Raw genomic sequence first — 144,179 nt, 5'->3', positions numbered from 1 at the left:
CTCCCTCCCTCCCTCCCTCCCTCCCGAACTGGTGCCTTGCTGCCTGGAGTGTAAGCTGCTTTTGCCTATTTGACCTTGGAGGCAGACAGTGCTGCAGAGACACAGTAGCAGGCTGCAGTTCTCACAGTATGCCTTTTTCAATGGTGGTACAGAATTTCTAAAAAATTAGAGCTGAAACCCTGAAACTGGCTTAGTTTTCTTTCAGCAAAGCATGATGTTCTCCCAGCACCCTATGTCTCTGGTGTGTTTTCCCTTTTTTGCCTGTGGCACTCCTCTCACCAGAAAACTTTACTGCAATTGATTTTCAGCCCTGTCCCTCATGTCCACAGACTTGTCTCCACCAGGCAGGGATCTAGCTGAATAATGCCAGAGGTAGTTCAGGAAATAAATGCTGGGTAGAGCTCGCTGCGGACAGCAGGCGTGTTGGACTGCAGAGCACCAGCACCTCCCACACTGGCTTCCCATGGAGGCACAAGATGAGGAAAGAGCTTCAGAATGAAGCTCCACATGGATCCATGCAGGTGTGGAAGGGGTGGCTGTGCCACTTGTCCCCACACAGAGGAGCACTTGGAGCAATGGTGCGCACTGCCAAGTGCCATGCAGAAGTTCCAGGACACATGTCCTTTGCAGGAGCTCCCAAAACAACCAGGCTGGATGGTGCCCTTTCTCCAGCTCAGTGCAGGGTGTAGTTTGTTAATCATAGGCAGATGAAGTGTGAGACAATTTTTCCCTAGTTTTATCTATATAATTGACAATATTTCCTTTCAAATGGCAAGCTGAAGATTGGGATATATTTATTAAGTCCTGTGAATTCAGACAATGAGCTCTTTAATACAGACCCAGGGTATTGTGTGCTCCCAAGAATAAATCCTGATGTTTGGAAAGGGCGTATCAAACATGGATGGTGCTGTTTGAAGCTGGCTTTTGAGAGCGAATGATGGCAGTCACCCAGGGCTGTGTGTCAGGGGCACTCTGGTTTCACAAAGCTGTTTGTAGTCTGAAGCACTCAGCTGAGTTTGGTTTAGTGTCCTCTAGTTAGAATAGTCAGAAAAGCAGTGAGATGCCAGAGGCTAGTCACAACCAAAATGATTCCAGCTGTCAACACAGTGGAGAGAATTTTAATTTTGTGGGCCCTAAGCTAAAGGCCAGAGCGAGTGGCTGACTCAGTGGTGCATGAAGTTCCCTCTCTCTGGGGCTGAAGGAGGGCGTGGTAGCCCTGAAACTCAGTGCTCAGCACCTCAGCAGCAAGCCCAGCACAGTCAGCAAGGTCCATGCCAGTGCTGCATCGCCAGGTCGGAGCAGAGCAGGAACAGGGCACAGTTATTCCTCAGGGTGTCTTGTGCAGCCTGGTGCTGCTGTCCTGATTACAAATCTCCACCCAGTGCAGTGTCACATCAGCACCATTCCCAAAAGCTTAAACTCCACTCTAAATTACTGTCCCACGCAATGCTGTTTTATGATATGATCGACAGCCAGTGTGCAGCATATGTGGGCTGCTCACCTCCTCTTTCCATAGTGCAAACCATGTGTGTGTGCACGTGAGGGAGTGGTGTGCACTCTCCAGGGAGCCAGCCCAGGCACTCCTGTCATTTACAGGTCTGTTCCACTGCAAAGGGACTGCATCACTTCCAGATGAGAGATGGCACGGAATCAAGCCCGTTCTATAAATTAATGGTCCGTATGGTGTTGCACTTATGGAGTTGATCCTTATGGGTTTCTTCCAACTCAAGATATCCTATGATTCTCTGCAGGGCTTAAAGTACGGCAGATACCACGTGTTTAGCAACCAGTAGTGTAAGAACTGCAACAGCAAAAAATCAGGATGTGGAGAAGGCGCTATTAGTTAGATCAGGGTGGACCACAATGATCTGGTGCCACAAGCCAGAATGAACCAACAATTACATGTTACCATCAAAATCCCCCAGTGAAACACTGAAGTGAAGCTCAGATGTATTAGTGCCTAGAGACACTCCACAAAACTGTTGGAAGACGTGAGTTTTTAGTAAATTTTAAGTCTTCTGCAGCTTTTTCATTCTGCTCAAATGCAAGTGAAATAATTGGAGTCATGGAGCATGGAAAAATCCCTGCCTGTCAAATTCAATATGGATATATTTTCCTTGCTTTTCCTTCTAGGAAACCTTCTAGGCAAATTCACAGCAGAAATGTGCTAGAAATACTATGTGTTGTTGTTACATATATCACTTCATACTGTATGAAATGAAAGAATTTTGGTAAATTCAACTAATTCACAAAAATCACTTTTGCTCTTTGCAATGAAAATAAGTTATTTATCTTCATATTTACACCTAAATATTTTCTAGGCTATGAGCTGCCAGTAACCTCAAGCTGCAGTCCTGCTGGGTCAAGTACTGCTTAGTCACTTGGGGTATTTTAAACACTAGCTGTAGGCTTATTCTGCCTTGCTTTGGCAAAGCATTTGACTGTGCTTTAGCAGAACAATTAAAACCACTTCTCTGAGCAAAGCCTGCCTTTTTTTCCTTTTCCCTTATTCTATCCATTGTTTTTATATGGAACTTTTACAAAGTTTTTAGCTAGTGAGTGAATTAAGGGCTTGGAACGATCAGCCAGAAGCTGTGAGTGGAAGCTGGGCTTCCATGTACCGAAAAACTTGTGCGATAAGTTTGATGATGCACTCCAGACTTCCTTGCACTTACAGTTTCTGATTTCTTCAGGTTTCAAGGAGTAAAGGAGAACCACAAAACGCTGAGAACTGTCTCTTCATGTGAAGGAAGAGGTTTGCTGGTTTTGGCAGAAGGCTTTGGATGGTATAAATTTTGAATGTGAGCAAGTATGATGCACTCTCTTCCTTTAGTCACAGCGTGTGGGATGCAGCTGACCACATGTGGACATCTTCCTCTGAGTTGGATGTCTGGATGTGCAGCCTCCCTTTACACAGTGCTAGTTACCTCATGGTTAGGTAAATGTCTAAAACAATGAAACAGATCAGGTCCTAAAAGTATTTATTTCCCTTTGTGACCTTTGAGAGGACCCAGAGCAACCCACTGAGTCATAAAATGCTTCCTTGCAGACACCTGAAATTAGACATGTTGAATAATACTCTTACAGTTTGGTCCAGCTGCCTTTGAGGTTAGCCTCAGGCAACGTCACTGGGTGCTTTATAGGTCTTTAAAGGGATTTGATGTGGAAGGCAGGGCAGAGGCTGTCAGTCAGATAAGTGCACGTAAAGGAATGTTGCAGAGTTTGGCTGATGCCATGAAACGTTGAATGCCATGAAATGCTGCAGCAGGTTAGCAGTGCTCTGCACATCTGTGACAGCTGACACAATTAAATGATCTCCCCTAAGCAGGCAGATGGAGGCTGAGACCCAAGTCATGACTATGCTGGGAATAACACGGGTGCTGCTGGAGATGGAGCAAAAACACAAACTGTTTTTATCACTCTGTCAGATTTATCCAGTGAGCTTCCTTAAAACCACAGTCTCCTTTCAACAATTCAGCTTCCCAGCTGGGAGTTACAAATGCCTGAGCTTTTGTGTCTCTCGGGGGTTCTCTAGTGCTATACTTGGCCTTTTCTCCACTCTCTTCCCCAAAAGCCATAGCAATGACAGTAGTGGCTACGCATATGACATGTTCTAATTCCATTTGCAACCACTCCATGGTACGGTTAGCAGTAATCATGGCCTGTGCTTGCCGCAACAGAGTGGGTGCTTACAAGCCCAAGTGGCAGCTGGACACCCATCTGCTGTGCATGAGCTTGGGCTGTGTCTCCAAACACAACTAATAGTAGTCTGATAGCAGAAGTCTTCAGCAGTTTGCTTCTTTTTTCCATAAGTGGGTCTCTCCACTGTTCTTCTGTAGGGTCCAAAGAAGCAGATGGATCCACTTCCTCTAGCCTGTTGTCCTCCCACCACTACGTTGCAGGAAACCCCTAAATGCAATGTACCTGGCAAAGATCAGCTGTGCAAACAGAAATGCCACCTTAGCCACTGATATCAGATGACCTGCTGCATCCCTCCATTCTTCTTTGCAAGGCAACCTGGCCCTTCTGTTTGGCAGGCTCGTTAGCAGGAGGAGAATTGGAGTGTCTGAGGTATGGCATTCTTGCATCTCTTTAAAAGTTTTTATGGCTGTGATGATGAACGCTGCTATTCCCTGCTGTTAACCCACCACTGAGCCCAAACTGGAAGTGAAAATGAAGAAGGAGGAGGCAGCAGCTGCAGCAGCAGTTCAATTTCACAGAGACAGCCATGAAACTTGGGAGAGGCTGAGAGTCTCTAGGAGGCAGCATTTGCACAGTACTATAAGGAAATGAAGAGGAGAGGTGCACATATTTTCTTATACCTGTTTCAATATGTCCTGATCTCTGATGACTTTCTTCTCCCTTCAGTGTTTAAAGCATGAAAGTACATGGAATCAAATTCCCACTGTTGAAAATCTCCAGGAAGAATGACTTTACAGGCTGTAAAATATTACTCTGATAAAAATTTCCAATAAAGCTGAATATTTTTAACAGCTAAAGTCAAATTTTTCTCTAGAATCCTCCTCATCTTAGATACAGGCTTGTATAAATGATTCCCATCACACAAGAAAACTGTCTTGCTCATTGGGAATGCTGGGTTCTTCAGTACCTTCCTTGGACAGTGAATGCCTGACCATGAATGGCAGCTTTTGAAACACAACACGGTCTGCTGGCCTAGGGGGGACCTTAAAATACAGAAAGGGGACAGATGTATGTGGCTTAGAGCAGTGCTTCATGTGACAGCACAGGACACTGACATTTATATTTCACTTATATTCAAACTTCTTGTGGGCTCAGCTGGGTACAGCTGAGCTTTCCTTCATTTATCTTTCAAGGTGTAGTGGAAACATGGGAGCTGTTATGATGGAAAGTGTTTGGAGCTACTGGAGCTCCAGGAATGGGACCCCCAATGGAGATGTGTCATGCAGGACAGCTTTTCATCAGGTTCACTGAAGTGGTTTTGCTGCAGAGTTAGGATCTTAGCCCATATCTGTGTGGATCTGTACAGGGTGGACATGAGATGGAGCCTCCTGAAGGTAACAATAGCTCTCTTGCTTTTCTTGTCCATACAGCCGGGACACTGGCAGGCTGTACCTGGGACATTTGCTTAACTCTTCCTATGGCTGACAATGGTCTGGACCACACCAACACTGGCGGCTCAGAAGCCTTACTCTGGGTAGGAAAAGGACAGATCCTCAAATGCTTGGATGTCACAGGCTGGTTTTCTATGGTGTTTTAAGACTGCATCCCCTTGTGCAGGGAGGCAGAGCTAAAGCATCACTGAGGGAAGCCTGGACACATCTTCGGTATCTGTCAGGGCTGCAAACAATGCTGGAGAAGCCTTATGTCAGAAGCGATCACTAGCCTTGACTTGATGCATCTAAAGCTCTCTGAATCCTTCACACCTCCTCAAAGCCTTTTCTCTTTCTCAACTGACATTTTTATAAATTCCCTGCTATTTAATTTCAGATAACCATGTTGCAGTTTAAATCAGTCATCACCAATCTGTTGTGGCCCTTCAGATCAATTTCTTCCCTCCCAGCTTAGACCATTCTTGAAACTTATTGCCACCTCCTATAAATATGGTTGTGAGGTTGCAAAGTGTCAGTTCTCCTTAGAAAGATGATTTATTTAAACAAGTAGAGAAAGATTTGGGCTATTTTTAGGTGTCTTTCTTTGATGCCATACAAAGATTTTCTCACCATGTTTCTCTGTTCAGCTGTCCTGTCTCTGACTTTTCACCCAGTGGAAGTGGCATCCACAACAGTGGTCCCATGTGGCTCTCAACAAGTGTCTTTCACTGTTCAGTTTTGTTTTTACTGATTTATTCTTGTGTTGTGCATTAGAAACAAGGGGCATCCCACAAGACTTAGGTTGCCTGAGATGTGTAGTACTCAAATGACACTGACAGCAAACCTTTACAGTATGTTTCCCATGCACTTCAACTGAAGCATCATCAAAAAGCCCAGCGACCAGATGAGACTGGCCCAAAGTGAAAGCTTCAAAATGTCGTCTGGAATTGGAAAGACTATTTTAATTGAATATCTTCTTATCAGGAAACTAGTATTTTTTGCAGGGCTAGAGTTACTTTTAATGAAAAACTCTTTATCTGAAAGAAGAAGAGTCTTTTCCACACTAGAATGAGGCTGGACTGACCCAGAATAGCCAAGAACTTGGCAGCTAAGGTATTAATGTTTACAGGAGAAGACTTGGGCTCACATGTCTGAGAATTTTGATTTTGTTTTGAACCACCCACATGCTGGGGTGAATGACTAGCATGTTGTTACCAGCAATTTCATCTACAATCTCTGTCTTTTTTTGGGCAATTTTAACAGGTTTTAGTGCAAAACCTACAAAATTTGTTAAAAGCATAAAACATGGACAAGGTGGAAAAGCCATCTGTGTCCCAAATGCTCCTGTTACTGCCATTTTCCAGAACAGAGGTGAAGTACAAAATGGTTCAAAGACTTTCTCTATATTACTGAAGGGGTCAGCAGCAAACTGATCTGGAACAACTCATTGTTTGGGTTCTTTTCCAGATGTCAAAAGTATTTACTTCTTCATTTTAGTTTAGATCCCAGAAATTACAAGCCTGTGTTTTGTCCTTCCTAGAAGTCAGCAAGCATTTTGTATGGACTGGGCAAAGCTAAGTCACAGGAAACTGTGGGTGGCCTTATTCCCTGTCAAGCCTCTCACCTTCTCATGGAGGCAAGGCATCATACTTCTACACAAGAGGTTATGGACAAGAAGTTCCTGCAGGCTCATTTCATAACTCTAAAAATAAGACTTCTCATATTATATAGCAGGACTAATCAAGTTTTTGCTATTCCTCCCACAGAGGGTTATCAACATAGTTTACAAAGTGTCATCTTTTAGCAACTGCTCAAGAGTTGGCTGTTTCCCATCTCATCCCCTCTGACACATTTACATGTTCTTTTTATAAAAACACACAGATAAAAAACCCCTCCCTGTCGTGTCTTGAATATTTTCAACCAAAGAAAAAAAAATCTCTTCCCAAGTTGTTCAGTAGCTGGAAATGATTTGTCACATCCACAGACCTGAAATTCTTTTTATTTTGATATGACTAACCATGCTATGATTAATGGCTCACATAAATAGGCTCAAAATAAGTCTGGCACAAATATAGGAAAGGAGAAGGGTAAATGGGATAAGGACTGGATGGGTCTGTTGCAGAACATCGGTGGCGTGAGTGGCATAGCGGGCACAGAGGAAGGAAAAAATGTTTCATGCTATTTATAGCTCAAAATTACAGCTACAGATGGTGAGGCTGTCATGTAGCAAGGGCTCAGGACATGGAGAAAAGGCAACCTGCATTGCACAGCCTTGTCTCTCCCTGGAAGCTGCTGTCTCTCTGAAAGGTACACAATAGTAGGGCAATACATAACAGCTTGACTGAAGCTTTTTCCGTATCTCCTGGAGTGTTTTTGCCCAGTGTTTTACTATACAACAGATTCTGCTATCCCTCTTCCACAGGCAAAGTTTTCCAGCTTCTTTTGTCAGCTGTTATTCTGTTTACATTCAGCTCATAATGTACAGTGATAATTTTGAGTGGGAGTTCCAGACACATGGTCTTAGCAAATGGGGACAAATGTGTTTCTCAGTGGGCCCTGAGAAGTACAAACTCACAGCTGGTGAAGCGTGTAGGGGAGACAAATCTGGAGGTGTGGTGAAGGATGGGGACAGGGGGACACTCATTCAGATTGCTGATTCAAGCTTGATCACCTGAACAGAACCCTTTGAGCAAAACTCAGCTTGAATAAGTACAAATGCCAGAACATGCATCTAGTGGGACAGAACAGAAAACTCTCTCCAGGGTGGAGAGGTGGGCACACATCCTGGAAAGCAGAGACTCTGGAAAGGTCACAAGGATGGATAACTCCAGGCAAATGGCTGAGGCAGGGAAGCAAGTCAGACACTACAGCTCAATGAGGAATGGAAAATGAGGAATGGAAAATGAGCAGTGCAGATTTTTATCAAGAAGCAGGTCACAGTCACAAGCTGTTACAACACAGCCATATGGCCGCACAGACAGGTGGGATCAGAGAGCAGAGCCGAGCGCTGGACATGGCTCTCCCCGTGTCAGTCTGCACAGCCTCGAAGCACCTTTGCTGCTGCAATCCCTGTGGCTCAGCTGCATCCCAGAAATATCCCCTCCTACAGGATTCCTGCTTACTTCAGGGAGCAGCTGGCAGAGCTGATGTGGCTGTGGGCTCTCCAGAGTCATGGGCTAGGTTAGCACTGTGTTTCTGACAGAAACCCCATTGCAGCTGTGAGTGACAAACTGTGCCACTGTGAGAATGCTTACCAGCAATTTCTAAGGTTGCTTTGCCATTATTTTGTGTCTGAATCGGTCTAGAATGACTCATGTTTCTGAAATAAGAATAACAGGAGTGTAATTTCATACTTTTTGCCATGGTGAAATCTCATTATAAACGATGAGGTGTTTGGATTTGATGCTGTTTGCACCTTTCCACCTCTGATGGCACATGTTCCTGGGGATAGGACTCCTTTTGAGGGACTAAACAGAACTTTGGTTTCTGGGAAACAAGAATCCTTTTGAGAAAAAGTATAAATTATTTTTTCTGAGGGCCCAAAATAAGTAGAATATTTCCCTGTGAACAGTGGTAATACAGAAGGTGTGCATAGGCCTCTGTCAGCAATACATAAACATTACATTTCTGCCACAATGCAGCACTAGAGTTCTGTCTCAGGGAAGCAGATTCCCTCTTTTTAAATGGGAAGACAGAAAACTGTGATATCCAGAAAACTGGATATAATGAGATATTTCCCAGTTGCTTGAGTATTACAGGATTGTCATGAGGCAATAGAAGGCCTGCCTGAGATCAAGGCTGAGATGAAATGTATCACCTTTTCTTCTCAGCTCTCCCTCCCTCAAGAAACTAAAAAAGAAAGAGCTTCTAGTGAGCTGAGCTTGCAACTTACAGAATTATCCATACAGGCATTAGAAATAAATGCTCTGTGACTTCCTCTGTCCAACTTGTATTGGATATTATACAACTAACTGTAATTTAAATATCATCAAGTGTATATTAAGCATATTAAGCTATATTTAACCATCCTGCCTTATATATCTTTGCTTGTTGCAATATATTTGTCTATATATTTTTATAAACATGGATATGGAGTATGTATTATAGGGGGTCAGATATTTCCCATGAATATATTTTTCTGAATGGAAATTTAGTCTTCAAGAGCTCTGAATCTCCCTATGGCACTTTTGCTGGAGATTTTTACTCCCCACTGGGAAAAATAAAATGCTTTGTTTTGAATTAGCTCAATCTAAATTGAAATACTTTGGTTTGTCAAACCAAATTAAAACATTTCATGAAGGGGCAGTTCAGCTTTAATTTATGTCCACAAGAGTTACTATGTGCCTTGTGGACATTTTAATTTATAGCCATCATACTCCCATAATGCATCATAATCGTCTCTCTCATTAAATTTTTGCAATGTACTCTGAGAGTCAGATGGCCACAAAACATCACAGGACGCTGGCTGGGAACTTCATCGACCGAGCAACATGATGTATCACCCTCATGAGGCACCACAGCAGTTCCAAGGGACCCACTGTTATATCAAACCAGGCTGAAGCTAAACTTTTTCTGAGAAAGGACACATTTGCTTTTAGTGAAAACATTACCGTTTCAACATTTCTTCCAGATGTGCATCCAAAATAAATGTTGATATCAGAACTTTCTGTAGAACAAAACATATAAATTTTGACAACTCCTCTAACAAATAAGTTCTCCCTTCAAGGCTTTAAGCACTTTTCCCTCTCGGTTACTCAGGAGCATGCACTGTAGTTTTTGATGTAGCAAAGCATCAGTGACCTGCCACCTAGGTAGAATTATTTCACTTGGGTCAGGAGTATGAGGGGAATCTGTTGAATTTCAAATAAAGCTTGAAACTTCCGCATCTCCACTTGGGCATGAGAAAAGGTAGATCAGAGGAACCAGAGGGCAGAAACAGATAAATTGTAAATGGTGTTTCTAACACTAAAAAATAATAATGAACCATGAAAAGTAAGACATTAATTTCAAAATATTGGGAAATTCAGAGTCACAATTGCCTTGGTGAGTCTGTGCCTGCTAGTTGTGTTCTGGTAAGGTCTTTAATTACATGAGCACACAACACAGGACAGAAAGCTTGGAAAATATTTACATTACGGCTCTGGATTGAATATACTCAGGCACAGAAATGTGACATATCTTGGAGTGATGCTGAAAGAAGGCAGAGATTGTTGTGGGACGGGTGCTCAGGTGATGATGGATCACACAGTTTGTTATGAGCCGAGTGTCAGGAGTGTGCAGCATAAAGCCTGGACACACACAAAGGATTTTGACTTTAGTTGACTTTGAATAAAATTACAGGAATCCAGTATGCAATTACATGGCCTTCAGACAGGACACCATAGCTAAGACCTTTTCTTTTATTAGAAATGATACAGCAGAGTTAAGGTAAGATTTTCAGGATGGCTTCTGCCAAGGCTGGCACTCCAAAAGAGGAAAGGCAAGACCAGTCATCACTGCAAGTATCACTTAGGATATAAGAGGTATGGAGAGTGTTTGCAGGTATTGAATCACAGTGGAAAACCAGAACAGTGATTTTGTCTGGGTTTAGGATTAAGGGACTTTCCATTTACGTGGCCATTTTTCATTAGGCTGTGAAGGGATAGGATGGTTGTATCACTGAAATATGGAGATCCAGGCTTCAGACAACACCAGGTGTAGGATTATGCACAACACCTGACTGCCCTTTCCAGAGCAAAGTGTTGACATCCCAGTCTGAGAATACCTTGTTCTCTCTGTCCTTGAGGGAACTATCCTAGTTGGATAAGTTACCTACATGTAACTGAGAATTGTGTCAGATCTAATGCCTCTTTAAGGTCTCCCTGAGGACTGCTGTGAGGCAGGAGGCCTATGTTTAGAAGACCTCTTAGGAGCCTTGTTTTGCCAGCAGAAGTGATGAGGTTTGCTGTATCAAAATTAGTGTGAGCTCTGGGTGCTGCCTTCTGCTGGCCCAGAGACAGAGTCCTAACACTTGCTGCTTCTGACCTTCACAAAAAGTACCAGCTGTCTTCCCCTTCTTTTTGACTCTTCTAGGTCATGAGAACATGAGATTCAAGAATTTGGTTCCATTCCCACTTTCTCTGGTGATGTATCCAGAGCACCTCAGATGTGCATGCCACACAGACCCTCTCACCCAATCCTTTGTCTTCCATCTCAAAGCCTTTGCTGGTTTGTGTCTGTGTTTACTTAAAAGACTTTTCTGGCATTGACATTGATGTCCAAAGCATGGTAATGAGAAATATTGGAAAACTACCCTGTACATATCCCTAAAACACTGTCACTAAAGAAGAGGATCACAGACCATGACAGCACAGAGACCCAGTAAATCAGGTGTGTATTCCTAGACTAAGGGGACACCAGCTCTTTCCGCTTTTTACCACATAATTCCGAAGCAAATAGGGAAGATCACCAGTTCCGGAATCAGAAATGAGAACAGGGAAAACTCCGTTCTTGTTCTCAGCTTGCTAACAGCCTGTAGCGGTCACGGAATGAAATAGGTCCAGATTTTGCATTTTAATAGTAATCTTGTGATTACTATTGACTTGACTATATAGACTTGGATATGTCAAAAGAAGGACAACTTCTAGAGAGATCCTTTTTTATGTGCCACAGTTTGTTCGTGAACTTGCACCAACTGGCTCCATGTGCTGCTCTGTTTGGCATCTCCTCCTCCTCCTCCTCCTCCTCGGAATCCCCCTCCAGTCCTCTCCCAGGAGGTGACCTCCATTCTTGAGAAAGACAGGGATTAGCTGAGCCAGCAGAGCATGTACATAATGCAGCTGGGGAGCAGGGGAAGTGCTGCATGGCTTCAGCAGAGTCCTGTTACACGGCACTGACCACTGCAGGAAGAAGGGAAGAGGCCTGGAGAGCACAAGAGGGGCTGGAGAGCACAAGTTAGTGCCGTGCCTGGTGAACACCACCTTCCTGCTTAAAACAGGTGGTTTAACTTAAAGGAAGGTAATTATCATTATTTTTAGGTGTGCAGAATTGGTATCCTAGGCTTATGAAGAGTGTCTTAGTACTGGAAAAAAGTAAAAAAAATGTGAAGGAAAATGAGAAAATTGAGTTTGCCGTGATGAAAATACAGGCATAATATATTGATATCATATGTAGTTTATGTAGATGCACATACATATGCAGTAGCACATAGAGAAGACACACATACACATCCTAGATTTCATGTAAAATAAGAAAGATTTCATTTGTCCAAGTTGTTCTGATGGATCTAAGATATCCAATGCAGATTGACTTGCTCAGTATTTGTGCTTGCTAATGCCAAAAGCCCACATGCTGTCACCTGACTGTAAGCAAAACATAAATAAAATTAAATCACAGAAATTAAAATAAAATTACCTTTGGTTAGATGAGACATAGGTCACACCCTGATGTGCTGCTGAAGCCGTGCCTCTCAGGATGTGGAATTTTCTTGGAGAATGTTTGGGCTGTGGTTTATGCATGAAACTGACCATCATGAGAAGAATCAAAGTAGTCATAACAATCATACCAGGCACCATAATGTGAAGACATCCAAAAACTAAAAACAATATCTTCCTCTGAAAGGAAGCCAAGAGCCTGTGAAGTTCCTAGAAAATGAAACTTGGAAAGTAGCCCAAAAAAAGATCTATTGCATTGGTGTAGTGTCCTGGTATACAGGGCACAGTCTGATGGTAGCTTAGTCAAACATATTTAAACTGTGAAAGTTTAAATATCTTAAAATTAAATTATCTGACTACTTTGCAGTCAAGGGTTTGGGTTTTTTTTGTGTGAATCAGGAAGCTTTCTGAATACTGGATTTAATTTCTCAAGTTTTGATGAATTGGAAAGATTCCAGTGAAATATTAAGAAGCTAGTTTGCTGACATTTTAAAGAGATAAATGGTATAACAGGGGAAGTTATAGGTCAGTTAGGGTGATATTGATGCTGGGAAAAAATAGCAGTGGGACACAATCAAAAACCAGTTAAAGTACAGGAATTCAATGAGCGTTAGTGAGGTTGCATGGAAAAAGGGATTCTACTAAAATAAATTAACTTAGTTCATTGAAAAGATTGTGTTCCTGGCTGACAATGCTAATTCTGTTAAGGTAGAGCTCAATTCCTTCCAAATGTGACTTAAAAATATTTTGAATTCTGATTAAAAACTAATAACCTGCCAATGCACTGTTCCACATATTAAAGAAATCAGAAATGAGTGAACAGACTGAAAACTTCACTATTTACTATTTACTATTTATAATATCACTAGTATTTACTAGTGGGGAATCATCAGTAAAGGTGTGTGTGTTTCTAATGTGGTCCAACAGAGGTTTGAGTTTGGTATGTCACTGTTGAGTATTTTCCCTCATAGTCTCAAAGTAAGTATAAAGAGCATTTCTAATTAAGGTAGCAAATTGCACAAGATTTCCGGTATCACAAATAAAGATGAAAGTTTGTGATGGATGCAAAGAAAACTGGGTTACTTTTTAGGCTGAAAACAGTTGAACATATATTGAACATATATTGGAGTATATCCAAACATGAATAGAACAACAAAAGAAAAGTGCATATGATGGCAGAGTTTGGGGTAGTACCACTGTGAATCCCAAGAAGAAAATCCATGGTGGGGGCTGGGAAGTGCTCTCAGAGCAGCTGTAGCGGGACTATTTCAGGGAGTGTTTTGGAATTACACCTCTGGGGAAACTGCTAAGCTGGGAAAGTTCCTGTGTTGTACAAGGTCACACAGAAATCTCATGTCTCTGAAATCAGCTGTTCAGTTTGCCTACTGAGAGCCTCCTGGCAGGCAGGCAAAGGGTCTGCTCTGGTTAGTTGGAGAGGAAGCTGTGAGAATGCCTTCCTTGAGACAGCAGCTGCAGTGCGATAACAGTGCCAGACAATTTCTACCTTCTTTAGGAGAAAAGAGGCTTTTTGATGTAGCTCATGGTTTTAGGAGAAAAGCCTGGAAATTCTGGAGGAAGGAAAGGCCAGTATGAGTTGAGAAGGGATAATGGTCAGGTTGAAAGACTGCAAAGAGTTAATTTGTGCCTCATAGAACATCAGCATGGAAAATATCTTTGTTGGACCTATACTAAATATATACATATGTGTGTATATATATATATATGATGTTCTCTGGAAAGCTGTAGAGTAGGGAGGTGAAAATTCATTGTGTCATCTGTAAGCCACCTTGCTCATCCTGGTGATAGCCACTAAAAGGCCAAAAAGATACAGTCAGGTAGACTATAGGGAAAGACAGGTGAGCAATTGTTTTTTTGTGTGTGAAGCTGTCTCCTCATCTAGAGCAAAACTGTTGAAGGCCCTTGGACCAGGTGTTTGGTAGATTCATGAAACAGAAGGGTCATGTGCTGGCAAAGGCAAGGTGATTCCATTTCTGATGGGAGCCTGTGTTGTTACGAGCTCTTAGGAAGAAAAATATTATCTTTGGCTAATAGCCTTACATGAAGGGCCACATTTTGAAAGTGACCTTGACCTGCCCATGAAACTTGCACCTGTTGTTCTGCAAGCACAGAGTTGCTGGGCAGAGATTTACTCTCTCACATTTCTATAATTTGATTTTGCAGGCAGAGATAGAGCCAGGCCCTTAATGAAAGCCAGTAAAATGTTCACAAATACATAGTCTATGCTGCTTGTCTGCACATGAGCTTACTGTGTTTGAATTTTATGGCACTTTGGGCTTTGTTTTATTTATTTCAAAATAATTTGTATCCCACACTTGCACATGGCTCACGTGAGCATGTGAAAATTCACAAGCTATTTTTGAAATGTTTTCCAGTGTTTACATTTAATTCTGTCAAATTAACTATATGAGAATTTGCTGGTAAATACAAATCTGGTGGGATGTTTTAATTTGGATACTGCTAGACTCTCTGTGACCACATGGGTGGAAATATCCAGGTAAAAAACAATTCCTGTTAACTTCTGGTGAAGGGTTTGTGTCAGCTGTCAAAAATGGTTGGTAGCAAGACAGACTTCCAGATGCATGAAGAAACTAAATCTGTTCAGTTCAGAAAGGAGCGATGGAGTAGGTGAAATGATAACAAGAGCAAAGGGCACCCCTGAATTTGAATGTCAGCTTCCAACTTGAAGATTAGCCTAAGGAGATTTTATTGTCATGTAGTTCTTAATGAATCTGTAGTGGTCACAAAAACATCTGAGTCTGGGTGAATAGTTAAATGAAACTCAAAAGTGGGTGTGCTGAAGGACAATACTCCCAGGCACGTGGTGTGATTCTTGAGGATGGTTTGATGCAAGGCCAGGAGCTGGACTAGAGGATCCTTGTGGGTCCCTTCCAAAGGAGCATATTCTGTGATTCTGTGAAGTTATAGTGGAAAATAATATTTTTAAAAGCATTAGTATGAACTCCTTTTCTACTGGTAGAAGCTAGGAAGGAGCTTTTCCCATTATTGCATTTCACAGGCTTGTTTACAGAAAGGATAGCAGGGCACGTGTCATTCCCATTTGGTCAGGCATGAAAACTGTAGTGTGCGCCCAGAAGCAACTAGAAAAGGAAGAATTTTAACATTCAATAGCCAAGCATAATTTTATGGGTCCTTGAGATACTTCTGTCTGAAATACCCATTTGCAAACAAGCAGAATTCTTGCTGGTTCTGCTTTAGTTGAATTGTCATATGGTAGTCTTATCCAGAACTTTCAAAAACCAAATGTGATCAAAATATTTTTTTTTGTCTTTCCACATTAAACCCTACAACCTTCTTCCCTTTCAGAGCATTTTTGTGGTATAGCTGCAGATGTTAATATAGTTGCCTAAATTCTTCAGGCCTTCCCTTAGAATGGAGTTCTTGTTTTTCCAAAACAGACACAGTGCACACAACACCTCATCAAATAGTCAGCCACACCTATGATTTTATAGCAAATAACAAAGCTTTTACTGGAAAGCAATCTCGTCATGTAAACAGTAGCTAAAAACATATGTAACTACCCAAATACTTTGGAATTGCATATTAAAGTAGACTTCTAGTTGCTGAAGGAGCAATACATAGAAATTCTGAGACCTCTAAACTTCTGGTGTGATTCAAACCCATTGTATGATACACACCAGTGCAATGTCTGCTTAATAGTGTGGCCTTATCAAGTCTGTTGACCATTCATATTCTCTGGAGGCCAGGGATGATAGCAAAACATTTGTGGGCACCTTCTCTGAGTAGCCTGCCAGAAATGTTAAAATGTTGCCACTAGTGATGCGCACAAGTTCAGAAAAGATCTTTGAGCAAACTATCAGAGACGTCACATCATGCCTGCAATGATGGGTGTCTCCAAAGCAGAAGATCTGGTAAGTTATGGCACTCTTAATCAGACTCACAGACCCTGCAGAGTGACGTGTTTGCAAAGGAAGGAAACTCACCAGGACTGCTAACAGAGTGGTGTAACAAAAAATACAAGAACAGCCCAACCGTTCATGGGGTGACAGATCAGACTGTTGTACAATAGGTTGTGGCCAGCAAAGTTATTGTCACAGAGTAGAGTATCTTCATATTTGGAAAGTTAAAATAAATTATGATAAACTGATCTTTATCATTATAAGCACATGAATAATGTAAATGCAAATATGTAGCAGTGATACACAGCACAATGTATTTCATGTAGCACAGTGTATGACTAGACTTAGACTACCTTGATATAAAATGGGGTTTAGAAAATTTCTTGTATGTAGTGCTATTGGATATCAAAAAGAGGAAGAAAATATGGTAAAGAATCTTTTACTGTGAGATGGAGTAAGTCAGAAAGCCACCTGAAAATGCTTAGAATTTAAAGCAACAGGCTGTGGAACAGAGAGGAAAACTAGTGTAAAACTAGGAAGAAAACAGCTCACTGGAAGGTAGAAAAGAAACTATTTATTGTAGGCAACAGCCAAATTTGGTGGAAACCATTTTGAAAGAGTTTCAGAAGAGGGGTGAAAGACATTTATGACAAATGGTTATCTAGAATGCCTGCTGCTTGTCTCAAATCTGTTCAGATATCATAGATTGGAGGTGACATTCTGTGGATGTTAAAAATTGGAGCAGAAAATAAATGGGAAGAACTAGTACCTTCTGATAACTGAGGAAATAGTCATGTAGAATATGCCCACATGAACCAAAAGACAGGCACGGGCATCTGTTTCTGAGAAGATCTGTACTCTCTGACTGCACAGTTTGTCACACCACACACCACGAGGGACAGAGGAGCTCCTCATGGTCCTTTTCACTCCTGTAAACTTCTGCTCACGATTGTGCATGTTGACACTTGGGTTTGTCTGCACACCAATCTCTCTAGGTGTCTTGTGGACCTGGATAGCTTTTGTTGTTGCTGTTCCTAGTGCAGCATTTGGTGTCACTTGTAGCGTTTGGCCACTTGTACCTGTAGGGTTAGTGAAACATATGACTTCTGGAAGAGAGGGGAAGAGTGGTATTCCTTGTCATTAACTTAGAGCAGGAAAGAGATTTCTCCCAAGAACAGAGAAGGAGTTACACAGCACAGCTACAGCAAACCCTGAGCAATCTGATTTGTTCTTACAGATGACTGTTTAATAAGAGGCTTGGACTGAAACTTTCCAGTTGTCAGGATTCTGTGATTGTAGGTTGTTGCCGCTGAAGATGAATAGATCACACAGACATAGGTCGAGGTGTGGTGAGAGAAAGAGAAAGTTTATTTTTCCTCCTAGGATTTATAGGCTTCTGACCACAGCCAGGGATTGGATGGTCAGGATAACACTTTCTCACTGCACTGGCCATGAGAGACGTCCATCACAAGACGTGTAACAGAAAGAATGTACACATATCTATGTTTATAGTTACTGTCCTGGGAAAGTCCTTAGAAAACCATGTCAGCAAGCTCAGAAGCTGAGTTTTCAGGGCGACAGTAGGTCATGGTCCAACCTTTTCCAATTTACAACTTTCTGGGTTCCAGGTCCTGGGCACACTCTGATTATGACCTGACTGCATGTCTAGATGACAGCTGGTGTTCACCAACTCCTATCCAAGCCTGATTTCTTTAGAGCAAGAGAGATGTGATGTGCCTCAGAAGTTCTCCTGGTCTGCATAATGCAGGGGTTTTATGGACACAGGAGTTTTTGCAGGGAAAAGCACCCAGAAGCTGTTCAGAAAGGCCTCCCAAACACTGTTAACTTCAACACTGACTCAAGTGAGGATTGGTAACATTTGCTGAGGCTGAATTTGTCACTCTTACACTCACCAGGTCAGCTGGCCCCTATTGGTTCACCAGCAGGCAATTGCTACCTCTGAGTGCTGGTGAAGATTAGGAAGATAAGTGGGAACAGACATTACCCTGTCTTTGGTTCCAAAGGACCATCTCAAGCATCTGAATCTTATATCTCACCCATTTTCTTCTGCCCCTGAGCCCCCCACCCTGACTACCTCCCATCCTCTGGCTGCTGAGCTCCCCTGCTCCCGTACAAAGCTGCAGCCCATTTAAATCAATTCTGACACCTAACACCTCTCTGTTTTCTCAGCCTGCCTGCCCCAAATATTTCCCTCCAGCCTTGACAGAACGGGTATTCACTGGGCAGCTCCAGAATAACAAGTTTCCATTTTTTGAGACGGTTGTATGGGGAGCTTTGTGGTGTGGCATCTGGCCAACTGGTGATCATTTAGCTGGGGTAGCTCACTACTGGGTAGTTAATTTGACATGCTGAACAGAGTGGTTAGGTTCTCTCTGAAGCCCAGTCAGACACTTCTGGGTTCCCAGTATTAAATTATGCCTGATGTGCAATGCCAAAATATCGGCACTTGCGTGCAAACCTCGACTTCAGGGATGTTCATCATCCCTGCAGTGGCTTATATGCTCTGACACAATCAATTTTCTCCAGCAGTTGCTGGGACCATTACCTGCTTTACAGAGAGATGTGAGTTGTGTTAGGCTGTCCACAACCTCTGCATCAGTAAGCCGGGAAAAATAAAAAGGTGAAGATATAGTGGCGACAAATAGCGGTGATGAACCCATAAATATAAGGCTGGGAAGAGCAGGTCCTTTCTCAGTGGTAACAGCCCAGGACTCTGGATTGACTCCTTTCCCAGGAAATATATCAAGTGTAGAAATGAGAGCGTGGTTGCAGAGATGGATTCACACTTTACACATGCTCCGTCTCGTTTAGAGCTTGGACTGAATGATCGTTATCACCACATGGTAGCTATCAGGGACTAGCTGACACATTATAAAAACCTAATGTAGCCAATGCACATTGGAGTCTTTGCCAGCACCTGAATTGTTTGCCAGAACACTTTTGAGATTGTCTGTTCTTGTGGTATTTGTATCACTGGCAAGAACCAGAAACAGAGGAAATCTGGAAAACATTTCTCAGGCAAAGAAAAAAAAAAAAAATCTGTGAAGTGCTGTGGAGTCCAAGATGGTACTGAAATTCTGGTTCCTTATGCAAATGGCTGTAGAGCTTGGGAGTCTTTTGGGCCCTCAGAACAGTATTTTTCTCTTTCTGATTTTGTTAGAAATTACAGTTAATTGGTCTTGGTCATTTATTTTCCCTGCAATTTTTGGATCACTCCTCTCCCAAAGCCTGTGCCTCAGTGTTGCTGTCCTTCTAACTGAGGAAACAGGAGAATTGTGTCTACTGAACTCAGCTACTTGAAAGCCAGGGGAAAAAGACTATTAATAAAAAATGTATTCTTCTATGTCATGTGGCACTGGCCTATCCTGTCTCAATGCTGTCCCCAAACTGTATGCAACATCCTCCAGGGAGCATTTGTTATCTGATTAGGCAGTTGCATATTAGCATGACAACTGGAACATAAACCAAAATAGCCATAAAGGAAACAGAACTGTCCCTCTGGAACAGATTTCCACTGCCATTCATATGCATCTCTCACACAGAGCTAGCTGTGCAAAGTGCTCTAACAGGACTACTAGAGCCCTACGATGGCAAACGGAGAAAAAACTTTCTCTTAATAAAAACAGCTGGGATCTTTAGCACCTATTCACCAGAAAAGTCTGATATTTCAAAGTATTTTTCATGCTATTGAATGGATGACAAAGTACAGTTTGCCACTGCACTAGAAGTATTGAGACATCCTGATTGACTTCTGCCTGACATTTCCTACTGAGATTAATGTTTTTCCAGAGATCAAAACTGTAGCTGTTTTATAAAAAAGAAGGGGAACTGGAATGTTTCCACAGCAAGGGCCAGTTCATCTTTTTTTGCAAGGCCACAGGAGTTGTGGCAGACCTCTTGGGACCCTCTGTGTCCCCTGCATCTTTTGTGGGCAAGGATCTGAGTTGAATTTCCTCTTGCCATTGCTCCACTGTGATTCTCCCAGGCACTTTCATTTTGGTGAAGAATTACTTGATTGATTTGAATTACTTCTCTTACTTTTGGGAATATTCATATTTTCTCCCCTGTCTGGGCGAAGAGAAACTTGCCAAACATCTCAAGTAAATTTTGTGGGAATACTAATGTAAAATCCCTTCAGTCAGTTGTGTAGAAATTACTGGATCTACCCGTAAAACTCCGCAATCAGATAGCTTTCAATGAGAATTTTGAGCCTGGCTTGAAAGAGTTAAACACGTAATTTTTGTTTCTTTAGCTTTTACTCACTTCATTAAAAATTTACAATAGTAAATGGCATCTTTCGTAATAATCCAATGGACCACTGGAAAGTTAGTAAGACTCTGCCTTCAAAAACATGCAAAGAACTGGAAATGGAAGGAATGTTTAATTGGACTGCTAATAATGCCATGTGGCAGAATGTAAGGAGGAAAGAGGGAGGAAAACGTGCTGGACTCAAGGGCAGGAGGATTCCAAGCAAGAATGGTGGTGCATCCAAGTAGAAAATACATCTATTTTGCTAGAAGACTGTCAGATTCCATGCTGAGAATTCCTGCCTCTTGATCCCATGGAGCACATGCATTTTGGCTACAGGGTACCCAGTGCTTTAGAATGATTTGCTGTCATCTCCACAAAAAGCAATCCCTGAAGTTTCCATCCTCTGTCCCAGGGCTATGCAGCCACATTTATAGCAGAGTTCATGAGAATTACTGGAGCAGACCATCATTCATTTATGTGGGGATGTACTTGTGTCTCCTTGTACCCATTTTAGGACTTTAAAATAATTCTGTGATCACAGCTGCGTTAGCCTGAGGCCAGTGTTTCTCACCCTTGCAGGGAGGCTGCTTCACAGACAGTCCTTCCTTCTTGTTTCAGATACTTGAATGGTCTCTTTCAGCCTCCTCTGCTCACTTCCACAAAGAATATCCCGCTCCCTTGGATCTTCCAGCTGCTAGGAAGCCTCAATGGAACTGGGTTTTCCAGCAGGAAGAAGTCAATGCCTCTGGCTGACACCGAGCTGTACCTGTAAGGTAAGCGAAGAGTGAGAAAGGGATGTTTGGAGGAAGCAGCCTCCCTTTGGGAGGGAGCTGAGAGAGTCATCAGAGTGGACCTGCCTTGTTCTCCTTTTTCACTAGCATCTTCCTTTAAGATGTGAATGAAATGGTGGTGGAGGTAGGAGTTGGCCTCTTGGCTTGCAGGAGAGCTGTTTGTGCTACTGGGTCTTACCAGGCCTGGGGAAAAAGAGAAAAAAAAATTAAAAATTTAGTGTTCAGAAAACCCAGGAGGAAAACAGAAACTACCTGTGTCCTTAATGACTGACTGCAATTGCCACGTGGGTCCCCTGCTGGGTGCTAAGTGACCATGGAAATGCACACCATGGTCACAGCGAGTGGGAGCTGAGAAGCTGAGGAGTGCTGTGCTGACATGGCCCTTCCCCTGTGTGGCTGGAGGCATTTGACACCTAATCGTTTTTGATCCAAGCAGATCACCTTTCTGGGAAGCTGCTGTGTCACTGGCAAATACAAGGCAATATGGTACCAAGGTGTCTGTCTGGCAGGCTGTGGAATGTGGAGGTGAATGGAATGGAATGGAATGGTGCTCAGATGGAGGTGGAAGAGCTGCCTGTTTTCAGATGATGTGCTCTTAATGCCAGATTTTTGGAGCTGGCTTTTCAGTGTCTCCTGTCACTCATGACCTACCACTTCCTTTTTCCTCAGGATTAATTTAATTTGAACATCAGGGTTTGCACCTTAACCTCCCAGTCTGCGGGGAGTGGGGAGAGGACCTGCATCTCAGCAAAATGCTAGCAGTGGATGATACCATAAATCACAGGGATTTTAGAATCTGATGACAAACTGAATTCTTGTCAGAAAAGAGCAGAGCTGACCCCTCCCAAACTGTCATCGAAGCCGGGTCATAAAAATCACAGCTGTCACCAAAGCATGCCGGGCCTCTGGGGGACATGCCATCCTGGGGACTCATCTGCTGCTTCCATGGCCAAATTCCAAGCCCTCAGGCACATTCCAGTTGACATTTTGTCACATCTCTTGCTGGTGCATCTGTTCGGGGGTATTAACTCTTCCTAAATCACTTTATCCTTTTTTTTTCTCAGAAAAAAACAAGACTGTGGGAGATGAAGAGGTCTGAGCAGTGGTCTGTGGCACTAAACAGAGTCCAAATGTTTAAAACTCGGCAGCATCTGGACTAACTAATCCTGTAGGTAATGTTACTACAGCAACAACATCAGAAATATAACTTGTATTCACAAAAACTTCAAAAAACAACTTTAGCTCACATTTTTACCTACAAAGATACAAGAAATCTTCCCTTTGAGCTTTGTCCACATACAGATCTCTGTCTTCAAAAGAGATGGGTGAGCATCAAGTCAGACCATGGTGACTGTGGATGACCTGAGGTCACTGTACATTCTACAATGTAGAAATGTACAAATGTAGAAACTTACATCTTTGCTCTTGCAAAGTGCAAGAGCAGAGACATTGAGGCACCTTTCCCAAACCATTTGATGGGGTCCAAGGTCTGACATGCCTCTGTGTATATGAATCAAAGTTTCTCTATCCCACCTGCTCATGATAACCAAGAAGAGTCAGTGAAATTCACAGCCACAACTTGTCCAGCAGGGATGGCAGCAGAGAGGCTGTCTCCAGGCATCAGAGGGGCTGTGATGTGCTCTAGAGTCACAAAATTTGAATGCGTGTGGGATAAAGGTCAGCTGGTTTCACTAAGGATGGGGAATGACAGCCATCTGGCCTAGGAGAACGTGGAGAGTATTTGCTGGACTTCTCATGTTACCAATGACAAAACTTCTAAGAGTGTCTAAAAATAATATGTGCTAATTTCTTTACATGCAGTGCCCTGCATCCGGGATGAGATAGGTCAGTATCAATTCTTGTGCTGGACAAGAGTTAATAAGTAACCTTAAGGACAATGTTAATAAATAAATACACTAATAGTATTAACAGTAATAACAATAATAATAACAACAGCAATGACATTAACAACAACAACAACTGAATAGTAAAAGCTAATTAAGAAACCAATACCTAATAGTCCCCCCACAAAGCCTTGCTTGAATATGGGTCTCTTTAACAGAAAAAACTGTAAAGTCTGAAATGTTCAGTGCACATTATATTCCTGCTATACAGACAAAATAAAGTATGATATTATGGATGGAGTAAAAATTTGCAGTCTGTAGCAAAGGAAGGTGTGAGACAGAAGCTACCTAAATTAAACAGCAAAGTTTTCTGAACTTCCTGAATCATACTCTTCACAAATCTTGTGAATCTGGGAAAATTTGAAAGTTTTGGAGGATTCATTTGCTTGGGGGTTAGGAAAGGATAGAGCCATGGGAAAATTTTGAAACTTGCAAAATGGCCATTTAGTTTCCAGGATGAGAGCCCAGAGTTTGTAAATCAAGGGCTCAGAAAAAGTCACTTGCATTGAACTTCTCAGTAAAAAACTTACCTCCCTTTGCCCTCAGTAGCTGCAAATACCCTCAGTTCTGTATAACTCTGTAAATGAGCAAGAGCTGAAAGCAAATTCAGTTCATCTGGATTTTTCCTAGTTCCCTGCAGGTATCAGAATGGTGTTTCTCTCTGGTGTTCTGCTGACCAGACATGTTCTAGTGTGCTTTCGAGCTTTTGGGGTAAGAAGTAACATTTGTCTTCTTGCTCTGCTTTTTCCTGAGGGCTGTGAAACCACAGAAAATAAAAGGCAGCTCTTTGAGTAGGAGCTGGCCTGTACTCCAAAGCACTTCTGCTGCAGGTGCCTGGGGGTGATCCCTGTGCCCCTTTGTCCAGGGTCACAGTCCCTGGCTTACTCGAGGTGCAAATGGGGCTTCCCCAAGCTCTGGCACAGTCTGGGAGGTGGTTTCACCCTCTGCAGCACAGGGCACACTTTGTTTGCAGGGCTGTCACTTGTGTTCAGGGAGGCTTCCCTGCTCCTGTTGGGGTGTGGGCACAGGGCTTGTCAGAAGGTTCTGCCATGCCCTGTCCTTGGCTTTGTTCAGGCTTTGGCCTTGGAACTGAATGTGAAATGATGTAGATAACATGTGCACCACAGGTCAGTGATTCACAAGAGGTCTCAGCAGACAGCCTGGTGGGCCCTTCTTCCCTGTCAATCTGTGAAAATACTCCCAAGAGTAACTTGAGGAGGTTCTGAACAATTACTAAAATTAAATATTTTCAGGTCCACAAACCAGGTACATTTTATCAAAGAGCTTAAAAAATACTTGCTGAAGAATGTTCTGAGCTATTCCTCTTCTTATTTCATGGGTCCTGGAAGAGTGAGACAGTTCCAGATAACTGGGGAAAAAGGTTGTTCTTGTTCCTACGTTCAAGGGGATAAATGGGATTGCTCAAGCAAACACAGGCACATTAACCTGGCATCAATCCCAGGGAAAATTATACAAAGACACATAGGAGACATGTCTGGTAAGGAATTAAAGGATACTGATGCAATTAAATACCACTGGTATCATAATATGGAGAGCAAATCCTGTTGGAAAAAATTAACATCCCTTTTTAGAGAGTGATTATGAAGTGACTGATACAAGTATGTTTTCTGGCCTAAGCACTTGATTTTGTGCGATATTTTTCTGATGTAAGCTTTAACTTGTACAAATGTCTACAATCATTGGTAAGGAACCTTCCTCTGAAACTGTGGGGGTTTCTCTCTCTCTCTCTTTCTTTTTTGGGAGCTGGTTTTGTACAGGATTTTTCCCATTTGGAGAATTAAAACCATATGTTTCAGTTTTGGTGTATATTGAAATATTTCAATTTGCTAAATGGAGGCAAAGCCTGACCATAGCTGTGTCTGAAATTCTATTCTTTGTGAGGAAATCATGAGGATTCTCAGTGCTTACTTGAACAATTCTGAGTTTATCATTCTGCAACCAAATCATTCAGACAGCAGATTTACTCAGCAGGCCTCTGGAGTTAGAACAGCAAAACTAAAGAAGGAATCAATAGCTTTGAAAGCTCCAGGCCTCTGAAGCTGGAGCCTAAACCAATCTGTACCAAATGGAAAGACAGAGCTTGCCAGGCACTTTCCCCAGTAGCACCTTATCTGCTAAGCCTTCTACTTCAAAACTCTCTCTTGAAAACAGCTGTTTCAGGCCACCAATGCAAACACAAGACTAGTTGCAGCAGTGCTCTGGCTTCTGACAGCAGTGAGCAAGGCTCTTGAGGATAAATAACACCCTCTTTGCTGGCACCACAGGCAGTCTCCACCCTGCATTGTCACGGAGGTCTCACCCCTGGCAGCACATGCTGTGCGGTGGGTGGGTTGGAGTACTACAGCCCAACACAGCACCGTGGAGGGACAACAGTGCTCTTACCCATCCACATTAGCTTCAAGTTTGGTCTTTAGGTTCCATAGGTTTTGTTGCTTTCAAAGGGGAAAATGAGAGTTTGAGGGTCTTTGTTCCTCTTCATCCCTGTTTACCTCTGTGGCTTTCTCAGTCTTCTCCCTATCCTCAGAATCCCTGAGCAGTTCTTCCCTCCCATTCCCTAAGGTTCCTCCTTCCAGAATTATCTTAACCCTTTTTTTCCTCTTCCTTTGGTCCCTTTCATTTTTCTTCCGGGCCACCCATTATCCCCATCCTTTTTTACCTCTGAGATTCCCAACTGAGGCAGGTTTCCACATTCCTCAGCTCCTGCTGAGTTTTAACCTCTTGAAAACAACCTCTCCCATATCCTTTAACCTGTTGCATCTGGAAGCTGGTGGTAACACAGCTGCAGTGGCAGAAGGAACCTCCAGCAAACTGCCCACTCCCAGGGCTGCCACTGCAGCCCCAAAAACTCTCACTATGCTCAGCTGCCAGCTCAAAGGGTGGGATTTCTTTTCCTTTTTTCAGGATAGCCGTGAAGGTATTTTGAATATTGCATCAATTGCCATTCATTGGTTGTTCCTGAACTTCTCTGATCCAAAAGGAAAGGAAATCAAATGCAACTGTGTTGATCCCACGTTTGCTGCTTTTATCCTTCAAAAGGCATTTAAGAAGTCACGCGCATATGGCAGTGAAGAACCATCACAGAACAGGATCGCATGTTGCATAGTAAATATTGACAGATATGCAGCAGATTTCTGTCCCACTCCTTTCTTTTGCTCTCTCTCTCTTCCTCTCCTCATTCTTCTATCTCAACAGCCAGCCCTGTTTCTGCTTTCTTCCATCTGGCAGCTCTCACAATAATCTCACCCACCTGTTAAATGAGAGAACGTCAAGTTAAATTTACAGCAGGGCCTGGAAACAGGATGCTACAGAAAAGTATTTTAATTAAAATCCTCTAATTGAATGCATGCTTCCTTGTGAAAAGGGAGCTGCCAAGAAGGGCTTGATGTCACCACCTCTACCCCCATTTGCCACAAAAGGAGAGCAATTGAAACCAGCTCTCAAGGTGGAAAGAGGAAAGGGCATTTCCAGGGAGTTTTCCAGGGTCACCCTTGCTAAACTGTTGGATGGTTCATGAGATGCTTTTGCCCTTTTGCCAAAATCAGAGGTGAAGATTGTACAACAGCTGCACTGCCTCTGTCGGGTGCTTTGCAGAGTAAGAAGCTGCCATGTGTGTGTAAGGATGGGGCAATATCTGTATGAAACTTGAACTCTGGATAGAAATATGACAAATATAAATCATGTCTGATGTAGAGATCACCACTGCACAAACTCTCCTAGGAACACTGTGCTCTGCTTTGCTAGACAGTCAGGTGGGATTTTAAGACCTGGTTTGCTGCAGTTGCTGAGATAGATGTGAGAATGGAGAGCAAAGGGTGGATATGGAAAGGAAAATGGAAAGACATATCAAAAGACAAATGTCTGGGGTTGCCATCCAGAGAATCTGGATGACCATACCTGATGCAGCTGTTCGGTAACTCCAGACACAGCCCAGAGAGAGGGACATAACAGGGTGGGTAGGTCCAAAGGGCCAAAGGTGGGAGGCAGGAGGAAGTATTTAGTGAGAAGAGGGAATTAGCAAGTGCTGTAGAACTGCGTCACTGCCATGTAACTCTAGCTCCTCTAAATACTATGCAAATCCATCAACACCATATACTTCCTGTAAGCATGAAACCTCTGACTTTTCTTTCCTTGTCTGACAGTGGTTAACTGTTACAAAAAGTGAGTTACTGAGAATAAAATGCACAGCACATGCCCCTACCTAAAGGCACAGTGATACTAGTAACACTTAGCGACATTCTGCAATATTTACAGGTTTTTCCATTAAGCTGCCCACAACACGTGGAGGGGAAGTTTGGCTCCACCTCATTCCTGTGCCTCCAGGCTGGTAAAGGTCATTTCCCGCAGACCTCGGGTCACAGAGCAGAGAAGTTCCCGGCACCCTCAGGTGTTAGCCAGCCCTCCTTCCTTGACAACAGAGAATCCTTTCATAAAACACATTTATGTTACATTTTGATATTTTAATGCTTCATTGGCCTATTTGGAAATTGGAAAATCTTACATCCCATCTTTAGAAATCTGGCAGGCACGTTTGGCTCATGCTGGGAAAGCAAAACCACTGGCAAACCCTCCAGCCTTTGCTAAAATTTGAAAAGGACAGTCCAAGTGTGAAAGGCATTTTGAAAAGGCATTCCCTTTGGGAGTGCTGGGGACTCAAAGAATGAAGACCTAGAGAAGAGTAAATTTTTTTTTTTTACCCCGAAAACTCTGGGTTTCTAGGATGATTTCCAAGACAAAAAATACAGCTCCCAAATGATGCACAGGTGAGTGGTCTAGGGTAGTGGAGAATAGAGAAGCCAAGGCTTTTGCCCTAAGTTTTTTGAGTCTCAGCTACACACTTAGCAGCAGCTCTGGGAAAGTGTTGTTGAGTGCAGTAGCAGTTTGCACACCAGGAGCAGCATTTACCATTCTTCAGCAACTCACGTCACCAAATGTGCTCTGGAACGTGCCTGAACATTGCTTTGGTGAAGAGGAGCAGAGCTGGTGGAGCAGGAGGGAAGGACCAGTACTGCTGATGTGGGCAGGCTAAGAGTAGGGACAGTGGCTGGGGAGAAGCTCTTCAGATGGATTGGAAAGAACTACTGGCAAAAGAGATAACTCTGCTAAGCAGAGCTCAAAATCTATATTTTTGTGCACATAACATCTTCTGCAACCCAAGATAATGGCAATGTCTTAGGTGCTTAGCATGTGTTTTAAAGGAACACCTAGTGAAAAATGTTCACTGCCTGAAGAACAATTCTAGCCTTAAACTAGCACATGAAAATGGAGAAATGCCTTTGAGAACTGAACAATGTTTTTGTAAAAACATTGCTTTATATCTGTATGGGCCACAGTGTGCTACAAAAGATATTAAATGAGTTAGGAAGTAGGGTTCAGAGCCTCAGCTGATGAAAGATTTCTGTAGTTTGCAAAACATGTGTTTTGTTTCCTAAGAAATCTCAGGAGTTTGCAGTCATACATTGAAATATTAAAATTCTGCCTAAAATCCTTTAAGTAACCCACAGCATCATAAGTGTTTGGCCATTCACCTAATTTGGACCATATGAACCTCGTAAGTAATTTTCAAGCAGTCAGAAGGCAACAGCTCAGGAGCCAGAGACAGCAAAATAGAGCTGGTGCCACTCTACAAGCTTTGCACAGTATGCTCAGAGTGCCAGGAATATCCTCTCCTGCCCAGTGGTTATCAGGCTGTTAAGCTGATATATAAAAGAGTGAGAAGTGTTGTCACTTGCAGCTGGGATCAACAAGGCTGATTGAGCTCCAGAGCAGTGGCTATAAGTAGGAGAGTCAGTGTCATTTTCAAGGAAATAGAAATGAAAGAAATAAACAGGGGTTCAGAGGGAGCAAGACTGAAAGGAAATTCCCAGCAAACATTTAGACATTCCCTGATGCTTCTGATGGAGAAAGGGTAAATATGAGTTGTTCCAGAGACTGTGTAAGACCCTACTGCTGTTCCAATGAAGGAAACACTCACCTGGGTTCAGGTAGTGCCCAGCTGAGGAACTGTCTGCAAGGGGAGGTGAGACAGATCAATGGGCAGCTGTTTTGGGTCTCCTGGTAAAGCTCAGCCCTGTGCTGCAGCTGACCAAGAGAAGTGGGGGCTTCTCTACGTGCTCATAGGAGACAGCCCTGCCAGCATGCAGGGAGGGCATCTGGCTGCCTTCTTGTGGCTTTTGGCAGCCTCAGTAATCTCAGGCAGAATCTGAGGAAGAAGTGGCAACTGAGCTCGCCGTTCACTTCTCCAAGCTGTCACTCCGAGTTGGATGTGACGCCAAGCTGTGTGGCCAGAGCCCTGTGTGGGTGTGAGAAGCTGGCCCTGTCCTTGTCAGCCTACATCTGCTCTCTGGGGACCCAGCTCCAGTTTCTAATGCTGCCAGGCTGCTGTTCCTTGCTGCCCCGCTGATGGCTTCTAAGGAAAATGTTAATCAGGGGGATTAGTTACAAAGAAAAGACTGTGAAGCCCAAACCACTCAGGTTTGTAGCGTTGCTACTGGCACGCTCCCGAGCTTGAAGCACGTCTGAGTCACTACCATCAGATAAATGAGTGTAATGTTTCTGTTGAGGCAGCACTGAATTTTTCAACTATTAAGGTTTTAATGGAAGAACTCATCAAGTGTGAGTGCATCTCTGAGGATACCACATTGTAAAATATGGAGGGGAAGCCAGAGATAAGGGTGCTCTAGAAGACCCTGGAAGTCACCCACATTGTGACACCATCAAAGAGCTTATTTGAAGATACAAATCTCTGGGTTGCACACAGCTGCCGATGGATCTGTGTCCACTGCTAGAATCTATAAAAGTGCTTGAACACATCAGGATGCTTGAGGTGTGGAGAGGGCACAAGTACTTCCCATTCCTTAGCAGTTGCTTATCCTTCTCCCAGGAAGTGGGTGCAAGCTCCAGAGGAGGGGGCTGGATCAGTCATTCCTAACCTGCAGCTGTAACCACCCATCCCTCTGCCTGCCAAGGATCATATCCTGCAGGGATTAGTTTTGGAAACCTGATAATGTTAGGAAGAACCCCAGGTGTTTTTTGGAGGAAAGGTTTGACTCTTTCCCTAGCAAAAGAGAGATAAGAGGGTATTGGAATTTTTGTCACATAGTTAGTAAGTTCCCAGGTTATTTTGGTTACCAGCTGTCCAGAGCCAAGCTGTGTTGCTGGGTTCTGGGAACATCTTCAATTTTCCTTGTGCTTTTGAAAGGTGAGGAAGAACTGGGTGCTCCCAACCCAATCAATGCCCTCAGTGACTCTTTTTCCGTGTTGATTGTGTGCTCTGTCAAGTTCCTTGCCCCTTGACAATGGTGATCAAGAGCAGGGAAGCAGCCCCAACCCCTCCAAGCCTCTTCCCTCACCTTTCTCACAATTTTCCTCAATGATGTGCACACCTCATCTCCTCTGCAGCTCTTTGCCGTTCACATCCTCATTCTGGACAAGTCTCTTCTTGCATCATGATTCTCTATGCTCCATCAAACTCACTGCACTGGTTTTAGCCTCTTCCCTCCTGCACTCTGGACCCTGTTGTGTGCCTCCAAGCACCTTAGCTAAATACAGCTCCCCATGTTGCCCTCTCTCCCTGCCCCTACTCCTCAGGCTCCCCCTAATTCCCTGTCTGGATTTTTAAGAAGCTTTCCCTTCCCTCTGCCTTTCAAGGCTCATTCTCCTCTAGTTCCAAGTGACCTGCTGCCCCTTAGAGGCTTTCATTTCCATGAGCATCCAGGTAGAAGACTATTGGCATCTTGGCTGAGGATTGCCTCAATCCAAAATTACTGGGAAAACTGCTCTGTTGGTCAATAGTCTGATAGCAAATGTTGGAAGATGGAGCTGTTTTAGTTACTGTCAATTTGTGTCAACGGATCCTGAGGGAAAAACATCAATATTGGGTAACTCAAGACTCATTAGACATGGTCTCTTGTTCTTTGCTTTGGCTCCCTGCTTTCTCCTGATGGTTGCTCAGCCTTTCCTCTCTCCTCAATGACTTTTGCTTTTCTTTTTCCTTACCGCTATTTTCTCCCTCGTGTTCAGATTATAATGAGGGGTAAATTATCTAAATTGAAAACAAAGAAAAATAACGAGTCTCAAAAAACACCCTCAAGAAAATGCCCATTTACAATTATAGAAAAAGCTGGCCTTGAGCTGTACGAATCTTGGAGAATGACTCGAAAACAAACTGCATATGAAACTGCAAACAGGGTGGAGGGGGAAGAAAAAGGAAAATGCATGACAAATCCACATGAAGTGTCCCAGACAGCTTTTGTCTGCACAGAAATGGTTTTATGGGATTCTCTGCAGAAAAAGGAACAAAAAAATTAAGGAGTTGGGTTCAAAAGATCAAGTTGCATTTTCATTGATCTCAGACTTGTAAGAGCTGCCTCATCAATCACAGTTGCTTAAAAATTCCTATTAATGGCCTCAAGTGCTGGGGCTGCCCATATGGTTCATCTTTGTAGCATTTGAGCAACTCCCTGGGAGCAGTATGAGATCTGTCAGTGTCAGAGCCAGACACTCTGCGCTCATCCCTGCATTCCCGCAAGTGGTATAAGGAGAATAACCATCACTACAAGCCTGAGGAGCTCCATCTGATCCAGGACACAAGTAGCAACAGAGGATGAGAAAAGAATAAAACCCAAATTATTTGGTTTTCAGAGAAACTGGAGAACTGCAGACCTGGATGGAAGTCCCAGTGTGTAGTCCAGGGCGTGTATGGGACCGCTTCAAGCCAAGGTGCTGCATGGCATTGCACAGGAGTGAACACTCAAGGAGTCAGAAGAAAATGTTCGGTGGAGGCTTTCAGACTGGACAGGAAAACTGAGAGGAATTTCCCCCAACTTTATTCTGAATGATGTGGATTAACTCTAGGGTAGGCTGGAAGTCTTGTCAGGTGCAGCTGGAGCTTGTCTTGTCCTGTGCAGCAAAGTGAGTGTGGTGTTCAGACAGAGCTCTGCAAGTGCCCAGGCAGGAGCTGTGCCCCTCTCTGCTGCCTCATGCCCTTGGGCACCTCGTGTGCTTTGACACTGGCTGCTGCCTTTGGCATTGGACATCCATAATAGTACGGGTAGAATACTAGGAATGTTCTTGATGAGCACATTTCCCCTATTCCAGAGGACTATCCCATCTTGCCAAACTGGCTTCATGCCCTTAACACTGTCAGTTTTCCTTGGAGACAATTTGGATCCAAAATTTAACAAATCTGTCTCTCTAATGGGCAGAATTTTTTCTTTGTATTAAGTTCTCCTCCTTTCTTGTGTTGGAGAATTGTCATGAGGACACATTTTTGTACAGGATTGTCAACTCAAGTCCATACTGGATTTAAGTAACAAGAGAATAACTCAGAAATTTACACTGAAAATTTCTGTTCCTGACTTTGGTAAGAGTTAAATTCACTTTGCCACTGTTGTCCCAGAAGCTGAGCTGTGTTTTCAGAGGCATGGAACAACTCTCCTGTGAGGAAAGGTTGAGAGAGTTGGAGCTGTTGATCATAGAGAAGTGAAGGTTCTAGGGAGAGCTTATAGCAGCCTTCCAGTGCCTAAAGGGGTCAACAAGAAAGGTGGGGACAGACATTTGAGTAGGGTCTGTTGTGATATGAAAAGGGTAATGGTTTTAAATGAAAAGAGCGTAGATATGGACTAGATATATGGCAGATCTGTTGTTTGGGTTTTTTTACAGTGAGTGTGATGAAACGTTAGAAGAGGTTGCCAAGACAAGTGGTGGATGCCTGATACCTGGAAATACTCAAGGTCAGGTCTGACAGGCTTCTGAGCACCCTGGTCTAGTTGAAGATGTCCCTGCTTATTACAGGGGGTTGGACTAGATGAATTTTAAAGGTCCCTTGCAACTCAAACCACTCTATGATTCTATGATAAGTAAAGTTGGACAGTTTTTGGAACCTGAAATAAACACCAGGGACCAGCAGCATGATGTTTTCATGGAGAAGTTTTAATGTGAGCCATGACTCTCTTTAATGGGATAAAGCTGCATGGGGTGAAATGCAGGTTGGACACCAGTAAAAAGTTCTTCATGGAGGAGGTGGTCAGTCACTGTAAGAGGCTCCCCAGGGAAGTGATCACAGCACCAAGCCTCTAGAAAGAGCATCTGGATTATGTTCTCAGTAATATCATTTAGTTTTAGGTATTCCTGAGAGATGGAAGGTTTTGGAATTGATGATCTTTATGGGTCTCTTCCAAGCTGAGATATTCTGAAGTTCTGAGTTGTGGCAGAGCAAGTAGGAGCCATCAATACTGCCAGGAGGTCCATTGAGTTTGCAGGGTCTTGCTGCAGAGAAATCTGTAAGGGGAGAAGAACATTCACAGTCCCAACTCCCCTCGTGCTCTAGGTTTACTCCCAAAGGCTTCACATTTTATTAATAAAGGTAAACACCTGTAGTTGAATGAGGCCAGTAGAGTGTCAGAGAGTGATCACTTCTTCATGAGGCTGAGGGTTACATGGGATGCAGAGCTCAGCTCCTGCTCATGCCATGCCGGGGCTGAGCGAAGGAGCACCTCCTCAGGTCTGAGCACAGACAGAACAAGTCATGTCGTGAGAAAAGTCATTCACCCCAGAAACAGCAGAGCTGACATGTCAGCAGCATCAATCCCTGCCCTTCAGAGGCCCAGCCTGCCACAGGGAAATGCTTCCAAGCAGGATTAAAGTTAAATTTTTTGGACTGAGGTCTGCCATGTCTCAAGGACATGCACACTCATTCTTTGTATGCCCCCTGCACACATGGACACAACCAGTTCCTTTACAATCAAGCTGTTTGCAACACCAAATTTCAATGCACACCCACTATTTCACACACTTTCAGCTAATCTCAAATGCTTAGGCAACAGATTTTTGGGGCACAAAAGAGGTTGCCTGCCTTTTCTGGATGTCTTTTTCTTTCTAGTTTTACAAAGTTTCTCTTTGTGACTTCAAATAAGCCATTCTGAGTATTTTCACTTGGCCAGCTTGATCCTGTGTTGTGCCCACAGGAGCAAGAATATTTTTTCTGGTGGCTGCCTCAGGATCCCGGCAAGATGCCATAGTCTGTGAGATGAGAAATAGTGACCTCATGGATAGGGGAAGGGAAAAGAGGAGGCAAGCTGAATTTTTGGTTTTCTACATTTAAATCCCATCAGGCTTTGTGTTTTCATTTCAAATTCTTTCCAAAATACTGTATCTATTTTCTTCCAAGGTACTATGACTGAAATGACCTTATGCTTTGTCTCCAATGACTATTTTTTTAAACCAAAAAAAATTTGTTTTCTGAAGGATTTAAAACTTACACAATAAAAAAGTACCCAGAAATAAAGAAAAACAAGGAAATAATCAAGTGCTGTAGAAATCAGCAAGTCACAAAAGAGTTAAAGTTCCTTACATGTGGCCAAGTTAAATAAGACCTGGAGGGACACGTGGTTCTCCCCCCAGCACCCCCTGAACTCCGGGGTGTGGGCTTGTGAAATGCCTGGGAGGCAAAGTTGGCCCCCATTGTGTCTTGTTTAATTTGGCTGCTTGAAGTACTCACTTTTTTTTTTTGTAATTTGGCTCTTCCTGCAGCTCTCACACCTTCCTTTAACATAAATGTCCTTTACATTTTCAACATCCTTTTCCCCAGCCTTCCATTCCATACTGTTTGAGCAAATCCCTCTTTTTCTCTGTGCACCTACACATGGCTGCTGGCACAGGGCGGTGCTTGTTTGCACACAGAGGGAGAACAAACCCAAACTGCAGAGCACAAGTGCTGGGTTTCCAGGGTACACTTCTCAGCTCCACAGTCTCGTAAGGAGCCAGGAGTTGTGTCCAGGAGATTTCTGCTGGCCAGCAGCAGGACTGGTCTGGTGAAGGTTTCCTGACTGTGCACTGCAGCCTCAGCTGGAAATTCTTCCACCACCTCCACCTTGCCATGGGTCAGTGATAGAATAGTAAGCTTGGTGCCACTAAGCCTGCATGTTTGGGTTGTGTTGCAGCAGCGATGGGAGAAATGCAGCTCAGACTTGATACCTGTGCTGGGTGGTGTCAGCAATCACACAGCACGCTCTTCCCCTCATCTAACTTAAATATTCAAGTACAAATCCAGCTACATTACCTTTATACAGTGCCAAATTGGCAAAGATGGGGACTTTGTCATCGCTTCTGCCAGAGATAGCACTTTTGCAATAAAGCAGCAGAGGTTGGCACACATGGCCAAGGGCAAGCCCTTTTTTCAGTTTACTATCTGTAAAATGGGGATACAATTCCTTGACCAGCAAGTGAGCAACAGGGATTTCACGGTTATTCTCTAACTGCTTTGGCCATGGAAAGCTGAAGATCATTTTGAAATACTGTCACAAAGAGGAGGTTACAGCGATTTTTCTTCCTGATTATATAGAGAAAAAAAATAATGTATTTAAAAATTAATCAACATAAAATAGAATTAAATAAAATTTTGAGAATTTGTTGCAATATGCAAGTCTATATTTAGACATAAATGCCCAACAAATTTGCTGAAAAGCAGCCAACTCATTCTCACACTGAAGGAGATGAGTTTCTACTTGCTGCATTAGAAATGTGTTCACACTAAAGTATGTACATATCTGAGAAGGTAAAGCCCCAAGTGAGTGAAGGAAATGCAGGAATAGAAGACATTCCAGCTGCTGAGACCCGACACCTTTGGGAGCACATCCACTCATGTCACTGCAGACTCTCTCAGGAACTGCTGGGTCAAGGACACCTTGTCCATGTCTCAGGACAATGGCGAGGACAGAATTCCCATTTTACTTTGCACACTACCAAAATATTCTTGGGAAAAAGGCTCCATCTGCAACAACTCTTTAGGACTGAACACCAGCAGCCAATTACATTTTTCTTTCTATTATTGCTGTGAAAATAAAAATAAAAATAAGTCCAGAAGGAAATCTGAAAAAGTCCAGTGAGAAACCAGTGAAACCAGGAAATGGAAATGGATGGCTAGACACTTTGGGATTGCTACAGGCAGCTCTGGTTCAGTGAGATTTGCTGGGTTGTTTCTTTGCTGGCCTGGGAGATACATTAGAAGATGATATTTAGAAATCATAAATAATCTCATTATATTGCAGCTGCCAGCATTCTGGGTAAAAGTAGACAAGAACTGAGTTAAGGAACCCCCCAGTGGCACAATTGTGGCAACAGATGAAGGGAGAAAAAAAAAATAGATATTATGGATGGATGAACACAGAGAATTTTTTAGGTTTGGATTCAAGCTCAGTTGAAATTGAGCTTGCCTGCTTGCCTTGTAAGGGCAACTCATGGATGCTGTCACTCCTTCTGTTGTAGAACTGTTTGGCTTAGAAATGGAAAATAGCCTTAACACTGGGCATCAAGTCCACCCAGGCCTACAGCACACCCAGGACTGACTGACCCCATAGGCTTCCCCAAGGTTTACAGCTGCAATTTTATTCCAGAGCTAAATTCAGCATGAAAAGCCACGTCATTTATTATTCCCCTTGCATTTCCCTTCTATTGTTCTATCTTCTCTTCACAACTTGTATAAGATGAAAAATAAATCACTGCTGAAACAGTGTCGAGGGATGCCCTGAGCATGGGTCACATGGATTTGTATGAGGCTGTGACTGCGTTTCTTATGAATATCTCATTGGTGTCTATACTGTGAATGTGGAATAGTTCCAGCTTAGACCTGAAAGAGATGGACATCCAAGGATCCCTGCACATCAGATATCATGGCACACTCAGACATTCACAGGGTGAATATGGCTTGGATATTAGAAAGGAGAAGCCAAAGAACTAAGGCCACATGACAGCCACACCTTGTTCCACCTCTCTGCCTCTTTCACTTTTTATTATTTATAAGCCTGAGTTGACAGCTTGGACATGTTAGGCAGATATTTCCAGCCTTACATTTCTCTTATGGCATTACAGGACCTCCCCACCATGCCCAGTGTGGTGGAAAACACAGGACCCAGAATTGTTTAGCTCCCCAGTTTGGATTTCTGTATGAGTAGACATGCAACAGGAGTCAGGGTCTCAATTTTTTTTGACAGAAACCAAGCATGATAAATCAAGAATGACTAAGAAATAGGTTTTTATCTTCACAAGTTCTTTGGATCAGATTGTTTCCTCCCCAGATCACAGCAGTGATGGAAAAGTCTTTCCAAGTTACAGGGGAAGACAGCTGAGATAACTCCTAACATTTCCTAACATTAGGGTGGTTTTGTCACCCTAAATAAAGAAAGAACAGTTAGGTTTTGCCTAAAACCATTTATGTTGGTGTATAGGCAATATAACCAGTTTTATGTGCTTTTAATTGTGTTTAATGATAAATAGTGCCTGAAATAGTGTATACAGTGTAAACAACATTTAATACAGCACATTTCACATTGAAGAAGTGAATGTGTTTCTTTTCAAAAGTTCATTTTCCTGTTGATATGATTTTTTATCTGTGTGGTCAGAAGCTAGAGCATCTCAAGCACCTTTGGATAAGTTCAAATTGTCCATTCAAGAAGGAAAGCAGCTTATTATTCATTATCTAAAAGTAGCCGAGCTATTCACAGAATATCTTTTCAGACTATGGTGTCCCTTTTCTATGTGACCACAGCCAATTCTCTCTTGTTTTGGATGCATGCACTTTATATTTCTCTTTTTTTTATACAGGTTTCTTCAGTTAGACCAACCTTCTTTTACATAATCTTTAGCATTTTTTTATTTTACCATTTCCACAGTTCACCAAATTTTTGTGTTGGTTTCCTCTGGTCTTCTGTGAAACTTGACTTTGTAGTGTTTACAGAATTAGGAGTTTGGGTATTTTATGGATAATACTGCAGTTGTAGGAACTCAAATAAAAAAAGTGCAATACTGTATAGAAGTGGAAGTGATTTTTATTTAGTTTTCAAAAAAAATATGACACTACCAACTCACATATGGAACTCACAAGCTCCAAAATTTATGTCTCCAAGTATTCTGGAGTGATTGCCATTGAAGCTTCTTCATCTTCTGGCTTTCTTTTCACTGGTGATAATGTATTGGCATTTGGACAGACCTTGTATATATTTCAGGAGTCCCAGGTATTGAGTTTTAACCTTTGAATTTTGGTTAATTATCCCCTGTAAATCTTGGGTGACATTGCTGCTCTTGTCTTCTCCTTCCCCATTTTGGGTAGCTTGCTAGCAAATCAAGACTTCTTGTTGGAGCTACAGTAAGAAAAATGCCTCAGCAGTGCACTGCAGTCTCGCTGCCACCCTCCCATTGCTGCTTGCAGGGTTTCTGCTGGTGAGTCACCCATACTGTGATTTTGGTGAAAGCAACACATTCCTCAGAGCTTACCAGTTTCACTGCCATTGATCATGTCCCTGGCTATCAGTACAGGTCGTTCTTTGCACCTTTGCACTCTTGTTCCTCTAGTGCTTTTAAACACCCCTCTGCATTCATGCTTCTTTCTAACTAATCTTCATATTCCTGTAAACAGATTTTTGGTAATAGAAACAATGGAGTACAGTGCCGGCCCTGGCTTGGATGGCTGGTGGGATAAATCCATTTCATGCAGGGTTAATTGTACTGCAACTTGCTCCAGCTTCACTGAGAGAGACAGATGCAGGTGATTACATCATGTCTCCAACCACTAAAGCACATCACCTATTTAATATAGCTCAGCCACTGCAGTTTTCCTTTGTGCCTGTTCCTGGGTTGGTCACACCAACTAAATTCAACTGTATTCACATGCAATTACCTGACTGCACATTATGGGAAGTGTAATAAACCAGCTCAATAAGAAGAACCCAAGGCCATGTCAACCTCCCTGCAAGTGTCTGAGCACCCCTAATTCTTACAAAAGAAACACTGGGAAGAATGTGGGTGCTGCAGAATGTCCCCAGGGCTGCCATCAGTGCAGTTGGGAGGGAAAAGTCCCAGCCACAGGCCCCTTCAGTGAGAATAACTATGTGAGTAAAGCTCCAGGTTTATTAACAGCTGAACCAACTTCTTGGCTGAAGCATCACCACCCTCTCCATCATCCTAACAAGGGCAATGGTCTCTGCTGGCAGTGCCACCTGGGCCAGCTCTGTGTGTCTGCAGTACAGCTTCACCCAGTCAGCTGGAAAACAGTGCCCTGAGCTGTGCACAGTGCTGGATGCTCAAGGGCAGACCCAGCTAAACAAAACCTGGAACTGCTCCTGGAAGCATCTGAGGTTAGCCCACAGAAGTCACTCTATCTCAGCAGAGGAGGGCATTATCCAGCTCAATGTCAGAGCTTCCAAAATGCTCAACAAATTCAGAACATTACTGGAATAAGAACAGCATCTGTAGGAACTTCAAACAGTGTAAAATTACAGGCTCCTAATCCTTCTCCCCCCACAGCATGCAATGAGTTCCACATTGAGTCAGAAAAGGAACGAGCTCAGTGCTCCACAGATGGGCTATTGCACAACTATCCCCACTGTGGAGGTTTATCACTCCTCCCAAAATCAGCTGGTGCCCACCACTATCCAGCACGGAAGCCACGCTCACCAATGTGCTGTCAGAACACAACAGCGTGCAGGCATGGGAACTGCTCTTTTCCAGCCTCATCCTCTGTTCAGGCAAGCTAGAATTGCTGGAGGTCTTTATTTTAGTAGAAAGGAGCTGATATTTAAAGAGCTGTACACTGCTCCTGTAATTTGTGGCCATGTTACGCCTCTGGGGTGATAAGCAACAGTGACTGACGTGGAGAAGTAACCCTTGAAAGCAGTTAAAATTTAAAATCCTTGAAAGGATTTTAGCTGTATTCTATACAATTCTCTAGATAGCAATTACACACAAACTATAAGAAGCAGTCAGAAAACTGAGCGAGCCACTTCTCCAGCAGAAGTTTTGTGGCTCAGCATCAGGCAACAGAAGCCCCTCCCAGCTGATCCACAGAGAAGCTCTCAGAAATGATCCCATCTGTGTATTCAAAATGCTAGGCTACAGACTTGGCCAAAAAAGCCTGCTCCTGCAGTGTGGCTCTCTATAGAAGAAAAAGTGCTGAAGGAATCAGATGTTCTCTGGACAGGAACTGACTTATTTATAGCAAACTGTCCCTTGGCCACACCAGCTCCCTCCTCGTGAAGTCCTGTCATTGCTTTTATAGGTGTATTTCAATTGCATCTGCAGCATGCAATGGCCATGCTCAGGCATTCCTCTGCCCAGCCCTTGGCTGCATTTTCATGTTGTTGTTTCATTTAGAATGATGCCCAACAAGCAACACCCAGCAAAACTGATCTGCTAGTGAGGATCTCACATGGGATGTGTGCTCTAGGTCAGTGCACCTATTCAAGTTGGGGAAAAAAATAATCTGAAGGCTTTTTAACTTTTTAATGGCAGATGCTATCTGTCAGCCCTCACCCACCTTAGTAAAATTTACCCAGTATGCAATAAATGAGGCACTCTAGCAGATCATCTTCTGCAATTTTTGCTGTAGTGTAAAGCCCCAAAAATACAAAACACTTCCCAAAGCATTAACTTGGCTCATTAAACTCAGCAAATTCTAAGCCCATTCGATTTGAAGTTTATCAAAATTCCTGTAAGAGGGAATTAGAAGAAGAAAGAGAAAAAGACAGAAAAGGCATAGAAAAGGACAAATATAGCCACCACTCCTGGTTCCTGCAGTGGTCAGCTAATAGAAATTACAAGAGGATGTAGGGTCAAGACACATCCTTGCTGCATGTCCCCTTTGGCTTTCCTGGGCCCTTCCCCCATGTGGGACTTCTGGTCATTTTAGGGGCTGGATTAAGGGCTCCAGAGATGAATTTATTGCTCTGGTGTGCTAGGGATTGGCAGCCACTGCCAGACTGGGATACAGGCGCTAGGAATAGGGTCTGCAGGGCAGGGCATCCCCTCCCTGGGGCAAGGCCCGACCTGCCCTTACCCCTCACACACACACACGGAATGTTTCAAGCCAGAAATGCTTCCAGCCTCTCATGTATTGCAGAGAATGTCACAGCCTGTGCAACTTAATTTGTATTTATGCTTGTGCCCTGAATATTTTGCTTTAGCACACAGTGATTACATTACTTCTGGGAGCACTATGTTGCACTGGGTTGCAGTGTCCCAGTATTGCTGAGCTGCACTAACTGTGGTAATATTTATGTCCTGTGCCTGTCAGTGTGCTAAGGAATGAAGCTAAATAAATTCTGTAGAGCTTGCAAATGTACCCTGATTATTTTTGTGCCATTCTTTTCATTTCTGTAACAAGTTGTCAGGTTTGCACTTGGAACAGCTTGTAGTGTAAGATGAGGGATCTCCTATCATTGAGATTTCCACTGCTCTTTCTGTGACTTGGATTAGGCTTTTAAAAAGGGATACTTCTTCAAAGACATACATGATATCTGACCTTTTAAGTTTGCAGCATGGAGCTGGGAGTTGCAGAGTCTTCTTTTCTCCTGGACTGGAAACCAGAAGCCTGCATGGGCTAAGGCCAGATGGGCCAGCCCAGGAGAGGTGGAGCTGAGACCCCTGGCTTCTGCAGCTCTGAGTAGATTCTCTGGTGTTAAATAACATCCATATGCCAGATGAAACTTGTGGATGGGGACTTGTATGCAGGACACCTGTTCCGAGTGTGGCTTCTTTGAATGAGATGTTACACTCTGGCCTTCCCTGCACTGGGAAAATTAATAAGGTCCCTGCCCTCCACTGTCTCTTCTAAAGAAATGTGTACAAACTTCCATCCCGAAGCTGCTTAAAGCTGGCCAAAGCATTCAAATGTTGGTGGCAAAGTAGGGAAGGAAGGAAGGGAGGGGACAGGAACCACAGCACTGCTGCCTCTGCCACCCACACACACATGCTCTGCAAATGAGCAGTCAGAGGGCTCCTGGATCAGAGCGGGACTGTGCCAGGAGGGCTCTCAAGCCCTGTTCTTGGGGCAGTCACCCAAGGAAGGGAGTCTGCCAGGAGTGGCTGCTCTGGGTTCTGCAACCCAGGCTGCCCACCCGGCCAGCTGGACCCTGGTTGATCTCCTGCTGGTCCCAGCATGTCCTTGGCATTCTCCATTGCTATCACCTCTCTCTGGGTAGCCCCAGTAAAATGTGGCAAATGGCAGGAGGAGAAGAGTCACTGCTGTACAGGAGATTCCTGTCACGCCTGGGTCCACCTCAAATGCAATGCTCACCTCGTCTTTCTGGGGTGGTGTCAAGGCCTTAGGCAGGTTATCTGCTCAGAGGACTACCAAGGAAAAAGTGTGATATTTTGTGCCCATTTGAGTATTAGCTTGTTTTTAATCCTCATAAACTGTTGGTGTAACTTTCACACCAAATATTATTTGTGTACTTACAACTTTACATCTTGGAACAGGGAAGCTTCTCTCAGATTTTTTTTCCTAATTTTTTTTGATGCTGACTAACCCTGCAGCAATAAAACACTAAGGAATAACTACTATCTAGCTAAGTAGGCTCTTTCATTTTATATATGTGCCCCACAAGAGTTAAATAAATACATCTATAAATGTGATCCATGAATTCTCACCCTGGGGTCAACATGCTTCATACCAAAAGCAACTTCAATTCATACTGATGCAGTAAGATTTTCTGAAGAATATGGTTGGATCAGGGAAAAAGTACTTTATAACATGCAGGATCACACTGCTGAAGAGTCTGGGTGACCATTCCAAAGCTCTTACCCAAGGATTCCTACTATAATGCATGGAAACAGATATCAGTTCTTCACACTAATATTGAAGTTGTACTCTGCATATGTGTTTTGCTTTTTTGAGCTATTGTTTCCAGTGATCATTTTTTATTCTTTTTTTTTTGTTGTTGTTTAATCCAGGTTAGACATACGTATTTTGATACAGACAATGATTTTGATTTTGTTGAGTCTCTTCTTCTAGCTGAAATACAGATCAACTCACAAATAATTAAATTGGTTAAATAAGAAACAGCAATCTAATGCAAAGAGCCACCAGAAGGAAATACTGGTTCACACAACATACTATTAACCTGTAGAAATTGTTGCCATAAAATGGAATTAAACCCAAAACCAAACGGCAAAGCACAGGTTGAAGGGCATTTCTGAAAGATTCTGAAAGGGTTTTAGAAAGGCTCTAAAACTCCCTGGTCAAGATTAAACCAATAATTCATTATTAGGGGTAAACAAAAGACAACAAGGTGAAGGACAGATTGTCCCCATCCATAATCCTCCCTACCCTTCTCAGCAGCAGCCAAGGCTAGACACAGTAAAAGCCAGAATACAGTCAGACAGACTAGGCACAGAACTGGGAATGACACTGGTGTATTTATCTTCCCTTGTGAAAACAAAAATCAAGAAATGCTTGCAGAATTGCTCTTTAAAGGTCTTTCTAGCTTTCTGGTGCTTTTTCAGTTCAGGGGGAAAAAAAGTTTGTTGACACAAGCAAAGCTGTAAACTCTGCAGCCATAATTTACAGACAGTTTTGAGAGGGCTTCAGATTCCCCGCAGCTTTTGGTGTTAATGTCTCAATCTCATATTAGAAATATAGTGCAAATAAAAAACTGACACATACTCCCAAACTACATTTTAAAATTATTTTTAAATGATAAATAAAATATATTGCTATTTTAACTGTACTTTTGATGATTTTCTTGTAATTTTGACTGAAATGAAAGTGAAGGGAAGTGAAAAATTTTTCTGAAGAGCTTCTTCAATAAACAAAATAACAACTCCAGCTGTTTTCAAGATACACTTCCTGTGAGGAAGGCAACTAACAAATTCCAAGGACTCAATTTTTTAAATTTCTTGAGAAGACAGAACTTTTATTTTTATTGTAATATTGCCTGGACAATCTAGCACCATAACTTCACCCCCTCTGTTGTGCAAACACATGTGACAGTATTTTAAAAATGTCTGTCTCTAGAAAACCACTGAGGAAGCCTCACAAACAAAGAACACAGAGGGAACAATTGCAAAGATTTATTTAGCGCTTTCTGTGCTTGGCACTTAGAAACAGAGTTCCGTGCATAGGGCAAATCTTTATACAGCTTTTTCTTCATACATATTTTACATACCATTTTTATTGCCCTCTTTTATATTCATAATATTGAATACCCCACTAGGCATATAAATACATTTATCTACAACACCTCACAACAACTCTCAATAATATCTGTATTTTGTTACTTGGTATTTGCATTTTCACACAACTTAAATGCATAGCTTGCACCAAGCTACAATTGTTTTCTTATTTTTAAAGGATTTGAAGAGAGAAAAAAAAAAAAGAAAAAAAAAAAGAAAAAAAACAGAAAAGAAAGATGTTAAAAGGCAATGATCTATTTGGTTAAACAGAGACCACGTGGCAGGTGGAAGTTGGCAAATACTCAACCTCACTGTTTCTGAAATGCTAACGGTTTTCTATGGCAACTCTTGCATGCAAGGGCAGCTGCACTTCTGTAGAGCTGTCTTTTCTCACTGCTCTTCCCCATGAGCTCAGTCTGGACAGTTTCTTCCCACTGGGATGAGTGCTGTGGGAGACACATTCCCCACAAAGGCTGTCATCCATTCGGTTTTGCTGCATTACTTCCAGTCAAGTCAACAGGAGCTGAGCCCATTCCCACCTTTCATCTTTCCAAAGTTCCATCCCCGCTTCTGTCTGAGGCTCATTTGTGAGCTAAAAATTTTCTCTCTCCTCTCTCTCCCATCTCCATCTGCAGGTTGGGTGCTGGTGAGCTCAGCCTTCATAAAGAAACAGCCAGATGGGCAGAGCCATGGTGAAAATTAGAAACTTCTTCCTCTTCAGAAGCTCCAGCCCAGCAGTGCCATTTCTGTGCTACAGTGGAATAAGGACCCACAGGCCTTGCTGGTTTCAGAAAAGGGCTGAGGCACTCTGGCAGTGAGAAACTGTCTGGGAAGGAGGAGGTCTTTAGTGCTATGGGCAGTGCAGCTTCAGAAGATGAAGCCCTGGGAGATTGCTCTTCTTCGACACTCAGAGAAGACAACACAGGGAATGGGTCCCTCCACGCTGAAAGCTCACACTGCTTAAAGTTAATGCATAAACAGTAAATTCAGCTGCTTCTCTCCAGCTTCTCGTTGAAATCATGCCCTCCTCTCTGCAATGTCCAGAAAAAGCAGATGTTCCATGCCAATCTGGAGGCCCTGGGCTACCAGCTGCGATGGCTGTCAGTCGAGGCTCTCCAGAAGGTTCTGGGGCACACACCTAGATGGCTTATGTTCTTGTTTATCATTAAAATACTAGTTCCGCTATAAGTTTGAAGGCAAAAGAGTACTGGGATGGGTTCACCCCTGGGAACGATGAAGGTCCAGCTGCCTTCAATGCCAAGGAGAGGCATGGCTTGTTAGACCATGTGCACAGACATCTGTGAGGAGGAGCCCTGAACAGCTCCGTACTGCCTGTTGTCACAGGCGGCGGCCGTCTGCTGGTTGCTGGAGGGAGGGCTGATCATGTGCATCCCGTGATCCATCCCTGTGGAAAGGTATTGCCTCTCTCCAAAGGCCCCGCTGGACGGGGAAGAGCAGAGTAAAGTGCTTTGGGAGGTGGTGAGTTTCTCTGGGCTCGCTGCCAGCCTGGGGGAAGCAGGGAAATTGTATCCATAGAGGTTGTAGGGATTGTGCAGGGAGAAGGCATTGTAGGAGCTCTGCTGCATGTGGCCACCCCCAAACATGTGTGAAGAGGAGGAGGTGGAGGCAGGGCTGCCTGCTTGCATGACATACTGAAACTGGGAGCTGGGGAAAGATCCCAGCTGGCCACTGTACGCCTCCATCTTGCTGTTGCTGGGCAGGGAGGAAGGAGCCGGCATTCCTGAGATCAAGGAGGGAGTCCTCTGAGGCATGAAGGTTTCGGAGGGCTGCGAGGCAGAAGCGGTGCTGCTCTGCAGCCGGTTGTAGCCCCCGTCGCTCAGCCCTGGGTAGCTCTGCAGTGCTGCCATGTTGCTTCTGGCACAAGGAGGATAATCAGACAGGTTGAGGTTGCAAAGCTGACTCTCCCGGCAGCCAACATTGAAAGTGTTGGGGGCCAGATGGAAGGCTGGAGGAGAGCAGGATGGAGAGAGAAGGTGAGAAGAAGCGGATGGTGATGGGGTCCCCGTGCTGGAGGTGGTCGGGGACGTTCCTGTGCTGCCTCCTGCAAAACAAAACACATGGGAGGATGTTCAGCACCCAGAACCACATCTGCAACATGAGATGGCCTCACTGAAAGCCAGCTTACTTCAATAAAGAAGCAAGGCTGGTAAAATGGCCACTGGAAAACAGCCTTTCTTGGCAAGAGTCCTCACTTTGTTAGTAGCATCCCTTGTTCTTTCCTTTGGCTTTTTTGTTAGGACTTTGTTTTTCAACAGATGTTTCATTCCCTTTTAAAATGGAAGAGGGAAGCAAGCCTGCCACAGAGTAACCAAAGGCATTGGGAAAAGCTGCGAGCAAGGATGGCTACATCAGTCAGGAGATCTGACATTTCCAGGCAAGTTTGTCTAGGGGGAAAAAAAAAAGAGAAAGTAATTTCTCCTCTCTCCTGGTCTGCAGGAAGACCACCAGTCAGTGAACTGTATGGTCCCATTGCAAACTTTATCACCTTTATTGCTTTATCATCTGCACAGGAGCTTGCAGTGGGAAGTGGCTGAAAGTGTGTTCTGCACCACTCAGCATTTTTGTCAGCTGGCTCATGGTGCAGTGGTGCTGATTCAAGCCAGGAGTAACACTAAAATTAAGGGACAGAGTTTCAAGCTGTATCCTGCTCCATAGAGGGCAGAAAGGGAATGTGTCAGGATTTTCAGTTGTGTGCTTAAAATTTAAAAGGGATTCCATATGTTGTACCACTGGCGTTAACAAAATATTGATATATGTGCGTGTCAGTAGTATCAGCACATTATACAATATTTATGCTATGAATGATGGAACTGACCATTCTGCACAGCAGGGATGTTCACATGCTCTGACCTGGGAAAATAATACTGTGTAATACTACCAAGAATGGTAGCAAACCAAAAGTAAGTGTTATGAAAAAGATGATAGCACAGTTTTGAGCTTAAGAAGTGATTATTTATAGTCAATATTCTGAATTGGAGGAAGCTTCCTTAAACAACCGGGAAAATCAGTTCTGTGCTTAAAAGAATTCCATTTTCAGATGTGAAACCTTTTATTTTCATTTTATTATTCTCTTTATATGAAATGCCCTTTCTGCATTAGGGCAACCAGCACTGGAGACTCTTGTAAAAAGACCAGAGAAGTTCTGGTGAAAATATTTGACCAGGGAATACACAGACCCAGAGGAACTGGGAGGCAGCATTTCCAGCAAGGTAGAAGATTATAGATGGAGGCAAAGGGACTTGAAAAGAGGCAAAGGGACTTAGTGTTTGAATGAGCAGATGAAATTTCTCCAAGGCAGAGATTGCACACTGAGGATCAAAAATAAAGGACAGCTTTTTCTTGTATCACCTTATGGAAAAAAAATCCAGCAGGACTTTGAGACCCATCTAGGTCTTCTGAAAAAAAAATTTAAAAAAAGAATAAAAAAACGCAGTGTTGCTTGATGAAAAGAGAATAGGTGATGCTAGTGGTTAAGAGATGCACTAGAAAGATGTGTTCTGTGTCAGTATATGATGTGAGAATGAAAGTGAGATTATATCTGACTCTTTCTGACACATCTAGGGTGAAACAGAATGGGGAGTAAAAATGTAATGTTGAGACAATTAATAATAATTGTGATTTTCTTAATTTAACTTTCTTTTGGACCCAGATTCAGAAAAATGAAGAAAAACAGCACTGGGTAAGCACAGCCTGGAGTGATTGCTGCTGACCCAGGAAACACTAACAAAAGGCAAATTTCTGTGTTGCTAAGTCAAGGCAGGCATTCCCATTTCCAGCAATGGGGATGAATGCTTACCAGTTACTGCTGAGCCACTGACTCCTTTTGTCATTCATTCAGAAGCATAAAAGAGAAGCATTGCATCAAATCTCCATTAAAGTAACTGAGAGAAATTGAATTTTCAAATGCCACCATGGACTCTGCATTCACTTCTTGACAATACTGAAATGCTCAAACTTGCTCACATATTTTAGCTCCAGAGTTCAAAGGCTTGTTGTGTAAGTTTCTAATTTAGCATTTATTTTAAAGGCTACACTTCCCTGGTTAATTTAATGTCTCTGTCAGACAACGTCAAGCTATTTTGGCTGTGGTAAGTAAAGATGGTACCTCCTCCAGCCTTTCTCCCTGTCTCTGTTAAGGTTGTCAATACTGCAGCAGGGCCAGCAGAAGGGAAGGTTGGCTTCTGTACAAGTAGTTCCATTGCAGACTGTTTTAGTTCAAACTGCTGATGAAGGTGAGATTGAACACAACCACAGATACTACTTTTTGTTATCTCTGCTGTAAAGAGCACAACCTCTAACAGGGAGAACAGGCAGACACCTGAACTCATGTATCATCTTGCAGTTATCCAAGCCTAAAATATGGAGGTCAAATAATCACATAACAAATAGAGCACAAAGTGAGGTGCATTTAACCCACAGTAATCCTGCTTTTTACTCTTTACACCATTTATTTAATGAACAAACTGCAGCAAGTGAGTCCCTTGCTGACAGGGCCTGGAGAATAAGTAAAAATGCTTATGCATATGTGTATGAGTATTTAATTGTCTGATTGAAATACAATACATAGAATAAGTTATTAAATACAATGTCTTAATTTCAGTCTTCCTTTGCCCCAGAGTTAAACTCCATCAACTCAGTAGGAGAAAACTGTACACACCAGTTATCTGAAGAATTAGATTTTATTCTGCTGAGAAGCAACGATCCAGTTGTACCCATAACTGATACACAAAGAGTAAGTTTTGCTTGTTAGCAGTTTTAAGGATTGCTTAATGGTTCCAAAACTGAGAATTTCACATTTCAGGTCACCTACATAGAGGGATTGAGTGATTCAGCTTTGAATAATCCCTTTTTGCAGGCCAACAGGAAAACCCTGAAGTGACAACACAACAGTTAGGAAACAGAGTAAAAAATACTTCTCTTTTTCTCTGTAACTTCAAAATTCTGAGGAGGTAGGACATCTATCAACAGGAGCAAATACCAAACCTGACAACTCTCTTTCAAGAATGCTTTGATACCAATGCCAACCACAAGCACAGGACGCACCAAGGACACACCACACTTCTGCTGCAATGGAGCATAATGCAGAAGCAGGAAGTTCCTGATAATTTGCAGAGTAATCTTTACACCTTTAAGTGGAACAGGAAATAATTCAAAGCAAGGCCTGTCTCAGCTCATTCTCTTTGGACCAGCTCCGCTCTGCTCTGAAGGATATTTCTTAGCCATCTTTGCTGGCAGTATGGGCCAAACACAACCTCGACTTTTGTGGTGTTATAACTTGGTCTGTAGTTGCTACAAAGTCAGCCAAATCTCCCTAGAGATGGCAGCAAGCCCAGAAAATATATCCACACCATACCACGGTCTTGGATACACAGATATGTGTGTGTCATTTTAATGGAAGGCATGGATACAAACCAATCTAGTTAAACTGATACACAGAACTACCTTAGGTCTGGCTTAAGTCAACTGAAACCACATTTAAGCAAGAATAAATTTAGTCCCTCAATAATTGTCCTCTGTTCCTTTTCTCTACCAACCATTTGCCCTGGAAATAGTTGCCAACACCACAATAATTTACCAGCAATGTCACAGTACCTCTCACCTCCACACTTACCATGATTACAGCGTGATTAATTACTATTTTGAGCAGCTCCCAGAAGATAATTTTTTGGCTCTGCAGACATTGGTCCCACATATGTGCAGTTATCGAGTCACATTTGCATAAAATAGAAGGTCCAGAATTTCAAAGGCCCCTCCTTTGTATCTGAACCCTGCCCCACATGGCAGGTGAAAGTGTCTGTCCTCACAGTGTCCTGCTGTTCTGTCCAGGGCTTAGCCAAAGAAATGCTGTCATCCTGAAAGGAGCTTGTTCTCTGGGCATACAAGTAATAACCAAGTTCACCTTATCAAAAGGACAGAAGCATTTTCAATGAGGGGAACTGGAGAACAATCAAGTGCAAGGGAAGTCAAAATTTGCAAACTGGGACGGAGAAGTAGGAAAAAAGAAGAATGAAATCATGGTGGAAGATGGGGAGACCATGAAAAAAGGGTGGAATGTAAAGGCAAACCTTCCTCTTCTTATCAGTGTTTCCTCTTGTGACACCAAATAGAAATGCTGTCTGTGCACCAGTGTCAGATACATGCCCAAAAGGCTTAGAGAAGAAATTACAGCTTTTCCTCTGGGTATCAACAAGAAGGCCATTAAATTGTCATCTTAAGTAGCTTATGACTGGTATTTCCTTCCTGCCACATGTGTCCATCTAGGCCTCAGTAATGGAGCTGACTTCCTGTATGTTCCAAATAAGCCCTTGCTTTTGCTTTTACCTAGACTGAGCTTGTGCTAAGGACAATTTCAGGGCAAACTGCAGCCCAAATATACACAGTCCATAGGTATGATGTGCCTTAAAATGAGGGGTTGGAATATTCTGGAATCATTCAGCATGCCAAGACAACCGAAATGCTACAGGGACCTCTTCCACAGAAGGCAGGTCACATAGAGTGTAGATGGAAAGCACATCTGCCAGCAGCCAGCATTAGCCAAAGGAGCTTTCTGGCAGCAGCAAGATAGTGGGGAGAGCATCAGTGCCAAGGGAGTCTGAGGCAATTGTGCATGGAAAATTTTCTGGGATCTCTCTTACAAATGACACCATACTATTCACTTGACCCACAACTTATCCAACCTCCTTTATCTGAAAGGTGCACATAAATCAAACTTTGGACTCCACTGCAGTATATTTTCCAGGCTAATGTTTCCAGGCATTGGATGCTACCATCACCTGCAGTGCCTCCATACAAACCTCTTGGTCCTTGAAGTCCTTGCTCAGTGCAGAGCGGCCGTCAGCACAACATACCTGAGCTTGAATGTCATATCCTGTGCAATGGCAGTCTCACCAGACAGACAAGAGCTTTAGAGAAGTTTGGGAAACTTGGTCACAGCCTGCAGTTCTCAGCATGGCTGGTGTCACACACGGGTGACCTGGTATTCCCTGTCACATTGCAACAGATGTGGCTGCATGTCCTTGGAGTTTGTCCCTTACTTTCTAACAAGGATGGGAACAGCAAGGTGGTTTGTCTTAATATTTTAGGTTTTGATGAGTCAGGCAGCACAAAGTTATTCTTTGAGTGCAAGTGCTTCTCAGAGGGCTTAGCCCACTCCCACTTACAAGCTAGTTTAGCTGTTGGCCAGACACAAACTTCGGGGTCAGCATGGCCAGCCCTGGAAGCTGTGCGGAGCCCACAGGACAGTGTCCAGCCCACAGCCTCAGCCAGGCCATCTCCTTCCACCTCCACATGTGAACAGGACCTGATTGAGAGGTGCACAATCTCACCTATGCATCTCCTGGTGGAGCAACAGCCCTTCTTCTGACACCTGCCCAAGATGTTGGCACCTTCATCATGTGATAGGCATGTGTCCTAGCACCTGGGGGTGCAGGAAAAAGGGGCCGTGGCCACTAGTCATTCTCCTGGCTCACAACTCTCCTCCTGGCACTTAACTTCAGGAAATAAGGCCTCCTGAGAGATTGTTTATATTCACATGGGCACAGAGCCATGATAATGCAACTCTCCAGCTTTCCAAATGGAGCTGGCCAGGAGCTGGCATGTGTCTGGCCAGCAAGGAGCACAGAGGAGCCTGTCCATGCAGATGTACTCCAGGTCACTTCTGAAAGGTCTGGGTTTTGTGAGGACTCTACAGTCTTGGACATATATGTACAGAGTCTTATAAAGCACGGGAAAGAGCAGCTCTTACCAGCGTTTTGCAGTGTTCTATTCTCGGACACAACAGTAAATAAATGTAATGGCATGCAAGCAGGAAAACAAAATTGAACAAAAAGTTAAATCCCATTTCCATTCAGTGCAAGTGTACACACATGCACACTAAGTGTGGCATATGAAATGCACTCTCTGCCTTCCAAGTTACTTCACCTTTAGTCACTGAATAAAATTCAAATTTGTTAATTGCCCAAGCATGGGAATCCGAGGGAGTAATGAGGCCAGGAGGGAGGGTTTGTGCAGATTGCCAGGTGGTCTGACTGATAGATTATGAGGCCAGAGTGTGCCACTGTAACTATCTGATCTCATGTCCTTTTGGAGCCAGGCGTAGCACAAACCTGGATCCATTTCTGCTCCAAGCAGCACATGCCTCAGTCCTGCTTGATGTCTTCAGACATCTGAATGCCACAATATCAGGTGTCACTTCTGCTCTCACCTACCATGGCAACTTTTTCCTTGCAAGTACAACTGGCAGCCCAAGGTCTCTGCTCTCATTCCTTGCTTTCCAAAATTCAAACCTAAAACCTTCAGAAGGACTGAAAGATTCGCCGTTACTACCCCTCTGAGTTCCCTCTTCACCACCTTGGAAAACTAAATGGCTTTGATGCCTGTTCCTTGTCTTCTCACTAAGAAAGTGCAGGGCCACCTGGTCTGTGACATGCTGGACTCTCTCTTCCCTCCTTCCCTATTTTTAGGAATGAAAACTTCCCACTTTCATGGGAATGAGAGCCATTTCTCTCTTCACACAGTGTAGCTGCCTTTTTTCTCTCTAGAGCCCTTGGCCAATTATCAAATTATGAATCCGCTGGTAAAATCTTTAAAAGGCCCAAATGAGACTCAAAACCTATTGCATGCCAAGTTGCTGGGTTGTAAAGGAAACATAAAGAGTGCTTTGTAGTTCTTTGGGATACAGCTCACAGAGTACATTAAAAAAAAAGATAATCACTGCAATAGATTTAAGGGGGAAAGTATGTACTGTATGGCACAAAAGTGAGGAATAACAGGAAATTTTGTTTAAGGTTAGTAAATTATAGAGAAGGACTTTTTTAATAAATTTGCCTCAAAGTACAAGAATCATTGGAATTAATGGTAGATCTAGAACAACTCAGAATAACACTTTACTTCCCTTTACATCTTACAAATTTCTGCAAGACAAACTGAGCAGTCAGAAAGTTAGAGATAAAACTTGCTTCGGTCATCCTCCAAGATAAAATGTTTTCAAGATCTAATGGTAAAAACCAACCCTTTTTTTCTAATGTGGACAAAAAATATGATTCAGGATATGTGATTTCCATTCCCATCCATATCCAGAGCACCAGCTGAGGAAAAACATCAAAGTACTGTGGCAAGTTCAAGGAAAAGGTAATTTTCTAGTAATAAGAAAATTATGTACTACTCTTAGGAGACTGCAGATCTTAAAAGTATCATTCCCCACCTCTAGTCATTCATGTGAAATCTGATCACCACTCATCAGGTAACAGAGACTTAGGCTTCAGTCACTGGAACTCAGGGTAAACACCTCTGGAGTAACAGCGCACTTCAGGCTTCTTTCAGGTCATCAGGAAGTGGCACAGACTTTGACTTCCACTTTTCTGTGTCACATCTGGGAGGGCATTTTAATTTCCAGTGAAGAAACTTTTGTTTTGTTGCCCTTTCTCTAAAGGAAAACTGCAGCTCAACCTAGAAGAAGCTGGAACAGTTTGTTCCCCGGTGCTTTGTTTAAATGAGGCAATCTATGAGCCATTTGAAGCATGTAGCAGAAACCAGCACTTGATCCCAATAGCTGTGGCAACAGCCTCTCTGTTTCCAATCTTCTCTTCAAGGTCAAAAGAATCAAGCAGATAATTGAGTCCACACCCAGCTCTCTGACCTCTGCCAGTAGCCTAGACTGTTTACAATTGTTTTCGAAAGGGAAGCAGCATCCAGTTTATCCTGGTGCCATTGCTGACAGAACAGATGGCTACCTTTGGGAGGCAAGGGGCCAGTCAGATGAATTTGTAGGTGGTTCAACCTCCCTTGGCAAAAGCAGCACCACTCTTTTGGGAGACGCTGATTTTGGGATCTAGGATATCAGATAAAGCTGAATGGATCTTAGCAGTTATTTACTTCTTCCTGCTTCCAGGCACCTGTGCTGCCTTCAGATGAAGTTCTGGAGGGCTGTCTTCCTTCCACTTGACACCAGTACACATTTGTGTATTCAGGAATTTTTTTTTCATATGGGTGCAGTCAGAGCAGCTCTTCCATGGGGGAAGAGTATTATACTGAATAAGTTACAGGCAGAACAGACAAACTTTGGCAAGACAGAAGTGATGCCTGCCCAGAAAGGGTAATGTTTACAGACAGAGAAGCTGGAAAAGCAGCAACACCTCAGCTCAGGGTATCTGTCTGGCATCTGCTGGTAGCCCCTGCAGACTTAGGGTCTGTCTGGAAACATCGTTACTGCAAGAAAACATTGTTCCCTTCCAGCAGTAAATGAGAAGTTGGAATCTCTTCCACACCGAGGAGAGGGAGCTTTTTGTGCCTGTCCTTTTGACAGAAGACTGCAGGGTTAAGATAATCCCCTCTCAGAAGGAGAGAGTAGGACCTGTACTCAATCAGTTTGTACATGCATGCTGCTCTAGAGATAGCACCAGCTGTCTTACGGCGAGGAACACACCCCTATTCCCTCCAGTATCCTTGCTAATCTCAGGAACCATTAATGCCAATTTTTCAGACCCTCTGAGAGGTGGACTCTCTAGTCTCTACCTCCAGTCCACGATCAATGCAGATGCTCAAGCTGATAAAGAAGTGGTTAAATCTACTGTGTCTACCCTTTGGTGGAGTTCCTGGCAAAAGCTCTTATTCAAGAAAAGAGCCCATTTGAAAGGAAAGCTGCCTTGAGAGCTGACCAGTCAAGTTCAAGATGTTTGACTCTTGTGGATTTGGTATGCATGTGTCAAAACAGCAATTTAATGATGAAGGGAATTTTTATGTACTGCAAGCCTAGTGACAGATCATAGCATGTGACTCAACTTGGTCCTGAAATTCTGCTTCAGAGGTGCTTCTTCCTACCAGCTGCAAGGGTACCTTTGATTTCACTCCTTGATAAGTCATCAGCTTTAGTAGGAGGAATTAGATACTGACCACTCTTTAATATTGCCCCAGTGCCTTTTTAATCTCGTATGTTCTCGCAAAACTTACAGTCACTGATAGTGATCTGCTCATCACAAGATCCTGTGGGAAATTGGATATCACAAATGAGCCAGCAATAGCTCTTTTTACTCTTAGTGACATAATGCAGAGTTACTGGAACTCTGATTTTCTTTTTTCCTCTCCCTCTTTTTTTCTTTTTATGTTCCCTTTTAAAATCAAGAAACTGAGCCACAAATTTTTAATAATGAGAATCTGGATGAGGTTCAATCTAAATTTTGAAAATATATTCCAATTAAAGACTTTAATAGAGTCTTGGCTTTCCGCACGTCTCACTGCCATATGCATTCAATAACCCCAAGCCTCCTTTCTCACTAGCAGCACAGACTGCAGTGTGGGTGATACTGCTCCCCAGAAGGTCCCCTGCTCCTGGATTCCCATTTTTGGAGCATTTCGTGCAAAGGTTTTTCTCGGGGGGGAAGTTCTTTCTTTCAAAACTGGCTGCAGATCTGCTGTGATTGCTGTCCAGCGTGGTGTTCACTCTTGCGAAGCTGCGGATACTTTTGGATTATGCACTCCAAAAGAGAGGTTTTGTTCTCAAGCCAGGGGATTTCACTAACAGAAGCAGCATGTTCTTTCCCTTGATAGGACAACATGGTGACCACTCAGGTCACAGACCTGCAGGGACTTGTTGATGTGCTGCCCTTCAATGGGAACATGTGCAATTCAAGCTCATGGACCATGAGATTCAGCTGCACCAGGCATCTGCAGCTGGGTGCGACATCAAACTCTCCAGTTTGCGTGCCAGCTGAAACCTATCATTGTGCAGATTAGAAAGTTATTCAATCCCTGCATGAAACAGCTGCATCCAGCACACCAAGTATCGATTTTGGTGTGTCGGTGTAGCCCTTGCTCCACATAAAGCTTGGGCCAAACAAATGAGCGGAGCACTAAGATGCAGGTCGAATGGCACAAAGGATAATGTGGAAAAAATTGTAATGTCTTTAGATAATTGTATCACATGGATGTGTCTGGAATACTCTGTGCAGACTTGTGTTTAAAGAAATGATTAAGAACCTGGAAAAGTTCCCACTAAAAGAGAAATTAAACAATTGGTGCTATTCACTTTGAGAGGCACAGAAGGGGGAGATAAAAACCTGTAAAACAATTGAATGTATGAAGAAGGTGGGTGAGAAGAAATTTGTCCCCACAAAACGGGATAAACATTTAGTTAGAGCAGAAAACTTAGTCTCTTGACTGAAGCATGTTTGCATGCTCGCAGGTTACCAAACAATCTCTATTGCCCTTGCTACCTTTGTCCCCATCACTACTGACAGTATATATATTTTGCAATATTTTCAGGATCTGTACCTCTTAGGAACTGCATTAATTCATTTAGCTCCGGATAAATTAGTGCTGGAACCAGACTCTGCAGAGTAATACTGGGATTGTCCTTACTGGAGCTATCAGCTATGAGATGAGACAGCTCCTCATTTCAGAATACACGCTAACTTTTCCAAATTGGCACATATGGCAGTAAATTAAACGCTCTCCAAAAAAATCATCACATCTATACAGTTATTTTTAGCAGTCAAATCTCTAATCTGGCCAAATAATTCAGTTGGATTTGATAGACAAAAGTATCTTGGAAAAGTCAGGTAGCACTTTTATTTAATGAAAAATATTACCAAGTGACAAAAGAAAAGCTAAAATCTATAGAAATCCATAGCACAGAAAAATTTAGCTTGAAAGCAAGGAAGACACCATATTTATGCTGCTGATGCTGTTTCTGATAACAGAAAATGTTATTTTTCCTATTACAGTAGGATGGATCCGACTCTAGAAAATCAAAACTGAATTCCACATTTCCTACAGGGAAACAGTTACAGCACGTCCTTAAACTTCCTGTAACTGGAACCTACTGTATTTTTTCCTATCACCATAATCAGAATCTTATTTTAGTACTATTTTCTCTCTCCTCACGGGCTGGACAACCATGGCCTGCTCCTTATCAGTCCTAGGCACGTGGCCACTCTTTCTGCCCTCATCTTGTCTCTTTGCAGTAAGAATTCACTCATCCTCTTTAGCTGCAGTGGACACATCTACTCCCAAAAGTCTCCTGTAACACGCCATGCAATTTCCCAACAAACATTTCAGGGGATAAAAGGAAAGCTTGCATTTCCTCAAATGTTTATTCAGAAATGTCACATATTCACCCAGCTTTGATGAAACCAGCAGGATCTAGAATTAAAGTATCAGTTCATCAAAAAAAACCCCAAAAAACCAAAAAACCTGAAAGATTCTAATTCATAAATATGCAAGGATATGAGATGACACCATGCAGCTCAGAGCACTGAAGCTCCAGATGGGGGAGAAGAGGAAACTCTGGGGCAAGTCACATCCATGTAAAGTCTCAGAGGATCTGAGGTTCAATAGATTATGCTGATTTCAGCTCTTAAACAGCAGTGATTTACTCACCTGCCACCCAGTTCATGTGCTTGAAAGCAAGGAGACAAAGAGGTGTGGGCACGATATGTCCTCACTGTCTTACATTTGGAGGGAGGAATGACATGTGGCTTAAAGCCACCTCAGCATTTTTTGCTCTTTGTGCCAGCAGTTCTAAGGACCCCATACCAGCATGTTTGTCCTTGCCTTTGGGGGCTGTCCCAGCAGCCAGAAATTAAAATAGAGCATGTTTGTACCTTAGCTTTGCACCTACTTTTTAGTCCAGGGGTCAGCTTGTTACAGCAATTACTGGAGAGATGAACATTATTATTATTATTATTTCACATGGCTCAATGCAGAGCTCAAAAACCCTTTTGTAATGAATTGTTAGGTTTTGAGATCAACCTGTGAGCACAGCTACAGTTAAGGGATGCCCTAGGCTTTATTGTCTCTGGTGCAGTGGTGGTGGTCTGCACAGGGCCTGTGGGTTACAGGGTATGCTTCCTGGCTTGCTTCCTGGTTTTTCAGCTGCCAAACTATACTATAACAAGCTAAAAATACATTAAATATTTTCCTTTCCTAATATTACCTTACCACGTAAGCAATAGTTGGACTTGCCACTAGGATGTTATCTGATAACTGAGGGGAGGGAGGCAGGCGAGCCCGAACAGGGGGTGAGACATTGGAGAGAGGCTGCTTCAGTGACTGTGACCAGGAGGAGAGGCTGTTATGTTTCTATTTAGGTGGGTGATGAAAACATTTCTAAATCCCTGCTTTAACCCATCTCTGACCACGTTCCCCAGCACGAGTGATCCTCAACACAAAACCCTGAGCTTGTGCAAAATCTCTCCTGCCCCATGCTGTGGTATTCAAGAAGAGTTGGGTGGTCAAGTGAAGACCATGCATGGGGAGTCTAACAGAGCTGGCTGGAGTGTGCTCTGTCCTACTCCTGTGCTGTGCCATCAGAAAAATTCTTTAGCAGGTGACCTGGGCCCTGGGGTGTTGCATGTGGAGCTGGCATGGGGGAGAGTCAACAAAGAAGAAGAGATTCCTCTGCTGGACGCCCTTCTGATTCTGTTTTGAGGATGGGCAGCCCCAACAGCCAACCCAACCACTGCTTCCCTGCATCTGGAGAAGAACACACCATCCCCAGGCAGATTCAAGATCTGGAAGGAAGTTTTGGGGCTGATGTCAAGCTTGAATGCGAGAGGCTTGAATGTGAGAATCTGCTACACAGGGCAGGCATTTGGTTTTGATTGTTTAACTTTGCTGGCGTCACATTTGAACACCATTTTGAATTATTTATTTTCTTGCATATACATTGGAATAAAATAAAAAAAAGTATCAGGCTGGTGCCTTGATATCTCTTTCTCAGTGATCACTGTTTTTAACTAGAAATAGCTGCACTAAAGTGAATGGGAAAGACCTACCACTGCAAAAAGCAAAATAGCAACATGGCCTGAAACTAGAGATGAAAGCCCTACTTAACAAACAAGATATGCAAAGGGCAGAAGCTATGAAAAGACACAGCATGAACACTTGGCCTATCCAATAATTCCTCCCAGATTCTTACCAGCAGAAAGTGTCTCCAGCGAGGCCACTGGGTTTTGAAATCAAGGTAGCATGACCCCAAAGGGAGACACATTCTTAGTCTCCTAAAGCTTCCAGAGGGCAAACCCCCCCTTCCCCTTGTGTTTGCACACAAATGGCAAATGTAAACTGTAAATGGAGAACAATGTGTCTGACATGGTTGAGCATTTCCTCAGCCTTTCTGTGCTCTCTTCACATTTAACTCATGCTATGTACTTGGGCTGGTTTGCCCAACCTACAGTCCTTCCTTCTCCTCCTTCTAGCTCTTAGGACTCCAGTTCTGGGGAGACCAGGGAACCCAAGCAGTTCCATTGCATCTCATAAGGCATGGCTTACCCACTGTTCCCATCCACCTCTGCTCTGTGTCCTCTCACTTCAGCCAAGAGCTCAACAATGTGTGTGACAACCCCATTCCAGTCGCTGGACACACAGCAAAGTGCATATGCATTTCTTTTGCTGCTTTTATGCCCTCTTCTCCTGCTCTTTCTACAGGTCTTTGCAACCTCTTTGTTTGCTCACCTTGCTGCTTCTGCATGGTGGTGAAATCTTCAAAGGTGAGAGTGCGCACGGGGGGCCTCCAGAAGGCATAGGTCTCCATGATGGCCTCCAGCCCCGTCCTGTGGAAAGGAAAGGAAACAAGGAGTGAATAAGAACATCAGTCAGCTGGGGAATACAGGCACTGAGGAAAGAAGGCTCTGACCAGCTTGGCAGGCTGCCAGTGGCCACTGAAAGGTCACCTTGGCATCTGTGAATTCCTCAAGTGAGCCTTCCTGCACAGGTGCTGACCACGAGAGTAAAATGAAATTTCCCCAGCCCAGGATTTCAAAAGCTCCTAACAGTCTCTCAATGCCTTTTTCCTTTCTAGCAAGAATCTCAAGCCTTCTGTCTGCTTTTCAGGGGACACACAATTTTCAGCTCCTCAAGGCATACTTAATTTTTCATTGAGTGGCCCTCCACACTTTTTGGATGTAACCCGTCATGCAAATAAAGGAGGCCTGGGATTCAGTCTATGGAATCAGAGAGATTTTGAGAATTGCCTTTCCCTGTCACTTCACAGTGCTGGACACTGTTCCCAAGTGCTCCGAGAAGCCATTGAAAAGGGAATCTTCTTGGTTTTGGACTTTTACTAGAAATGCATAAAATGCTCTTTCTAAAAGATCAGTGTTATATCTGCTTTGGGTCCCTAACTCACCACAAAGACATATCAAAGAGAAAAAGACAGAAACTGAGTGAGAATTTTTCTTTTTGAAGGGCTCGGGTCTCAGATTTGTTCTTGTTGTCACCACAAACTCCTAGCTCTGCTGGAAGTCTCTTAGCACCATGGGCTCAGTGAGGACATAGGAGTATTATCAAATCCACTGGAGTTCCTTCCCAGGAAAAGTTCTCCTCAGTGGAAGTTGCACACCATTCTGTTCCCCATTCCTCACCTTCCCCTGTCTGTTTTCCCACAGTAGGTTACAGCCCTTGCACTGACTGAATACCAGTAGAGATTCTTCATCAAATGTGAGAACATATCCCCTTTCAATGCAAAAGGCACAACATCCCCAGAGCCTCTCATCAGATGTTGAGCTGACACTGGAGCTGCCTTTTGCTTCTGAAAATGTCTTTCTGCACGTGCCTCCACTCACTCAGTTAACTTTCCAAAGTCTCCCCGGAAGCTTGGATGCTTTAAATACATTGGAGTTGGCAAACCAAACTCTGTATTTTAAGAGGAGGTTTAGAAGAGAGGTTGTTGCATGGTGTTTATTAGCTGCTAAGCTGTTAGAAGTAGAAACAGAAGACATCTCTGCATAGCAGTCTCACACTAGTGCTGAGCACATTACAACAAAACTATTTGGTTAATACAGTGGCCTCTGCCAGCTCATGGAGCTCAGAGGCAACAAGGCAGGGCAGAATTTGAACCCATCAGCTAATCTGGGCTCTTTGTGCAAAAGCTGCCCTTTGAGTACCAGTACCACCCCCAGGATTTCCTCTGCTCCCTGTGTGTGAAAGTCACACATGTTCAGACTCCATCTGCTTCTCGACACACACAGCCAGGAAGAGAATGCAGCCTACTGAAACGATCCCCAGCCCAAACACTGAGGGAAGACTTTCTGGTTCTGTATATCCAGGGGGCATAAAATGCCCTGAGCAAGTTGCAATGCAACCAGACCTGCTGTTGAAAGGACCTGCCTTGGTGATTAGGACCACGTCATATAACAGAAATGCAGACTGAAAGTTCCAGCTGTGCTACTCCAGCTGCTCTGTGTCTGCCACAGGATCGTATGGGGAAGCAGGGAGGCCAGCTTACTGGAATCGGTGGGCACACAGGCTGGCTCAGTCATCAGATCCCCAGGTACACAACCCCACTCTGCACCAGCACTGGGCTTCTAGCTCTGGTCTCACAACTCCCTTCCAGTAAAATCCTGTCCCTAATGAGAGGTGGCTCATGGAGACACTAAAAGCAGACTAAAGCTATTACCCCAGCCCCTCCCTGGAGCCTACATCATTATCAGCTCAGCAATTGACTCATGATTCAAAGTTTCTAGTTCTCCATCCAACACTTTCCCCTGTAACAATACAGTTCTCACAGGCACCATGTAATTTCTACTTCTAAAAGAAAAGGGAAAAAAAAAGAGAATAGCCAGGCCATAATAAAAAGAATAAATAATTAATCAGTTAATCAGGAATAATATACTTCTTTCAAGGATTGGACCTGACTGTGTCCGTGAGCTGATAGAGGGTAAATGGCAGCACTGGGAGTGCCAGAGCAGCTTGTAAAGCTGCTCTATTCCTGCCCTGTGTGTCAGGGAAAGGAAAGATGCCAACACCAACAGGGACCTACCTCCTCCTGCTCCAGGGGAGCAGTTCTACAACAGCCCCCTTGCTGTGAACACAGCTCCTGTCACCCTTCCCTTTCCACATTGTGAGTGCTGGCAGCAGCACTGTGGCCTAGCCCTGCCATGCCAAGGCCAGCGTGGTGTCACAGGTACCTGAAGAATAAATGTCAAACTCCACAGCTGGCTCTTCCTACCCCAAATGTGAGTCCTTTACTCCCCACAAGTTTGCATGTGTTGAACATGTGTATAAAACATCCTCTCTGAGCATGTGGGTGACAGAGCTCAAACTTACGTCCACTTCTCCTACGCACACATTCAAGCCTCTAGATACTAGACCAACCTTTTTTCCAGTTCATTTGTGGGTTTCTTTTTTTTTTTTTCTTTTTCTTTTTTTTATCTTTGGTTTCTGTTTTTTGGAGCCCTTTTTCTCCGTGCAAAAAAAATGTTGTAGGTGTTTTTGAAATAGCTTCTAAGCAGAACACATCCTTACTGAATTTTCACATCTTTCCAGGTGTCAGAGAAGATCCATGAGACAGCAGCTTTGCATGCTAACCTGCTAGACACCTACCACAGTACATATGGAGTCTTGCATTAGAAAAATATGCAGTCATGCTAAAAACAGCTCTTGGTGAGAAAGCACACCACCTTTGTGTACTGATTTTACAACCCTATCCCCAGCCTTTCTTCTGTCTGTGATGCATTCCTATTTTTGAAAGAAAATGTTTAGGTGATGAGGTGGGAATCAAGAAATTTAACCCCTGTCAATCAAATAATAATATGTCTCTCCCATAGCAGTTTATGACATTGGTGTGCTCTGCTAGTCAGCAGAAAAACTGGAGTGCCATTGTGTGCGTGTTCCACACACTAACACGGAAAAGAATCCCCACCTGGCCAATGAAGAGACATTTTGGGACAATAATAAATGCTGACCAAAAAAATAATTGTTTTCAGCATTTCTGAAATGTCAGGAAATTTGGAGAGCCTTTCCTGAGGGTTGCTGGTACCAAGTGTGCTGAACAGTATCCATGTGGCATCTACTTTCTCTTCCAAAGAACCGCACTGAAAAATTAACTTCAAACTATCTATCAGGTCATAAACCCTTCCCTCTCACACCATCTTTATGAAGGAAGTAAAAAAAAAAAGTATCAGAAGAGGTCTCACTGCCAGCATTTTTTTAATAAGGTCAGTCCTTTAAAAGGTATCCAAAATTTGCCCTCTCTTTTTCATTCATTCTTTTATTTTTAGTACTATAAAATTTTAATAATAGGCAATAAATGAAACAGTTCCATTGTCTGAAAAATGAAACGAGCTATCTGTGCACCTCCATAATCCATCCCATATGGCTGGTCTTGCCATTCCCACTGCACATAGGATTCAGGACATCATTTCATTGTTTGCTGGGGAAGCCAAACAATTGGCTCCAAGTGCTCTCCTGGCTCTCTTATCCTAGACAAAAGCTCAAAGCGCATTTCCAACACAAACAACTTTTATTCACCTCAGCTGCCCACATCTGAAAGGAAAGTGCTGTTTTTCCTTCAGCCTAGGGGTTTTTTCTTCCATCCCCCTGTTGAGTTTCCTGACTGTTGCCCCTTCTGGCTTCCTCTTGGATAAGGAGCTCCTGCAAGCATCCCACTGTCAGATGAACTTTACCCAGTCTCTAAAAATAATCTCTGTGGCATTAAACCTGCACCCTCACCACCAAAACATTTGGCTAGCTGAGTTCCATATGTCAAAAACTGGTTTCTCAATCTCTTGAAGTTCAGGAAAGCAACCAAGTAATAGCCTGCCTTATTCATACATTATGTGAGTATCCCCTCACCACCAGGAAACTTTCAACATCAGGAACTTCTCTTGTTGCATTTCTACAAATATTTCATATGCTTTTGTGAAAAGTGAAAAAGGCCCAAAAATCAGGTAATGGGAATCTCTAATAAACAGGATCTAAGACTTGGCCTTCAAACACATGCTACCTCTGCAATCCAGCAAGGCTGATGGTGAGATTCCTGAACACCATTACTTAACATTGAGTGCTCCAAGACTGCAAAACATCAGCAAGCTGCTGGGCTGTTCCCATCTTTCCCTCTGAAACACCTCAGTGCTCCTCCTCCTAGCTCAAAGACTGAGGCAGTAAGGTCTGGAGAGAGACACTCATGAAAATAACTGAAAGAGATCCAAGAGAGTATCTGGGTAAAGATTTCTCCCCCATATGTGTACAGTCAGTCACATCATGATGGGTGTCCCCAGAGTAGCAGGGTTTTAGCAGTCTCTTGCAGATGAAGGGAGACCACAGTCATAAGGAAATAAAGCGGGAGGCTGCAAGCTGGTGGAAGTGAAAGGGATGAAATGGAAGCTTGTTTAAAAAACAACAGTCACCTCCATAATTTCTGCAGCAGGAGACAAGTGTGAAGCACTAACAATAAATAAGTGGAGGAAAAATATCCATTTCCATTTAATGGAAGAGCCTCAACATAAAGCAGAAAGGAAATGTCCTAGGAAAGAAGCGGCTTAAGAATCCCTTTTTTTTCACCATGATTTGCTTTTTCCCTGGGAGTTCTTTCCTCCATCATTTTCTGGCAAACTCTAACCATGGCTCTGAGTTAGTATCCAATGTCACTGGAATAGGATGTCCTAGAGCTGCCTCAGAATTCTGTGTCTCTTGCTACTTCCATACCTTTGTTTTTAATTTTTTTCTTTTAAGACCTTTTACATAACCTCTTGACCATATACCACTCACTTGCCTGATTCACAAATGGCCCTTCTTCAAATTACCCATTTCTGTTGCAAAGGAGACCTACATTTCCAGTGGGACCTTCTCCAGCCACAGTCTGATGCGCTGCAGTTGACCGAAGCTGTGTGGGAAGGACGTGGGAAGTTGCAGAGTATCACAATTGTTTTTTGATCCTAATGAGATTACAAATTCACAAGGGAGAGAAAAGCCATCCAACACAGTTTAGAAAACTCCCATTTGGAGAGTCCTTTCCATACACAGCTTGGACTTCAATGCCTTCCTCCCTCCTATGGGAATATCTGTGTATGTGTCCTGTGGGAAGGAGGCAGCTGAGCATTCGTGTCCTCCCCTAGCTGACAACAGCAGTGCAACTGCAGGCAGACCCCTGCTTGTGAGGCAGGCGCCTGACTGCTATATATGCTTGCAAATACCTTTGCCTGTTTTTTTCTTCCTAAAGCCTCAGGCTGCTCCCTTTGATGTGTAATACCTTAAAGATTTTAATTCCTCTTTACATCAGCAGAGAGCCTTACTGAGCCCTCCCCACAGCTGCAGCCGTGTAGCAATTTCCTGCCCTTTCTTAAATCAATGAGCTACAAAGATCAGTAATTCCCAACCTTTTCAGGAAACTGTCCAAATTCACTGAGCTAGGACCTTATTAATGCCTTCCACATTAATATAGCCCACCATGTACCTGGAACTGCATCAATCCCTCTCCCAAACCCAGCCCCCAGCGCAGCTGTATCTGTGCACACAGGGAAGGTCTCATACCCAGGACACACACTGCTTTCCCCACACAGCAGAGGGGGAGCAGAAAAACAGTCACATATGCCTCAAGGAGAGCTGATGATCACAGCGGGGATTAAATGAGAGTGGCAACATCTTTACGCCTAACTTCAGTAAGATGAGAGCAGAGGGGCTGAGCTCAGAAGTCTCTAGGTCAGTTAAATGTCTTCTTTGTGATCATGGAGAGTGAACCACTAAAGAGAGTGGTGGAGAACACAGGGCAGTTGCCCATTCATGAGCAGTGACCTTACCAAACCTCCTCACGAAGGAGACAGCAGTCCTGGTAAACACACACAACAGGAGCATGCAAGTAAAACTGAATTACAGTGCCCATGGGGACAGCAAATGAGGGCTATGCACACAACTTTTGCTCTGGTCTGCACACTCAGAGCTTTGCTTTACAGCCCCAGGCTTCTTGTAACGTAGTCATATATGTCTAATTGTATAATTAAGGTTTAAAGCCTTTGTTACACTGATTTAAAGGATACCTACATCATTTAGATCTGAAATATTTAGATCTGCACATCCTGCTGCAGGATTCATGACGGCAGAAAAAGCTGAAATATTTTTTGAATTTTCTTACTCTTTTTTGATAACTCTAATGTCTTTTTCTAATACAATGGGAGGATTGATTAAAGCTCCATTTTAACTACTCTGCTGTTAAAATATAATTTCTTCTAAACAATATTTAAGGTGTTCTACTTAATTTTTCTATAAAAATCATGACAAAATTAAGCAACACAGTCAAAGTGAAACAGTTGGACATTGCTGGAGAAAAATTTAAATTATCTGAAACTAGAATATTTCTGCACTTTTATCCTGCACACCTACGGGAAACTAGTTTTTTCTTCTAACATAAAGCAAGCATTTGCACTCCAAGTTTTGTCACTTCCTGTGAAAATTAAAGTTTAAAAATGCCCTTCAGCCAACCTACCTGTAATAAAGAATAGTTATTCTTTATTTACAAATTTTATAAATATAAATTATTTATAAATTTATCTCTGTTCTTTGCTTTAATAAAAAAAGATATTGCCTTTCTCAACCTCAGACATATGCCCTGTGCACTCATCAGGGAAAGGAGGAAAGAGATCAGCGAGGAAACACAAACAAGCTTCTGTTACCTGTTTCTCCCAGAATCTCTGAAACCTTTGGCAAAGGGGTTTCTGTCAATTTTTAATCTGGTGATCTAAAAAGGAAGAAAAAGAGAATTAGTTGATATCTTCAACTCTTTTTCTTTGAACAAATGAAAAATATGGATTGTTACCATTCTTGCCCAAACCACCTTTACAATGATCTTTCATACTTATTTCCCCAGACCTCTGTTAGATTTGCCCTTCCATTATCCATGAACAGATAACCTGCTTATAAAAAATGGCACTGGAGACAGAAATTGTGGTGGCATTAGGAAACTTAGCACAGTGCTGGGGCTGAGAATCTGCTCCTGAAGGAGAAGCACACCAGGAGCTGAAATTTTTCAGTGGCCATGTGATTTGGGAAGCAGGCGCACTGCTCAAATTTGGCTGCTATCTGAGTTATCTCAGCCTCAACACAGCAGATATCCAGCAGCTGGATGCAACTCATGAACCTTCAAACAACGCTGAAGAGAGAAGGCCAAGCAAAACACAGGCTACAGCCCCCAAAGATGTCAGGTGGCCACCCAGTCACACAGACAAGTTGTTCTAGTCAGCGTCTGAGTAATCCTCGAGAGTTTTCTGGTCTGGAAATTACATTTTTTTTCATTTTTGGGGTTTTTTTCCTCCTGTAAATAAAGGAGGTAACAGCCAGACTGAGTGCTTTGGAGGAATCTTCCTTCGTGCTTTATTTTAAAGCAGGAATTCCATGTTGGTAAATATGGAGTATAACACTGGGATTTTGACCTTGCAGCCTGTGGTATTATATACTCCCTGTTGGCTATTCCACAACCTGGTGTAGCACAACAGCTTCCCTCTGCCAGCCTCAGCTTGTCCTAGAGATTCTATGTTGGAATGAAAGGAGAGTGAGATCTCCAGATCCTACCAAATTTGAGGTGGTTTTGCTGAAACTGCTCAAAAGGGACTAGTTTAATACAGTCTGATCTGAAGGGGATTTGCAGGTGTTTTGCTTCTGTCAGAACCAAGCCCTTACTCTGGATATTAACCTCAGATCTGGAATGCAGCTCCTATTTTTGCAGAAGCTTAATTTGTGAACTTAATTTCCGCTAGCCTGACTTTGCAGCTGTCCTGGGACTTGTGTGTACAGAGACAGATATGTTCTGTGGAGGATGGAATTACAGCAGAGGGAATCCCTGTGGTGGATTTGCTAACATTTTACAATTGTTTCCAGAGACGCTTCCCCCAGTAAGGCAAAGCTCTGCAGCCACTGGAGGGCATGCAGGCAGATTCAGGGGATTTAAATTTGGTTTTAATGAAAAGGTTTCTCCAGCCCACCAGAATCTCCTTACTGGTATTATAAAAATGTGATTGTGTCCCCCATATTTTTTTTTTTAACAAAATCCCCAAACATTTGGAATTCAGAGAAACAGAAATGTCAGCATTTCTTTACAGTGAGGTGGCTTATCATGCTAAGGGATCCCTATTTTAGCATCTCTCTCCCTGTGTAATTATAAGTTTGGTCATTAAGGAAGAATGACAGGCTTATTTCCTGACATTTCTTCTCCTTTCCCTATCCTCTCTCCTTGTCTGATCCCCAGTTAAGATTTGTGGAGTATCTGCATTCAGGCACGGGGGACAGGAAATTTCCCATACTGCAATGATAGCAAACCCACCAGTGTGTTGCAATATTTTTGATCCATTTTTGGATTGCTATTTAAGTCAGCTCGAGGGGACCAGAATGAGGAAAAAAGTTGGGAGTCATGGGAAGAAAAAGAGGCAGTCTTGGGAACACTGTTTGCACATGTGCTCTCTTACATGTTGCAAAATAAAAAAAACTCTATAACATTTCAGTAAATTGTTAGAATTCACAATTGTTAAAAATGGTTTAATATCGCAATCTGCTTTAAGTTGATTTAATATGGGTCTTTCCTTCAGTCCATAAATGCTAAATAAAGTCTAGCTTAAGAAAAGGGTATATCACAAACAAAGTCAAGGTCCCTAGAGAAAGAATCCTGCTGCAGCAACATATTTTCCTTATGGTATCTAAATTCAATACTAAGTGTCATCACTGGGAACTATGCAAGACCCAAATCAAACACAAATTATCATAAAATCACAGAATGGTTTGGTTGGAAGGAACCACAAAGATCATCTTGTTCAAACCCACCTGCCATGAACAGGGACACCTTCCACCAGGCCAGGTTGCTCAAAGTCCCATCCAGCCTGGCCTTGAACACTTCCAGGGATGGGACACCCACAGCTTCTCTAGGCAACATGTACCAGTGCCTCATCATCATCACAGTAAAGAATTCCTTCTTAATATCTAGTCTAAACCTTCTTTCTTCCAGTTTGAAACCATTCCTCCTTATCCTGTCGCTACGTGCCCTTGTAAAAGGTCTCTCCATCTTTTTTGTAGGCTCCCTTCTGGTACTGGAAAGCTGCAGTTAGGTCACCCCAAAGCCTTCTCTACTGATCCTTACTTACAGTGGGAAGCATTTGCTTACCCAGTCATCCTGCTGTCCATCCTCTGATGAGGTATGAGAAGAGATGACTCTTTCACTTGAAGACTAAGGCAAAAAGGTTGTTAAGCACCTTGGCCTTCTCATCAGTTGTTACCAGTTTTCCAGCATTGTTTATCAGGGGGAGGTACATCTTCTTCAACCTTCCTTTTCTATTTAACTTACCTGTAGAAGCCCTCCTTGTTGTTCTTTGCAACTTTGCCATGGCCTTCTTCTTCCAAACCCTACCCAGGGTACCTGTCTTTGTTTCCACTGCCTGTCCATTTGTTCCTTTCCTTTTGGTTTGCCCAGCAGGCCTCTACTCTTTTGACTTCCTTGTCTGATTTCTGGCTCCTGGGGGTTGCTAGCTGTTTTCCTGTATGGTCGACTTCCTTAAAGATCTGCCGTCTCTGTTCCTAAGGGCAGGCTCCCAGGAGATGCTATTGACCATCTCCTTGCAGAGCTGGACGTTTACTTTCCTGAATTTCAGGTGTATAACTTAACTCCTTACCTGACCCCTATCCCTCAGGACATTCATGCATGAGAATTTCGCTTTATAGGCAATACATGCATTCAAAGGCTTATTTTGTCAACAAACTGATGAGATTTGGCTTCTTCAAAACTTTTTCCTTCACTACTATAAAAAACCCAACTGCTTTGTCTCTAAGATAACTGATCCAGAATATCTGCACTGCCTTAAAATGATAGTGAGGACAGGATACTCTAGTTTTGTACCATGAGGTAGCAAAGAAATTTGAACACAATGCACCTCTTTACAGTTGATCCTAGTTATTTATTTTACAGTAAAACTACAGCTTTTACATCTTCAAGGTGGTTTCCTGGCTAGATACCTCATGTCTACACAATACCCCAGAGCATGCATTTTCTTTTCTAGCTTGTAAAGTGCAACTTTTCTATGTTTCTCAGAGAAGTTAGTGTCTCAGTCACAAAGAGCACACCAATATTTTTATGAATGCACAACTTAAAAGGAGCGCAAAGGATTTACCTGTTGATTTTGGTAGGCTGTCACTGTGGTGAAAACTGTCTCAGGGAAATTGAAGGTTTTCACCCCATCTCCTGAAGGAACTGGCTTTGTAGGAGAAAGATCACTGCTGAAATCCTTGCGGATGACATGAACACGAGGCTGATACTTATGCATTGAATGTAAGATTATCTGAAAAGAAAACAAAAGGAAAAGGAAATTTTTCCCAAAAAATATTCTATGCAACATCCAGGTGTACAAGAAAGCAGGGATGGAATAAGGACTAATATGGAGGAAATGATCCTTTTCTTACAAGCATGTATGAGACAAAGTTTGTGCTGTGAGCAAAGAGAAAGGTGCTTTATAGGGTCAGGCAACATTTTGAGGAAAAGCACTGAAATAGCAAAAAAACCTCCATAAATCTGGAAGCAGCCACAGACACGTGTGCCCAACAGGACTCAGGAGCATCAAAGCAGTAGCAGCACCCTTTCAAGTCTGAGTGGAGCAAGGCTGGGACAGCAGGCACCAGGATTAACTTCTAACTTACATGGCCTTGATCATCGAGCTCGTTGTTGGTCAGCTTGAGCTTGTCAAAACTGACCACCTGCCTCATCCAGGTGTCTCCAGAAGCCAGGGAGTCAGGGTGGATGTAAACCCTCGGGGGCACCGGGGAGTCAGCGTTGCCAGCCACCATCCACTTGGAGCTGTGATACACGTACCTGAAAGAGGAGGGTAGGTGGCTAAAGGAGATTGTTACTCTCTCACTGCAGGAACACATCCAGGGCTCCCCCTCCCCTGCCACCCTCATGCACCCCAAGCTCTCATTTGCAGTCAGGGGAGAATGTGCTTTATTGCAACCTCCTACCTTCTAAATGAAAGCCAGATTACCCCTGAGCCACTTGTTCAGACTTGAATTCTTATTAAAACCACCTTGCAGTTATTTTCCCTGTAAAACTCTGCCACATGTGCCTTCTCAGTTCCTTAACCCTCTCTGAGCCACAGTAAGAGGCTGTAAAACATGGGTAAACAAAGTAATCTCTGAAAATATTGATAAATATCCTGCAATTTCTGGAAATCTGCATTGTATCTCATACCAGACTTTGGAAAACACATTTGGCTTCGCCCAGAAAGGGCAATATCCAAGGGATTCTGCTAAAACAATTGATAAAAGAGAATTGCTGGTTTGAAATGTTGCAAAACAGGAAATTCCATATAGTGTTACATACACTGGGATTAGAGGGAAAAATCATTTTTTTGTTCCTGATCTAGCCATCCTATATATGCCATAAATTTCTCTACCACAGCTTTGCCTAGACACTTTTTTTTTCCTGCCCTGCAGCTCCTTCCCTCTAAAGCATTTCACAAACAGTTCCACTGACACTTCTGAGTTCTGCCCTGTGCTACCCCTCTTTAGGTCTCTGCTAAGATGTCTCAGTCTTTACCTATAAACAGTGACTCATTTTTTGTATTTTCACAGGAAATGGGGGGAAAAAGAAAAAAAGAGGGGTCTTTTCCTTTCCTGCTAGTTTGTTCTATGTGGCTGTGCAACTTAACAAGGACAGAAACGAAGGGTAAGAAAATAAATGTATTTTCAATGTCAATGTTGTTAAAACGACACTCTTAGAAATAAGAGGAAAAACATCCGAGTATCAAACACTATATTGCTGCTTCCCAGGAAAAGCATTTTCCTGATTAAAATTCTGTACAATTTGGGAGCAAAAATGTAGTATTTAGCATTTGAAGCAGAGGTTCAAGTCTGAATCCTTGAAAAGTGGTTCAAACAAGACTATCTGGAGAAAAGACTTGCTCTCAGGGGTCTTTTAATAAGAATACATAAATAATGTCAGTCTGGAGAGTTTTCTGAGATGCAGAGGTTCATGAGTTTTCCAGAGTATTCTTTAACATCAGAAGCCCATTAATATCAGAGAAATTTCTTCTTCCTGTCTTTAAGTCAGCAGTGGAAAGTTTCTCAGTGACTCCATACTGTAGGTCAGGGATCAATATTCACTGAGGCTGCTATGCTGGACAGTGAGCACTTTTAAAACAGAAATCACCCAGTCCAGTTCAGGCCAGACCTGAGGGGCCTGGCTTAGTTCAGCTGCTCCTTGCCCATTCCTTTCTTGCTGAGGTAGTTTTAGGGGCTGCAGACCCCCATTGGTACCTCCAGTTATTGGTTCCCTCAGAGAGTTGTTACTGATCGTGTCAATCACGAAATGCATGATAGAGATCTCCTCAATTGAAAACTGCTACTTGAAAAGAGAAAGATTTCATTCAAAAAGTACAAGAGATTGTATTAAAACTCTGGGTTTGTGTCTAAAAATTCTGGTCAAGTCAGCTATGTTGGTGTAAATCATCAGGGTCTCCTCCAGCACACCTTTGCAATGGTGGGTGTCATTAAATGGCAGGTGTCATTGACAATAAGTTGCTATGAGATTCCCACCTCTGCCCCTGAAAAGCTTACCTGTATCTCTTGTTATCCACAGGGACAATGTCCATGGCAATATAATACTGCTGGTGGGGATCCAAGCCTGTAATTTTCACCCTCATGGCTGGAAACATTCTCCTGGAAAATTAAGAACAGAAATAATGACGAAAATGGTGAATAAGGAAGCTGAAGAGGTTTCTTGCCCCTCTCTCTGGCACCATAAGCATGCTACTTTACACAGCCCAGTCCTTGGCATGACTCCTCTGGGCTTGGTGTGGGTAGAAAAGACTGTGCTGGCAGTGGTTTGAATATTCAATATTTTTCTCATTTAGAAAAAGGGGTAACACACTAACAACCTGTAAGTAATGATAAAATACTGACAGTCGAGCACTCTGTTCCCAGTTCGTAGCAGACAGTTCTGCTACGCTTCACACAAATCATCCTCTCTAAGGTTTTTTTAGGATGGGCAGTGTGCCTTTTACCTTGTGTTTTTCCCACTGGCCATACACTTGTAACCCTTCTCTCATATCCCATTAAATGCTGGATCATTTTAGTTCTCTTTTTTTTTAGAATACCACATTTCAGTATAGAGTTTGAAAACATTCAGGTAATATTTAAAGCAAATACATCATCCTGAAAGATCCTCTCATTCTCATGTTTATAGTTACTTAAGAAAAAACATTCCCCAAATTAATCTGCTTATTAGGAATGCATTTCATATTCAATAGAAACACTGGCATTATTGTCACGGTTTCCTCGAAGTCCTGGTAGTGTTTTGTGCAATCTTTTTAATAGATGTTGTCTTTTCTAAGCCATATGATCCAGATCTATCTTTTCTCCTGATAGACAAGGTATGGAACTCTACACTAATGAGAAGTAATTCCCAGCCTTTTTCTTCTTGTCTGAGCACAAGTTAAGCTCTGCTAAGCACAGTCACTGTTGTGGAAGTGTTTGTAGCTAGGCAATTATTTCAGAAGAAAATAGACCAGAACAATTTCAACCTTTAAGCATGTTGGTGTTAGTATGCCTATGGCCTAATTTCTCTTTCTTAAAAATTTTATGATGGCCAGTAGACCAATTTCTATTCTACACCTCCCTCAAAGAGCATGCTGAGGGAATTACTTATGCCATATTATATTTGCAACTAATGTGGTATTTTTACACCGTCATAAAATCCAAGGAGCTGAACTGAATGAGGTGCAGAAGGACTCTAGCAACACCGGAATCAGAGCAGAGCGCTGAAAGAAACCCTGCATTGTTTCACTGACTGTTAACTCAGACCCGAGCTCTAGCCGAGTGGCTTCTCAGCCTTTATCTGAGAAAAACTTAAGCTGAGGTCCTATAGGATGGTGTTAACTGAATGACTTCTGCCTAGAAAATACAGAGCTTTGGTAGGAGAAACCCCAAAAAGTACTGGATGCTTATGCAAAATCATATTCTGCTTTCTGATAAGTAGACATATCCTTGCAGGAGGGAAGCATGCGGATGGAGGGAGGATATTAAAGGGCAATTTAAAATCACAATGCCAAAATAGTAGGAAAGTGTACAAGAAATGTTTCTAGGAGCCATCCCTACAAACCATCATGACACTTTCCCTTCTATTTAGTGAGAAGAAGTGAAATGGCAGAGAAAAAGATATAGTTCTCCTTTCAACATTTCTGTTTCTCAAAGTATTGCTAGTGAATGCAGCAGGAGGAGGAAGAAAGCAGGAAAGATTGTGTCAACATCTCCAGAAGTATCTCTCAAACTTTGCACGACAGGGATGTGATCATGAGAATCTATTTCATTCTTTCCCAGCCAAGCCACACATAGCCACTTGCAGAAGAGGGTTCGAAGGAGTAGGAAGTTGATGCTCAGCCTTTGCCCCTACCCACAGCTCTTTTATTTCAGCCCACACTGAGAAGATAAGATCTGACTGACCTATTAGTAACTGCATCTGCTTTGGAAAAGGGCATTTATCGTGGGGGGTGGGGAGAGCACCACCCCGCAGCTGCCACAGCACAGCTAACCCAAGTTATGAGAGACATAAAACTGTCAGAAAAATCGTCTGCAGAAACCCTTCAAGGAGAGAGCGATTTGTGCAACTGATGGTGTGAGTTTGCTAGTAGAATGACTGGGGGGGAGGTGAGGAAGGAATAATGGATTAGTCTTCGATGGCTTGAGGGCATTACCTTGTTTCTGCCACAATGGCTCATTAAATCTGCCAAGCCAAATGGGTACAGGATGTGGCATTTTACAGTCCAGCTCTCTTTAATTAGAGAGAGGTGGCTTGGGAGCAGCTAAAGAGGCAGGTCATGTTTCAGAGGTTGATGAAAAACTCAGGATTAAATCAGAGTCTTTTTGGGTCTAAGTCTGCACACTCTGTTGGGAAAATTGAATGCACTGTGTGTCCCAAGAAGCTCTCTCCAAATCTTCAGCCCCGTGTAAAGTTGCAGTATAGCCTGTGGGGTTGTTTGCTTATGAAATACCTTGTAAAAGATTACCACAGACCATTCAGCAGGCTTAGAGGCTAATCTCTAAAATGATCGGAGAGAGCTCAGCTGATCCCAGTACTTTCTCTAAGGTTTAAGTGTACCTTTAAAGTTTTGTAAATTATTACTGTTTTTCTTTTTTCTGTGGGTAGAAAACTAACTGAGGTTCCTTTTCCATAAAGATGTGGCTGGAACTGTCACAGCAGGTCTCCAGCAGCACTGCTGTGTGGAAAAAGGGAAATGGAAAAGGCAAACAGTGGACACTTAGGGATGTGCTCGTGTATAATCCTGGTAAAGTCCCTGTTTTCTGCATTTCCTCTTGGCCGGCTCTTGGTTGCCCAGAGGCACCAGTCTTATAGAAAACAAGAGGCTCATAGGTTTGGAAGTAATTCAGGCCATTTGGATATGGTTGTGTTAATAAACAGTCAAGAATCTTTCATCTAGATAGGTGTCAGCTTCATAGTCAACAGCTACGGGCACAAAGGCTGTCTGTTTTCATAGGGAACATGTGATGACATCTGATATATTTTAGTAGGAGGTTTTATATCAGCATCAGTTTGGGATGATCAAGTTATTTATATGTTAGCTTTACCACTCAGCAGGAAAACAGTCTTCCTAAACTTAGACTATGAACTTAAACACAGTACCCTTTTAGGGGAAATATGATGTGATATGAAATAAGTTACTACTACTGCTTTAGGATCACTTAGAACTGTTTTTAAAAGCATTTTAGTAACAGCTATGTGCCTCAGTCACCTCAATTTCTGTTTTCTTCCATAATGAGATTGAAGTTTATGAACATCAAATGTGAAGAAAGCTAATGATAGATAAATATCTCTAGAACTTGGTTAAAAAGTATTTGCCAGTGCAGGAGTGTACTCATATTAAGAATCATGTTGGGGAACTTTCAACAAAAAAATTGGTTGGGTTGTGGCAGCTAGCAGTATATCTTTTGGTGGTGGTATTTAAGATTTTCTTTTAAAATATAGTTTAATTTTACTTCGAGAAAACTGGTCATAGGCGGAGGATCACAGGTATATCCCCAAAATGGATTTTTTTTCACATTAGAAAAAAGCTTCAGATTCTTACCCTTAAGTTAGGAACATAGATAAGAGTAGACTTGTATAAGGGTGACATCTAGTAAATTCAAAGCCTAAAATGAAGGGATGTACTCTTCAATTGTAGCAAAAGAAAATGTGTCTCTTTCAGTGATAAGCAGAGCAGTCATTACCCAGACATAAAAAAAAAAAAATCCAGTTGAGAAACTTTGCAAAATAATCTGATTTAGGTCTGCAGATTAACTATGCACAGTGTTTACAATGTGCGTGAGTTTACCGGGCAACCTGGAGTTAACCTTGTTATTTCATATCTCATATTTCCCTGCATTTAAGAGTGATGCCAAATGTACATTTCTGTAGAGAAACAAATGTGGTAAGGAGTGAAGGAAAGGAAGGCAAGACAAGGAAATGAAAGGCAGTGGAGAAATGCCCTTCTGTTTCCCTCTGCAGCATGAGATCATGTAGAGATGTATGTTTTGAGAGGAAAAGCTGAGGTCAGGGCTTGGTAGCAAATGGATTTATTGTTTATGAAGGAGAGGGAGACCAACAGATCTTCTCAGTTGCTCTCAAAGGGGGCATTCTACTGGAAGCTGGAGCAAGCTTATCTGGCCCATGAGGCCAGGAACTCTAAAAAGCAGTTTGATAGCTGTAGCCTGCCAGGCCTTGCTCTGAGAAGTCCTCTCCATGGACCCCTTCAGCATCAACAGAGCTTGATTACAAAATCTCTGCTGCTCTCTCTAACTGAGGAGCATTTTTGGACCCACCCTTCTTTCCAGTGAAAAGAAAAAATAACACCTGGTAATGTGTACAGCCCCAAGTGCATGCTACAAACACCTCAGACTCATGATTTCAGCGATGCAAAGACTGCAGGCTAAGTACCATTTAACCTCTCAGGAGGCACAGAGAAGTCAGGAGAGGACAAGGTCGCCTGTTTCACTCACTGATGGCTTTTTCCAGTCTTACTCTCGATCCTGGCTATCAGCATTTTGGTTTGAGCCATCCTGCAGCACATGATAACTGTGGTATGACAGATGAGGTCATTTCCCCCATTGTTGAGACGAGATCCAGGCTCTGTTAAGGCAGAACCTGTGTTGCCAGAACGATACCTCTTGGACATGCTGGTATTCATGGTAGCACCCATAAAACCACCTCCATAAACAGTAGGCAGCCATTCCCTTCCAGAGGACTCCAAGCACTCCCTATAGTGTATTCCCCCAGGAGTAAGTGCACATTTTTTCCCACTTTGGGCAGCACTTCTATGCATCTGTTAACAAACAGATTTATCCCTGCAGCTCAGGTGACCATGGACATTAGATAGGGATTGTAGGGATGTGGAAAAGGTTTCAAATTCCTCCACCGATGCTGCCAATATGATCACTTTTAGTAAAGGAGAGTAGAGAAAAAGAGTTAAAAATTATTTTAGGACTGGTTGTTGAAATCAGTATGACCTGGGGCTGAAGATGAATTAATTTATTTTGTACAGAGTCCAAGGTTGCCTTTCAAACAAAAAGGAGATAAAGGTAAATTGCAGATTTGAATGACTGCAGCTGACAGCCATTTTCATCTTTTAGACAAGGAACAAAGGAGGCTTGTTATAAGCATCTGATCAAAATCTAAATAAAAATGTTTCAGTGGAAAGGAAAAAGGAAGAGTTGTAAGAGGACTGGAGTAAGTTAAAGAGGAAAAAAAAGACATCTATAAACACAGCATCAAGGAAAGAAAAACAGCAAAGAACTGAGAGTGAGTAAAAGTGAGTGAGAGTAGGAGTCTGAAAGTCAAAAAGTGCAGTGTGCCTGACATAGGCAGAAATATGTTTGAAATGAGAACGTAGTTTAGAAATTAGCATTACACAGCGAGAGCAGAGAGACATTGTGGGGACATGCAGGAACCAGGCAGTGCTTTACAAGTCATAGAAAATTAAGGAGCAGCTGTATAGGCAACTGAGTCTGTAATTATAATGGCTTTCAAAACAAGAGGGCCTTATGGGACTCAGGGTTTCCAAAGACAAAGCAACAAGAGCAAAATCTTCTGTGAGGAAGGAAGCAGATGCGAATTACACTTTGTGTCTCTTGCAATTTGAATAAGTAGTAAGAAATCTTCAGGGAATAACACTAGTGCTGTTATTTATGCCAGAAATAATAAAATCTAATCTCTGGAATGCATCATATATCATGCATCCCATATGGAGAAACAGGATGGTTAGACTCAGTTCTCACCCATCACAGACACATCTTCTCTGAGAGAAAACTGTTTAACCTGTTGAACTGTTCAGCCATTTAATTTGCCAATTCTATCACACCTGTAAGGACCATCCTCAATAAATAGGTGTTATTACTGAAAGAAACTGCCCAGCTCTTCATTATGCTCATTATGATTAACCTACAAATGTAGTCAACAGAAAAAGAAAAAACAGCAGCCCTCCAATATTGTTAACATCACATCTGGAGAAGAACATCATCAAGCAGAAAAAAACCACATCTGTTTAGTAATTACATAGATTTTCTGTGGACAGTGATGTGACAGTTGGCCATCAGTACTCAAATAATTCCAAGCATTTCAAGGAGAAAGAATATTATTTCAGAATATAATGAATATATTATTTGCACAGGAAGTTATGATTCTATTGTGATACATGGTCTTCTGTAAGTGAAAGAATTATTCACACTGGAGCTTGTAAGATGTCAGAAAGGTCGCATACTTCATTCAGAAAAGTGTGAGCTGCCAAGATCGTCTTCATACCACTAAGTTCCAGACATTTTTGTTTGAAATGGTGGGCATAGAGATTTTTATTCTGCTTTTAAGTCTATCTAGTCCATATATCATCAGATAATTAATTATACTTAGTCTAACAGGTAATAATGTATTATTTTAAGTTTCTGAAGCAGCATGGTCCAGGCACCAGGACGATAAACTCAGAAAGAAGGAGGTTGGTTCTTCCAGTGCCATATTTAATGATGCTGGACAGATCACTTGATCTGCTCAGGTCTCAGTGTCACCACCTATAAAAAGAGGACTGTAATGATTTTCTCTGCTTCTCTGCTTTAACATTTCCAGAGAAGAGGTGTTGCACAATAGCAAGTGATATCATTCCTGTTACTTTGCCTCTTCCATTTGAGGCAAAAGGTCAAAACCAGCAGCCTGCTCTGTACTGATGAAAAATTCTTCCTTTGCCACTGAAATCTAAAACTGGAAGCTAATCTGGCTCTGATAATATTTTTCATGGATCATCTGGGTTCTTTGTCCAGCATAACTTTCCTTGAATTTTCTGGACTTTCTGGGGCTAGAAAGCAATAACACTCACTTCACAAGCATATAAAACAACAAGTCGAACTGTTTTGGCAAATTCTGAGAGCACAGATAAGAAACAACGCTGTAAACAATAGAGCACCGTGGGATTTCCCCAAAATTTGGGTGAAATGTCGCTGCTGCATCTCTGCGGCACAGTCGGGACAGCTCCCGGGTCGCTCCCGGTGTTTGCCGCCTTGGCGGGCTCTGTCCGTGGTGCTGACGCCCTCCTTCTCCACTTCAATCGGAATTAAAACCTCATTAGGTGGAGGAAAGAAACGCCCTGCTAGTGCAAACGTGCCTAAAAATCCTAGTTAGGATTGTAGAAATGTACAAGTACCTCTAGGTTGTGTTTTGGGAAACAGACCCCTTGCCATTTTTAAATAGTAGTCAGCAGTGAAGAGCTTCCCCTTGGCTAACCTATCATGGTGAGGTTTGCCTTTTTAAAAAATCTGGCTAATCAGTGGCTCTTTCTAACCTCAGCTGCCGTGGTACCACTGCAATAGCAAAGGAAAGCATTAGGCTTGCACATCTTTTATACAGGAAGTCATTTACACTGCATCTATTTAGAGCTGCAGGAAGACATTCATTCGATGCAAAGGTGACTTCGAATTTCACTATATTTGAGATTAAATCAATAAGTTCATGAAGTGCTATGGAAACTTGAAAGGAAACTCAAATGGCTGGCCCCCAAATTCCTAGCTCATCTTAAATTCAGTTCAGCCAACAGTACAATGATTGTTTCCTGATTTGTTTGCTCAAAGGAACAGCTATCCCCAATGGTTTCCTGCAGCTGCCAGTTCTCCTTTGGAGCCACTTATTCAAACAGTCATATGAAACAACTTTACTTGTCTTTAGAAAGCTAATGGGAGACACAGCTGAGAAACTCGGACAGCTATTTGATTTTTCATGCATGTTTATCCATTTGGATTATCAAGAAGGAGAAAAAAATCTTTCTTAAAAAAAAAAAAAAACAGTTAAAATAAAAATGTGCTTGTTTGGTTATGATTTCTTTTGTAACTAGACAGAAAGCCAGAGATGTCTTACCTGCCTGCTTTCGTGATGATCATCTCTGTCCCAATGTCATGAAATCTTTTCCAGAGGTCCGCACACTGCAGCTCTACCTGGATCTCTTCCATGGATGAAGGTGGAGGAGGCTGAGGGCCTGAGCCACCAGATGTTAGGTCAGAATGGGAGCCAAATGAGCAGGATGTCCTTTCTGCCAGCACCTCTGTGTCCGACCCAGTGCTCTGTTCTGAGTCTGCAAAGTAAAAAAGCCAGGTAAGACCCTTCAGTTCTACCTACTGTGAAGCCTAAGAGGAAAGTCACCACAGGAAGTGCTAAGGAATAGTACAGTGGCCTTTTATATGGCATATATGTGTATGGGGTTTTGTGATTTACAGCCTGATTTGGGGCTTTGAGTTTCTAACATGATATCTGTCTGCTTTTGTAAAATTTTTTAAAACAGCTGAAAAAAAAGACTCTAAACATAAAATATAAATAGTAGCAGCAATGGCAGGATTACAAAATATAGATGAAAAACAGAAATGAAAAATATTAATTCAACCTGTTGTTTCAAGCTAAGATAAGATGGGCTTACTGGAAAACTACATTCCATTTAATTGAATATTCTCCTACAGTACTATTAAAGAGTTGGTTATTTTTAAACACCACAGTATTTTATTCCCTTTAATATTTTCATCATCAAAAACAAGGAACATTTTTTTTACTTTGCTATTTGGCAGCACTGTTCTGGAAATGTGTTTTATTTGCTCTTATAAAACTTTTTTTGAGCAATGATATTTCCTGGAAGGATAACCATGAAGCTTTTGGTGAAGAAAATGCTCTAGGCTACTAAAGGACAAAAAAAAGGTGATAGTAAACATATGGAATATGCTTCCAAGGAAACGACTGAAGCCAACTGCAGAAAAGATCACATGACACAACCACCAGTACTGGGGAGAAGAAGGAGGTTTGCTCAAAAAAATGAACAAACCAACAATAAAGTGATGTTTAACTAGTTGAAAAGTCTGGGCTGGCATGTTGAATCAGGTGGTCATTTCTTTAAAAAATATTTCATGTATGTATTAGGTAGATAGGCTGTATATATTCAGTCCTCATTTTCATACAGAGGGCTAAGATGGAATTTTGCAAATAGCAGTGTTGCACACCCGCATTGCATCAAAATAATGCGCAATACATCCTACAAAGCAATGTGTTAAGTTTTGAACCTTATTTTTAATAAAATAGTATTATAAAAATTATATATTATATAAATGATTAAGAAAATAATGAAATTACGTGAAACACTCCATCAAATGGCTCAGGAAGAGCTCTGTGGATTTCAGAGAATATACAGAAACAATATTTTACAGTGTCCTCACTGATCACACTAGTAAAAGCATCCCAGTGAATGAACAAAACAGCTATTTACATGGGCTCTCTGCACTTGGAGAAAGAAAGAGGTATCTCTGTCTGAAAACGAAACCTAAGGAGACAGAAAGTAACAATCTGTTCTAAAAATGCGATGAAATCATGGCATGTAAAATTCCTTCCATGCCAAGAAAATGCCAGAAACTCTTTAACAACCCTGAGATCGTGGCGGCTGGGTCTGGGTTTTAAAGTCTGAGAGAGTGTCTCCTGGAGCAACTTGCACATCAGTGCAGAGAGCTATGGCTAAGAAGGAGGCAGTGAAGATACCACCCACAGAACCACCATCCTCACCTCCTGCCACATGGAACATTTCTGGAAAATCCATTTTGCTGTGGAACAGACAAAAACTGTTTGACTGATGGTTTATGGGTAACTTCAAGTCCCAAGTGTCATCAGGAAGATTTTATCTTTCATGAGAGCCCTAGGTGATGTCACTGGACAGAGGACATTTTGCCTGAGGGGTGTCTTCAGTGAGCTGTCAGTCATTTAGACAATCTGTCAGTACAATGTAGAAATTCTGCAGGACACGAGAAGGGTTCAGTACTTATTGCTCCCAATCCATTTTGAAGAGGGAGTTCTTTATGTCTCCCATGCACTTCCAAGTTGGGCTGAGGCAATAAGAGGTCCATCCGTGTAAAGGAGTAGCACAAACCTATGCATGGAGAATTGCTACATGGAGACCAGCCCTACATCCAAAATATCCTACACACAAGGTGATTCAAGATAATATGAGGTAATCTTCTGGGGTTCTGTGGCCACAGGACAGATAATCAATCTGAGAGAACAGAGGGGCTGAGACATTTGCTCCCTGCTCCACTATCCCAGTGACACAGGAACAAATCTTATCTTCTTCCTCTAGCCCAAATTATTCTACCTCAAAGCATTGGAGAAGTGAGCATGAGTAGGGGTCACTATGCTTAGGTCTCCCTAGGAATGGTTAATCAATTTGTCCTTCAACAAAAAGAGACAGGGTGCTTCACAAATCACAGTAACATCTGTTTGTATACTTGCTCACGTCCTAAACGATTAACCAGAAGTCTTACATTCTCTGAGATCACAGAATCACAGAATTGATAACACTGGAAAAGACCTCTGAGATTGTCCCGTCCAATCTATCGCTGAACACCACCACGGCAACCAGACCATGACACTAGGTGCCACATCCAGCTTTTCCTTAAACAGGGACAGTGACTCCATCACCTCTCTGGGCAGTCCATTCCAGTGTCTAATCATCTTGTCTGTGAAGAAATTCTTCCTAATGTCCAACTTAAAGATAAGCTAGGAGTCTGAAGCGACTGGATCTAGGAGCCCTCCTTCTGAAATGAGGTACTAAAGTGTAGATCTGAATCTAGAGACAGGTTTAGACCACATCATCTGTGCTTGGTTCAGGCCCTCAGAAACTGTCCTCTGAGGCACTATGGTAAACGGCCAACAGATGGCTCCTGGCTAGGTGCTGTCCCCACTTCATTCCAGCATTTCCTGGGCAGCCTTTCAAACTGGGCATGTAGCTGGAGCTTTGGGAATCCCTGGGAATTTACCTGAATAGCATGCTGCAAAAAATTAAATATGAGAGGCTTAAGTCCCCTCTCACTGATTTATACTGGTATCATCCCACTAACTTTACAGACTTCTGGAGGGGCCTTTTATAATTATGGAAGTCAAAGGAGAGCCACAACCTTGGATATAATTTTCTATGCTGGTATAGATCAAAAATTGCAAAAGGAGTTCACTAATTACTGATAAGCCAGTATTTGCCTACACATGTGGTATCACAGAAAGGAGAATAGAACTCTTTTTCCCCCAAGAATACTACTTTGTGCCCTGAGTTGTGAACTATTATTACCTCCAAGTTAGTGCAGAGAATAGTTAACTACCTCTCCTTCTAACTCAGGAGATGGAGAGTCACTCTCCATTGTGTTGTTGTTCTTAGTTCAGATTCAATAGGCAGTGAGACATGTTTTGTGATTTCTTCAGCCTTTCCTGAGTTAAGTGCTCCTGAATGTTGTCATCCAGTTGGAGACAGTCCACACCCAGGGAATTCAGAAGAGGTTAAGTGCACCTGACATATGAAATTCAACCCTAGTGACAGCCAGGTCTATAAGACTCTGTGACTTTTAACTGGAGTTCTCTCCATGTGCTAAGATTTTGAATTACTCGAGGAACAGGTGTGAACATCTGTAAGTGAGCAATCCTTAGAGGGATGCAGGGTGAACCAGTCTCCATGTGTAGTAGTTAATTGTGCCAGCTGGCAGCTAGCACAGCTCAAGCCACTCTGTGCACATACTTGCTCGCTATGAAACGATCAGGAACATATGAATATTCTTCTGGTGTTCAAACTGGGAGCTTGATTTCTTCACACACCAGCATCAGTGGGGTGCAACTTTGCTAAACTCAAATTGCTTTCACTTTATACTGGTGTGAGCAGAGGGAAAGCAGGCAATAGCTCCTGAAGCACCAACAGGATATGTAACACTGTGAGCACCCAGAGATGCAGACTGGGGCTGGTACTACATATTGTGTATGACTGAACAACAAACAGAAGGATTTCTGAGGAAGGTAAGAATAAACTTCTGAGGAAGTTTATTCTAGCTCCAAAGTGACAAGGTAAGAGTATTCATCTCTCCTTTAAAAGGTGTCTTATACAAAAGCCCACATTCTGAACTCAGGGTCCTGGCAGAGGGGAAGGCAGATCACCCATGACATGGCTTCCCTTCAGAGTTAGGAGACCTTCTCAGACTCCTCAGCCCCAGGAATGCTGACTCTCTTGCATTATGTTGGGCTGTAATCCTACTGTGTCTGGATGTGGCACTTAGGGATATGGTTCAGGGGTGACTACAGTGGTGCTAGTTTGACTACACTGTATCACTGTAATCACTGTAGATGATTTTGAAGGTCTCTTTCAACCCTGATGAATCTGTAATTTGTGCCACTTTAGCCATAAATTAAACAAGCAGCAGTTAAAGTAATTTTATGATTTTCTCTTGCTAGGTTACAGTCCTTGAGAAATAATACTTCAAAACTAACTCATCCATCACTGACCCCTTACAAAAGTGGGAGTAATTCTACTGAGATTTCTAAACCTATGGTATTTCACTGGACTTTCTGTTGGAATTGTCTCAGGTCAAAATGTTCCTTATTGCTTTTACAGGAACCCATGAACATGCACTTTCCGATCTTAACTGCTTTTCTTTACAAGGTTGTTCCTCTCACCTGTCTGCTTGAAGCGGGGCTCTTCCTGCTGTTCCATAGCTATGGAGGTGAACATCTCCAAAGCTACTGCTGACTGCACAGTTAGTATCAATCTGCTTCCTTCATTTCTCCATTCTTTCAAATTTCTTCTAAAACTATCCATTTCCACTCTTGCTCATTCTTTATGTTCTTTTTTTCTGACGTTTCCACCAATTACTTCTGCTGCTCTATGGAGTTATGTGTAGCCAGAAGAAAACACAAACATTTTGGTCTTTGTGGAGACAGACATGGTGACCACAGGGAAATGCCAATGCTTAATGCTTCCAGACTAATAGGTTTTTCCCTATAGATAATACAGAGCAAATATTAAAGCACCACCCCTTGTTATAGGCAACTTGCTGGACAAACAGACTGACCAAGTGTTTTTGACCGTAGGACCTGGACTGATCTGTCAAAGCCAGATGGGCTATTGCAAGAACTGCATTTCAAGGAGGTTGAAACTATATAATGGGAAAAAACTGTAAAGACCCCTGTGTTTAATGTGCAGAAAAACTCTCTAAGGCCTGAAGCATAACTCTCTTTCACTGTCACTGTGCAAAAAGACAGTTCCCTTTTCTACTGCCCCGTTGGATGGCTTCCAGCCATCCCTTCTTACCACACTGACCATGCTTCCAGCTACTTACTGCAGCTTAACAGAATTGGAGGAGAGGAAATTTCTCAGCACTTTTAGCAGCCTTAGAGTCTAACCAGACCAGAGGGTTCTAGGGATACCTTTGGCCATTTCTAAGCTTATAGAAGAAAATTAAAGTAGTTCAGATTTTTTCTTTCTCAATCCCTTTCTCACATTTCTACTATCTCCATATCACCCTGGAAATCCTCAGCTTATAATTTTTTCTGATCCACAAATCCCCAGGCTTCTTGTTGGCGGATAGGAAGGAAAACACTGTTCTGACAAAGATGGTGGCTCTGAGGTCAGCATCTGCACTGAGTGCCCCAAGATGATAGACAATAAACCCCACCAGTTCCCAGCACCAGTGTCCTGGGATCAGAGCCCTCCCACACAAATCAGCAAGCTGCTACTGCCTGACTTCCTTCTACAATTCAGCTGGCAAGTATTCCTCATATAAATTTCCTGGGTTTTCATCAATTTGGTACAAGAGGCAAACTGGTATGTGAGATATTAAAAGACTATTTTCTACGCATCTTCATAGAAGAATCTTCAGCAGAATTTTTTGCTGCAGCTGGAGCATAGCAGGGATAATGCTCCCCTAACTGATCCAATAAAAGAAGTAGAGCTGAATTTAGTCCATGGCCATGCAGTTCATGCACTCAACAAATGTTTTACTTCAAACAATCAAAAATGTAAATTACAGGAGTGGGAACAATGACAAAATATTTACGTACTTAAAACTTCACATACTTAGAGAGGCCCAACAGACTTACTCTCTTTCTCTCATGATTTTGTTGGGTTGTTTGTTGTTTTCTTGTTGTTTTGGTTTGTTGTTTTGATTCTTTTTAATATTTTTTCCCCTGTATGTGTAGATATCTAATGTAGATCCTGTCAGATTCCATTAGCATAAAGATTTCTCTTGGGTGGAATGTGGCAGCTGCTACAAGCTGTTAAGGGTTTGGTCTTTTACTGTTTATTTTTGTTTGCAGGGTTTGTGAATATTTAGTGCAACAGGTGGCCTTTCCCTCTCCCCTGCAGTTGATTTGCTGCCCATTAGAACCTGCAGATTACAAAGAAGGTACAAAATCTGGGACATGTATGGACAAAGAAAATTTGGTGAACTTCATTTTTTTGTTGTTTTTATTTTTTTCCTATGAACCCAGCTGAAATTAGTGGAGTGGACACCTTGCTTTTGCTGCTGGTTGCAGACAGATCTCATGTTTCTTTTTAGATTTATGACTTTCAAACTGTCTACTACCACCCCACAAAATCAGCAGCCTAAGAACCATGCATAAAGCAGTGTGACATTACTGGAATTTAGAAACAAAATGTCACAACCCCATAAAAGTGAAAGAAAAGAAACTCACTAAGTCCAAACAGTTTGTAAGAATGAAAATTTATCTGGCTGTGGTGTGGCGGATGCTGGTGCAACTACTTCAGGTACACAACTGTTTTCCCTGATAACAAATACTTGGGGAGAAGCTAAACCAAAGATCTCAGTAACTTCAAAAACACACAAGAAGTCTGGCTGTGGCAAAGGCAGCAGGAGCAGCAGAGGTGAAGCAGTCTGGAGTTCAACAGAGCTGTTCAAATTAGCACGGTGTATTTTGCACAGCTGATCCAGCAATTGCTCTTGCTGTAGGCAAAGGTTTCTAAACACTTGGTGATTGTAACCATATGGACATACTGCACACAACAAATAACACAAAGATAGTTCTGCAGGTGTTCTTATAGATTTTCTTATCCCCCTAAACTTTTCCATTCACTCACAGGCCCTACTACATCAATCATCCCTTCTTCCAGCATTAGCCCATTATTGGCTACATACAGCTAGAATTTATAGCCTGTTTATTACTGATAATAGAGTCACAGAAAGTTTGTTTGCTCAAAGGAACCTTTTAAAGTTCAACTAGTGTATCCCTCAGTAATATTTATTATCATTTCATTCGTGACTGCAAGTTGCAACCAACATCAAGGTTTACTGATTTGGGGACAGTACAAACCTGTCCAAACCAAGAAATTAATCTATATTCATGCTGCATTGCAATCTCAGGCAGCCAAAATAGGCATTCAAGTAATTAATTTCTAGCCTAAGACCATGAAATCATGGCAGGACAAAATGGTATTCACATCAGCAAGACTCAAAAAGACAAAAGTGGAAGATGTCGTAGAGATGGAGAAATGTGGCATAGACAGATGGAATGACCTGATACCATCACAAGTGGTACCAATAGAGACAAGCTGATTCTGAAGTGAAGAATTCCTCTGGCACTTTAACCTCAAAATCTTCTTCATCCTCCTCATATGTAGTGCTATAAGGTACTTTTGTAAGATGACTTGAGCCAAGAAAACATGCAAAACCCACTCAAAAAATGCTGCGCTTACCAAAACTGAGTTTAAGACCAGTACAGTTATCACACATCTATGTCCCCATGGCAAACACAACTAGTAGGAGAATATAAAAACAAGCAGAAAGACCCAAAAATCCCATGGTGGCTTTGGCTCTAAATGCAGGTCTTGCATCAATTTGACTGTGCACTGCCAAGAGCTGACTGCCTCTGCCTTGTCTTATTCCATGTAAGACTGAACAAAGAGACACAAGACTCAGCAAAGAAAAAATCACCCTGATTCACGGGTATGCTCCAGCTGCTCTGCTCCACTCCAACAATGCAAAACAGCTGTAAGCCTGGTTTAACCAGAAAGTTAAATTGGGTTTATGACTTCTCAATATTGGCAAAGAAGTACAAAGCAGCTGGAGTTTACTAGTATACTCAGCCCTGGGGGTTTGCCCTTAAAAGTTAACTTTTGCTCCAGCCAGAAGAAAGAATATCAGCCACAGTTAAACTTTAAAGTGGGGTTTTATCTCACAGTCTATTGTAATTTTTCAAAGAATGCTGAGAAAAAGGAAACCTATATGCTACAACCAACATTTAGTTTAGGACCAGACTTCCAATTCACCAGCCCTAGTTTTGAACTGCATCAGCTGAAGATGGAGATGCTGACTGCTGGGCTCTGAACTCATCCTTGGCAAGCACAAATTCTCATTACAGAAGCGTAAGCCAGGTGACCAAGATTGTTCTGAGTAGTATCACAGCGTAGGCTTTCTATGTTGACTTCATACCAAATCCCATCGTATTCTTTGAGTAAATCTGCCTGCAATTCATCAATCCATGTTTTAGACTATCTATCACAACTAAAACTATCTCATCAAATAGATGATGACCAGAAACCTGTTCTATAAACTCTCCCATCTGTGGATGGTGGTATCTTGTTTGTTTAAAAGAATTTTATAAGCATAATTTTTCCCAGCAGAGGCTTCTGGCAACTGAATTTCAGGAGAACAAAATCATCTAAAGCAGCAAAAGTTGGACTCAGAGTTTGATGTTGTATTATTGTCTTCTGGAAAACAAGAACAGCTTGGGCCTTCAGTATGTCAGACTAGCTTTGAGGAAAATGCAATTTGAAATTTCAGTATAGAAGAAATGAAGATATTTCTAAAATTCCCTGAGGTGATTCTCTGCAGCTGTCATTCATATTGGACTTAGGACAAGGAATCACCGGTACAGCCTCACGAAAAGGCTGCTGAGTAGTGAATATTTATGAAGACAATATTTAAAATAATACAGGGCTTAAAAAGAGCATACAGAAAAGTAAGATTCTGTTAAATCAGAAGAAAAAACAAAAGAATGTAATACTGAAGAAAATACAGAAGAATGAAGAGAATGGAAACCTCTAAAAACATGAGAGGTACAAGGGAGAAAAGTGGGATGCTATTAAAAGAAGAGGGAGGTGAAATTGATGACAACTTTAATCTGGCCAAGATCCTGAACTGTACAGACTACAAAGAATTTGTCTGGCCAGTGTCCAAGAGTCTCTGTAAAATTAAAGAGTGGAAATGCACTTGAAAGTTAGAGCAAGCTAAAAAAAATAAGAGACCAGGCATTAGATACATTATATGCTGTAGCCTGTAAACATGGAGTCATTATTCTTATAAATAAAACCATACAACAAATATTTAGAGACCAACTCAAACCAAAATGTTGGCTCTAAATAACCACAAATTGTGCAGGAGTTTGAAACTAGATCCCAGCTCTGTGGCAGGCCCTTCCCTGGTGGAAAGGGGCACCAACCCTAGGACCGTCTGTTTCTGGATTCTGCGGCTTGGACAGCTCTCTGCCAGACAGGAAAAGAAAAATTCTTCATAAAAAACAGCAAACATGACACAAGATTAAGGCTGCAGAGGTATCCATTCTTCCTGAGACCAATGTGAAATCGCTGGGAAATTTAAAATGACTATGAAGTCCAGAAAATATTAACGCTTTTTGTAGGCACAAGCACAGTTCAAACAGAAGAAGCTTAATATTTTAAATATTTGCAAGCTGATATTTGGTGGCCTACAAACCGTGGGGAAAGAGACATTACATTTGTTTCCCTATACCATGGTGGTTATCATGACAGTAGTATCAGGGAGCCAGATGGTATCTTAATAACAAGAAAGGTCCTATATTTCCCTTAGTCCTTTTGAATTCTTGACACTGCTGTCACACAGCAGTGAGTCCCACTATGTAACTGCACACACAAGAAGAGAAAAAGTACTTTTTATTTGCCTTTATAGTATGACTGTCCATTTTCTGCAGTGCTGTAACAAGATATATGCCACTCTATGTATTTCCTTTCTCAGTGCAACTATTTTGAAAGGAAATCATTAGGAAATTTCCATGGGAATGGTTTCACAAGAAAAATGCAGATCCATTAGGCTGAAGTTTCAAGTTTGAGTTGTTTCATTCACAATCTACAATTTTCTTTTGGGAAAACAGTAATTATCAGGCTAGTCCTGTTGAACTGATGTTTGGGTTTGTAATAGTTCAACAAATCATTAAAGTGCACTTTTTTCATCTACATGCCACATTAGCCAAGCTGTCTTTCAGACCTCCCACATCCCTTTCTGAGCCAGACTTTGGAAAACTATCTGCCCTTGTACAATTTAGATTGCCCTCTATCTAAACTTCTTGGCTGTAATCCAAATCCTTTCAGATTTCATTCATGACAAAGCTTCTCCTTGACTCTAAACACTCAAATTGTTCTCTTGCCCAATCTGTCCTGTTGTTATTACTTACATGGGCGCACAGACACACACACACACAAAGACACATAAATATATGTATGGGATTGAATTCCTAAAAATGTATTTGGGGCTTAAATCAGTGATCTGCTGCTGGCTCACACAGCAGAGATTACAGTATTTTCAATGGTACTTTCCATTGGGAAGTTTCTTGCAATCAAATGTTCTGTTTGCTGTTTTGATCACCTCTGCAGAGTGACCAGATTTTTTTCCTAAGCAATGATTCTGGGGAAATTTCACAAATTATAAACATTTCATTTCCTTCATGTACAACTGACTTGCATCCAAACCAGCCGATTTTCCACCTCTGACTATGGAGCCATGCAGGTAGGATTGAGACAAAAGATTCTCCAGAAGAACCTGAGCACAGTTCTGGTTTTATTAGCTTCTAGTATTTCAAGACCAAGCTAGAAAAAAAACAAATTATTTTTAAAAGTAGCAAGGTAGGTGATGGAGTTGGTATGAGTTTATGGGAGGCAGAATCACGAGTGATTGAATAGGTTACAGGGCTGTATTACAACAGTATGGTGCATGGTCCTGGAAAAGATGTGTTAGGAACTTCAATCAAGCCTGCGCTATGAAAAGCAACTGTGTCATATAAACACAATTTAATTTGAAATCTGAAATATCACATACACATGCCAAGGCATAAATTGAATTTCCCCTCAGAATTTTTCTAAAATCCCACAGCTCCCATGTACTTCTACGGAGGAAAAGCAGCACAAAACTGGTCACTTATCCTGAGGGAACAGCCTCACTGAATTCATTCTCTCCTTTTCCCTTAACATTCGTGCTCCTTAGATGTGTATTTGTGGCTTGGCTTTTTCTCTTTTCTTTTAGCGACTGTCTTCAGCTGAAGCTCCCTAAGTCACATCCTGACACACTGTGCCAACCGCAGTCCCACATGTCCAAGTCCCTACATGCCATCACACACGCTGATTCCAGGAAGCGCGCGCTGCTGGACTTTGTTCCTTCCACTGAGCCACCCTGGTTTACGCCTGCTGAAGCCGTGGTCCCAAGTGTCATAACACCTTCACTGCACAGTTGTCCCACACGTGTATATCCTATTATCCAAACAACAGATGCACCAGAGTGCGTTCACACACACTCCAACATCTGGCGATCACAAGCTCACTGTGAAAACTGCATGGACTTCATTCATCTTTGCAGAACTCGCCAGCACTTCATCTGTACAACTGAAGAGGTGCATAACCTTTTTCACTTCACTGAGAGAAGTATGGGCTTTTAACGTGGCATTTACAGGCACACACAGGGAATACAACCAATCGCTTGCACTTACTCTAAAAGTACTTACTTAGTCCTTCTGAAAACAGGCCACGAATGGCTCTGGCATAAACACTTCACAGGTGTTACACACAACAACTTTATATATAAAGTATATATAAAAAATAAATATTTCTGTTTCTCAGTCATACCTGTACCTGTGCCTACATGCCTTACCTACTGTGAGGCTCATTTTTCCACTTTCTGGTTAGAAGCCGTGTCAGAATAAAACTGATAAAAGGAAATGGAGAATCATATCCAGATAGCTATTAAATTAAAAACATCCTGCTGCTTAAGACTAAAACTGATGATTGCATAATTCAGCATTTCTGAACACTGGAAATTTCCAGTCTGTTTTCCTTTGTTTCTCTCATCCACATCTAATATAAAAGATATATTCAAGGAGAATGTTGGCAAAACCTTCTGGTAGTTTGGTATTTTATGAAAAATACTTTAATTCAGAATGCTCATGCCTGCTTGACTCTCAGTTCAGCACACTAAAAACAATAGAATGCCACAGTGTGATGTCCTTTGGAATGTGCATGGTCTGGAAGCACTGAAGTCTCAAAGGTCTCAGGTTTGCCTGGTTACCCCACCAGTGATGTCAAAGCATCAGTGGTGACCTCAGATAGCAGCTGGTTTCTGTGACCTCAGATAGCACCCTTTAGGGATGTCAAAAACAGGGCTAGTAATTTTCTGTGTATGAATACCCACACATTTTCAACCATGCAGAACTAAACTATTTCATAACCCATTCTTTTAAAACCTTTAAAAGCATGTACTACACTTGGAAAATTATATGCATATTTTGAGCCTGCTGAGCGTTCTTTCCAACCATCTTTTCTCTAAAAAAATTGGCCTTTTGATAGTGGAAATAATGGCTTGCTGTATCTTACTGCAGATGAGAAAAAGAAATATGAAGCATTCTAATTAATGACTTCATTTAGAAAACAAGGATGAATTTTTCATGTGGAAAGGAAATCTACCAAATTCTCAAAATTTCAATCTCCACTACAACTAAAAATGCAAATATTCCACGTATTTTTGAAATAGAAAATGAGAATTCACATCACCATTAACTTCTACTTTAGCCTTCACAAGTTTAAAATAGCACTGACAGATATACAGATAGCACATTGAATTTGCAGTCTCCACACATCTTCCAAAAAGCCCTGTTCAAGCTCACTCTGCCATCCAGCTTCAGAGCTTGCACATTGAGACACTCCTCTCCCACTCAGGGTTTCTATTACAAACAACTGTGGCACAGAGGAAGCTGAAGGTATGCTAACTGCAGAAAATGCACAGAATGGAAAGTCAAAATCATTCAAACTAAAGCTCAGAGATGGAAAGACACCCATGGACACCAACACACCAAGAATTCAGTGCCTGTCCATCCTACCAGTACCATTTAGCATATTCCTCAAAAAAAATCTTAATGAAAAAGTGTGTGACTTTTCTGACATACAGGTGATTTGTTGCATCCTTCCCAGACACTGCTGCAGATTTATCTTTCTGCTCAGTTCAAGAAGAACACAGAGGAAAAAGAGTTTAATTTGCCATTGGGGTTTCATTGGGAGTGGGGCATAATTGCACAACAGCCAGACAGCACATGCCTTATAGGGTTTCTAACGTATTATTTCATCACTTAATTTATTATCTGTGGTGCTCTCATGCATCCTCCCATGCCCTCCTTATTGCTGAAATGCTGCCATCTGTGGCTCAAAACTTTCTTTCAGCGCTTTCCATACTGCAGCATTAAGTGGTTGGAGAGAAGTGCTGAACTAGTAAGGGATCCACCAGTTCTCTTGGGGAAAAAGAGGAGAAGAAAAAGAAAGTCTCAGAAGAACATACTTTCCTCCCCCGCTCTCCACCTTCTTTTCAATCATACTTCTGTCACCTTCTTCTTGTGTGGTAAAATTTGATGTGAAAAGCAGCCCGGGCTTGTCTCTGATGCTGCTGAGTTTGACCATGTGGCTACGGGAGGAGGCAGCAATTTCCTCTCCCAGTACAGTTTGGAAGCCCCACAGCGATGCTTCAAAGTGAAACTCTGACCCACCCCTTCCAGCCTGGAGCCCAGCAGGGTCTGAGATGCAGCTGGGCTGCTCTTCAGTGAGATGCACCATGGAAGGAGGAGAGGGAGAGGGAGGGAAAGGACAAGGCTGAAATAGAAGTACAACAAATGTACAGGGTAAGAAAGGAGAGGGAAGAGGCTGGGGATTAGGACAGTTTATTGGGTGGAATTGGCTCCTTGGCATCAAATGCTGTGAAGAGAGGACAGTCCAGGAGGCATTACAGCCTTCTCACCAAAAACCCCAGCAGAAGGAATGACAGTGAGCCAGGCCTATGTTCTCGATGCCCCACCATTCGTTCCCTCCCTTTCCACAGCTCGTGTGGCTTTGTACTTTGTACTTCAGGACTTTCAGTCTGGCTTTGTACTGCTGGCTGCAGGTCTGATCTGCTTGAGCAGATCAGCTCATTTCCTCCTGTGTGCATCAGCTAAGGAGGGACCTCTTAACCCATCTCAGCAGCTTTCTTGCCCACATCCATTTCATGATGGAGAAAAACATTAACGCAATAGGGAAATGTGGGGTTGCTTAAACAGAGCGCTCTTTGTTGCATAAAGCACCCAGAATCCTGACTGGCATTCTGTTTTTGACTCCTGAGAGTCTGGGTTTTACATAAATTTTATGGCCTTTAGGGGCAAAGAAACTAGTACTAAAATGCTTTCACACATTTACACAGAGCAGTTGCAGGCAAGTTTCACTGAGGAATAGATTAAAAAAAACAACCAAAAAAAAACAAACCAAACAAATAAAGTAAAAGAAAAGAAAATAGAAGTGGCTAGGTGAAATTAAATGGGTATTTCCATGGCTGAATTTCAAGATGTCTTTGCAAAATGCCAGTTTTGCAGCCACGGTTACCTTTCTGCTGCTAAAACAAGTCAGGATATTTACAGGAAGGTAAACAAATGAAATTTGTTGGCTTCACTTGAAAATAGGAGCAATGGGTTTTCCCCAGAAGGCAGCAAAGCAAATTTAACATTAGATCTATTACATCCCCTGCCTTTCTGTATTTTTCTCTGCAACCAGAGCAAGACCCTCACTCATTATATTGAATATTTCACAGAAAAACAGCTATTTTATGTGAATTTTACTCTAAACAGTGTGCCTTTCTTGAAAGGAAGACAGCTAGAGAACAACCAATTTCTCTGTTTACTGAGTGGGAGGAGCTGAGAAGGTCACATCCATGGGACATGCTTTGTGTAATAACTGTGGTGTTTCTAAATCCAGGAAGGCATCTCAGTGTCAGTTTATAGGATTACTCAGAAAGCACAACTTTGTGTTTTTTCTTGAATAAAGAATTCCTTACACCGATTGCTAATCATAAAGCTATTCAGTAAGAGCCTCCTGTGCAGAGAAGCCCTCAGAGCACAGGGCAAGTGTCCTGTGCCAGATGTTGCTGGGGTAACCTACAGTATCCCACTGCCTTCACCACACTCACCCAGGCTCACAGCTCCAGAACTTGTTCTTCTCGGGTCCCTCGTGTTCCAAGCAGCAAGAGGCCATGCAGCCCTCTCTGGGGGGACAGGTGGCAGAGCGTGCCCCTTCCACAGCACAGCCAGGAGGCACTGGCTGTCCCCCACACTGAAACCTGAGCCACAACAACCCCCTCCTCCTGGACAGGCTGTGACAAAGAGCGTCCCTCGTCCCAGGAAAGACCAAGGTTCCCTCCTGCACGTAGCACAGGGTACACGCACCAGTGCATGCCTCCTGCAACCAGCTGGTTTTGCTGCATCATTGCTGTTGTCCTGCTACCCTGCAGGCAACTCCTCATACATCAGCAGGAGCTCCCTGCTACACAGAGGCACGGGGAGATGGCAGTGGGGACTGTGGTCGGTTCATCACGTCGCTTCTGCTTCCTCCTCAGGGATGAAGCCCTTTCCCTACTCTAACATGAAGTCTCTCCCACAGGAGACATGTCCCCACTAACTTCTCCAACATGAGTCCTTCCCACAGGCTGCAGTTCCTCACGAGCTGCTCCAGCACTCATCCCTTTCCACAGGCTTTCGGGTACAGACTGCTCCTGCATGGCTCCCCTGCAGGGTCACAAGTCCTGCCAGTAAACTTGCTCCAGCATAGGCTCCATTATCCATGGAGCCACAGGTCCTGCCAGGACCCTACAGGGTCACATCCTTCTTCCAGTATCCACTTGCCCTGACATGGGGCTCTCCATTTGCTATAAGTGGGTCCCTGCTCCCCCATGTACCTCCAAATTTCAGCTCCGGTGCCTGTAGCACCTCTTCCCATTCTTCTTCACCTCTTCCCATTCTTCTTCACCAGCCCTGGTGTCTGCAAAATTGTTTCACATATCCTCACTCCTCTCTTCTCTGACCACAATTACTTCTGCACAATAATTTTTTTCCCCCCTCTTAAATGTCACATGCAGTACTAATGGCTATTAGACCAAAAGATAATTAAACAGTTTCTTGCAACATGAACAAATCCTGTGATTTTTTTATGATAGAGCTGTAAAATTCATCACCCACCAGTAATTATAAGATTTGTCAATATTGCTGTGCTGTTCACTGCAAAATCTCGTTTTTCTGGAATCTATCACAGTCTCACCACAGTTACATTTGTGAACATTTGCAAGGATTAACTTGGGGTTCCCCCACTTGTGCTGTAAGCAGGACTGGGCAGAGCAGCTGGGGAACTGGCAGGGAACTAAGCAGGAACTCCAACCACAAAAATCTCCATGCAGTGAGAACAGCTTCTGTCCCCACACACTGACCCACTGAGTGAGTTCTGCAGACTCTTGGTGCAAGGACTGTGTGCTGCTCTTTCACCCTCAGAGTGAGAGGGGCACACGACCCAGCTTGAGGAACTTGAGTGTGTTACTTCCAGCTATAAAATATTTGCTTAACAGCTATACTGAGCTGCTGGAGCAGAGCAAAACAGCCTTCATGCTGCTTAGCACCTGACCCACTGTTTTTTCTGATTTTATTGTATCTCTTTTACAGTATCATTACTATTTCACACTTTATTTCTTTCACAGTCCTGAGACAGTCTATGCACTCCTGGTGATTTACTGCATGTGATTTCCTCCCATTTATTTAGTCCGTAGCTTTTTATTTCAAAGGTCTGAAAAGCACTCAAAAGAATCTGCCAGAAATGTCCAGCTTTTGAGTAAAAAGTGTATTACAGTTCATACAAATCACTCACACAGGCCAGCACAGTCTGTCTAAGAATGCAGAGCTTTTAAACTTTATAAGGCAGCATGGTTGCCTTGACAGTACAAAACATCAGAAAGCAAAAACCTCTGTGGTAGCACAGACTGTTTTAGCACAGATCCCAATATCCCAATAAATGCTTTGTTTTCCACATACAATTTAAAGCAATTTTATGCAGAATTTCTGACGGAAAACTATTATATTCCAAGTTCTTCAATGAGCTCAAACCATTTCTTACTTATTTAAGACCGAGGTTGTTTTGAGGGGGTTTACATAAGGGTTGCACATGTGCAAGGGCAAAGACACACAGATCTACTTACATACAATGTCCTCAACCTCCTGCCAGGAATATTTCCCTGTGCCTGAGCTCATCTGTGTTAAAAGCATCCTGGGGAGGACCAAGCTGAACCACACTTATGACAATTGCTCAAACCTGAGCCATTCCCTCATAGAGGCCATGATTAATTCATGTTTGCTATCTCAAAGCAGCAGCAATGTATTAGCACTCACCACTGGGCAGGTCTGTGCCTCCCTGCACAGACACAAAACCCTCCCCCAGAAGCTGGGCTCACTGACAGTGTCTGAGGACTGGCAGCTACAGACAAACTCTGCAAATCCTTTCCCCCAATCTGTATCCCTTCACAGTCTTCCATTTCTCCTTGCCATAGGCAATGGCAAGGGCAGCCACTGGTGCTCTCTAAGGCTGCACCCTGCCTGAGTGCTTAGCAAAGAAAAGACACCTCAGGCAGTTTCCTTTCTCTGCTCCCAAAGTCAGGGCATTCAGCAGAGGACATTACAGCAGAAACACGGGTGAATTTTGGGTTCAATGCAGTTACTGTCTCGGGAAAGGTAATCTTCTGACCTCCTAAGATAAACACTCCAAGTTTTAATCTTTAATATCATAAAAGCCTTAGAGGCATAGTGCTCTCTGCTCTCAGCAGATTTAGATGGAGCAGATAAAATCTGTTAGGGACAATGGGAGAAAGAAGAATGCAAGGAGAAAAAAGAGTACAAGAAGCAAGATCAAAAGGACTTGGAAGGACACAGAGATGGAAAGAGATGATGTGGTGAGGTTATGGGGAGAGAAATAATTTATGGAAGAGGAAAATAAAATAAAAACAATAGGCAAAAGACTTAACGAAATAAAGGAATAGTGGAAAAATAAAGCAAAAATAAAATCTGCCCACACATACTCAAAATAATTCAGTGTCTGCAGACTTAGTAACCAAGAAATTAAATCACTGAAAACATTCTCAAGAATTTCCTATGTGGCTTGGTGGCTAATGCAAACATTCAGGAGCCACCTCTCCAGTCACAGAGAAGGATACAATACTTTTTATTTACTAAAATTAAGGCTTTGACTCTAAGTTTCCCTAAAAGACCTGTTGACTCATATCCACCCATGAAACTCCTCAGGCCACCCTGAGTTCAAATGTCTTCAGAGAAAACTGGTAGAAACTCTGTAGATTACAATAGTAAGACAGGAGAAGGCGCAGAAGAAGGTGAATGGGAAAAAGCTAAAGAAATCAGTGGGAGAAAACATTAGGAGATGAAAAGACAGCAAATATGTATAACAGCACAGCTCTAAAAAGCACAGTGCAAGTAATAAAGCAAAATAAAGGCATTAAAAGGACATTGGAAAGGCATAAAACCTTGAAAGAAAAATATAAAGAGGAAAGAGATTATGGAAAATGTAAGTCAGGCTGAAGCTCAGAGATTATTCTGACATGCTAAAGACTTTGAACACCTCACCAGTGTTCCCCAGGTATAACTTTTATTCCTCTGGGAGATGCCCACATTGCACAAAACAGACAACCACGTGCAGGTGGGCACAAAGCCACATAAACTGGATTACAGAGGAAATCCATGAAACTCCTCTACTACTGTTTCTTAACCCACTACAGTATTTCTCTGTGCACTTTTAACTCAGTACAAATGAATTGCAGGTCCCACCTCAATCACAACAGTTACATTATCTACCTCAATGGCATTTTTCCTCATTTCCAGTGATACTGGAGATCTTTAATTATTCTCTGTTGTGCTCTTTTTCTACACAGATATAGCTCAGACAGCAAAATGAGGGAGAACAAGCTCTGCAGTGTGATATACTAGAGGAAGCACTCCTGCATCTCCATCTCAAATTAGAGTGCTCTTGCCAAGGACCTTGGAATGGACTTACAGGCAGCTGAAGTCAGGACTTTCCGCACCACCCTGTGGAAGCTCAGATAGAAGCAATTATGGATTGATTGGGAAAACATGCAAATATTATGTGCAAGACAACAGATGACATCCCATAACCACTATTATATAATTTGGCCCCAAACTGAGGTATGACTTTTTTCTACCAACAGAGGCCTCTGAAATCAGAAAGTACAGACAGGAACCCAGGGATTAAAACTGCTGAGCTGGTCCAGTTTTTGCAGCTGTTAATCCAGCAGAGGAACAGGAGAAAACATTTTGCACAACCTTCGAAATTCCCCTGGTAGTAGTGAGAGGGCAGGTCCAGATGCCTCACACAAAATGAGTATTAACAACTGAATTTGCTGCGTTTACTTCTGTGTTGTTTTCCCCATTTCCTCATCCACCAATACCTCTTGATCAAAGAGATCAAAGGAGGTTGAATGGCCAGGAGCAGAAGGATTGGCTGGGTCCCATGGTCCTATAACATCAGTTTCTTGAGGAGAAGCTTTAAAATCATGGTGTCTTACCAGGATACAGGGCAACCATGACCCCCAAAAATGTTCTCTTCCTTCACCATATGGGGATTCTCAGCAGCAGAAACATTTGGGAGCCTTTGGAAAACATAGGTCGTGACTGAAACATCCAGGATACCTAAAATGATCGTCACAGTGCTGAACCACGGACCTGAGGACCACAACAACCCTGTTCACCCTGCTTGGCCACCATAACCCACAGTACCAAAGTAACCTTGGAAGTCCTGCTCTGGCCCCAAAGGGAAAATGTTGGATGAATACCTGACATGCAGTTTCTTCTTTGGCTTTTAGCTCAGCCTGGGGAAGCAGTCTGCAGGGGCCAAGCAGGGTTCCTCCTGCAGTGCTCCTCCACCTGCCTGAGAGCACACAGAGGGGAAGGTGGACATGAGAGCACATGGACCAAGCTCTTGTCATCAAGCAAGACCTAAAGCAGACTGGCTTTAGCCTCAGGGTTGGGTGCGTGGGTATATGTGCATTTGTATCTGCAGCTAAGGATCCACCAAGAGGGGGAGGGTAGCAAGGGGGCTGCACATTCATAAACACTGATTAAGTAACACAAGATACCAGCATTTTTTTGAGTCTGTTGTTCTACTCTACCTGAGAAAATGATGGGAAAATGAAACTATGAATCTGGTCAAAACCTGCTGATGGATTAGTTTTTCTTCAGAAAATGCTATTTTTTGAAAGTAGAAGTTATCCAAGAGGTATTAATATTGTTTCATATTTGAAACTATGTCTAATTCTCTGTTTCATTTTGATTAGAATCCTTTTTATACATTTCCAAAAACTGACATCTGCAAAAATGTCAGTATTAAAATGTCCAGGTATAATTTTCTGAAATGTTTTGCATATTCCCACTTACTAAAATATTTTACCCTCTACTATGTGCAGTAATGCAGGAAACAGAAAAATAACGCAGATACCGAGCATCTGTAAGAACAGATGGCGGAATGATCCAGCTGATGGAAGGAAAGGTGAGCAGCTCTTGTTCCCTTTCCACAAGTCAGTTCTGCAGGTGCTCTGCTCCGCTGGAGGCCCCATGTGGTGTGGGAAGACTGTACAACCCCACGCCTGCTACAGTGTAAAACGTCCAGACAAAGCACAACTGCTCTGAAAAACTAAAAGGTCAGCGAGGACACCTTGCATTGCCCACTCTTCAATCATCTCCAGGTCAAATCTATTCAATTTCTCAAATGTTTTCGGGAGAAGTCTAACCTTTCAAGCTGGCCTGGGATGTGAAACTTAAGCTGAGTACTTCCAAGGCATTCCCTTCATCTGAAAAAGACATTATTCTTTCAATTCCAGCAGCACCTTTCTTAATGGAAAGTAATCTCACTTCCCTCTAAGGGCAGCCCTCCATAAAATAGAGGTATTTGCACACAGGGCTCCAAAGATTACAAGAGATTTTTAATTTTAGTACAGGTTTTTGTTTATTTGTTTGTTTGTTTGTGGAGGTGGATTTTATAAGTAGCAGTTTTGCTCTCTGACTAAGATTCAGTCTTAAATGTGAGGACATAACCATGGAAGAAAACAATGTTTTAGAAAGTACTAACTCAATTCCTCTAAAAACCTGTGCAGTATTATCTTAAGACAGAGCGTCAGTGTAACCTAATGTAATCCAAAGTCTAAAAAAAACACTTTCTTTGCCATTAAGGGTGAAAAACAACATTTCGGTGTCATTCACAGTTGATTCACAAAAGATTCACAATCTTTTTCAAGATTCCTTAAGTGTTGAATCCAGCTCCTTGAAACTCCTCCTATGGAGCAGGCAGGCATGAGCCAGCTGAAAGTCATCTGCAGCAATCTTCTGTCCCACTGCCTTATTTTTGTTCGAGTTTCGTGAGGCTGTTTTTTTTTAGCATGAGATTTCAACGGAACTGAAAATATCTCGTAGCACAAACTCCGCAGCATGCTGTGAGTAATTTACAGCTGCCAAAACCATCTAAATCAAATCCCATGAGGGATTCTTCTTTCTTCAACCCATGCACGTTAGAAAACAAAAATGGCCAGCAGCCATTCTCCTTCTCCTCCTTCTCTTTCACTGAGCAGATTCCTGCAGCTGGAGCAGTGTCATTAGAATCTCACTAATGGACTCCAGGACAGAACAGAAACATGGTGCAGTTTACAGCAAGCAGTTCAATTAATAACAACAGCTTCACCTTCTTTTTCTTTTTCTTTTTCTTTTTCTTTTTCTTTTTCTTTTTCTTTTTCTTTTTCTTTTTCTTTTTCTTTTTCTTTTTCTTTTTCTTTTTCTTTTTCTTTTTCTTTTTCTTTTTCTTTTTCTTTTTCTTTTTCTTTTTTTCCTTTGTGAAGTGAGAGAATTTCAGAGGCAAACACTGTGGTCTGGATTCTGAGCATTGCACAGTGTGCTGGCCATACAATTATTTGTAATTGCAGCTCATCTGACTGCATGCAAAGGCAGTCAGACATAAATTAGGATTTAATATATAACCAGTGTTCTGCCTGTACAGCATTTGAGACTGCATTTTTTACAGCAGACACTGGGAATTCTATAAAACACCACGCAAAGCAAATACACATACAGAGCAATTCCAGTTTTCCTCCAAAAACACCACAGACAGTTTTGAAAAATGTATGCCTTGATTTATTCATTGAGGAAGTTGGTTTTGAAGAGGGTTTTTTTTCCCTAATTTTTAGATTTTCAGCCTCTGAAGAGAAGCTTCAGGGCTAGACATGAGGGCTAGAGAGTACAAGGTAGGGAGTTCATCTTTCATAGAATGCTGGAGAACACCTGGATGAAAACCAGCAAAAGACACAAAGTATTGGATTGAGTCCTTGGACATACAGAAGACAGGGAAAGCAACTGTTAGGCAGGCTGACAAAACGCTGCTTGAGGTATGTTACCAAATGGAAAGAGCAAATCACAGTGGAAAACAAGCAGAAAGAAACAATACCATGGGAGGTATTCAGAAAGAAAAATCTGATTGCAAAGGGACTTGGTGAATTGTAAATGTCATGTTTCATTACTGGTGGCCAAAGATCCCCACCCAGTATCATCACTGGCCTTGCTCAGTGCAAAGGAGCCAAATGGAGACATGAACCCCAGAACTGCTTGGGGTCCTGTGAAAATGCAGACGGAGGTGGCAAGGAGGATAAACGGAGACACTGCTGCCTTCAGGGCCTGCTCAGATGCTGTTTGGTAGAAAAGAGACTGTGGAGAGAAGGTTCAAAGTAGTTCCCCGGGTTTTCTTCCCTCCCCTTCTCCCAGCCCACTTCCCTGCTTGACCTGACTGCTCAGACCAGGGACTGAAGTCTGGCTTTAGCTGCACATTTAGTTACTACTAAATGTTAGTTACAGTAGTTATTCCAGATAGGTTTTGCTCCTGTTAAATGCCAGCTATAGCTCTTCTGTGATCACTGGCAAAAAGTGCTGTGTTCTGAAAATCTACATGGGCACGTACTGCACAACCTACAGATTCCTAGGTTCCTATTTTTTCCAGCATCACAGTGTTTTCCCTAGCTCTTAATGCCACAGGCATGATTTTTTTCCTCTTCTAGAGGACAGAATGATTCTAGTGTTTTACTTTGTCTTGGAAAGCTGAAGGAGAGAAGCTGTCCTCCTGTCCTGTAGAGCAGTATGTGATAGTCGCTTAACACTTGTCCTCCACCAAAGCCTCAGAAAATACGGGCTCATTTTTCGCTGCACATTGCAAATCTGTTAGCATGAGGTGCTGGCTGGGTTTCTGTGTGGGATGATTCCCATAACCAGGTCCTATGGTCTGCTCCACAACAAAATGCAAACTAGATTGGTTTGGGTTTTTTTAAAGAAACTTCTCATTGTCTTCTGTGTCCCACAGGCCAAAAGCAATTTTCTCCAACATTCTTTGTACCACCGCCTTCACAGTTTGTGGTAGAAGTTCATATATTTGTAAGGTCCTATTCAGAGATATTTTCAGCACACCAGAAAATGAAAAACAGTGTAACAGATGAGGAAAAAATTAGCAACATATTAGTTAAAACTGACTTCCAATTTAGAGCCATCCGAATCCGCCACTATAGTTAGCACAGAAAATGTTTCCAGTTCGGGTTTGGGTTTGCTCAGTAATTCATTTCTACAAAGTCACTGTGACCTGAACTATGCTTTCCTGATGCTTCCTTATGCAGAAGTAGTTTTGCTCTTCAATCTTCCCAACCCCCAGGTTTCCACTATTTTTATGATGACATCATTTTTCTCTCCCTGATGACCTTTTTTTCATTGTGAAAACTTCTGTACAGTGGTTTTCATGTCTCCTTTATCAGGACAGTTAATTGCCAAGTGTATTCTACAGAATGTCTCACTTAACCTCCTCCCTCCAGCTCCATGCAGTCTGAGTAGATTCCCATCTTGCTTAAATTAGCCCCTTTTTTACCACCAGAAGCTTGCCTGGGTGTTGTCTGTGTTTGAAGACCTTGTTTGGCTTTAGAAAGATTCTATTAGAAAGAATTAGTTAAGCAATGTTACTAAGCAAGCAAGCTCTAAACCTTACTGTGACCTATTCAAGCTACATAATGTGTAAATAATTTCACTTTACCTTAAGTAATCTTATTTTTTAAGACAATCTTAAGAAAACTGAAAAAATATCCATGCTGCTTTAAAGTTGCTGCCTTTACAGGAATTCTTCAAGGCACTATCTTCAGAGCTATTCAGGAAAACCATACTAAACCAACAAAGCTGGTAATTTAAAGTGGATTTTCTAAAATGCTATAAGGTACTTAAAAGGAATTTCCTACTGAGAATTAAGATGATGCTGACCAGATTTCATTTAATTAATTTCTAAAAAAAAAGATACCCAGAATTTTCTTAAAAAATCAAATTAGCTAATGCTTTTTCAGGAAACAATCTCAGAAAATCCACTTGTTTCCCTGTATTTCACTGTTCTGTGCAAATGCAAATGTATGTATATTCATATGCCCTGACATATATCCAGCTCAAACCAAAGAACGCAAGAGCAGCTCTGGTACCACCCATTTTCTCCTTCTCCAGTTCTTGCCTTCTCCTAGAAAAAGGGAAATGCTGCTGCATCTTCCTGAGCACCTTCCCATGCCACAGTAAAATAATTGTAAGGCTGGAATCTGCCCACCAAAGCAGTGAGTTCATGGGACAAGCCTAGAGAAATCTTAAATGAATATGACTTGGTGTTAATTTGTACCAAATCTGAGTGGAATGGAAATACCTCTCTGCAAAATGTCCAGTTCTTGTTCTAACCTAGCAGCCTGCAGGAAAATAAGGATATTTCTGTTTTGGGATTAGAGATAATGGTGCTATCTACTTATTTATATAAAACAATATTTCACACAGCCACGTGCCAGTATTTTGAACCATAACTCTATTCTGTGTCTTATGCATGTTTTGATTTTTTTTTACAGCAGACATACCTGGAACTCTCACGTCACTCTTGAGCTCTGCTACATGCACCAGACATTTTGCTCTTAAATTTGTCTCCTTGGTATCGTCCTGCTAAAACTAAAAATTCACCTTCAGTCTCCTATTCATTTGTTGGTATTTATCTTTTCTCTCTACACTGCGTAGTTGTAATTTTTTAGTCTCCCAGACTCTGGAACCCTGTATGTCAAAAATAATTTAGGATGAACAATGTTCTTTTTTTTTTTTGGGGGGGGGAGGGAGGGTGTGGGACAGACTGAGCAGAAGTTATAGCAGTCCCCTGAATCCCTGTTGTGGGTGGGAAGAGCAGGCTGAGGAAGAATTCAAACATATGGAATTGATGTTTTGTTCTGTGAACTGGGCAAACATCAGGATCTCCTCCAGAGACTGAAGATGGAGGCAGCACCCTGAAATATGACAATAGTGGCCTGGTAGCCACCAACACAGGTCCCAGGAGCAAATAGTGAAAGCCCTGTGTCTGCATGAATGACAGCAGGGCCGAGAACACCCTGGCCTGAAGCAGCTGCAATTCTAATATTACAGCAAACTATTAGCACGCACCAAGGCTTCCTGAGAGCAGGTGGGAGTGCTTCCATCGAGATAATCACTTTCATAAAAATAGTTTGCTTGGTGGGGGAAGAAGATTAGCACTTTTTGTGGTTAAGAGTTTAAGGGTCAAATTGTGTTCTCAAACCTGACCTGAAAGCTGATTAAAAGTCTCCGGGTATTTGTATTTCGAAATGACCCATTTCAATATCCCAACACAATTTTGGAGTAAGGGTCCATAGGAATACAAAATATGCAGGAAACAATGGACAAAGGAGACCATTTTGACAGTTTTAAATTATCTGAATGAGTCAAGCCAAAACCATCAAGAAAGTCTACATTAGTAAGTGCTAAAATTATCAGGGATTTACAGGCATAACACTCTTCATCAGAAAACAGCAATAAATATTTTCTTGTAGCCTATAAAACTAAGAATGCTGAATTATTAAGATCAATGCACTCAGATACATTAATATAAATACAAAATAACAATTACTCATGTCTAGGTCTCAGAAGTAAGACAGCAACATGTAAGAAAGCTGAAGAACATTTATATTTATTAGTAACAGAGGAGGATGCTACATAAATTCGGATCAGCCCCCTAGGAGTAAGCATATTCAACTTGGCAGGCCGAGGCCACTTGTGCATAACAATTTTGAGAGACTTGGCTGGAAAGATCTCTGACCTGCTGTGATGGTCTTGAATGTTTGCTGGAAGTGCAGGGGAACACTGACAGACCAGAACTGTGTCAGTGTTAAGTGAATGGGATGAACAGAGGAGCTCTGCTGACAAGTCTTGATATTTCTTCTGGGCAAGAAAAACGCAAAAGTCGGGAAAGGATCCCATTCATAAAAAAGCCAAAGAATAAAGATATAAATAAAGCCATACCATATATTTCAATGGAACATAAATCTTGTTAAACAGACCATGCTGAAGCAGGCAAATGCAAAGCTGTGTATTTAGGAACAAAGACTGGGAGCCAAACCAACAAACTGAGGCTTGTGTTTTGAGCAGTGGTGTGCCTAAAAAGGGATAAGGTGTCACAGTGACAAGAACACTATGTGAACTTCCAGTGTAATGCTCTGGAAAAAACAAGTAACTGAGCTTAAACTGGGGAGTATTGAGTGGGACTTGAGGTAGTTTAGATTTAGACTTTTAAAGCTTTTAAAGAGGGGGTACTACTACTGGACTACTATATATAGTCCTGCACATGTATTTTCTAAAGAATGGTTAAAAGTTCAGAGGGATAGAGAAAAGAAACAGCAAAATTACTTCTGATTTTGGGAAAAATGTGTTTCAGAAGAAGATGCAAGGAACTGTGCCTGCTTCATATACCAAAGGAAGATAGAGTGAGTCTATTACAATGCAGGAATATGCTTACAGTATAAAACATTAAATATAAGACAATTCTCTAATTTCCTGGAGGAAGGCTTGACAAGAACCAATACAGGAAGCTGAAGCTCCTTTCTGAGGGAAAGAAGACACATGTTCCTAGCAGTGGGATATCTCCTGCTGCAGGTGGTGCTGAATTCTGCTTCTGAACCTTTCAGAGGAAGCCTTTGTGGTTTTCTAGAAGATATTCTTTAGCCAAATAATAAGTTGACTGAATAAGATGCTGCCATATCTGGTAGATGGAAAGGTAATGAGGCAGTCTAAGAGTCTCTTTGGTCCTTAAACTCCATATATCTAAACTGCTATTCCTTATCACAATTAGAAGATTGGCAGGTCTTCATGGATTTTCATCAAGTTAAGCAAAAATGTTGTTATGCAAAAGAGTATTCCTTATCCCACACCAGGATACATAAATCTACAGACATCTCAGGTGATCTCATCAAGAAGGTGATCTCATCTTTTAGTCCTTGTTTTGATTGAACTTTGAGGCTTTTGTGTTAAAGCATTGAACAAGGAAAAAGCTTTGTCTTTGGATGATGATGATGATGATGATGATGATGATGATGATGATGATGATGACTTCAAGGGGGTTTAACAGCCCCTTTTCTGTGTGACCCTCTGAATATTTAAATAAAGAAATAGAAGCTCAATATGTGTCTTTTTCCTATCATATGATAGAAAATATAAGAACAGTGAATACCACTTTACATTGTAAAGCAAAATACAAGCTGCTAATGTTATTTATTGGTAGAAAACTGTGAAACATTATAACTAATCAGTGTAACATGAAGAAAATCCTCCAAAGGCCACTAGGACCCATATCCATTAATATCTATGAAGGATATTCAGTCTATGCTCCTTGTGGTTTACAGCATAGCATATCCCTACTGCTAGTAGGGAAAAGGTAATCTGCAGCCTTAAACTATAAATACTTACATTTGTATTTATAAAAAAAAATCACTACTGGAAAAAATGTTATCAAAGCTAGAAAGCCAAAAGCACTCACTAAACTTCACTACAAAGAGGATGCAGACATCACAGGAAGAATCAGTTAGTTATCCTAATCAGCTTCTCTGAGCTTTAAAAGCAGAGGCAATTTAAACCAGAAGTAAAGCTGGAAAAAAAAAAAAAAAAAAAAAAAAGGCGAGAAGTAAAGCAACTTCCCTTTTCTCCAGTGCAGATGGGCCGGATTCCATAGTGCCAAATTCCATAATTCCCTTCATTTTCCCTGCCAGTGGCAGGAATCCAGGGGATCTCTGCTGACAGGAGAAGTATTATCAGGAGTACCATCTGCACCCACTTCCACACTAAACAGCTCTCAAATAGATGGATATGACAGTAAATTTGCAGCAAAGTCTTGTGAGAGTAATCTAATGTTTGCGTTAGGTCCTGAATTAGGTTTCTTTGCTATTTCCTTTTGTATCCTGGATTGTTAACTGTTCTACCCTATCCTATATTCTCCTCTGTAGGCTCAAAAGGAAAGAACAGGGAGAGGTATTTCTGTTTGCACTTTTGTCATGCTTTACATCTTGCAATGTTTATGGCTTTGATGTGACTTTTTAAGGAAAAGCTTATACTGGGCTTTGTGGGGCAAATGTGCCACATTCTCCCACTTCATGACTTCAACCAAACTTACTCCAGAAGTTCTGGTTTTAATATCCTAATGCATTTTTTTAGGTTCAGAATCACAGAAAAATCAATACACAGGAAAGCAACACCCCCAGACTATACAGAGCTCCCCTGTTAAATTACCGTCTTCAAGCTCTCTTGATCAGGTCTGATTTCCTCTTTAAAGCCTTTTAAAATCTCTTATGAGCCCTGGATATCACTGTAGAGCATATCCTGCTTTCAAACATGCTTTCACAACTGCTCCCAGTTTCAAGAGACTTAATAACAAGCAGCACTTCCCCTGTCTGGGCAGCAGAAATCTCTCCAGCGAGGCAGGGTGCCTTCCTTGCCTTGACTTTCAAAGAGACCAAAAGCTTTGGGGACACCCAAAGACTTTTGTGCTGCCAAGTTACCCTGGATGGTGAGGCCCCATCCATATGTAAGAAATAAAACTCCTGGTGGACACCATTGTCTTGGCAGTGGGTGCACGACATGCATGACATCGTCTTGAACAGAGCCATCTTGAACATTGCTGCTTGGGTCCAGGCAGTGTTTTAAACCTTATCCTTCATTTGATTTGAGTGACTCGCACAGATTGCCAGACAAACAGCTGCTTTTTGTGTAGGCTCTCAGGGATGATAGTAATTAACCCCCCTGGCCAGGCCAGCAGAGTTTTTCAAATAATGATATTCTCCCTTCCCTGCTCTCCCAGCACCTCTCTGATGCAAATGCCTCCCACTGTAGTGGTCAGTACCTTCTGTTAATGAGTAATTTCTGGTCACTTGAAGTTGCATTTGTGTTCCAAAGGGCACAGGACACAGCAGTCCTTGGAGACCCAGAAGGCTAGCAGTAAGTTATTTAAGACAGGAGAAATTCAGAGTGGCTAAAGTTAATGAATGTTAGGGCAGTGGTACAGCATAAGGCACATAGCAAGAAAGTAAAGTGAGGGTATCATGAAACCTGAAATGCTATCTGAAATTCTGTCATCTCCTCTATTAGTAAAAAGGGATAATGGCTATTGCAATAGGCAGTACTGAACTGTTTATGAAAGTATCAGCTAAGAGAACTAGAATAAAATCTTGTAAGTTTTACTGTTGGAAAAAAAACAGCTGGAAAGCCAATAGAACAGAAGAACCGATTTAAATGATGTCTTTAACTGTTAAATGATTGACCAGCTTAGGTCAACAAGTTTTACAAGCAATTAAAAAAAAAGTAAAAATTAATAACACAATATGAAATTACAAGAAGCTCTTTTACAGATCAACAATGGAAACTTCTTGATCTGCAGTTTGAGAATATACACCATAATGCTTGTCAGGCCACCAGGAGAAGGGGTGGCAGTTTTATTAGTCAAATACCTTCTTTTCATCCTAAAAGCTTGGTGTTTGAAGATTGCAGATATAATCTGATCAAAGACTTCTAAAATGGTAACTTGAAAGAGTACATACTGTTCCATACAGGAACAAGCTTCTTTCATATCAGTTGCCCTTTTTTTTAAGCATTTTTAATAAAATTTAGGACAGAAGAGAAAATTGTAGTCAGTTCATGAATCCAGCCCTTGGTAAAGTGATCAGAATTTGCAGATCAGTAGGTAATTTAAAGCTAATCACCTTGTTAGATGCTGGTAATGCTCAAGAGATGGTAAGGTCTTAACTTGGGGGGATGCTTTTACTGTTGTCAGTCATGATGCAAATTCAGGCACTGATGTGTCTCCTATCAGAGTTTTCTAAAAAATCCACAGTAAACTCATTGGGATAAGAAACATTGAAAGGTGAGGATAAATAGCAAAGATACTAGTAAAGCTTTCCATCTTAAAAAATCAAGAATCAGTGAAGAACAGGCCAGCTGAATCCCTTTCAGTCTGAGATAAACAGAAAGTTACTTAAAGGTTTTATTAAAATATCCATAAATCCACAGGGATTGGAGAAATGGATTTCCTGTAAGTCTGTTAAGCAGAACCAACCCAAAAATGCATAACCCAAAGCATTATGTAAGGGAAGGATGGTGGGCAGGCTTTTGAAAAAGCAGATAATATGGCAGTTTCTTCAAAAGGGACAGCAAAGGACATATGGCAACCTGCTGAGAAGAGATGTTGGGTGATTTGAGACCAAAAGGTTTTATTTATTGCTCAACTCTCCAAAAGCCAACAAAAAAACCTCCTTTAGAGGCTTCTTTCCCACAGAACCACAAAATAAAAATAAATAAATAAATAAATATATATGTATACACTGAGAATTCTTGGATAATACACTTCAAAGGAGGAACTGAGTACTACCACAGAAAGTCTGAATGTAAATAAGACAGCAGGAACAGATGGGTTTATGACCAAATATGGTGTAATATGGTGTAATATGATGTAAATAGACCTATTTACCAAGATCATGCTCAATAAAATGGCATTTTCTCTTTGAGAAGTAAAACAAGTAAAATTTTAAAGCCCAGGAGATTTCAAATCTTGAAAATCGTATGGGTTGGATTTCTTGTCTCTGGATGTAGAAATAATTAAGCAACAGGACTTCACAGTCAGAGCAGAAACAGTATGATTTTGGAGAAACATCGAAGACTGGCACTTATGCTCTATAAAAGTCCTACAGCTTGTCTGTTTGTGGACTGTTGGATTGAATATCTTCAAGGGGAAGACAGTTGATGAGGCCCTGCTGACAGCTGACAGCTGTTCGTTTTGGCCATGAGAAATGAAGGAGAACTCTCAAAACTGAGCAAGTGAGGAATAGATCAGAGTCTATTGCAATAAGTCTCTGGGAAACACTGAGCACAGGATGCCTCATACTGCTCAGCTTCCACACTAGAAATTGTTAGGTAAGAGAAAAGGAAGGTGTTAGATTTCTGCATTGAAAAAAAAAAAAAAAATGCTCAGAAACTACTGTGGATTAAAGATTCAATTAAATACTTGTGTGTCTCAAGCCCTCAGAAATCTTTAGAAATGAAGTAAGAACAGAGATTTCTCAAATGGGCTAAAAAAAAGTTGTGAAAAAGAATATACTCACTCACATTTTTTTCCTGTTTCACCATATACTTGTGTGTGTACCAGACAGCACTTTAGAGACTTGAAAAGCTGTTGTCATTAATTTCATCTGGCAATAGACAGAGCCAAAAACAAACAGTTCCGTAATAATAAGGCCTCCCACAATGGGAAATCTTACAGGGCTGAAAGGGTAGCGCATTGTTACAGAGCTCAGCTGAAATAAGAAACTCAGCTGAAGGATGCTTTATACTTGAGGACAAAGCCATATTTGTAGACTAATACAGAATGAGAATGGTGTGAGAAAATTTCTGAGATGAGTACTGCATAAGAAAAGGATTAAGAAAGAAAAAAAAAATAGAATTAAGGCCACTTCTTTACTTGGCCTTCCCTGAGTAAATAGAAAAATACTCTTTTCCCTTCATCTTTCTCTCTTTACCATCTGGATTAAAAAAAAAGAATTCTTAAATCAAGCTAATGAATGTTTCTCTTTGTATTATGGCAGCTGTCATCCATTTAGATGAGCCCTTTTGGAGGTGGATATCAAATGCTATTTAAAAATTGGTGATAATAAATCAAGAAGTCCTCTCTTCTATAAGCAATAGCAATCAATACAAGCTCTCATCTGACCTCTTTGCACTTTGGAGCAACTGATGTGGATGAACTCAAGGAAAATGGAATAATTTCTAGAACAGTTGTAATTTTAAAGAGAAATAGATACCTCAGCATAGGGAATGAGAGAGAGAACACATATGCTACTCATCTTCTGGGTGTGATTTGGTCAAAACCAACTTTAATAAAATAATATCTCTACCTACATATCTGCCTCTGTAGCAATTCAGTGCATATTCTGTGTGGTGACTTGACTTTTCCTCCTGGAGAAACTCCTGAGATGCAAGCTGCTTTCCAGTCATCCTGGTTGCACCAGGGACCTGGGATGACAGAAATGCTCTGAGTGGACTTGACCATAGCCCTGGTCCTTGTAGCATCCTTCCCTTTGGATCTGCTGGGCTGCCCACTTCCTGCCCCTCTCGTGGAGTTCACCTGGGGCAGAAGGAAGAGAGGATGTCCCTCTTGCTGTGAGTCCCTACATGTGGAATGATCAAACCTGGAAGATATCAAGTCTCATCCTTGAATCACCCTCTCCTTTCCTCCTTAAAGCTTGCTGGTTTTGGGACACCTTGGCACCAGATGGACAAGCCCATCAGTCCACATTTCTAGAAATTAGTCACGAGATAAAAAAGTGTCTTTAAATCCAACTTATATTCTTTACTCACACAGAAGGCAGAAATTTAGCAGGGACTAAGCCCAGATTCCTAGTCATTATATTTTTTATCAGTAATATTGATTATTTACATATTAGACATACACTATTCACATAATATTTTCTTTAAATTTGTTAACAGGCATACTTCCATTAAGTGAAATATATCATGTTAATGCGCTTGTGAATCTTGAATTTGTTGTTTTTCAACTTCTGCATGTTCTAATTTTGTTTGGACTGGGTTTTTTTAGTTATCTAAACAGAAAATCATCCTTTGTTTTGGTTTGGGGTTTTGTTTTGGTCTGGGTATTTTTGGGTTTTTTTATTTAATGTAAGGTAAGCTTAGGAAGTGCCTGGACTCATGATCATGTGCCAGACAACATCTGGGGAGAATTATCAGCAGTAATATTCCTGTAGACAAGATAGTCTAAGAAAATGAGCATGGTGAATTTTTTATGGAAAAGCAAGAAACAGGATTCTAAAACAAAAGGGAGAAGCTGGATACTTGGAGAAAAGATAGTAAAAAATCAACAGAATGGAAAGTAGCTGGAAGCAGCCAGGAATAAGCAAGAAGGAGCAGCGTTGCTGTACCCAAATAAGCTGTTATTTCTTCCTACTCAGACAGATACATCCCTGACAGAAGAGGTGTCTCTAGCCAGAGACTTTCCTCTATGCTTTTCATCTCAGTTTGCTTCTCTGCAAAACCCAGAGTGGCCAGGAGAAATCTTACAGTGTCTTAAAAGACCAAGGAAGTAAAAGGCTATAAATTTGTGAGATCAAATTCAAGCCTTGAGCCCACGCCTCAAGCTCTCGTAGATTACTGACAGGCAGTCACTGGCACACGGCAAAGGTGCAGACCAGCCTGACCTCTGTATGGTTTGCACTTCACAGTTCTTATCTTTACTGAACAAAAATAAAATTATTTTATCTCAGATTACACAGATAAATCTTATCTCACTGGAATTCTGCCCAATTGGCTACTGTATTCATAATTCTGTCTTGCTGGGTCAGCCTCACATAGTATCAACAAGGGAAAATTCACTCAGGCCACTGGAACTGATTTATACCCACAAGAATGTGGATTTTGACTTTTTTTTCCCCCTTTATGTTACTTCCCCTTTACAGTAATTTTTAAAGGTTTCTTCCTGTAATGTTCCAGGGCTTCATGTGCTTGATACTGCAAAGGCAGATACAACTAACTTCAAAGGACAGTCCAACTGCAGTCATGGCTTGCATGGTATGGGTTTGGCCTGCTGAGCTCATGAAAGCAAAGCTTCATCTGTTTTGTGGATTGGGCTCTTGACCTGCCATAAAAATAAATGCTATCTTCTCCCGTTATTAAATGGTAAGCTGTTTCTTGTTACTACTATGGTATACGGGTCTCTTCCATATGCCTGTCATTAAAAATAATAAATTGGATTCCCTTATCTCGTGGAGATCTCTTATTTTGCCCTCCTGTTTTGGTCTCCTGTTCATTTCCATGCAGTCTTGCCGACAGACTCACACAGTTTAGATTAAAACAAAATGCAGCAGCCTTTTCCCTGCCGAGAGCAGAGACACAGGCAGTTTACACCTCCCTCTGATCCCCCCAACCAACAGCACTCTCTGAATGCACAAGGGAAGCGAGACAAAAAAACATACACAGTATAAAAGGAAATGAATTTGTGTGCAAAGGTTGTGTTCCCGCTGCACTTCAACCCTGTTGAATTGAAGCATTAATTGATTGTTTATCGTGCTGCCATTTTGTGTTAGTTTTTGTTAATTAATTCTGTGTGTATTTTTCCTGTGCCATGAAACTTCAAATGTCTGTTTGTACCCTGCAATAGCTGACCAGGATCTTGAGTATTTTAGAGATCAAGCACTTTACTTCTAACAATATTGCTGTTCTGATGAGTCATCAATTATCACTAATATATTCAGCACAGTCACCTTATTGAAATCCTGTTGATACTTATTAACAGTCACCGTCCTCCAGACTGCATTCCTCATTCTTCCACCAGTGAGTGATACACTTCTCAGTGGTTGCACCACAAAACACAGAACTATTTTTCTGCCTAGCTGTTCCTAGCAGGTAATTGCATCAAAATCAGCAAACTTATTTCTATATGTTAATTAACTACAGTAATTTTGTTTAATGGAGGGTGAGAATTCACAGGTTTTGTTGCACTGTTTGAGATACACCTATCCTGCTCCAAGCACCTGAAACACCCCACTGATTTTACACTGTTAACATCCATTTCAAATGGTACTCATATAGTTTTTTCTGGATAAGAAATGATCCAAAGGTACTTTCTGTCTTGAGGATTTGTCCTTTTTTATCTTTTTGTTATGGTTAGCTTTATTCGTTAGCCCTAAATTATTCTTCTCTTGAAAAAGGTAATTTTTAAAGCCCTTAGTTTCCCTCTGTTAGAAAAAGCTCATTATGTTACATTTCAGACTATTTTTTTATCAAAGCAGCATCAAAATATGAAAAATGAAGCCTCTCAAGATGTACTACTGATCACTGTGGTCATCTTTTCTGTTGATACTAGCCACCACAATGTTATTTTCTGGTCAGAAATTGCATTATGTGTGAAGTTTGCTAGTGTAACACATGAAGATGGGCTGAGAAGTTGTGCTGATGAACATGATGTGAATTCATTTAACGTGTGTGTCTTCTGAGATGCTCTCCGGGAATATGTCTCAACCATACCACGGCCTCTTAGACTCCTTGAAAAAAACAACAACCAGTGGACCAAACCAGATGACGCTGCTCAGAGCTTTTCCCTTACAATCAACTAAAAATTTGCCAGACAGCAAAGCCAACATTTATTCCCTACTTTCACTTTCACGTACTGCTTTCCTGCTCACAGCTCTACTTGTGTGTGCTTTCAGAGTGTTTCATACATGACCCCTGAGTTCAGTCCCACTACAATCCAGTGTGAGTACTGCTCCTATTAATTGTAATCCTGCTGCCATTAACTATAATATGCATAGAAGCTGGCCTAGTCACAATTACATGGAGAGTCATTTGGAAAATGTATAAATTAATTTTATCAGTGGTTTTAGCTCTGTTTCTATTGAATTCATCTGCTGAGCATTTCTTTACATTCCCTCCACGGCATTTCCATGCATTGTTCCAATCTCTCCCCAGTGTTCAGCTAGAAGGACAATGGGAGAAAGTAGTTCCACATTTCCATCTATCTGTACACAAACAGGCTCAGCCTGTGCATTCTTTCTTTTCTTATTTTTACCCCCCAAAAGAGCTCCCAGGGCAGGAAAGGAATGCTGGATCAGGCCTGTCCATAGTTGTGTGTTCCCCAGCATCCCACAGAGGGATGTTGTTGCTATTATTTTAACAGCAGAACTCTGCTGTTGTTTCTATTTTAATGGCAGATTTTAAAGCTTCCGCTGACATTGGTACAGACCCTGAAGCTCAGCTAGGGAATCAGAGGTGGTGAGCAGATGGTGATACAAAGGAGGAATGCTGTATCTATAAATATTCTGATGAAATTCATATCCAGTGCTCCACACGAGAGCCAACCAATGATACTGAACTCTTAATATGGGGTTTTAATTAGTCTTATGTGGTAAATGGGTTCTTAATCTGGGTTCCCTGACATGAAAATCTTTATTCAGAGAGTGTAACTATTTATGTCAAACCACTGAAAAAAAAAAAAAAAGAAAGGTTAATTGTGTATTAATTTTCATTTTAAAATGTTACCAAATAAGGGGTAACATTTCATTCTGAGTCATCAGGCCTTCTGAAGGAGCCCAAGAAAAGGGGCAGTAGCTAAGGCACAGCAATGAAATGCTCATGGGTAGTTTGCCATAGTCAAAATAAAAATAATGTTACAATATGTGAGTTGAATGTGCAGCAACTCAAATCTCCTGGAAAAATGAAGTGCAACATCCTTTAAACCAAGGTGCCAAACACTACAAACCACTCTATGGATGTCTCCATGAATCTGCAGTCTCTAAACCAGCAGTTTTGAGGTTTGATGTTCTGTTTATACTGTGATTGATATATATATAAATATATATTGCTATACAATATATATACTGCTAATAGCAATATAAAAATTTTTGTTAGCTACCTCCTTATATGTATTTTGGGAAAAGAGAGAAATGTTATTTAAAAGACCTATGTCAGGAACAAAGGGGCACAGAGAATCAGCATCTCTTAACAGCATGCGCATAAGCTTTATGCAGTTTGTTTTTTATGGGTTTGTTTCCAAAAGTGGCACTCAGCTCTGAAAGTTGAAGAATGAAGCTATACAAGTGACAAAAAATGTGTGAAAGCATGGAAAATTATTTTTTCATCATCTTTTCATAAGCAAATAAAATAACTCTAGCCTAAAGCATCTCTTTTGAACATTGGGTTGTAAAATAAGTGGACAGATTGCCTGTCTACATATCAAATATTTTAGCTGTATTTCTTAGGAATTTATGCTCACAGAAGGCCATCAGTTGGTAAATTTTCCTTTCCCCTTAATATTCTTGCCCATTGATCCAAACTGACTCACTGGTCAGCTTCTAACAACTTTTACAGAAGGATAGTTGTGTCAAATGAATTACAATTCTACACATTTTGTGAAAATCAAAAACAAATTAGCACCTTCACTGAAGAGGCTCTCTTTACTGCTTGCTCTGTGTGCTGAGCCCAGGAGAACACCCTCAGACAGGAGCCAGATGGAGAAAACATCCACCTGCACCTGGGATGCTGTGAGATATTCAGGGAAATGTATGGGGAGCTGAAAATGTTGGTAAACAACAGGATACAGTCATTGGGGAAGGGGCAGGAAGAACTAACATTTCTGGTGACATCAGAACATGATGCAAATCATCTGCCCAGCTGCTTTCAAGAGGCTTGTTTCTTTCTCATAAATGCCCTTTAAAAGTCTTCAGGAGTTCAGGGCCCAGAGGAAGAGCAAAACTAGACTTTTGGGGTGGAAAATGGTTATAAAATCTTCCTGAGGTGCTGGTATGTGTTTGTCCATATTTTATTTTACAAGATCTAAATAATGTCATCTCACCTGTGCTCTGCAAACAACTTTCAGTAAAATAGCTGCACCAGTGTGCAAGAAGACAGAGGAGAAATAAAGATTACCTCTCTTCTACATATTTTCCCTGCAACTCAAGTCCAAAAACTGAGTAAAACACCTTTGCCCAACTTTTACCACACGTTGTTAGCCAGAAAAAAAGGAAAAAAAGAAACATAATTTCTCACCTAACAGCTCAGTGCTCTATCATTCCCATTCTTCTCGCTGGGTCTAGCAGAAGTGTGTGCAGAGACTTTACCAAGTTCTGTAAGATGACAGCAGGTTTGCAGTCTATCTCAGCCACCTCTAGCACAAGGTAGAGGTAGCCTGTGAGATCTGTGAGCCTGTGCCTAGGCTAGATCTTTCAGTGATGGTCATGCCTGCCAATACCATACTTTAAAACTTGCTGTACCTTTGAAGGCAAGTAAATAATTTAAGTGTGATTTTTTTTTTTTCATCCTCCATGCATTTTCAAATGCAGTTCAGGCTCTTAGGTTCAAGTGAATGCCTAAATTGCATCTGATGTATTTTGCAGCTCCCTCTGACTTCAGTGAGATTATTTTTCTGAATAAGGTCATATAAGGGGTCACAATTTAATTTTGTTCAACATTCTGTATTCTGTTGACACCATACAAGGTCGTTTAATAAATATTGCAATTTCTGAATGGACTTACCTAAAGTTCCAACATCAAAACTGCTAAATGTGCAAAACAAGATCATGCATGAGGGAAATAAAATCAAAGTCCCACTGGAGTTCCACGGCAAGCAACAAAAGGATTTGACAGTTATACATTGAAATGAAAATACAGGATGAAAATAAAGAACCTGATTCTTCACCTCACAACTGAAATAATTTCAATATATACTATTTTAATAGATATTTCTGCTTAAAACTATACACTTATAAGATGAAATATTGCATTCCTCCCTGAAGGGACTGTCCCTTACTAAAGTTACACATCACATCTAGCACGTCTATAATTGAAGTATTAAAGAAATATACTTTATTCCATAGTCTCTATTGTTTATTTTGTGTCACAGACAAAACTGGGCGCAGTTTCCATTTCCCCTACAATTAGGCGCTGCTCCTACAAACACATAAATGCGAGCTCACCTTTCCTGCTGGGAGGGATTTGGATGGGAGACCCACTGCAATAAAGGACATGAATACATTTTGGCAGGATCAGGGCCTCAGATAGCAAGGAGGAAACGGGCTAACAGAAACCACCTTTACAAACATAAAAAAGGGGAAAATCCCATGAACAGAAATTAAAGTTTTATACACTTTTAAGTGCCAGACAGAGTATTTAAAATGAGAAAAAACTGGAGGACATCAGAATTGATTTTTTTTTTTTACATCCAAGTAGAGAGTGTCCCTTTAAGAATTCATGGCATGGCACAGACCAGGGCTTGCTTCGTTTGGCATTGACTACACTAATGTTTTCTTCTGCCAAGAGGTTCAGTGACTGAAAGTGCAGCTTTTTCTTCCTCACAGCTGTTTGCTTGCACATTATCAGGTATTTTCCCTCCAGCTTTTGCTCTTGCCTCGCTCACGGGATGTAAATGATGCAGGAATTTCGGCTGCTCTGCTTCAGTTTAGCAGAATGATAATCTTAGGCAAACGCTTGCAATCTGTCTCTCATTAAAAGAATTTTTTGCACTTCTGGTTAACACAGGGAATTTTTTGAATTGCTCTTTAAAAGAAGATTTCACATCCACTTTTGCCTGGAGGGAAACCCGTGCTGCCACAAATATATCTGCTGGAAAAAGGAGAATGCTCCTGTTGAGTGATACGCACCAAGACAGCAGGAAGCTCTGACTTCAAGTCCCAAATTTTACCTACTTGCTGCAAACCTAATTGGACTAATCTATATGTAAAACAATGTTTCTCCCATTAAAAAGAGAGCCCTTTTTTAGCTGGTCTATACAAAAACGTGTGAAAATTCCATTGTAGAATGAAAGTAGATTTCACAACTAATTGCATGACACCTCTCTTGCAAAGCACAATTCTGTTATTTTTAGCCATCAAATGTAACACTAACGAAAGTATCTAACACTCGCTGCCATAAATAAAAAAAAAAAAAAGTAAGTACAAAATGGGAATGGAGAAGAATGGTATTTCTAAAATACCTATGATATGTTAAACGTTTAAATACAGTGGATTTGTGTCCCTAGAAAAAGATTATACTACATTCCTATACAAAAAACATATCAAAAATATTAGTATTATATGGAATATATATGTATAAAACAATTATTTTAATTATATATAACATATACATGCACATATTATAGACCTATCTAGAGAGGGAGAGACTTATACATGCCCATGATGTGGAGAAAGCGTATTGCAAGTAAAATGGGATTTAAACTCTGTCCAATATTAAACAGTCACTTTTTCTGAGTTGGTAAGAGTAGCAGAAATGTCTTCACTGAAAAAAAAAAAAATCCTCAGTTCTTAAAAAAAATCTTAGAACAGAAACAAAAAAGAGAGGGAGAACTACATTTGCTAAAAATGGGGAATATAGAAGTGTAAGTCATCGTCACTGTTATGCTTCTGTTCAAATGCAGGAAATGGATGAGCTAGAGTTCTCAGCTGAACTGCTTGCTGAATTTGGCCCCAAATAAGTATCTAAAGATTCTTCTGAAGAAAAACAAACAACTATTTTATAATAACTTTTGAAAATCTAGTCCTTATTTTAAAAATAGCCATTTTTACCTGTTTCAGGGTAGTCGAAATGCAATTGATGAAAATGAAAATGTTGGATCTCCAGTTTGGAAAATCCCTTGTCCAAGGAACTCAATCACTGACTTATTCCTGTTCTTTCCTTATTAAATCAGGATGCTTTTTGAGCCAACAATTTAAATTGGGAATCCTGATGCGTTTAATTGCTCTACAAACCCTGCAAACTAGGCCTCCAGCTTCAGATTCCTCTGCCCTCAAAAATGAGAAATTATTGCTTTCTATTCACTTGTTTATTGTTAAGACATACAAGAATAAAGGGGATTTTTCACAATATCTTGGACAAAGAGGAAACATAATTCAGGAATTTTTTTCAGGTTTTTTTTTTCACAAAATATTCCTTTATAAACGATATCTCATCTGTAATTCATTGTGCACCAAAAAAAAAACCCCAAACCCTCAAGACCTCTGTTCTATTTCACAAAACTCTACTTCTATTATTTCTTCATTTTTAATTTAAGGTTTCCCCTCTACTGAGATTTGATTTCCTACTCAAATGCCATTGACAGTTCTTTCAAATTTATTATTAAATTATATCAAACTCAGACCACAAGTGAAATAATGACAAATCCTGATTGAAGTCCCCTTATGACAGAGATATCAGAGAAGAGTTAGGAGCATTTGTGCTCAAAGAGGCAAGGAAGATCACATCTTAGTGTGTACCTGGGAAAAAATTTAGCCAACCACAGTGTAAAGAGTTGGTGTGGATGTTGTCTCATTAAAGGAGGGTGACTGACCACCAACACCTTCAAAATATTACTCTTTGTACAGCTGCAATGGCCTGGGGCCCTGGGTGTGAGCTGATGCTCTGCTGTGCTGTTAAAGGTGAGCGAGGGACAGCTCAGGGCTGTCACCAGGAGTCACCAGACAAAGTACGTGCAGCGGCCCGAGCGCTAACAATGAATCACATCCCGCTTTAGAAACAGAGCTGGACAAACACCCTGACCTAGGAGAAAAGTCACGGCTCAGACAGGTCAGAAATAATACAACTGTGAAGGTGGAATAAAGGAGAAAAGGAAGCAGAAATGGTGGGGGGGTGAAGAAGACCAAAAATTAAATGCTTAATTTTCAGGAAAAAAATGAAAAAAAAATATTATACGCTTCATTAGATGGCCATAATAATAAGATTTTTCTTCCCATTTGTCTGTACATGTACATGTGCAATCATTGTAAATGGTACAGCAAATAGCAGCTATCTGAGATGTAATTCTTTATATTTTAATTAATGACTGTCAAGCATCCTCATGAACACTCAGTAGTTCTTTGAATATTCACAAATAAAATGATTGAGAGTCAGTTCACAAACACATATTCAACTGCAAATAATTGCAACAAAAAAATTGCAATAAAAAAACATTTCTACTATTCATAATTTTTCATTTAAGTTTGGGGGCCCTAGCCAGAATGGCATTTTAAAAAACTGTTGTTGCTGTGCAGAAAAGCTGGTCCCTCTTCCTTCCAGCCATGTCCCCAGGAAAATCACACACATAAACAATACAAGTACAATTTTTGAGTAGAGGAGGAAGACTAAATTATCTGAAGTACTTGATTATTATAAATTGAGTTCAATTATTACAAACCTTAACAATCAGAAATGTGCTACACATAATTTAATTAGCAATTAGAAATTGCCTCTAGGTATACCTATAGAATAAATAAGTACAGTCACTGCAGTTATCTCTAACACAGTCTCTCTGATACATCAAAGACTTCTGTATACTGATAATTTAAATATTAATACTCTAAAGCATTGAAATATTATGATGTTTATGTTCAGTGAAAATACATTCAGCCATAAATAATATTAAAATATATATAATATATAATATTATATATATTATATATTATATATTATATATTATATATTATATATTATATATTATATATTATATATTATATATTATATATTATATATTATATATTATATATTATATATTATATATTATATATTATATAATACATAATATAAAAATAATATTCAGCCAATGCAACTGCAAAATAGAATAGACTGAACTCCATGTGTAATATCTATTGATTATAAAAGGGCCAAAGACCTGCACCAAGTAGCAAAAGTTGCAAACAGGATTTTAAATATTGTTCTAAAAATCCTGTGGAACTGACTATAAGAGAAAATATTTTCTCTAGAAGTGTATTTTTAATTTTTACTGAAATTCCTAACTTTTTTGCATATAAACCATGGAGAACAAAGACCATGGGAAGAAACCCTGCTCTTTTCCATGAAAGCTTCTTCTTAACTGACAGGTCCTCCCTTTCCTCTCTCTTACATATCTAAACTACACCAAATTATTACAGTTACTCATATAATGTCCTAAGTTGTCTTCGGAAACCGTTTCGAATAGTGTATTTCATGTATAGGAACCATACTATTCATTATTCCAGAAAAAAATAAAAACAACACAGGAAGGTACCCAGATGCAGGGAAAAAATCTGAAAATAGTTTCTAATTTCTTCTCATGCTGAGAGCAGCTGGTGGGTAGGAAATGAAGCCCTGAACTGCTCCCTTTCCCACCTCATTCTCCTCTTCCTTCCCAACAGTGATCCCTCTCTCTGGTTTTCTATCAGTTTTCTGGTTTTCTACTCCTTTGCCACTGTTAACTCATCTTTTCCTGATTTCACCATCATTTCATTCCCAGGAGGACCATGTACACCTGTGGCTCGACATCAACACAGTGGTGACTCGGTTTGTTCCCTGGAATATTGCATCCCTTGTCCCAGCCAACTGAGCCCCTGAGAAGGGTTCAGGACACCCAGTCCTCATCCAGCTAAGCTACAGCACAATTATTATTGATTTGCTATTTTTCTATCATTTCTCAGCCCAAGGACAAGCCAGCACCTACAGAAGCCTATGGATATTCCAGTCCTGCAGGTGTCTGAGAGCACAACCAGGAGCAGGGCGTCTGACACTGCAACAGAACAGAGGCTAAAACTGCCCCAGAAATTTTCCATTCCCCTTTGGGGCTGAACTGCTTTTCTGTGGAAAGCTGTAAACATACTGGATTGGTTTCTTATGTTCCCTGTGTGTACTCAATCCAACCTCTTTTCATTTTTTTCTTAATCAATTATTCCAGCATTGCCCTGGATAAATGATGTTCAGCACCTTAGTGTAACTTGAGCAAACAGTCTTGAAACTCTCTTAATAACCAGCCAATTCACAATCCAATCTTTCATTCTGAGAAGCAGACTGAGGTGGCTTTTTTTATTCCTGAAGCCACATTATACTGCTATGTTTTCACAAAAGCGATTAATTATTGTCCATTTCTGTAACGGCACGCTGCTAGGCACTTCCACAGCTGCCCTCCCTTTTCCCAGCTCAGGCACAATTTCCTGAGCTATGGAGTAAACAGAATTACACTGTACAGAATAATCCAAGGAGTCTCTAATGGGGCAGTGTGGGCTTTCTGCTGCTCCGTCAGCATTGCAGGGACCTGCGTAACGCCGCTGTGATGTTACTGTTTATGTGGCTAACACTCCTGAAGTGAAGTGAATAATGTGACTGCCTTGCCACTAGGCACATGGAGACTTTGCTAGGCTTGTTTGATGGTAAATGAAGACTTTTTTTTCATTTTCTCCAAAGAGCTTGGCACAGGAAACCCCCAAATCCTAAGATAATAAATCTTCTATTTATCTTTAAAATTCCAGAGCAAAATAAAAACCATTAAGCACTCACAGTCATGGGCTGAATTCTGTATTTTCATAGCTTGCTACAATCTTCTGGCACAAAAAAATTAAGCTTTATGAAGCAAAAAAATAACTTTTCAGTGTAAAAATAACTTCCTCGTTGCCTTCTATGGAGCACTTATTATTGTATTACACAATTAAATGGCAGGAGCACTTAGAAATTGCAAAGACAGGCACAATCCAGGAACCTGCATCTGATCCAACCTGATTGTTTTCACACTATCAGGCATTTGCAATAAATCTGAAGAGCAAACAAGAACTAGCTATAGCATAAAATGATCACCCAGGTATTAACCTCACTGTCATAATTATTTAACTCCTACAGGCTGACACGGTATTGAAGCAGAAGAGAAAGGAATCCCCTCAAAATTATTCCAGTCCTCCCTGTTGTGCTGAGGAGGAGCCTCCTTTCTGGCTACCACAGACCCTTTGGGGTATCTCAGAGCAGAAATCAAGGGACAGGTTAAGATCTCCATGGCGATTACGCATTCTTAACACCACTGAAAATAAGGTCACAGAAGTTGCACCCTTGAAAATCAGCACCATATAGTCCTATTTGAAGTGCAGATGCTTGGCATGTCAAAGAATCAGGCAGATGCTTGGCATGTCAAAGAATCAGTCCCTCCTTTAGCAGTGCTTCCAAACAGCCTTCATGCTAGGATACGTCAACTAAAAATTTAGTATTGCCAGTTCCAGTTCTTGCCTGGTATTTCATTACAAGTTAAGGCAGCAGCAGGGTCCAGCACTACCTGAAGGTTGAAGTTTGCTTTTAAAGAAACCAGTGAAAGTGTTTCCATTAAGTCTGAGAGAGTATAAGGTAATACTCAACAGGTTTTCCACTATTTTTTCACCTTGGTAAGCAAGGCTGCTTAAAGCACAATTAAAACTCATTTGCATTTTTTCTGTGCTAAGTGCAAAGCTGAAAAAGGGTGCTGACAGGCAGAACCGGGATAATTTCTTCATCAAAAAAAGTGATTCTTGTAGAAGTCATTAAATGTATTTACAATAACACCTATGAACATTTGATAATTGACCTTTCAATAGGATCCTCAGAGCAGGATTGAGAACAGTCCGGTGTGGTGATTAGGTGAAAAATAAAAAATCTGCTTGTGAACCTCCATCTATTCCCAAGCTTCCTTCTTCCTCACTAAACTCAGACTTACAGAACTGATCTACAGGCATTTCAGGGTAAACCAAGAAGAGCCTATTTTTAAAGCCTCCCTAACCTACACATCATATGCACCATACATTTCTAAATGTTGTAACATGTTCTCATTGGAATTATTTTCTCTGCATAGGCATACACACAAATGCTGGTATCAGAAGAAAGCAGCACTTCTGATATCCCATTTAGGAATATTACTATTACTAGTGCAGCTTCTTAAAAAGTCTATAATGCACAGTTCTTCACTCTTATTAAAAGCAAAGACACTTCAATGTCCTCAATTTTCTCCTTGGTTTTGGGGGAGGTTTCTGATCAGCGAGTTCTCTATTTCCTGAAGCTCCTACAAGCTGAAGCTCGGGTTTGTTAATTCATTGGTGATGGAAAAAATGTCAGTGTTAGCCAAGAGTGCATCCAGCCCCTGAGTGAAGTCAAAGAACTGTAAGTCATTCATAACTATTCTGTGTGCCCTGGCCCACTGATTTTAAAACAATTTTTGCTGTGGCTGCATTCATATAAATGTGCTGAATATTAATATGATTTGTGTCAGCTTTTAACCAGTTGGTTAAGTACTCTTTAGAAACACTAAATTGGTTATTTCAAAGGTGGTTTTCAATAATTCCTTCCCAAGCTCCTTTCCAAGAGCTACACATGTGGACATAGTTGGAAATGTCCTTTTAACAATACTGGAAGATTTCTTTCCCAAAAAGCAAAAGTCTTGAGAAGAATGAACAGGTGCAGTGGCAGTGAAGTGAAGCCATCAACTATGACAGGGACTAAGTTCTATCATGCAAGACTTCAGCTGAACTTCTTTTTTAATTATATATATATGTGTGTATATATATATAATATACCAAGAAAATCCAGCTTAGAAGAAACGAAAAATTCATTAAATCCTTCAGAATTTGCCAAAGAGCTTTGACTTATAGAAAAATGAAAAATGGGAAGCAGTTTTGAGTGTCCAAATGCTTGATTTGAGTATTAGATAAATAAAAATGCTTTATTCTTTATTTGCTAATTCATTCTATGATCTATTTTAAAAGTGCTTTTTAATTAATTGAAACAAGGAGGCTTGGGACCTATTTCTAAAATGGTTGCACAACTTAAAAACATTAAGTAGTTTGATGATACAAAAATAAATACTGAAAGACTGGCCAAGCCCTAAGTTTTCCTTATTCTCCATAAAATAAAAAACTTTTCAAAATCTTTTACTAATCCAAATCTAAGTGAATCCTCACCTCCTTCATTTTTTTTTTCTGCTCAGTCCCAGAATTAAAATCCTCCATTGCTGTGAATCAGTGTGTGCTGGCCTAAGCCACTCACTGGGTGAATCCTCCCCTGTAACAGCTGCGAGGCTGCATTTGCAAACACACAGCCAACAGTGGACAGCCCACTGTCACAGGGCTCTGACTCAGACAATCCTTTCAGCATCTTCACAATGCTCTCAGATCAATAGCTCAATTAGGCAAAGGGTATATGAAAATAGTATTGTAAATATTATTGTAACAAGTGCTTTTATCACTTCTGGGATTGATTTACTGATTCATTGTTTTCTGACCTTGAAGAATATGCAATTAAAAGATGCCCCCAGGACGCAAATTGCTACTAGAATTTCAGTTGGCACATATTTCTTCTCAGTTTCAAAAATTCTCAATCTGCTTTCAAAGATATCTCAATTTAATTTTACCATACCATTGTGTTATCTCTCCCTAGCACTTCTCACCAGAGCACACTACAGTTTTTAACACAGGAAATGCAGTGGGGTTGTATTTTGAGATAGCAGATGTTTCACAGGTGTAAAGGTTGCAATCATAACTTATTTTCAACAGTACTGGAAATAAGCAGCAGAAAGCAACAACTTTGGGGTTTTCTCCCCCCTGGAAAAAAAAAAAGTCTCAGCATTGCTGCACAGTACAGTCTATCTGAGGAAACTGTAGTTCAAATAAAAAGCTATAGAAGCAAAATCTTTCAATGCCCTGCTATGCAGAGCTGCTCTGGACAGGATTAGGAACTGGAGAACTGGGAGGACCCCACTTGCCTGCGTTTTCCTTACATCCAGGTGCCCACTGCTGCTCTTCCCAAAGGAGCCACACAGCTCCCATGCTGACAGACACTGCCCATATGTGTGTATACCCACCAAGCCTTTTCTGTCAGGATTTAAACAGGGGGTCCCAGCCCATTACTGCCAATTAATTGCACTATTTAAGAGGATGTCAGAAAACTAAGAGCTAGCACAAAATCCTGTAACTCCATCAATGGGCACTAGCATGATCAGCCCCACTGGGAAACTCTGTTGATCTCTGAAATGTTGTCAGGTCTAGAAAATTTAATTTTCTTTCACTGAATTTGATTTTACATCACCAGTGTAAACTACAGATCTCAATATGGACACTTGGGTTGATTTAAATCACACCTGAATTGATTTTACTAGTTTTACAAAAAGGGCAATGTAAATGCCATCTGATCCTATCTCAATATATTCAGAAATTCTTTTCAATATTTTCAGACTGGTTTTAGTGCATTATTTAAACTATTGTAATCTAGATCAGAAGGCAGGAAAAAGAAACGGAAAAAGAAACATTTTTGGTCTTTGAAGACCTAAGACTGCAAGCAAAGATTCATTCAGGGATCCAGCAGATTACAATAGGAACAGAGATCTGTGTGAGTAGAAGTGACTCAAATGGCACCAACTGTGTTGTAAAACAATGTAAGTGCTCTTTCCTGAATGCAGAGCTCTCGGAAGGCATCTTTCAACTTTTCCATCTGAAAAAAGCATCAGTTTTCCTTAAAGACAGATACGGGTAAAGCAGGACACTTCTGCCTGAGGAGAGGCTAGCTGGGCTGATATTTGATATAAGCGCTCAGTCCCAAATGGGAGGAGGGAGAAGTGATTGATGGTTCGTAAGGAATTACTTGACTTTTACTTGTAACAGAAGCTTTTTGGATTCTCCCAAAGTTCTTGCTGAAGACAAGAAACATCTTTTGAAACAGCAGCTTTCCCCTTACCAGCAGATGGAATAAACCTGTGTAAAAAATGCTGCAGTTTTAATATACATGTGAAAGAAAGAAATTGTTTGACACACTGCCCTTTTACTAATGCTCTGCTGCTCTTTAAGGTTTGCCTCTATTATTCTATTACCTGCCCTCTTAATGCAGTGTGTGTAATTCGTCTCTCTGCAGGAGGAGTTTCACAAACCCAGCAGCCCGAGTTCCCCGATTCAGTAAGACACATATTATCACAGGAACAAATCCTTGCTCTCTGTCTTCTCGGGCTCCAAGGTCAGAGTTGTATGAACTTGACTAAGACAGCCCTTTCCCAAGCCCCCACAGGGCTCAGGTCTGCTGGCTCTCATCTGGACAACTCCATCTGCCTTCTGCAATTGTCTCCTCTGGGAAAGACGAGAGCATTAGCTCTGCTGCTGGGGTATGGGGGGAACAGAGATATTAGGAGGGGCAGATTTTCGCATTTCCTTCCATCGTGTACACAAGGGAGCAATGGATCTGAGTTCCGTGTCCCGTCTCAGAGGCAAACTGATGATCCAACAGGTGGAATGAATTCATACAATCCCAGTCACACACAAATTCGTTAAAAAGACCTCTCATCAATAACGCTCAGTCCCAAGGCAAAGGCAAAGCTGACACTCTCTGTCTTACATCTCGTTGTCACAGAGCATTGCTCATCTACGAGTCTCAAGGAACATGCAGAGGACGATGTATGCCAGTGTGCTCTACCTCGGGAAAGAGATGAAAAAATATTGCTCTGCCAGCTCTTGAAATCCTAGCCCCATCCACCAAAATCTGAATCCATCCAACAAAAGCTGAAGTTAGAAACCGAATTAAGTCACTCCCTCTCCACGGGTTTAACAGGCATTGCTCAAAGTATGGACTTCATCAATATAAGCATTCAGAAGCAAAGGTATTAAAACAAACAAACATAAGAACTAAACAACTAAATAACTAAATAACTAAATAACTAAATAAATAAAGAACTAAATAACTAAATAAAAAAATAAGTAGAAGGGTAAATCTCATTTTCTCCTGCTCTTAAAATCTCTTTACCTCTCCGGAGGGTGAGGTAAAGACCCGCACCCCCGCCGGCGGAGAGGGTTTGCCCGTGGGCAAGGAGGAGCAGGAACCCCTCGGCGGAGCGGGGTTGGGATGGACATCGATGTAACCTCTCGGGAGACACAGGAGAACAACACTCCGGGCTAAAAGAGCTGAAGGTTTTGCTCTTGTCAGCCACTGAAGGCTTTGTCAAACTCCCGGATCTCAATCTTACGGACAAACATAAGTAATAGATGCATTGAGAGTCTTAAAATGTGCGCCGTGTTTTTTCTCTCTTTGCAGGGGCTCGCAATAGTTCGCCAGATTAGATTCAGGTAAACGCATGGAACGAATAATTAAACTCTCAAAAATGTCTTGTTTTCTTTTATTTAATTTGTTGTTTGGGGGTTGGTTGTTTTCGGGTGGTTTTGGGGTTTTTTTAACCGGTAGGTGCACTTTTAATATATGCAACCAAAAATACCGATGGGATGGACGTGTGATACAAAGACTGCACCGGCAGTAAAATTCGTTTACAAGATCGCTTGTGCGTTTCTTCGCGAAGGAAAGGACGGACCCAAAGCCGAAAAAGTCTATTTATCCGCCGCACCGTTTTGTTCTGCCTGTGAAGCGCCTGTGCTCGTCTCGCCGTGAAGAGACCCTGACCGCCTGAAAAAAGGCAAACGCGTCCACGGAGACACGTTCCACCCACTCGCTCCAAAAAATCAAAAAAAGTCTTAAACTCTCGACGGGGAAAGGAAGGAGCTCGGCTCTGCCTCGGTCTGTCCCAGCGCCCTCGGGGTGGCGAAGGGACGGGCCGACGAACGCCACCGCCGTCGGGGACGGTAAACAATATATACATCAGGGGAGGCAACGCCTGGGGCCCCCGTGACCTTTCCGCTGCTCAGGTTAAATCTATAAATACCCAGAAGACATCCGAGCCCATTGTTTTGCTGCCCTCTGAAACCGAACCTGCCAAGGGGACGGAGGGGCGTCCCACCACCCTCCTCCTCCTCCTCCTCCTCCTCCTTCGGCCTGTCGGCGGCGAGAACTGAGTGCCGGGGAGGATGCGGGGGCAGCAGGGGAGGCTCCCCGGAGCCCCTGGGCCAGCTCTGCCTCCCCCGGCCCGGCCGCGGCCCCACTCCCGAGTGCACGGGGTGGTGGGGAGAGAAGGTGAGAGCCGCTGTAATCCCGAATTCCTTTTCACAACTTAGTGGTTGAACCCGCACATGATTAAAATCCACATTTATCCCCCTTTTAAATGAGTCTCGTAAAAAAAGCACATTAACTCTGGCGACAAAATTCGTGGCTGAGACATAAATAAGTCGGATGCTCGGGAGATGTTTTTTACAAACCTGGGGGATTTATCCGCTTGCTTTTCTCGCCTTTGCCCACGCCACAGCCCGACCCGGCACCTCCCAGCCTGCTACCTCTCTTCTCCCAGGAAGATGCGGCCCCGGAGGGAGGGGAGGTCTCGCCAATATCGTCACCGAAGAGTTTGGGCACGGCTGTAAGATGGCACGTAAGGGGTCAGGGATTCCGCCAAACGGGGAAAAAAACGAGCAGCGCTGCCTCCCAGGCGCTCCCGAAGGCTGCAGTTTGTACGCGTTCCGCACAGATCCGCAGCGATGCGGGAAGTGAAGCGGGGCAGCCCCGCCGCCTCCTGCCCTCAGCCCTGCCGGAGGATGTGTCCCGCTCTTGGGAGAGAAACCCTCACACCCGCCTGCACGCAAAAGACCTGGGAAACGCAGAGAGAAGCCTTACTCTATCCGCGGCCGCCTTTAGCTCCCCGCACTGAATGGTTTTCAGACCCTCCCGCGCTGAAATGGAGGCAATTTAGGCGAAATGATCGATAAATGGGACTAGACCGATGTAGGTTATCCCACGAAAACCAAGACCTAATTTCCCCGAGCGAACTCTACGACTTGCGGCCTCTCCACAAGCACCCCCGTACCAGCAAGACCGCCAGCAGAAGGAACAGCCCGTCACTACTCGGGGGCAGCGGCTTTGAGTGTTGAACCTTTGGGACGCTATAAAAATTCCTTTTTCTAATTCCTTTTTTTTTCTTTTTTTTTTCTTTTTTTTTTCTTTTTTTTTTTTGTTATATCACTGGAGATTTGGCAAGTTTAAAATACGTTAGGTGTAAAGTTTGTTCTTAATTAGGTCTTGTAAAGATGGAATTTGGTGGTCATTATGGAGCCGCTAATCAATTTTCACCCAGCAGCAAAAGTACACCGCGGAGAAATTAGGTTTAATGAAGTGACTGTGCAAATTACAGTCGCGGACTTTATTTAAAGTCTATCAACCTCCTAAAAATGATTTCTCAAACTGTTCTTGATTTCCTTTGCTTTATGAAAAACATCACGTTTGCTTTCTGAGGTTTCAGGCACTAACAGACATTCCCTCTCTCCAATCTGGCGCACGGAGAGTTTTCCAATTTCACAATTCGAATTCACGGAGAAATAGGCAAATTAAACTTTTAGACCGCAGAAAAATATATCCCATTGCGACTAAAAACTTATGAGAAACGGTTCTAAAATAAAAGAAAAAATGTTAAGGAAAAAAATAGAAGACTGATGCACAGATACACTGTGTTATTAGAAAGCAGATTTTTGTCTCTGGTCGCTTATTTATTCTTTTGAACGGGGAAGCCTCTGAAACCGTAGGCTATTTTTTGACTGGTTGACCGGTGCTGTTCCCTCTCTTTTATGCTCGTCCCTCGGCTGAGAGAGACGACCCTGGCAGCAGAATTTACCTATTTCTCCCTAGGATCCGCACCGGAAAAGGCTGCCGCTGTTGAAAGCAAATTAAAGTGCGGTTCCTTGAGGGCGTAGAGGGGCGAGATCTTCATGGTCTTTAACTCCCTTCAAAACACTTTAAATATACATTTTTACAATAAATATTTTTTGATACTTCGATCTAAAATTCTCTCTTTTTTCCCTCCTCTTTTTGTTTTTGTTTTGTTTTGTTGATTTGGGTTTTTTAATCTGAATTTTGGGCAGTTTATGCTAATTGATAGCTCAGGGAACGTCACGCAAAATAAATAAAATAAATTTTAAAAAGTGTTTGCTGTCCCAATGCAGCAAAATGGACCTGGCAGGAGTGAAGGACATTTCTGCCCTTTTTCTTAGGGTCTGCGCAAAGAAATAGTTTGACCTTTTTGCTCAATCTGAGCATTAAAAGCAAAGAGAAATCACCTAAAATTCGCCTTCTGCCCAGGCTATAACTGTGAGAGCGGGGCCGCTCCCTCCGTCCCCGGTAAAGGCCCTGGGGAGCGGGCGAGGGGACGGCGAGAAGGACACGGGGACAGCTCGGGGAGCGAGGCCCAGCGCGTTTTCAGCCCCGGGATGGTCGCGGATCCGCGGCTGCTTTTGCGGAAGGTCGTTTTAGGCCGGAGAGAATCGGCCTGGGGAGGGGAGGGACAAGAAGAGACCGAGGGTTTGCCTTGAGCCAAATGATAGCTGCGAGCTACTGGATCCCTTTTAAATAAAAATAAACAAACGAGAGTTTAAAATTAAAAGTGCAGACACCAGGAGGGGAGTGGTGTGCTCCCTCTCCCCTAACCCCGTCCCACCGGCCCTGGGGCCGCGGGCCCGTCGCTGCTCCACTGGCTGCGGCTCCCGGGAGGATCCAGGCTCGGCGGCGGGGCTGCACTCCTCGCAGTGCCCCTCACCCGCTGAGGTTGTTTTCCCTGCCGGGAGGGTTTTCCCTCCGGAGAGGGCAGGTTCCCCCTCCGCGTCCCCCCGCGGCCGGTGCGCTCCGTACCGGGAGCGGAGCGAGGCCGCGCCGGCCGGAACCCAGCGGGTCCGGTCCCGGCAGAAGGATCCCGAGCTGCGGAGGTGTACAGCGGGTCCCCATCGCTCCGGGGCCCCGGGGCAGCGCTGATCCTGGACGCCCATATCCTCCTCCTACACCGAAAGCTCCGCTTAGGGCGGCAGTGTGTCCGCGGGGAGGACACGGGGGGTGGCCGGTGACTCGGAAAAGACGAGAGGCGTGCATCCCGCACCCCACTCCTTTGCCCTCGACCCAGCCGGCAACTCCACGATCGGGGCTCGGGAAACTCTGGGGCAAAACGAAACGCGTGTCCCGAGACAGCCGGGAAGGACTATCGCGATCGACAAGGACGAAGGGAGTGGAAGGAGAGAGGGATAAAAAGGAAGCAGAGGGGACACGCCGCCCCTCGCGGGAGATCATGGAGCTATGTGGGGGGGTGGAAAGAGACACAGCGAGTAAGAGAAAGTCCCCGTAAACTGCAAGGAAAAAAAAAAAAAAAAAAAAAAAGAGAGAGAGGAAAAAAACCCCAACAGCATAAAAAAGAAATCTCCCCAAAATTCCCGCTTCTTTTTTCCTGTGCTCCCAGTCTTGGATGTTTTCCGGGACGCGCTGCCCCGCGGGCAGCTCCCGGCAGGACTCTGGGCGAGAGGCTGGGAGGGAGCGGGGCAGGAGGGGGGTCCCGAAAAGAAAGGAGTCGCACTAACCGGGGTTGAGGTCCAGGCACTGAGTCGGGTCTTCATTGTCCCCCAGCTGGCCGTTGGGGCTGAGGCTTTCCATGGACAAATCCAGCCCCTTGTCCTCCCAGTCTCGCAGTTTCCTCTTTTTATTTGTCCCGATCAAGGCTTCTACCGAGAAAGCGTGCGCTCGGGAGCTGAGGGCCACCGCCGATCTTCGCCTCTCACTCATCTTATCCCCCAGCCCAGACCCTTGGGCAGAGGAGCGACCAGTGGCTGCGAGCACACAGCTCGGGGACCAGAGGCAGAGCCTCTTGCCTCTTTCTCCCCCCCCCACCCCTCCCCAGCTGCACCCCCAGAAGAACCAGCCCTCAGTCTCCTGAAGGCACTACATGAGGCTGCAGATACTCCGCAGGCAGAGCCAGGAGGGTGTGCTCAGCCCAGGTCCCAGCACTTGCTCAGAGGGGCTGCACGCTGGATTTCTTTTTTTTTTTTTTTTTTTTTCTTCTCCCCTTTCCTTCTGTCTCTCTCTGATTGATCCAAACTTCTGGGATTTTTTTTTTTTTCTCCAAGAGTTAGGCAGGCTGCGTGCGCCTGTCAAGAAAAAAAAAAAAAAAAAAAAAAAAAAGAAGGAAAAAAAAAAATGTCCCCGGCCAATAGGAGGGAGAGCTCGGGAGAGACCCAAAAGCTGCGACCCAATAGGGAGGGGAGGGAGACTCGGGCTTGAGGGAGAGGAATTTTGGCCATCTGAGTCCTGGAGCACCGGCAGGCAGAATTAACTGTTTGAAGAACCAGGAGCCAGTAGGAAACCCATAATTCTAAACACAGAGAGGTAACAACTCCCGCGCTTCTCTCCGCCGCACCCAACTTTCCCAAACGCTGCTGCTGGCTAATCCCCACGCAAAGTACCCGAGAGGTGCTTTACCACCCAGCGGCGCCGGATGACGGGGCGTTTTTAAAACTTCATTTATGCCATATATTACTTGCCCTTGCCGGTGGAATCGGTGTTTGGCAGAAGCAGAAGCAACGTCTCGAGGGGGTTGAAATTTCACTTCAAAACGAAGCGCGTCCGTGGAGCGGTGGGGCTGAGCGAGCGACGTGGGCTGGCTGGGAGACCTAAATACCCCCGGGCATGGGGAGCGCCTTCTCTTTGGGAAGGGCTTCTTATCTAAATAAAAACATTTTTTTCCCCTGTCCCGCTTCTTTTTGTCACTCTAGCTACAGCGAAACCAAAGCCGCTAGGTACATATCCCGGCTGGTTGCCTGGATAATATTCAGCATTTTATTTCTGCTCTCTTGTTCACTCTGCCCTGACATCCTCCCGGCTGAGGCGGGTCCGCAGCTGCTCCCACGCCCCTCGGTCACGCGTGGCGCGGGGGGGCTCGCTGTGAAAAGCAGCAAGGACTGCTTTGGAGAAGGTGACAGAAGCGTGTGTTTTCATCAGCTGGTGGGACCCCGGAAAAAGAGGTGAAGTCAAGTGAAACACTGTACACGGAAAATACAGAGGGGAAAGCCGTGAGGGGGGGTTAAATCGATGCAAGTTCAAAATAAAATATAAATAACTATGAAGTGCGAGGGGGGATTAGCGTGGACCGAGCAGAAGTGGAAAAGCAGGCAAGGAGACACACAAATTTTCAGGAAGGGATTACTTTTTGGCCACTGTTTCTCATCTGCTCCCCGAACATGCAGAGCTGCTTAGGGCAGGTTTTTCATAGACGATTTCTTTTTTTTTCTGTGGGGCTGGAAACAAGTGAAAGGGGCACGTGTGGGAGTGTAGGGGGAAAAGACACTTCCTTTTGCTCCCAGAGTGAATCCATGGTGCCCACGTCAGTGTGGTACGGCGGAGCCCTCAGCCGCCTCTCCCCGGCCTAAAGCGCCGACTGACAACAGCCCGGCGGGGTTCACACGCACGGAAACGGATTTCAGACGAAAAACGGGAAAGAAGCCACTTCTTCGGCAAATCCCGGAATAGCTAAATCCTGTTATCTAGGTGGAGGAGCAGGTTTTGTACGTCTCCATCACCCGCCCTACACCCCTTATCCCCCCTCCCTGTCGCGCCTTTCCCCTCCCCTCCCGTACACCTCCTTGGCAGGTCCCTCTCCGCGGGCTCAGCCACGGGCATAGCGGCGCTGCCGTGATGTGGGGATGTCGTGTATTCCCCATCCTGGCACCGCCGGCTCCGCGGGGAGCCGTGCCGGGCAGGAGATGCCGCAAGAAGGGAGCGACCGAGGCAAGGGCTTGGAGAAAGCCGAGAGAGGGAGCGGGGACTCGGAGGAGGGCACATGTGTTTCCAGCGGGTCCCCCGGCTGTGTGTCTTTTCCCAGGCGAAGGAATGTCTCAAAAAAAAAAAAAAAACAAAACCCCAAACCCCAAAAAACAACAACAAAAAAAGCCCACAAAAAAACCAACCAGACAAACAAACAAAAAAACAACAACAAAAAAAAACATAAAAAACCTAAACCCAAAAAAAATCCCAAAAAACCCCACAGAAACAATTATTTTCCTTCTTTCCGAAAGCCTCGGAAACACTTGTCTGGGAGGCAGACACCGAGGAAGGCTATTAAAGAAGCTGGAGGGAGATTTTAGCAAAAGAGCCCAAGAAAACAGTGGATTATTTATAGCGTTTTAGTGAAAAGAAATGGTGCTGGAAAGCCAGAAAGATCTAAGCGAATTTTGGGAACTGATGTAAGAACTCAAAAAATACGTTTTCCAGAGCACTAAGTGTAGTTTTACTGGTGGAGAGTTTAAAGCAGCCCCGACCCTTTTTGGGTCTCTTACCTTGGGGCTCTCTCCTGTGCCACCCGAGCTCTGCGAGCTGTGTCCGAGCACTCCGCTGCCGGCTCTGGCAGCCGAGCGCAGCCTCGGCAGCAGCGACAAGAAACACAGCGCAGTTTCCAAGCCAATGCGGCCTCTAATTGTCAAACCCCAGGGAGCAGACCCTTTTGCCAGGGGCAGGAGAGCAGCTCCTCACGGACACCGCTCCGGGGACCGATGGAATTCACGGCCCCGACCACTGCTCCTCTCCCTACTCTCTGGCCCTATCCTGGTGCCCGGGAGGTTTAGGACAGCTCGGCCCCCCTGTGCCCGTCCGCGCCGGGCGGTGCAAAAGCGGTGAACACAAAGGCATCGCTGCTCCTCCGTGCGAGCGGAGAGAGAGGGCAGACCCTGCAGCGACCTTGCGGCCCCACTGGATTTGCGGGGGAAAGGGGAGGGATGAGAGGGGCGGGGGGGACAGAGAGCCAGCGCTGCCCCCTCGCAGGGTTCGCTGCCCCCTGCGCTGAGAAAGCTCGGCCGGAGAAAACCCCCTCTCCCCGAGCCGGGGGATGGGATTTCGGTTGAGCCTTTGCACCAAAATCCGACTGAGCAAAAGGCACCCGCGCTGCGCCGCCGGCAGCCGGAGCCCGGGGCTCTTCAGCCGGAGCGGCACCGGGGCCAGGGTCCCCTCTCCCCACGGCGAGCCGTGGAAACCTCGAGTCTACCAGAGGCCTGGCCTTAATCTGGACTCAGATCCGACTCCGACCCCCGGCAGCCAGAGATGAATGCCTCCCTTTGCCTGGTCTTTATTCCAGACTCTTACTCGCAGGGGTAGCTCCCATTAAATCCAGGAAACTGCTCCCTGGAATAAAGTGGCAGGAGCAAGGGTCGCAGGGCCAGGCCTCGGAGTTTATAAAGAAATCATTCACTTCTGCTTTCCAGTTGTCGCAGAGCGAGCCTGAAAAATATTTGTTTATATATGGAAATATTTGGGGGAAAAAAGAGAAATAAGGGGAGCCGGCTGCTGGGCGGGAGTGCTGTCCAGATGTGCTGTTTGCAGGGGCTGGGCCATTTTTAAACCCTGCTCCAGCGCAAGAAAAACCTTTCCGAAGGTACCTCATCCAGATCTAGCCCGTGGATTTACTATTATTTCTCTCTCTTCTTGAAGTTAGCAATTGAAAACAACGTCAAAGCCAGTCAGCGGGTGCGGGCTGAAGGCTGTCTGATAACGTGAGCGAGTGATTTACTGGGCTTTAATACAGCGCCGATTATCTTTTAACGGGTCGGAGGATTTCGAGGCTGGCTCTCTAGTAAGAGGCAAGTTGAAAGCAAGCGCAAGTCGCCGCTTGGAAACACGAGCGAGGTGATGTTCCCGTGCTGCGCGGGGTCAGTTATTGTGACTGGGGAAAAAAATACGCCTGCAATTTATTTTTATGGTCTGCACAAACGGTATTGTTGCGTATATTAACTAATTCATAATTATACCCCTATTATGCTGTCGATTCGTTCCCCCTCCCCTTCCCCCGGTTTTCTCAGGCTTTGAGAATTGAACCACCGCAAAATATTTACAGTCTCAAGTGTTTTTAAATGGGCTTTGTTTGTGTTTTACAGAATAAAAATCTCTATTAGTGTTTAAACAAACACCATGCCAGTCTCTTAAGCCTTCCAGATGTTTGCAATAAAATGTCAGGTTTTGCCTTTGGGACTCGAAATAAAATTTAACTACCTTCACCCTGTAATTATTCTCTTAGCTCTCCCTTCCTAAATTTATCTGCTTTCTATCAGGACAGAAAAAAAATCCGATTATACACTTGAACTATAAAAAACAGCCACTGCTTTCCCTCCATTTTGCCAGGACTTCTCCCCTGTTTGTTTCGGCGCGTATATTATTTTTGTCTCCTGTTTTCGGGGCGGCAGAAGGCGAGCGGGCAGAGCAGAAACTCATCGGCACGTTTCCTGGGCTTAAGGCAACAAAATGCCCCTTGTCCCCGGGCCTCTCCCCTCATTCGGTTTCATCCCGGCCCAAGTGTTCCCGGTGGGGAGGAGAATCGGGAACTTAAAATTGCCCCTGAACTTCCACCAGCTCCGGGCGTCACTTTTCTCCAGGCACCAGTCAGACCTGACTGCATTTCGGAGCCTCCCCGCGGAGCTGTTTGGAAATAGGCAATTATGGTGAATAATTCACACAAAGCAGGTTCCCCTCGCAAACAAAGACCAAAGTCCCGGCTAGAGACCCTTCTGCCTTCTCAGCTACTGACTTGGAACAACACAGGCAGGATTAAAAGCCATGCATTTTGTATTTACCACGCCAAACTCCAGAACAACCCGGAACGATAAGCGGGGGACTAGATGATCTCTCTCTTCATTTGCAGACTACAGACCCGCTTTGCCTGCCTTCTCAGCAGGCTCGCGGAGTTTCTGCAGCTTTCAGCTCTCTCTGCTTGCGTGAAACCCGCAGATACCCACGGGAGGGCTGGTCCGCTCCCTGTGCGCTGCAGTCCCCGGGCACAGCCTGGGGGCGCGCCCGCACGGGACACTCGGCTTCACACCCACGGGAGCCCCGGACCCAATCCCGGCTGCTCCTGCCGCCCGCTTTGCTATAAGATATTTATTTTTCCTCCCTCTTCTGCGGATTTTCTCCCTGCCCTGTGCTGAGGTCTTTGCTGACAGGTGAATCCTCGTGGCTGCAGCTCTCGGCTGGCGAGAGACAGGAGGCAGCTCCAAGGAGGACAGAGGCTGGCAAGACCACCGGAAAGCAGGGCTGACACCCCCCAAAAACACTGCGCGCCTCTCGGCTCCGAGAATGGGGGACAGAGGTGTCCAATCAGCCATGCCACCCGCCACATTACCTTTCTGACAACCTTATTTGCACACACACGCTCACACCCTCGAGGAGAGGTGGCAAAACCAGCCGAAGTCACTCACACAAGGTGGTGGTGCCAAGGAGAAGGCGCAGCTGGGCTCCTGGGCTCCGCTGCCCCCCTGTGCACTCCCCCGGCCTCATCTGCACTGGGTCTCTGAGATTTCCTCAGGGCCTCCTTCTTCCTGCCCCTGTTTGCAGGTGGGCTCTGGAGTGGTGTTAGCCGGCGAGATGAGACCGAGAGAGATTTCAAAGGGGTTCATAGTCCTGGGTTGGGTTTTCTGTTTGTTTGTTTGTTTGTTTGCTGGTTTGGGGGGTTTCCCCCCAATACAGAAACCACCCTTAAGGAACTCCGGAGTTCTAGAGGGTTAGGAAACCTCGGAAGGAGCAAGCAAAAGCTGCCAGCGAGGCCATATCTAGAGAAACTCTAGGACAAGAACTTTGACCAGACTCACTGTTAGACTCAGGGCACAAGAGCTGGTCCCGAGAAGGTCGCTGGCCAAGCATCTCCTGGAGGCCGAGGAGCTCAGCTCTGCCGTGGCTCAGCACTCCTATGGCTCCGACCCCAGATCGGGATGCTCATGCCTCCCTTATCACCCACCGGGGAAAGCCGGGCCAGGATCAGGCGTGGAACAGCCCACAAGCGAGTCCCGGTAGGGAAATTTTCGTCTGAAAGGTGACTGTTCTCTGCAGGGGGCCTGACTGCTTTTCCATCGGGAAAGAAAAAGAAATCAGTTTAAAGCTGGTAGTAAACAGCACTTACACAGCGGCACGCTGAAGAGCTGCTTCTTCTCAGATAATCGCTGCTATTATAATTTGGGATAGTTTGAGTGAGTTGACGTTTGGGGATTTGTTTCTTTTTTTGTTGGATTATTTTTCCAGCCCAAATGCAACCTTCGGCTCCCACACCCATAGGACTGAGTGAACAGTGGAGAGATCCGGAGACACGGGGCCTATGGTACCTTGCAGCCGTCTCAGTCCGAGCTGCTGGCGGGGAGGAGGAGAGGGAGAAGCCAAGGGTGCTTTAACCTCCCCCGCGGCCGGGCAGGACCCACACGGCAGCCACGCTGCCCCCTGTCCCGATCTTGTCCCCAAGCCTCATACATGCCGAAAAAGTGGCGTTCCCCAGAAAACGCTGTGGGTCTTGTGCACAACAGTTCTCATATGGGGCGCTGCAGACGGACAACCGGCCCCTTGTTACCGAGACGGGATCCAAAGCCCGCTTTTCCAGGGAGGAAAGCAGGAATGCGCACAGCATTTCAATGTGTGTTCGGTCAAAAAAATAAATATAAGTGGAATATTTTTTTTCTCTTCAAGGCACGGCTCTTTGAACCAAGAGAAGCCTCTGTGCTCCCCTACCTCATACATGATGTGTTATACTGTAAACAATCCTGTTTAGGGCCGAACCTAAAACGAAGCAGACTTTAATGGGACTATTCAAAAGATCTGCGGCCACTGGATGCAATCCTCGCACTATGGAAAACAGAAGTTTATCCCCCCGTGCTATCAACGCTAGGCACCACTACAGAAGCAGGAGAGTGGTCCCCCGCCTCCTCACGAGATATGTTCGGGACACAACCCGGGAACTTCAAACACGGCTTATTTTGACCCACACGAAACACGACTGCTGTGTAAGGCAGGCACGCCAGACACGCGGCTCCAAGCCCCTCAAAAATGGTCATGACCCACCGGACCCCGACCCGAGCCCTCTTTCTGCATCTCAAACCTCTTCCACTCTTGCTCCGTGCCCGGAATTCACCCAGATTTATTATTAAACAAGATTTTATTAGCTTCTAATACTGTTTTTATTAGTTTCTAGTAACCAGAAAGCTGCCGGGGACTGGGCTCTCTCATGAAGAAATTTTGGGCTGGAGGGAGGAATTTCTCCTGGTATCTGTGGTCCCTTTTTCTGCCAGGCGACCTGCACGCCTCTCAGAAATTTCTTCCTACCTGGAAGATAAAAAACTTAGAATCGATCAGAGGGCCACGAGCCGTGGGATACCCCCTGATCCAGCTGAGCCTTTATCCCTCCCTCAGCGCAGCTTTCTCGTCTCTCCACAGCCCATCCCGTTAATTCCTCGCAAAGCCGCAGAAACCTACAGATATCCCCCCGCTCCCGTCTCGGTGCCGGCCGCATTCCTGTCGGGGTCACGTTCTATCATGATTCTGTAAGTGAAATAATCTTCTCTCCCCGTTCCCTGGGGAGACACGGGCACGCAGCAGCGAGCCCGGCAGCGTGTGCGGAGCTTCCCCCGCCTCAAGGCCTCTCTCCCGGCCCTGCGCTCGGCCCCGGCGCGCCCCTGTCGCAGTGGGCACGGAGTCGCCCCGGGTCAAGGAGCGGTGTGTGGCATACTGGGAGGAGGAGCCCGAGGGCCGCAATGCCGCCCTTCAGGCTCCCGCAGAACAATACTTTGAGGCGGGCGGTGAGCAGCAGCCAGCTCCCGTCCGCAGGGGCCGCACCGCAGGGACACATCCGCAGCAGGGAAGAGCGGAGCCCTCCGGCCAGCCGGACCTAGGGCAGGCAGCCCCGGCAGCGCTTCCCGAGGCTGCCCGGCGTGGGCGCAGCAACCGGGAGGTTCCGTGTGAAAACAGCACGGGAAGCTCAGCCGCGACGGGCTCCGGCTTAGGGAAAGACAGTGCCGGCAGCAGGCGCGGCCGGCCAGCGGGTGAGGTGGGAGAGCCAAATTCAGAGGGGACAGCAGCTCGCCCACGGAGGAAGGCAAGGAATCAAACTGAGAGCGGGGTCTGACATTTCAGCAGAGATCGGGGCTTCATCTCCTCGGGAATGAGCAGTCAGCGAGGGAAGGAGTCTCGCTGCAGGGCAGAGGGGTGTTCAGCCGCCTGCACCCAGCCGTTCTCTCGTGCGTGGGTGGCAGGAGGCTAAATAGGTGCTCCTGGCTTTGGGCTGCAGTCAGGCGGGGCCAGCGTGACGAGAGCGGCCGCACAGCAACCAGACAAAGCCAGCCTGTGCCACACTGCAGCCGCGCTCGGGGAATAGGAGTTCTGCCTTTGGAAAACAAAAACACAATAGCAATTAAGCGCTCATCTGAGTGTGACTGCTTGTTTGGCAGAGACTGACCGGAACCCGGAGGTTTTCCCCTTGCCAGCACACACATTCGCCCCCGTTTTCCTTCCTCACCATGCGTGCGAGAGGCGTCCCGCCCAGAAAAGCTCTCCAGCTATCGGGACAAAACTCAGGTTGTGTGTGCCCCTGTGTCGCCCGGGGAATGGGGGCGCAAGGGGGACAACAAGTATGGCCTCTTATAAAATAGCAGGGCTGAGCAATAGCCTCTGAGGCAAAAGTGCCTCCGTAGCAATCCTGACTGGAAGTTTTCTTCTTTACAGATGTTTTGTGGCATATTGGTCTATTTTTAAAATTCCCCCTGTGCCTTGGTAATCCTGCCCTGCCGCATTTCGCTCACTTTGCGTTGATGTGGTTTCTCTTCTTGCCTTTCAGGATTATAGAAATCTCTCCCTCTCCCTTCCTCTCTTTTCCTTCTATAGTCGGGTTTCAGAGAAATGTTGGTTAAACCTCATCTGCTGCTTTCTTTCTCTTGTGATGGCAAATTCGGCGTCATCTGTGGACTTGCCCAATGCAAACATTGCATTAAGAAGTATTTCAAGGCATTTTATTGTTGCTCTGCAGTGCTTTGATGTGGTCTATAGGCACCGATTGTTGATGTCTCCCTGCGACTCCTCAGTGTCAGCATCTCATTTCTGTCGCTTCTTCCTCCTCCCCCCGAATCTCTTCCCTTTTAAAAATAAGGGTTTTGAGCGGCCGCGGTAGATCCCAACACCTCACCCTTGAGTCACTTCGGTCCCATTTCCCAGGGGAGAGCAGTACAGGGCTTGCCCCTACCCTGGAGACCACAGATTTCCCTGCCCGCAGGATGCAGTGGGGGCGGCCGTGCACCTGGCCGCCAACCGGCGGGTCTCCTGTCCCCCACGGGCACCTCGCCTTCCCTCTGGCTGCTCTCCCCGCACCCCTCCCCGCAGCTGGGGAGGCAGCGAGCAGCGGGCAGGGAGCGGGGACTGCGGCAGCACCGGAGCCTCCTCTCCCGGGGCAGCCCGGGCGGTGACACAGCCACCCTGCGGGACGCGTCCCACTCGCTGCCTGGGCCCTCCCGCCCGCCACCGGCGGCTGGAGCCGTCTCGCCCCCTGGCAGCAGCGGGATCAGAGCCAGTCTTCTGGTGCCAGTGGCTCGCGTGGGTCCAGGCGGCCTTACAACAAAA

At 42.9% G+C, this 144,179-nt stretch overlaps 1 protein-coding gene across 1 annotated transcript; it reads right to left on the bottom strand.

The window, feature by feature from the left end:
- Positions 1–44,185: 44,185 nt before the first annotated feature.
- Positions 44,186–134,864, bottom strand: TBX15 (T-box transcription factor 15). The gene is made up of 8 exons (XM_058849973.1): positions 134,363–134,864; positions 80,451–80,664; positions 72,626–72,727; positions 70,712–70,883; positions 70,189–70,356; positions 66,715–66,779; positions 59,783–59,880; positions 44,186–46,373 (listed from the first exon to the last, which is right to left on the bottom strand). Exons 1-8 carry the CDS (start codon positions 134,562–134,564, stop codon positions 45,589–45,591), a joined length of 1,806 nt encoding a protein of 601 aa, XP_058705956.1. The 5' UTR covers positions 134,565–134,864; the 3' UTR covers positions 44,186–45,588.
- Positions 134,865–144,179: the final 9,315 nt, after the last annotated feature.

This window comes from Poecile atricapillus, chromosome 1, assembly GCF_030490865.1.
Source record: "Poecile atricapillus isolate bPoeAtr1 chromosome 1, bPoeAtr1.hap1, whole genome shotgun sequence".
NCBI classification, from domain to species: domain Eukaryota; kingdom Metazoa; phylum Chordata; class Aves; order Passeriformes; family Paridae; genus Poecile; species Poecile atricapillus.
This window is presented reverse-complemented; position numbering and strand designations above follow the sequence as displayed.

What these genes read in the sequence shown, in the direction of transcription:
- TBX15 (XM_058849973.1), bottom strand. Translation starts at nt 134,564, where the DNA reads ATGAGTGAGAGGCGAAGATCGGCGGTGGCCCTCAGCTCCCGAGCGCAC. An exon ending in GTGCCTGGACCTCAACCCCG is followed by an intron (nt 80,665 to 134,362) that starts GTTAGTGCGACT and finishes TTTACTTTGCAG; the next exon opens with ACTCAGAACAGAGCACTGGG. An exon ending in CAGCCTACCAAAATCAACAG is followed by an intron (nt 66,780 to 70,188) that starts GTAAATCCTTTG and finishes CTTCCTTTTTAG; the next exon opens with ATCACCAGATTAAAAATTGA.